This window comes from Haemaphysalis longicornis, unplaced genomic scaffold, assembly GCF_048455015.1.
Source record: "Haemaphysalis longicornis isolate Haplotype H1 unplaced genomic scaffold, Haemaphysalis longicornis Haplotype H1 scaffold_7, whole genome shotgun sequence".
NCBI classification, from domain to species: Eukaryota; Metazoa; Arthropoda; class Arachnida; order Ixodida; family Ixodidae; genus Haemaphysalis; species Haemaphysalis longicornis.
The window spans coordinates 43660499-43770947 of record NW_027526422.1 but is presented as its reverse complement, the minus strand read 5'-3'; the positions used below and the strand labels follow the sequence as shown (position 1 = coordinate 43770947).

At 47.9% G+C, this 110449-nt stretch overlaps 3 protein-coding genes across 9 annotated transcripts; 2 read left to right on the top strand and 1 right to left on the bottom strand.

The window, feature by feature from the left end:
• Nucleotides 1–4388: 4388 nt before the first annotated feature.
• Nucleotides 4389–5021, bottom strand: LOC144146276 (uncharacterized). The gene has a single exon (XM_077678237.1). It carries the CDS (start codon nucleotides 5019–5021, stop codon nucleotides 4389–4391), a length of 633 nt encoding a protein of 210 aa, XP_077534363.1.
• Nucleotides 5022–10186: 5165 nt separating this feature from the next.
• LOC144146275 (monocarboxylate transporter 12-like) lies at nucleotides 10187–50745 on the top strand. Its single transcript, XM_077678236.1, has 8 exons — nucleotides 10187–10499; nucleotides 13019–13162; nucleotides 13299–13359; nucleotides 19619–19863; nucleotides 21393–21666; nucleotides 24316–24557; nucleotides 47497–47940; nucleotides 50738–50745. Exons 1-8 carry the CDS (start codon nucleotides 10292–10294, stop codon nucleotides 50743–50745), a joined length of 1626 nt encoding a protein of 541 aa, XP_077534362.1. The 5' UTR covers nucleotides 10187–10291.
• Nucleotides 50746–55841: 5096 nt separating this feature from the next.
• Nucleotides 55842–101716, top strand: LOC144145407 (monocarboxylate transporter 6-like). Of its 7 annotated transcripts, none has more exons than XM_077677004.1 (8): nucleotides 55856–55995; nucleotides 58285–58360; nucleotides 88763–89029; nucleotides 90046–90189; nucleotides 90282–90342; nucleotides 96055–96570; nucleotides 98530–98771; nucleotides 99696–101716. In XM_077677004.1, exons 3-8 carry the CDS (start codon nucleotides 88831–88833, stop codon nucleotides 99848–99850), a joined length of 1317 nt encoding a protein of 438 aa, XP_077533130.1. In that variant the 5' UTR covers nucleotides 55856–55995; nucleotides 58285–58360; nucleotides 88763–88830; the 3' UTR covers nucleotides 99851–101716. The 7 variants fall into 7 exon arrangements, with proteins under 7 accessions (XP_077533127.1, XP_077533130.1, XP_077533131.1 ...); XM_077677005.1 differs by lacking the exon at nucleotides 58285–58360 and adding an exon at nucleotides 65310–65425 and having other exon boundaries at nucleotides 55861–55995; XM_077677003.1 differs by lacking the exons at nucleotides 55856–55995; nucleotides 58285–58360 and adding exons at nucleotides 64248–64406; nucleotides 65310–65421.
• Nucleotides 101717–110449: the final 8733 nt, after the last annotated feature.

Below are 110449 nucleotides of genomic sequence, written 5' to 3'. Positions count from 1 at the left end.
CCCTTTGTCTAGTCTATGAAAGACTATCGTCTTAAAAAAAATTAAGGAAGCTCACCCCAACGCGTAAGACTTCAAGGTAGCGAAGCTGTACGCAACCTTCACGACCATCACGGCGGTTTAAGTCCCCGATTGCAGCCGCTTTGCTTCTTTGCTGCCGCTACGACCTCAGCTCCATAATTGTTGCTGTAAGTGTGAGCTTCTTTCATTTTTTTGGAAGTGTTAATCATTGGACATCACCTTGGAGGGGCGTACGCTTACGGGTCTTTCCCGTTTTGAACAAGTGTTGCCGCAATTACGGCGAACGCTGGAGTAATACCCCTGTCAAACGTGCCTATTTAAGTGCACTCCCACAGGGTGCACTCGGCTAAAATGTCATTCGGGAGCAGCTAAACGGCAAATGCGAATGACACCTTACAAATAAAGCACTTTAAGCTGAGTGTGTTCCCCAAACACACTTTACCCGGCCCGGCTCGCCGAGTGAGTACTCTCGTCAGCAGTGGTTGAAAAATTAAAAAAAGCAATTATTTCAAGATTACAAGCCGTAAACAAGTGGTAACCTACTTAAAACATGAATTAACAAATTGTATTTGTTTATGTTTAAAAAATCCAAGTAGCCAAGAAAACCTTGCAAATACTCTCGATCGTTCCATCATTTTTTTTTTGGTTCAGGTGTTTTTTCACGGCGGCCATTTTTGTTAAGCGAATTAGGTGGTCGCGCGTCGGGCCATCTCTCTGCTGTCAGCTAAGTTGTGGTACGAACAACTGCATGCGTTTGCGCTGGTGTCCTTTTTTTCGTATACGGGCATTTTACATTTTCTCCCGGCGGCCAACGCGGATGACTTTGCCTCTTCGAACTGCGGCAAGGATCGCACGAAATGGACGGACAACGAGACGCGTAGTAATTAAACTATGGCAAGACCACCTGCCAGACTTGCGTCGTGCTAAGCGCAACTACAATGTGTACGCCATATCGCCGAGCAACTCGTTGCTCTCGGAATAGAAAAGACTGCTAAAGAGGTGAAGAAGAAAATCGAGAACCTGGAAAACACGTTCAGGTAAGTGCCGCATTAATGCAGGAATTCCTGCAAACTGGTGGGTCTCATTCTTGAAGCGATGTTTCTACCTCTATTTTGTAGTGACGTACTTTTAAACGAAGCTGGTAACTCATAAAAACAAAGCTCTATTTTGTAGTGACGTACTTTTTGAAGAGGCTGGTAACTCACAAAAGTAAGGTGGTTTTGCCGCGTACTTTTATGCAATAGGTGTACTTAAAAGTTGGCAATCGTCCGCATTCTGTTGAGGTTCTACAATCGTACCGGCACGACGACGGGGAAGGGTGCCATCAAGTGGAGATTTTTTCGGGACATCAGTGTCTTTGTGTGCAAGTTGGATAAAAAAAACCGAGACCTGGTGCAGGGAAGCAGATGTGGTCTTGCTGCAGCAGCTTCTACTCCGCTGCAGGTACGTAGGCACTGGACGAACACGGCCAGTTCATCTCCATGCATATTTCTAACCGCCTCTGGCAGGGCGTATATGCCTTTCTTTGCTTGTTTCATGCCTCATCGGCTTCAGGATGAATTATTTATACACCCACTGTTCACTTGCAACATGTTCCAGTGACCTCACCACGCACCCTTCACGTCTGCAAATCCAAGGCGTCATGACGGCGAGGTGACAGGGCGAGGTGACAGGGCGAGGGGACAGGGCAACGAGCAGCTACATCAAGAAGTCTGCGAGAGTGGCGAAGAAGAAACGGAGCCTGCAGGTGAATTAGAACAAGCAGCGGCGACCCCTAGGCGTTCACAAGCTGCAGGGAGAAAGCGGGCACCTGCACCGAGCACCGTTCTAGTTCAGGAACAGCGGCAGCTGCGTGCGCAGGGATAGGGAGCTTGAGCTGCGTGAGCAGCACCTGCAGTTCATGCAGCGCCAGGAAGAGAGGGAGGAAAAACTCCTCGACCCGTTAGGAAAGCTGCGCAACAAATAAACTGTTGATACGCAGGATGTCTGCTTTTGACAGGTTTCTTTCACTTCTGGCAACAGAAGTTCCCCTTTCTAATCTCTGCAGTGAACCAAGAAGGAAGATCAGCATTTTTAAACTAAGAGTTAATCAACCTTCAATGTTACGCTAGTTTGTAAGCTTCACTCCCAGCTGCAGCTGCTGTTTTCTGAGGAAGAACAAAACTTTAGTAGAAACTTGCATGCGTTTGTAATTGGCGAAGTGAACCGAAAAAAAAAGTGACATTCAATCAGTTGGACAAAATGAGATCAAGAGGACAACGCGTGCTTCTTCCTGCTACCAGTTTATTACCAAGAACAAAAAATCATCTCAAAGTGATTTATAAGCGATAATGCACCGCTCGTACACTAGAACGGATGCTTAGGATTGAAGCAGAATGATTGCAGGATTGCTTTTTTTTTATTTAGCAATACTGCTAGCCCCAACATGGGGCCATAGCAGAGTGGGATACCTGGTAAAACAACAAAAGCAACATAAAATGCGGAAGTAATTGCACAGAACAATGAAATTCAAACAACATGGAAAAGGCTTCACATGCAAACATTGCTGGTCAGTCAGAGATCAATTTTTAAAATTCGTAGATGCAAGTTGTTTCAATAATTTTACTATCAAGGTCATTCCATTCTTTGGCAGTGAGTGGAAAAAAGAATAGTTAAAAATTGTTTTTGGCTGGAAAAGAACTATAATCAGGCCCACGATTTTTCTTGACGTTGCAACATTGAAGACATAAGTGTACAACAGGGAATAAACACCTTTTATCACATAGCTAACCTAAGCTGCACAAGAAAGACGTGCTTGTTCAAATGTGCTTCTCAATGTCTTTGGAAGTCGCGTGGGCTTATGCAAAGTGCCCAGCCTGCCTCCAAAAGTAATTGGCAAGGGCGTCCCGGACTTGGTGTCCCCTCTGACTGGCTGCCTTCGTAGTACGAATGGGCTGGGCATAGAGAGCATCCAGCGCACGTGCTTCGCTTTCCCACCGCTGCTCTGCGGTGTCCTTCAGGGACTCGCACACGTTGTGCAGAATGCACGCGGCTTTGATAGTCTGTTTGGAATGTGCCAGGCGACATTCCATGTGCTTCATTATGAAGCGGAATCATACCTTCAGCTGGCCGAATGCATTATCTACAATGCGCCTCTTTTTTGACAAATTATAGTTGTACGTCACCTCTTTCGAGTCGCTGGCAGCGTGCGCGTACGGCTTCTGCAAGTGTGCACCGAGTGGCAATGCTTGGTCGCACAAAAAAATGAGCAGTGGCTTAGCTCGGCTACGCCAGGATATCCGTAGCGTTAGCTGAGGTTCAGCTGGTTATTCTTAGGTTTCCTCATTTCTAGGGCTAGCTGATTATCATGCTTACTGCTGCTAAAACGATTTCCAATCCAATCCAGTCCAGTCCAGTGCAATCCAGTCCGGTCCGGTCCGGTCCAGTCCAGTCCAGTCCAGTCCAGTCCAGTCCAGACCAGACCAATCCAGTCCAGTCCAGTCCAGTCCAGTCCAGTCACTGCTCCTCGCGCATGCGCATTACGGCTCTCCAGAAGCCACGTGAAACGGCTATGGAGCGGCTCCGGAGCAGCGTCAGACTTGGCTACTGCGCAACCAAGGCGCACAACTGGGCACGCGCCGGCGCCAGTGCGTCAGCCGCGGATATGACGTCACTCCTCTGGAATGCGCAGACCGGCGAATGTGCAGACCCAATTCTCTACGCACCCGTACTCCAATTGGTTTGGATTTTCAATCCATTCCAATCCAATCCAATTTAATCAAACTTAATCCAATCCAATCCAAATCCAATCCAATCCAATCCAATGCTCCTCGCGCTTGCGCAGCGCGGCCCTTCAAGGACCACGCGAAACTGCTCAACCTCGGCCAGTGTAGCTTACGCTACAATAATGGGTTGCACCTTAGGTGCCATTCATAAGAGCAACCGGGGAGCTAAAGTCCTCGCTCTTCATGGTTCTGCACAGGTTCGAAGCGCCATACACACCAGCATCATGGCATCCACCTGGGCTACCAACGTTGACATACCCGAACCGGTATCGGCGGTCAACCAGGACAAGTACTATACCTGCAAGGAAAACCACTACTAAGCTTCGAACATTCACGCCCGTAAACATTATTGCTTTGACAATCCTTTCACCAAACCGAAAATGTTTAGTTACTTTAGATTGGCAATAGAGGTAAATTCTGGTTACACAGGATGGTTTACATGAAATGGAATTTAGAAACATGCAGCCATTTAGTGTCAATTCACTGCGAATAAAACCATTTTTACGCTGCGCATAAAATTCAGTTTGAGCGCACACAATAGAACAGAGAACCTACCACCCCTTGTAGTTGTAGTAGTCAGCTTCTGATACAATAGAAAAGAAGAACCTACCACCCCTTGTAGTTGTAGTAGTGAGCTGCTGATTGTTTTGGAGGCGAAACACGAAAGTGGCACCCGTCCAGGGCGCCAACTGCTTGGGGGAAGCCCGTGACGGCGTGAAATTCAAGCATGTGCGCGGCCATTCCATCCGGAGGAACCATCCCCATCCAGTCGTCCTCAAGAATTGCGATGACAGCAGCACAAAACTCTCTGAAGGACACATTCACAGTTGATCGTCCGATGCCGGACAGGAGGGCGATCGTCCTGCCCTCAGCAGTAGAACAGAGGCGGTAAAGGTCCACGGCCACGCGTTTTTCAACGGAGATTGGGTCTTTCATCACTGTAGCCTGGCGCTCCAGGGAAGACCGACAGGACTCCAGCAAGTACCTGAATCTAACTGGTGTTACCCGGAAAGCTTCCTTGAAGTGCTGGTCACCCAAGTGTGGCACGGTTTCTTCGAACCACCGTTCATTTTGCTGGAAGGTCATTCTTGATCGGGGCAGGCTTTCAGCCGCCACTGCGGCAATGACAAAGTTGTCCGCACAAATACGATCTTCAATATCTTTTGATATTGCCATGTACGACTCCATTTCCACTTCAAATGCTAGCTCTTCGCGCAAGCGCTGGGCTCGGACGCACATGTAGGCAGCTTGAGGCAGCTAGAACGCGCTTCCATTCGCTCTCGTCGGCGTTGGCACTGTTGTTTTCCGCCATTTTTGTACGCTCTGCTTTGGATGTGCTACGTACTAGTGTTAGCTGTTTACGCACTTCTGGCTTAGCAAAACTTCTGCTTTTTTTGCTTAATAAGCAATCAAAGTATTATTGCCGTTTTTTAAAGTAATAAAAAACAAGTTTTCAATACCTCACGCTTATTTTGCTATATTTAACAAAATCTTTACGCCGGCTATCGTCACTGTCATCACGGCCACACACCTTATTTCGTCGTGCAGCCAAAGTTTAATGCGGGAAGCCCAAGTGCACTTAGCGTAAGTGCACTTAAATAGGCACTTTTGACAGACAGACAAAATAAAGGGCTATAAAATAAAATAAAAGCCCAACCCGTACCCCATACGTATCACGGGTGACGCCAATTAAAAATAAACAAACTGGACCGAAGTCAAAGAGTGTTTTTACGAGAGGAAAAGAAGAAAGAAAGAAGAAAGAAGAGAGATCTATCACGCGAAACCAAGTCAAGGGAGGGGACGGGAGGCAATCAGTGGTATTTTTTAAACTATTATGTGGAAGCTCGGTTATGGGTCAACATGTCGGTCTTCATACATGTGATACAGGGGTAGTATCTTGTTTTTGACCAATGTTGACCAATTTCCCTGAGTGGGTATGCTTGGCTTGACAAAGGTGCGCCGGGGACGCTGGGTGGTCGTTGCGAGGCACGTTCACACGAGTGCTGGGCATTTTCTTGGTTTTGTTAAGTGCCTGGCGGCCGCCGCGAGGCCCGCGCTCATGTGCGCGCGCTCGGAAATTTCTCGGCATTTTTTAACATGACGGACACAAAAAATTACGATTTGCTAAACAGCTTCGCTGCTAAAAAATCCAGGGAGTCGTGAGAAACGGCCCACCCAAATGCGTGCAACATCATACATGCTGTAAAAATATTCGTGAATGACTGGACGGGTAATATTGAATTACGCGATATTTACCCCTTTGAACGTAGGTCCGCCTGTAGGGGTTAAAACCTGCCTATTTCAAGCATACGGTTAGACTGAGCAAAACGTGCTTTTGAGCGAGGTTATTCCTGTCGTGATTTAGAAATGGGATGCGAGTAATAGAGACACGAAGGGGCAGCAGGACAGACGCAAACTCACGACCGGCAGCTTAACTCCACCGAAAGATCCGCCTGAAATACTCCGGTACATTCGAATGAAATGTACATCACAAGACAAGATTTATTTTTGAAAACGAATGCGGCGGATTCCCTTATATTAGCGTGCGTGAAACACGTCCCCATCAATGTATGGGCTATAGCGCCAGGATCCTGTGCGTGTGTGTTTTCGTTTGTTTCTTATTTCTAAAAGGACGCAGGGCAGGTTTACGACGGTGTGGCAAATGTACGGGTATGCACGGGTATCCTCGTCTCTCGGCCGTTTCATGAAGGTAACTTTTGTCATTTAAATCGCCGGCATGCCACCTTCACCAAAGCAGCCTTCGTCGTTCCCAAGACGGCAGACGATTGCGCTCATCCGCAAGAAAAGTCTGCAGGAATTCAGAAATTGTCTACTAATTTGTAGTATTCTTATGACGCTTGTCTTGAATGTGAGGTCTTAGCAGCCAATATTTTTAGTTTTTCAAAATTCTGACCAGCCAATTATCTCTGTTTACACTATTATGACGAATAAAGGTATCGCTTCCACCAAATTTGTATTTTTGTGAAAATTCAGGACGTTAAACGGTTCGAAATTTTCGCTTTTTTTCCCTGATTTTTTGATTTTTGAAAATTCTGTTCGACCAATTTTCTCACTTTGCACTATTTAAAACGATTACAGGTGGAACTTCCGCCTGTGGAACTATAAAACTCCAAATTTTTCGAATAAAACAAACTTGTGCTTTTGTCTTTATGCCCCTTTTAAGACCACCACCATTGCTGCCATTAATCGATGTTATCAGCGACATTAAGTGGGCGCATCGTCAGAGGTCGAAGTGCCGTGAGTGATGTTGCATTTCGAAAAATTGACCTGCGTCTCCCCTTGCACCTCTAGAATAAGTAAGTGCGCTAGCTACTTTCGAAGCTGTCTTTAGAATGCAGCTGAAACGCCATGATAGGTGGTGAAGAAAACACTTAGTCGCAACCAGCAAAGCTCGGGCGTTTATTCAAGGTAAGTGATGCTTTGCTCAATGCTCACGGCAACAGAATCGGTGAAAAGTTGTGCTAGAGGATATCTCGAGGACAAAAGGACCGGAGGCACTTAAAAACCCGGTGGGTAAAACGCGCATGTAGGTACATATACGTTACGGTGTGCGCGCACCTCATTTCCGAAGCACCCGGCTACAGGCACAGGCAACGCGAAGCGCGCATGACCTGGTACAAACATGCTTCGCGGTAGCTCCTCCCCCAGGACTGTAAATGTTTCCCCGGCACAGCTGGCTCTTTCACGCACCTGCCTTTTAGGCAAAATAAATTAAAAAAAAAAAGAACGACAAGGACAGATGCTGTTTAGTGTAGGTCACACAGCAGCGTGCAACTGGTATGGCCCCTTTGCCTCATTTGTTTTGGTTTTGATTTTCGACATGTGCGTTGTTATTCTAGGGGAGTTGACTGGGTGTCCACCGCTTTAGTTGGGCTGCAGGACGTGCTTTGGGCTTTATACGGTAGAAGGTAGAGCCAGCGCAAACGATACTTTTTTCTTTGCGAAGACTGACTGAGCCGCCGCCACAAAGCGGTGGTTGTCGGTGTCCACGCTAGAACGACGAGCAGAGAAACGACAACCCAGGCCGGTGCGCAAGGGATAGGTTTGCGCCCAGGATTCAGAGCTACTGGGTGAGTTCTTAAAGGGCGCCAGATTATTCCGGCGTTGCATATTAAGCGCTCGACAGAAGTCGTTGATGCAACCGGCCACATAGTATGTTCCAGAGTGAGGGGGTGGAGTCGTCGTCGGTAGGTTTAGAAGGGTACTAACACACCGTAACGATGCTGTCTTGCGAAAATCAGGCATGTGTCGGGAGCTTTACAGCCCATGCTTCTCATCACCACCACCACCACCACCATCATCATCATCATAAGCAGCAGCAGCATCCTGATCATCATCGTCATCAGCCTGTTCAGGTCCACTGCAGGACAAAGGCCTCTCCCATTGACCTTTAACTGCTCCTGTCCTGTGCTGCTCGAATCCACAGTTTACCCCCGAATTTCTTTCTTTCATCCCTCCATCGTGTTAATGGCCTTCCCCTTTTTCTAGACCAATCTCTTGGTATCCGCTTTGCTACTTCCAATTTCCAACAACCCAGTCTGCTCGCTGGGTTGTTGAAAATCCAGGCTATCACCAATGCGGCTAACTATTACTTTCGTGAACAGCTCGTAAACAACTGAGAGTAGTCTGCAACTCTCGAGGTCCTTGGGATCTCCCTTGTTATGAATCAGAAGAGTGTTCACGTTTTTCCATGTTATGGGCACTTTTTGAGTCTTCAAGCATTCCCAAAATATTACAGCAAGCTTTTCCTGTACAATACCCCCTCCCTCCTTCAAAAGATCTGCGGTTATGCCATCGTCACCTGCACTTTTTCCTTTTTCATGCCTTTGAGAGCCTATCCAACTCGAGCTTGTGCTCTCAGTAGTTTCCCCTGGTCTAACATCGTTGGCATGCAGACTGGTGTTGAATCGTTCTGTTACTTTAATTATCTCGCCCGAGGTGCGCGTAATGTTACCCTGCTCCCCTCTGAGTGCGTACATCCTGTCTTTGCCGATGGCTAGCTTTCTCTTAGTTGCTTTCAAACTTCTCCTTATTTGCAGTGCTTCCTCGATTACTGCCATCTTATATGCACGAAATGCCGTTTGTTTTACTTCTGTTAATCAGTTTCGACAGCTCCGCTAATTCAATTTGATCCGCCTTACTTGACAGTTTCATGTTCTTACGTTTGGCAAATAGTTCATTAGTTTTCTTAGTTTTTCGGTTTATTCCCTAGGTGTTGCGTCTCCCAGAGCTGCTGCTGATTCATTCATTGCCGATGTTAGGTTGTCATTTAGTCTGCCGTAGAGTTATTGTAGTAAAGTTAGTTGTATATTTATTTTAAACTCTGCGATCTGGCCCTGAATGGCTCCATGCGGGTCTTCCTATTTTTCACAAGTTTCCTCCTTTGTCTTTGATATTCAGCCTTAGCTTGCACCTAACCATCCTATGATCGCTGCTCCGAATCTTAATACTTGGGTTGCCTGGGTTGCCACTTAAAATGAAGTCAACTTCGTTTTTTGTTGTACCATCGGGACGTTTCCATGTCCATTTTCAGCAACCTCAGGTTATTTCTCTCTGCACATCCCATCAGTGTATCTCCTCTACTGTTGCGATTGTCTGTATCTCCTCGTCTGTTGCGAAGTTCCCCACTGACATTTCTCCCATGTGCTTATTTACGACCTTTGCGTTAAAGTCTCCCATCCCAAATGTGAACTAACTTGTTGCTTTCTTCATTGCTGATTCGACGTCCTGCTGTCTACAGCTACGTCGTCGTAGCTGGTTTCTTGTAGCATAGGCCTGTACTATCTTTATACTGTATCGCCCGTTTAGCTTGATTACAACAGCCGCGATTCTCTCGCTAATACTGAAAAACTCCACCACGTTTCCTCATATTTCTTCGTAGATTAAAAATCTCACCTCGTGTTCTTCGTTCTCCTGGGGTCCAGAAAAACAGAATATGTCCGCTAGTAAGCTCCTTGAAGCCTTCTTTCGTCCTTCTAACTTCGTTTAACCGTACAATATTCCACGTAATATCCGAGGGCTCCTTTTGAAGTACTACTAAGCTTCCCTCGATAGACAGAGTGCGTGCGTTGAACGTTGCCAGGGTCAAGTTCCAAAAGTGGGCTGTCCGGACCCAGAGATTCTTAGGACCCTATGCTGTATCGCTGTTCTCACAGCCGCCGTGTACAGGGGCTCTACAGCTGCTGGGGACTGAGGGCCGAGAGTTGAGTTGGTATGTTATCGGAGGTGGCGGCCGAATTCCACACCAGGGGGGTCAGATCCTTCTCTGGTGAGGGAGTGCATGTTTGTGTCCCTATTACCTGAGAGCCTTCCTAGCATCGTTGAGGCTTTCTAGTTTAGGGCCTTAGGTATCCGGGGTGATGGTTATTTCCAGGGAAGGCAGCGCTCCATACCTTCTTGCCAAGGTTGGGCTTTCTCGTCCTCTGAACCCGCCTCGTGAGAGACAGCACAGTCTTCCAAGGGCTTTTCTGCCTTCTACAGGAACGGCTATGCCACGTTCGAGAGCAGCGCGGTCTCGCCTGGACAGCGGGCGCAGCTGGTTGGTCGCTGCGGCGTGCAGCTGGTGCCTGTTCTGGACCTCCATAGTCAACCGCTGCGCCGGCGTTGTCTTCGTCGCCATCATCAACGAGATGGGCGTCTCCCGCGAGGCTGCGTCGTGGCCCTTCAGCCTCCTTGGAGCTGTTTCGAACGCATTCGGTGAGTGCGACGTGATGGTATCGTGCGAGAAAGCAATTGCTTCGGCTGTTGGCTGCATGTGACGGAGGGGAAAGTTCGATATTGATGGCGCGATGAAGTTCAACTAAATTCCCCCTGTAAGGCTCTTTCATACCCGACGGAACAGACGCACACTCTATGATCCCGGCGTGTTTACGCAGGCGTTCACAGGGAAAAATCCACCCCCTCTCTCACCACTCCGCGTATGATGGGGCCGTAGGCACCAGAAATGCCGGCGCTGAGTTTTGGGAGCACCGCCGCTAGGATGGGGGACAGTTCGTCCATTGCACAATTGAGGGCTGCTTCGACCGCGGTTGCTGGTGACTCAGCTGTCTTATGTTCACAGGTCTGCGGACTCACTCATTACTACACTCACTCAGACTTATTAGAGATCGAACTCACACCTGAGTTTGAGTTTGAGTGAGTGTGAGGCTAGTGTGGCATCGTGAGTTTGAGCCAGAGTAAGCCCGAGTGAGTTTGAGCCCAAGTGATCTAGAGTGAGGTTGAGTGCGAGTGAGTTCGAGTACGCCTGAGCCCGAGCGAGTTCTGAGTCCATTTCGAGTTCTGAACCGGAGTGAGTTTTGAGTCCATTTTCAGTTGTTAACCCAAGTGAGTTCTGAGCCGGAGTGAGTTCCGAGTTTTGCGCTCGCAGTGAGTTTGAGTGAGCGTAGATGAGTTGCTCAGCAATCAGTTGAGTTTGAGTGAGACGTGATTCCAAAAATAAATTTTTTTGTGAGTGAGCTTGAGTGAGCTGGTCCAACTTTGCTGAGGTATGCCTATATTTGCAATCACAGTGCACACCACTGGTGGTAAGCTAACAGGTTTGGTGGGCATGCACACGGCGCTTCTCATTTTAACACGCTCGAAGGTGTTTGTTCAGGTGCGCTGTTGGCGAATTTTACGTTCCACAATGCTGGTGATTGGCGGTCCGATGACCTGGCACTTTGGCGGCAGCAGCCACTGCCAATGGCAACCGTAAAGGCTGCCCGGCGTGCTCACCGCATCCGTCATCAATGGTAACTCAGATAAGAGCGAGATACAAAAGGTAATGCAAGCTTCTGCAGGCACATGCGCAAGTAAAGAGTATGGAAGAGGTCTACTGTGCTACCTGCAAAGTTGTAGACATTAGGGAAGCATTTCTCCAACGGCGAAGAATTTCTCAACGAGGGGGGGGAAGGGGGGGGGTTTACTTGTGCAGTTTGAATACAGTGATCTAGAAGCTTTAGTGTAGTATGGGCAAACCTTCCCCGATCCCATTCCCGGAGGCACTGCCGACGGTCCACGGCTCACGCTTTTGCCGCCTGCTCCTCACGTTTACGCACGGAGGCGTGGCGTGCGGTGACGTGAAACACGGCGCGGTTGGATTTTCGTCTCCTTGTAAATATCCCTAAATGTCCAAAAGGGCTGCGACAAAAGGGCTGCGCCAGTCTGATACCGGCAAAAACAGTTTGGATTTGAACCAGAGCGTTCTAGGCCGAGGAGGTAACCATTGCCTTGGCAATGACCCGTCCAAAAACTAGAACGATAGTGAGCGACTCTAAATCGGCCATCACAAATTTCGACCGAGGGAGGATCTCCAGCGCCGCTTGGTGTATCCTCGCAAACGTAAAAAAAACTTTCCAACCGAAGAGGTAACGTTAGTGTGGACACCAGCTCAACGGGGACTCATTGGTAAAGAGAAAGCACATGCGACCACCCCAGGTCTTACAGTCCGGACGATCGCCGCCAACGCCGCCGCTGCTGATGTCGAGTCACCGGCCTCGGCCTTGCATGGCTAACCTCTTTCCCAAATGACGGCGAACGAACGGCCGAGTGGCTACAGCGAAATCACGCAATATTATAGACTCGAGAGGCAGACACCTCCTGCGGATACGCACCTAAAAAGAAAAGAGGAGATTTACTGGAGACGTTTGCAGATGGGAGTTTTCCAGGACCCAGTCCTATATAGTAAGTGGCATCCCAAAGTTGTCGATCCAAATTGTAAGAAATGTAAGGGTCGAGCGTACCTCGTCCACGTGGTGTGGGCTTGTCCTTCATACAACAAACCGCACCGTAACGTAGCATCCTGGGAGGCACCCCTCCTCAGCCGAACCTCCGAACACCAGTGCAAGATCATCGGTCTCGCCCTATAGAAGCCGCCAAGTCCCAAGGGATACCGACCGACTGATGGGGGAGGGGGCACCTAACGCTCCTTCTTTGTCTGGTATGTAAGAAAGTTTTGACTTACTGGTCTCCCTGATGGCGACCCGTACCGCCCCCAAAACTGTGTGAACCCTTACAACCCCAACAACGGCGAACGAATCCCTCACGAGAAAGCTGCGCGTTTCAACCATCGTTGTCGTTAGACGAGGGGGCGTTAGTTTTTTCATACTCTTTGTCCTTGTTCCCAAAGTATCGCAGTACTAACAAGTAACTAGCCTTTCAGTAACCGGTATGAGCCGCAGAACTTTGTAAGAAATGACATCGTTGGTATATGCGCTAACAGCCACGTCTTCTTTCAGGACTTGTGTCTGGAGTCCTATTAAGGCTACTGCCACTGCGTTTAGTCGCCATTCTCGGGAGCGTGCTCGTGGCTACTGGCATACTGCTGAGTTTTGCATTCTACGGCATCGTTGGGATAACCATTGGCATAGGCGTCATAACCTGTAAGTACGCTGCCGACGTGAGCTCGCATCGATTGCACGAGATATAACAAGCTTTATTCACTCTCTGCAATGTGCGGAAAGTATGTTGGCCATATACAAGCGAATGAATAAGTTTCTCTTCTACTTGCTTTTGCAGCAATCGGCCAAGGCCTAACGACTCCCTCAAGTATGATAGCCATCAACTCACACTTCGAAAAGTATGTGTTTTCTCTTGGTTGTATGGTTACTTCTCATTTTATGGCTTTATTGGCAATTGTAGCATCCCAAGGAAAGTAAACATGGTGAAGCCGATGACTTTGCTTTAAAAGGCGAACTAACCGATTTTTGTTGTGTGCATGCACTGTACCTTACAATATAGTCCGCCTTATGTGCTCCGTCAGTTTCAGCGCGTCATTTAAAAACCGCTTAAAGGAATAGGAAAGTCTGCATTTTATTATTGTTTTAGCTACGAACAACCTTCTAAATACTTGTTTTTATCTCACGTACAGTTATATGTAGGAAAACGTATGTTGCCAGAACTCGTTCTGGCACCTTACTTGAGGCTGGAAGATCTGAAAATTTCGCTCTCATACCATGTAGGGCCCTATCAGGAAAACCGTTTCGGTTCGAAATGTTTTGAATGATGCCCTCTCATTTAAAATAGACCACATATACTTCACAAAAATCGGCGGGCTCTCCCTTTAAAGGTTGAGGTGGGACATTTAAATTTTTCAATTTACCTTTAGGTTTGTGAGACAACGTCGAGATTTGTAACGTAAACTTTCATCCCGCAATTTTCATTCAGTTTTCCCGGTCACAGTTATGTTTCTGATTAGGCCAATTTTCTAAGTTTTTGCTCGTGCACAAATGAACCCTAGTTTTTATGAGGCCTAACTGAGGAACGGTACCGAGGTTCTTCTTCCATGCTGCACTTTGTTCTTAGACTAAGTGCTAAAAGTTGCATATGGCGATGCAGGAGATCTTATTGGGTGGCATTACGTGCCACACACGGCAAAAATGTTCAAACTAGACAAAAGAAATTGGCACAGCCTGCGCTAGTGGCGCATCGCTGGAGAAACAGCATAGCTGGCGGCCCCCCTTCCTTCGTCGGAGATCCGGCTGTTGCACCTCACATAGATTTCCGAACTTGCCTCTGAAAGTTCTCCATGAATGCCAGGGCCGGATAGTTTTGTCGGCAGGCTTTCACATCTCTCCCAAAGTGGACCCCGTTAGCACGCGCTAGAACCCGCGGCAACCGCCTTCGCAGACTCGGCGTCTGTAGCGCGAACTCGGCGTCTGTGCTCCATACTTCAGGCACAAACGCACGTGAACTGGCGAGGAGAACAGCACGCAAGAGATCACTCCAGAACGCTGGACGGAGTGTCCCTCGAAGGTCGAACTGGTTGACACCGTGTGCTCCTCACGAGGCGCCCGCTCACGCGCGCTCGGTATATTTTCTTGGTGCTTTTATCGAGATCCTGACGTGGCGCAAGCCCACGCGAAAGCCTGGACGACGCCAGACGCTACTCACGAGGCGCGCGCCCACGCGTTCGTTCAGCCGGGCGGCGTTTTCTGGTAGCGCTCGACGGTGGCCTAAAAGCCTAACCAGCTCTGCTGTTACAAATTGTGCTCTTTCCCGCACGCCTCTCGCAGCGAAGGCTGTAAACACTGCTTGTGCCCTATATATCTCCGCAACACTTTTTCAGACCAATATAACCTACTTAGTTCGCATTCACGATCTAAAACTCCCCTTCCTACCATCCGCGGTGGCTCAGTGGCTTAAGAAGTTGTGCTGCTGAGCTTAAGGACGCGGGTTGGATCGCGGCCGGGGTGGCTGTTTTTCTAGGGGTGGCGGAAAGAGAGAACAGCTGTGTGTCTAGATTTAGGCGCACGTTAAGGATCCCTAGGTGGTCAAAATTAACCCTGAACCCTGCACTACGACGCGCCTCATGTGTTGCTTCGGCGGGTTAAATCCCACAATCAATCAAACCCACCCTTTCAAGACAAAAAGATACGCACACAAAAAAACATACACATACATATCAGGATTTGGTGGCGCCAATCACTCAATATCCTGCGAAAGCTGCTGCAAAGCGTCGTGTCCTCCCTAATGCATGCGGAAAAGTTCTATGGGTATGTAACACATGGTAGAGATTCAAAGCACATACGCACACTCTTAGGCAAAAAGGACTAAAAGTTCGTCCTTTCGGGGACTAACGGCCTCTGCCACAATCATTAGTCCCTTTGGGGACTAACTGCGAGGGGACGAACGGTTAGTCCCCTACCCGGATGGTCCGTTCCGATACTCCCCAAGGACGAACTGCGTAGAGTGCAGAAAAAAGAAAAAAAACGCCAGCAGCGGCAGGGATCGAACCCCAGACGCCTTGAATTATTCCCAAGGAACCCGACGCGCTATCCGCTAGACCACGTCGCCGGACGGTTCCTGCGGCAGATAATATTCAAGTGTACAGGGTGTAGTTCTGTGCATAACGCAACAGATCCATTGCAACTGGTGCCCGAATTTCTATCTGTGCAAGCGAACGTGACCGCGTTTTGCGCCTTGCGCTTAGCGCTTTGCTAGGTTTAGGGACTATTGCTCAGTTCGATTCGAAGTAGAGCCTCACAACCATGGTTCTTTCGTAAATAACAATCAACGCGTCGTCGCCTAGTTGAGATAGGTAGCTGGGCGATCGGACGACTCATTTGTTTCCGCACAAATTAGCGCAAGCTAAGTGCTTTCTTAGTGTTCGATACATATGTTAAGTGCTCTATGTAACGTATGTGAAAGGTGTCGTCTGTGTGAGTGTCAGAATAAGGAAACATGCCATATTTTCCTGCATCGGCGAAAGCGAATTTGGTGTTGCTTAGCCTGAATTCTTCAAATTCGCGTCGCTAGACGATTGCGACTGCGAAATGCAAGCCGGTTTTACAGCAGTTGCAGCATTGTCATAGCTTTGGTGCCCAAGGCAATTATGTACCGAGTGTAAAAGATAACTTCGAGACGCTTACCTGTAGCGAGCATTTTTGTTTTGCAGTTGTCATCAGCAACATGCGTTTTTTCTAGTCTGTTAAACATATACATATTCATTACGCTCAGGAATCCACTTTTGCTATTGTCACTATTTTTTGCGTTACTGTTAAGGCGCTTGAAAGCTTTCATTGGCCGTTATTACTTTGCACGAATCGTATATGCAACACAGCGTATCAACATAACCTCGCCGAGGAGCGTATGGCAATCGCGCTTCGCCGCTCCTTGCCATTACCCGCCGCTCTACTAACCCTAGGCGATTTTCTTATAACTAACATCAATATTTTCTCCCGTGGCACCATCTAAAGCACACAGTGACTGCAATGGCTTGTGTTTTGGAAATATAAAACTGTTCGCAGACATATGCGCGAAAGGGCAATGACGACGCCATTAGGGGATTAACGACGCAGCAAAGAGACTAACTGCATGCGTTTCGTCTTCCCGTTACTCCTTATAGATCGTCGGGGACGAACAGTTAGTCCGCATTTATGCACACGGCACGTACTCTGCCGCAGATACTCCCCTTGAAGATGAACGGTCGCCCGCGAAGACTAACGGCTGTATTTTAGTCCCTATTTTAGTCCTTTTTGCCTAAGAGTGCAGGATATAGAGTACGGGCGCAAATTTTAACACGAACGTGTTTTATTCCCGGATAGACGAAGAATTCGCTGACGTCATATTCGTCACGGAAGTGACGCCAGTACAACCAAGCAAGCGGGCTGTAAAGGTTGCGGCCCTGCATACCCAGTCTTCTTGAAGGGGAACCAACATTTAGTACTAAAAAGTACATTGTACTTAGGGTTGTTCGTTTTCAGGTTTTATATTTTAACACGAAAGTCTCTTATTCCGGTATACCACAGTATTTCTCTGGCGTCATATTCTTCACGGAAATGGCGCCAGTACACCTCTGCCGAAGTGACCCGCCAGCAGGACGTCGCTCGCCAAGCACACCCACAAGACAGTCGCCGACCCGCAAATCATGCTCAGCTGCAGATTTCGCTGCACATTTCACTTTCGTGCTTCACTGATTCCTATGACAGAGGAATCAACCACAGTTCATTTTTCTGAGCAAACCGCCCAATGCTTTTGCTCTGAGTAATGGATTTACGCATTCACTGTTTGATTGATGCATGACTCGGTATGTACCATGGGCGGCTGCGCCTGTACGAACGCGCGCCACAGCAGCATGCATTCCTGTTGATAAAGCGAGAAATGCAGCCTAATGCACATCCATGCAGCGGAATTGTGATGGCAGAAAATTTAGCTTACTTGTTAGTTAGAAGTCTTACTCCTCATTGGAAGCTTGTGACCTTGAATGCCCCCGGCGCCATCACAAGCGGTACACATTCACAAGAAAGGCCCGAAGCGACTCAAAGCATCGAAGCTGCAGATAAGAAAGAGGTGATTGATGATTACAGAAGCAATTAAGAATTGATTACTGATTAAAAGTAAGGATTACTTCGGTGGGAATAAGATGTGTTACGAAGGAAGGGGGTCGATTAAGGTGGCTAAAGATAGCTTAAATGTGAAATAAGGAGAATAAGATGGTTCAGTGGTTGTTTAGTGATTAATAGTAACCAAGCGTATGGTGGGATTAAGGTCGATTAAGATACATGGAGGTAAATTAAGATAAATAAGGGTGAATCAAGGTGGTAGAAAGAGTAAATATGATTAGGGTGGTTAAAAATGGACTAAGCCGAATTCAACTGGACTCAGGTGAATTAAGATAGGTGAAGAGAGGATTAAGGTGGATTAAGGTGGATTAAGGACGTAAAGTAGCGGGGCTGCTTTGTCGACCGGTGGAGGAAAATTTATAAGGTACCCCTCATAATCGTACGTCATGCTTTCGCTTTCAAAGCACGTAGGTACACTTAAGCACCCCTAGAATGTTTTCATTCCTCTGCATTGCTTCATGCAAATGTCGTGTCTTAGTGAATGCACCTTCCTTAGCATATTTTACCCTTTCCTAAGCCGAAAAATGTAGCAATAATTGGGCTGAAACCTGTCTGTTTCGGTTGCGAAGCGAATTGACATGATTTCAAAGCACGCAGCAAACCTTCTTTATTGATGTGAAACAGTTGCGTAATATTCTTTAAAAAAATGCATGTGCCAGTGAAGTGATGCACGGGCAAATGATGCGAGTTTGTTGTTTAAACTATCAAATTGCTTTTAAAAACGATAGGCGATGAGACTACATTTCACATGAAACTTGCTCGTTGTCAAAACTTCTGCCTTCCGACAATACCTATAAATTCCCACTCCGCGGGCACACCCACCCGTCATCTGTGTTTGGGCTCATAAGTTGTCTAGAAGCAGAGTTTAGAACGGTGGACCTGCTCCTTTGTTCGTAGCGCGACCCAAGGAGACACCTCCTTCTACCAAATGTACCATGGACAAGACCAATATCCTCCGCATTCAAAAGCCTGCTTCCCTTTACCCACGTCCTTTCGCTTGATTCAGCCAACTTCATCCAACAAGCCTAGAGCCCGCCTTTCCCCATAAAGGTTTTCCACCTCTTTGTAATCTTACATCAGTCGAAGCTAGACAAGTAGGCCTTTTTAATGATACATTATATATGTGGTGCGGTCTGACGCGCAAGAGCAGCCACGCAGACATCTGGCAGAACTTACTTTGCACTGTCACCGTGTCCAGGAAATGTAGGTATCCGATTTCCGGAAGGAAAGAAAGGTAACTATTAAAGAAAGGTAAAACAATTATGTTCCTTTTTAACCGTTACAGAAGTGTACCGAAGAATACTATCGGTAGTGCTGTCTGTGGTAAAATCATGTTGCGCGTGTCCATTGCGCTGGTGCGATTCTCGAACGCTATCGGTTGGTGTTGTACCTCTTCATTGTCTTTCGTTGGAGCGCTTTGACAGAGATGACGTACTTAAAGGGACCCTGCAACCCTTTCGATAAGCGCTTTCACTCTTTCCTTCGCGTCTGGAACCACTGCGAAAGCTATAGTTACCGCCAGCGCAGAGCGGCACTGCAAGATTTGCTCGTCGTACCGGATATGCCTTCCATTTCTGCTTTGTTTTTGTGGCTTTTTTAAAAAAAAGTTGCTATCGAAAAGCGTTCATTGCTGCAACTGAAGGAAACCCGGCCAACAGCCGCTACATGGCCTCAGTGACGTAATTCGAGCCGTCGAAGAACGTCAAGACCGGGAAAGAGAAAAAACTTTTCAGCGAGTTTACAAGTTATCTGATGGGCATGTAGCAGTAATTTTTGGCTGAGATACTTTCCGACCCCCTAATCTAAGTACTGGGAGTGTTGGGTGACTACGTTTTGCAAGCATTTAAGATGAAAAAAAAAAGATGAAGAAAGTGTTGCAGGGTTTCTTTAAGGAAAGTCATTTTTGAGAGTATTTGGTGGCAGACGCACGCAACTAAGCCCAAGCAGATTGTGTAACTCTCCGGGTTTTTCCCTGTTCCTAACTTGTTTTTGCAGGTACCGCGCTACAGGAAGCGGGATCAGTTACATCGGTAGCACGCTGGTCGCAGTTTTTTTCCCTCCGCTGCTGGTCTACTTGAACGACAAGTTCGGGCTGCGCGGCACCTTGTTAATAGTCGGTGGAATGACCCTGAACGCAGTTCCCGGGTCGCTGCTCGTCTCAAAACCTGAAGACTTCTTGGGAAGCAGGCGCAGAAGGCAGCCTGTTGAGATTGAGCTTAAGGACACTAGCAATGAAAATGGCTACCGCAGCAAGGATGAGCATCAGCAACTGAATGAAGCGGCACGTATTACCTTTTCAATGTTCGAAAATGATACGGGCGACGCTTCGCACTTCACTGATGTGTATACCGAGTGTAGCTACAACAGACTGATCTCACTTAAAAGATCGCGAAGTGTAAACGAAATGGCCTATATCGGTACACACAAGTGGGGTAAGTACAAATGTACCACTCGAGAGGCGGGAGCTGTATATTAAAACTTGAAATGGCAAAATTGACAGAAGTTATCGGCTCCCAATGCACTCTCCCGCGCTATATTTTCTGACATCACGGATAGCGGATGCATTGTGAAACGCGATTGGTGGAGTTTGCGGAAGAATTCTTCTGAAATAAAGAGACATGCAGGGATATTTAATCGTAAAGTAAGTGTAATAACGGAACATTTGCGACGCACTTGCTTTTTAAAAGAGACAACCCTCAGGTGGCAAACATTATAAGTTGGGATGCCTTACCACAAGCTGAAGGTTCTTTTCCTGTTTAAATTTCGTCTAAATGCTGCACCTTGCAGTACAAACACAGTCAGAACGTGCGTGTGGATAAGTGTGAGAGGCTACTGCGCCTCCTTGCTGCAGGGGCAAACGCCAAATATATTTAGCGCAACTGGCTACGCGGCACCAAACTTCATTGCCGTCCCATTGAGTGCGTACTTTCTGCGCCAATTCTCACAGCTGGCAACGCCACGGGGAAAAGCGTTGCCAGGGTGGCATAGATGGGTGGGGCTTCATTGCTGACTCTGCGTGGGCACCGCCATACAAAAACGGTTTCAAAGAGGCCCTTTCTGATTAGCGTCCGATCTATGCGGCACAAGTAATCGAAAGGCGATGAAAACGCTCTTCCAGGAAAATGGCGACTATCGAGTAAAGTCAGTCCCCGCGACTTCCTCAGGGTGTTTTGTGATGGGCTCTTAAACGTCACGAAAAATTAAATAGAGAAAGCAGAGAGAAGTACCGGTCTAAACTATTTATTTCTCAGCAAAAAAGGTATTGTTGGTCATTGAACAAAAGCTTAAATGGCTACTAAACTTATATTTTATTAGTTAAAACTAATTGAGAAATGAAGGCTGGCAGTGTGTTCTTTGAAAATAATAAAACAATTGTGATACGCTCTAATATATGGACACGCGGGCCTCTCATTAGAGAAGCGAATGTGCTATGCCGACTAAAACAATCCAGCATTGTGCGATGATTGACGGCGAGAGTGCGGTTGAGCGTCATCTGCGGTGGTGGCACTGTCTTCAGAAGCCTCGGCGACAGGGTTTCAACAGGTCGGTCGCACCGCCAGAGCTGCCGTAGTATTATACGAAAATATCTTGCCGTGACCTGAAACCCCCGGGCAGCTGTGGGCTGTTGTGAGAAAACTCTCAGTGAAGGTTTACTCGGTACATTTTTGTCTGCAAGCGAAAAAAGTTGAAATTAAAGCATGTAGAGCTACCAGTACATGCGCACTTCACTTTCAACCAATCTTTCAGGTGACGCATGATGGTCCCCAAGGAGAACCAACAGAAAAGAGAGAGAGAAAAGCCTGCTTCGCCTTATTGCGGAAGGAGCTTAGGTTCATGAAAAGCCCCATCTACTACGTGATCGTGGTTACCGGAGTGGTATTCGCGTACAACTTAGTCATGTTTGGTGTGACCGTCGTAGATCACGGCACGGGTAAGGGCCTGACACGTTGGGTAGCTGCTGCCCTCCCCTCCTGCTGCGGCGCTGGAGATATTGTGGGACGCACCTGCTCCGGTATTCTCTCGGATAAGAAGATTTGCCACAGGTGAGGGTCATAAATACCAAAAACAACGCTTTTGTTTCTTTTGGACGCTGATATAAACTCGGAATATCGGTGGCAGGTTAATGCGGAGAAAACTAAAAATTTGGCCTAGAAACCATTTCGTATAGATAATATTCACTGAAAAGTTTATCTGTCAATTTCTTTGCTTGGCAACACTGTTAACGGTCCCTGACATGGCCGAAGCGCCACGGACATAGTGCGGCTCATGCCACTGCGCTCGCACGCCGCAGAAAAAAAAAAAAAAAAAAAAACACCGGCTTGCGTCGTCTCCTCCGTTTCAATCCTATTCTCAACGGTGGTGTCAATAGAGATGTTATTAATAGCACTCTCACTGGAGTCGAACCATTACCTTGGGTTCGGTGGGGTAGGGTTTGCAACGTACAACACACATCATGTGCTCAGCACGGACAAGTACCGCCATCCCGCGGAGCCCGACGTAACCAGTGACGGCGCACTTACATGGTTGCCTGCATGCGTGCCTCGCCAGTGAATAAAACCTATGGGAATGCAAAAGCATTTTAGTTCCTAGGTGGGGAATGTTTTCCAGTAATGGTTTTACGTACAGCACCTCAGTGGGGAGATATATCCGTGGCTACAACTGCGAGGAGGAGGGGGGGGGGGCGCTGGCGGTGTTTTAGCGCGATCACTTGGCAAGTGGCACATCTGTCGCTGTGCCACTAAATCATGTTCTGTCTCCGAAGCAAACCTAGCCCGGCAGGCAGGCCGCTGCCGCAACCACGACCGAGGGGAACTTTACGCTCCACCACGTGGCGCTGCGAATGCCCAGGCGTTGTCTTGCAACGCTGCGGCGCGCTACTTTTCTGTCTGTTATATTTTTTACGCATGGGACGTGGTTGATGTCTTATTACAGAAAGCTGTGTATGGTTGAAGTTCCGTGATTTTTCATTTCGGTTAACCAAACTGGACGGCCCATATTTGCTTCGCGGTTTTTTGTTTGTTTGTTTGTTACTTTTCATGCTTGATTGCTCTTGTTTGACTGAGTACTTGCTTTAACTCGACAAGTTACCGCTGTGCATTTCGAATTTCACTTCTCTTCTGTCACCGTAATGGGGAGTCCGCGAATAGTGCAGCCTTCGGATGCCGTGGACGTCGAAAATTTTCGAGTATGAGAGACGTGTAAAGCCTTTCTGCTTAGGGGAGCCATGCCCCGATTCTGCTCCAGGAACGGATACGTCTAGCACCGATTCAATTCAATCTACCGAGATTGAAAAAAAAAGGTAGAAGAATGGCTTCTCACAGCGCGACTTCCGTCGAACGTCCGTACTTTTCACAGCTTCACAGTGTGGATTGACTTATGGTTTTATGATCTTTTTGGGTCCCAACGCCGCGGACTGTTCTTCAGAGAAAAGCTTTTTTTTTTGTTTATTAAGCTTGATAAAATCGTGCTCGCCTAGCGAATATTCCAGGCGATGAAGTATCTGTAGGGTAGGCGCATTATAACAATAGTTACGACCACGCTTGAAAGCCGTACTCCCCACTACCTTTTTTATAGCCGCGAGGCCAGTGTCTCTTGGAGTGTTAGTTCAGAGAGGGGAGCTATTTTGAACACCGCCCGGTACAAGCGGCTCGGAGGCTTCGTTTTGTTAGAACGCCCTCGGAACGCGCCGCTCGCTTAGGAAGTGTTCCCGTAGTGCTGCATCATCGCTTCCATAACATTACAGAATAGCGGAAGGCTCCCTGCACCGCGAGTTATGGAGGCGTTAGTCATTATAACATCACTTGTCGTTTGAATTGAGTTCCTCGTAATGGTTTTTCCAAAATTAACTCCACAGCACTATCATCTTGAGCTTACTACGATGATACTCTTTTAGGGACGCCATAGGATTCCACCATAACACCTGTCGTTGGTGGGAATACAAGCAGCAGTAGTATTTAACAGATGCCAGCAGAAAGACAATCTGCATCTTTATATAAATACCGCTCCATGCTAGATATTTTTTGTTTACGAATACAGACAGACAGACAGACAGACAGACAGACAGACAGACAGACAGACAGACAGACAGACAGACAGACAGACAGACAGACAGACAGACAGACAGACAGACAGACAGACAGACAGACAGACAGACAGACAGACAGACAGACAGACAGAATAACTTTAATTGGCCACAGCCGGGGCGATTAGGCCGCCGACGTAATCGCCGTTGTCTGTTGGGCAGCAGGACCTGTTTTGGGCAAGGGTCCGGTTCCGTCGGCCAAGCGGGCCAGGTCTTCTTGGACGTGGGGATTCAGATCACGCAGGGCGGCCTCCAAGCGCTCCTCGCTGGTGATGGTAAGGAGAATGGGATGAAATCGGTGCCTGGATAGTTAGATGATGTTTTTTTTTCTGTAAGTACCCCATGGGCTCAAATCGGTGTAAAAAAAATGAAACCCCGAAAGCGAAATCACAAAACCTGCCAGGTTGGCTTGTAAAACCAGCTGTCATGACAGGAATGAGTTAGATACTACATACACAAATCCACTGTACTGTAAGACTGAACATTCCTCCATTTGGCCTGTTTTGTTTTTTCCTTGACGCGAGCGCAGTTGAAGAGTTGTTGGTTTTAGTAGTGCAAGTGTAGGTTCAGCATGTTGAGACAGTTTTTTTGTGCAAACATTGTTGTGCAGGAGAGACATCATGGCCGTGGGCTTTCTAGTGATTTGCGGGGCTCTGGTGGCCATGGCCTACGGGGAGTCCGTGGTTGTTCTGGTCATTGCGAGCGTCGTATTCGGCCTGACCGGCGGCAGCGTCATGATTCTCTTCTCCGTCCTCATGGCGGAGTACTTCGGCCTGGAAAGGCTACCCATGGCCATCGGCTTATACCACGTTGTCATTGGCCTGGTATCACTGCCCCGACCACTTCTTATAGGCAGGTCACATCTTCGCTTCATTCGTGACATTTGTTTTAGGTAAAAAACGATATAAAACAAAACTGACCACTGTGACTAACTCTCATGGGATTCACATTTCGATGTTCATGCACAGATGTCGTTAGTTCATAAGAGTGTTTGTTCGTTCATTGATGGTATGTACAGCCTTCCAAATTTTTAATAATATAGCGCGAGCGACGACTGATCAGCATTGTTAAGTTCGGGCTCCGCATGTAATTAATGAAGGCCGCCGGTGGCCCATGTATTGGCGTCGCCTCCGCTGGTGGCTACTTTCCCGTGCCCCTTTCATGTAGCCGCGCGGACGCCAAGTTCGGAGCCGCGGAGAGCTGTTGTGCCCGTCCTTTTGTGTGTCAAAGGATGGGGGCGATTAGCCTGAGTGCCTCTGTCGCGTCGAGGGTGGCAGGGTCATTCGGCATAACAAGCTGAGGGGCGGCCAGATGATCGTATCTCTTAGTGTTGAAAGCGCGCGCGGTGTAAGTTTGGAAAATCTTCGACTCCGGCGGCGGGCGCTCTTCGTCGACGGGTCGTTCGCCTCGACGATGGTCGCCTCGGCTGGCAGCGTCTCTCCCCGTGGTCTGTTCAGGTGGCCGGCGGCGCCCCTTTAGTCTGGGAGGGAATTAGCAACTCCCATTGTCACGCCGCGCGCGCAGACGCCCGACGTCGTGGGAGGTGTCGCGCGGAGAGAGGTCAGCCGCGCGGGGACCGCTCCGGGCCCTCGGCTTGGTTGTTGTTTGTGCGGATGCCGCCCGCTGAACGTAATGGATGGTTCACTTTAGGCCGCAGATGTCCTGTAATTTCTGGCCGGGTGTAACAGCATGCGTAGCAAACGCACTATGAGTGTGCAAGAGAGAGTGTTAGGTCACGTGACCGCAGGTGGGGACATGTGTGTGATTGGCTGGTTCCTGTGGCCAATCAATGGTTTCTATTAATTGTTTGAAAGGTTTTTTTCCCTCTTTCTTGAACGCCCCCTTTTTGGAGGCGGGGTTTTTGCTATCAAAACCGGAGTGTTGGGTTTTGTCGAGGGTCGGTCGAGAGGGGATCTAGTTTAGTATAGATCTCGGCCGAACAGGCTGCTGCTGTCAGAGTGACAATGTAACCGTCACTCTGACCTGATGTAAAGTTGGAGTTTTGTAAATAATGTAAATAAACCTAATATACAGCAAGGAAGGCAGTCCTCATCCCTCACCCGCTCCAAGCATCGGTCGTCGGTCATCGGAGCGAGTCGAGATCGTCCTCTCGGCTCGCGCATCAAAAGAACATCCCTATTTCGCCTCCATCAGTTCGCCAAGAAGATGGAGAGGCGAAATTTAACTGGCGCAGTCGACAGGATGACCACGACCATCGGCTGGAGCTGGTGGGGCATTGCGGAGAGACTCCTTCAACGCAAGGTTCGGCTCCGACCAACGACGAGCCAGACTCCAAGCATCGACGGGGCGACACCTCAGCGGGAGGCCTCGTGAGTTCCGGCTCAGTGCGGCAGCAGCCGCGATTCAACGGCAACGGGGCGACACCTCAGCGGGAGGCCTCGTGGGCTTCGGCCCAGGGCGGCGTAAGCCGCGGTTCAACGGGGCGACACCTCAGCGGGAGGCCTCGGGGGCTTCGGCCCAGGCGGCGTAAGCCGCGGTTCAACGGGGCGACACCTCAGCGGGAGGCCTCGGGGGCTTCGGCCCAGGGCGGCGTAAGCCGCGGTTCAACGGGGCGACACCTCAGCGGGAGGCCTCGGGGGCTTCGGCCCAGGGCGGCGTAAGCCGCGGTTCAACGGGGCGACACCTCAGCGGGAGGCCTCGGGGGCTTCGGCCCAGGGCGGCGTAAGCCGCGGTTCAACGGGGCGACACCTCAGCGGGAGGCCTCGTGGGCTCTGGCCCAGGGAGCACAGCCCCATCCAAGCGGCGAGAGCGGCGCATCGGGTCCACGAGCTGCTACACCAGCGACACTGCGACCCGGCCGAACCCGGAGCGGGCACAGGTGGGCCCTGATTTGTTTTCTCCGGGTTCACCATGGCCACTATGCTAACGGGATGTCGCGGCACCGACCGGAAGGTTAGTGCCATTGTGCTCGAGATTGAAGAGTTGAGAGCGGAGTTAGCTCTCAAAAATGCCCAGCACGCTTTAGAAAAAGCAAGGCTAGCGGGTAGCCGGGGCGCGGGTAGCCCGTCCGTGTGGACGGCTGAGGAGCTTAGCGCTCAATTAGCCCAAGGGAGGGCGGAGATCGCTTACGAGAAAGCGAAGCTTCGCAGGATCGGCGAACTCGAAGAGGACGCCAATCTTTTCACGGTGTTTGTTCCCTCGTGGGCGCTTCGAGCGCCACGGGAGAAGGAGAGTGGGAATGTCGTGGAGGTGGCCGAAGCCACCCCAGTTGTTGGGCAACACGTTGGCGTTCCCACTGTTGCAGATGAGATCTTGGAATCGCGTGAGACAAATGTCTTAGCTGCAGCGATTCTTTCTGTGGCGGCGGGCAATGTTGCCGTGGCCGCGCAGGGAGGTGTCGAGAGTAGCACCGCCCCATGCGCTGACATAGATTCCGCGGCCGACCGCGAGGAGCCCCGCGTGGATGAGCCAGTGCACAGATCGGGAGAAGCTGCAGAAAGCATGCTAATCTCAGAGGAGTCAGAGGAAGTGCAGGGGCCATGCAAGGCGCGCCTAATTGTGGAGCTTGCGTGCGGGAAGCATGAATGCGCAGGGGGTCCGCGGCGTCGTGCGCGTAGGTCGATTCCGACAGGCCCGAGAACGCGGAAGGCGGCGGCAGGTGTGACGGCGCAGGTGCGACAACGTCGTACGCGTTACCGCCGCGTAGGCTGTTCCTTTTCTCCCGGGAGCACGGGACACGGCGAGCCACACCAGGGTTTGCTTAGAATCAGCTGGTGGTGCATGAAACGGAACCAGCTTCCGTGCGACGGTCGGTGTGTGCCGCCGTGGAAAGGGGTGTTTGCGCTGAATAGTGTACAGTGCTAGATAGAACAGGTCAGTGTTGTTTGGCGCACACTTAGTTGTTTTTTTTTTGTGTTTTTCTCTGGGTGTGTAGGGATCGCTTAGATGAGAGTTATTGTTAGTTACCTGTACTGTCGTTCTCCCCCTTGTCAGTTTTTTTTGTGTGTGTTTGTGCATTTGTTGGTTGTGTTCAGCTGTCGTAAGGCGCGTGATTTACGAGTAGCTCAGCTTGGCGTTTTTAACTGTCTCCTTGAGAGGTACAGCCGAGCCGCTGTTACAGCGCGCTAGGGAGTTTACCTCTGGGCACAAAGGCGAGTGTCTCTAATTATTTGCGCTCGTTGGCATGTGGTCATGGTGGGCCATGGAATGTGCAAGTAGGGCCCACTTGTGGCGCTTGTGTGCGAACTAGTGTTTGAAGTACTGAAAAATGAACTTTCAGTACATCGAATGTGGACAGCAGGTGAACCGCAACAGGGACGAACAATCTGTGTCGCATCCCGAAAGAACCGGCGTCCGCGAGTGCGTGAAGAGAACTTTCTTTTAACGTTTTGTTATTGGTACAGGAGTAGCCTCGTTTGGTACGTTTGGGTTGTGTTCGGGAGTGGTTTTTTTTTTCTTTCATTAGAGTGAAAGAATGTTCCTACATGCGCTGAACGGTTAAGAATGGATGGTGTCATTCATCCAGTTGTCAAGTTGTAACATTTATACCCTTCGTGGGGTTGGTTACCTTTAATGGTAGAGGGTGCCACGAGTTTGTTCTCACGGGCCCTGGAGGAGAGCGCCTTCGTTTATTGTTTGATGTTGCGCAAGCCATGGCTAGGCAAAGGCACTGAGTATGCCGTGTTGTATCCGTTTTTTGTGCAGTTGGGCGGCGCGTTGTGATGTTTGGGTTGGTGTGTAGCGGGTTAATTTTTTTTTGTTGTACTGTATTGTACCCGCGTTGTATTGTATTTGCGTAACGGCTTGAGTGTTTTTTTAGTTCTGGCTCTGCAGTAAGACATAACCTGCAGGAGAGTTAATGTTGTACGTACAGCTAGTGTACGGACAACATTCTTAGTGCGGAGGTGTTAAGTTCGGGCTCCGCATGTAATTAATGAAGGCCGCCGGTGGCCCATGTATTGGCGTCGCCTCCGCTGGTGGCTACTTTCCCGTGCCCCTTTCATGTAGCCGCGCGGACGCCAAGTTCGGAGCCGCGGAGAGCTGTTGTGCCCGTCCTTTTGTGTGTCAAAGGATGGGGGCGATTAGCCTGAGTGCCTCTGTCGCGTCGAGGGTGGCAGGGTCATTCGGCATAACAAGCTGACGGGCGGCCAGATGATCGTATCTCTTAGTGTTGAAAGCGCGCGCGGTGTAAGTTTGGAAAATCTTCGACTCCGGCGGCGGGCGCTCTTCGTCGACGGGTCGTTCGCCTCGACGATGGTCGCCTCGGCTGGCAGCGTCTCTCCCCGTGGTCTGTTCAGGTGGCCGGCGGCGCCCCTTTAGTCTGGGAGGGAATTAGCAACTCCCATTGTCACGCCGCGCGCGCAGACGCCCGACGTCGTGGGAGGTGTCGCGCGGAGGGAGGTCAGCCGCGCGGGGACCGCTCCGGGCCCTCGGCTTGGTTGTTGTTTGTGCGGATGCCGCCCGCTGAACGTAATGGATGGTTCACTTTAGGCCGCAGATGTCCTGTAATTTCTGGCCGGGTGTAACAGCGTGCGTAGGAAACGCACTATGAGTGTGCAAGAGAGAGTGTTAGGTCACGTGACCGCAGGTGGGGACATGTGTGTGATTGGCTGGTTCCTGTGGCCAATCAATGGTTTCTATTAATTGTTTGAAAGGTTTTTTTCCCTCTTTCTTGAACGCCCCCTTTTTGGAGGCGGGGTTTTTGCTATCAAAACCGGAGTGTTGGGTTTTGTCGAGGGTCGGTCGAGAGGGGATCTAGTTTAGTATAGATCTCGGCCGAACAGGCTGCTGCTGTCAGAGTGACAATGTAACCGTCACTCTGACCTGATGTAAAGTTGGAGTTTTGTAAATAATGTAAATAAACCTAATATCCAGCAAGGAAGGCAGTCCTCATCCCTCACCCGCTCCAAGCATCGGTCGTCGGTCATCGGAGCGAGTCGAGATCGTCCTCTCGGCTCGCGCATCAAAAGAACATCCCTATTTCGCCTCCATCAGTTCGCCAAGAAGATGGAGAGGCGAAATTTAACTAGCATGTAAGCGCCTTAACACGGTGTCCAGCGGCGAAACAGGGGAGGGTACTCGCATGCGTATAAAACTAGTCGTCTGCTACTACCGGCTTTATAGATGGCAACCTGCCCATGCGCGCCGATTCCGCGTGCCGAATTTGTGATTGCTTGTTTGGTTCTTTTTAGTTCTTTCCGACGCCACTTCACCGGCTGGCGCTGCATTTAATCCTCACTTCTCCGCTCTATACGCGTTTGCGCGGCCGGCCGTCATTGTTATTTTGTCTTTCTCTCGGTGCGTTGTGGCCAGTCTTTGCCAATCCACACTGGGGTAAGTGCATACCTGCCGTTGGCTGGACGGTGTGCTCAATTAAGAATTTTTTAACGCGATATCGTTAGATGGCGTGGATGATGAAAGCACGTACACGGCCGACGTCCACCCAACGCGCAACTACCCGGATATTGTCCACAATATACTGTCCACAGTTGCTAACCCTTTGCTAACGCGTTTCATGGCGTTCCACGAGTTTGATAGCGCCCGTACATAAAAAAGAATAAAACCTCAAGAAATATTCAGCGCCTTTCGTTCGATAGCGTTGAACAGAAAAAAAAAAAAAAAACGAAGAGAAAGAAGCACTTTGCGCGTACTAGTGCGCGCAAAGTGCTTCTTCCTGTTTCATATAGTGCATCATATAGTGCAGCTGTTTCATATAGTGCATCAAAAGAGGAAGTAACAGCAAAAAAAAAAAAAAAACTCGCCTCCCCGTCAATTGCCATTTGATTACGGCGCATAGAACGAGTATAACAAAAAAAAGCGAGCGTGCGTCAGGTTGGCCTTCAGCTTTGTGGAGACGGTATACCAGCATGAATAGTCATGCTTGAAAAAGTAGCTGCAGTGAACATGATGCTGGGGTTGTAGGTTATCCTTCTATCCTTCCTCCGATCCTCCTGCCTTGGGCAGGAGGACCGGAAACAAACCTAGAAAAAAAAAGGAAGCGTTTTTGCGAAGGATTATACCGAAAGATCCTGCAATACCCTTGCATCATACTTCCAGTGGACAGATCGTACGCGATTGTATTTGTCGCGTACAGCTGAGCAAACCCGGCAGACGCACGGTAAAGGCAATTTGTTTTTACCAGGTTCCGATCGCTCCGATAGGGTGGCAGTGACTCAAAAAGATAACACGCAGAAAACAGTGACTCTCACCGCAAGCATTGACCGAGGATGCCTGCCATACCCAAGTTTGCCATTTCTTGGGCTTGTAAGCCACCCCGACGGCGCTCCGACAAACGTGGCGCTTCAGTTATGGTGAAAATGCCGCAGTCACTGAAAAGGTTTCCGTTGACTAGTGCTCCCTTTGCTGAAAAAAACAAAAACATTGTTTTTCCGCAAGAATGACGGCGATTCCACGCACAGAATGGCCCTGTTGGGGTGTTTCTACAAACTCGAGCCTTCCCGGTGAAATTTGCACGTGCATAGACGAGCTTCACGTCGAAAGAAAGCTGCTCCTCGATGTAAAGCAAAAGCGCACAAAGTTTCCCTGTTTTTATGTGAACGAAAATGCTCGAAAATAAACAATGCCAGCAACGCTTGGGAGTGGGCTAGTTGGTGCCTTAACATCTTGAAGTGCGGAGGTGCGCTGCCTGACACGAAAACGTAGAACAGGGGGAATTAAACAGGAACACAGGTTGCGCCTCACCTCGTCTGTTCCTGTGTAATTCCCCCTGTTCTACGTTTTCGGGTCAGTCAACGCACCTCTGCACTTCAGGATGTTAAACAATGGCAGTCGAGCAGGCAGATATGGTAGCTGTGTGGTTAACTTATGTACGTTGACGTTTGCGTAACTAAGAAAGGGTTGCAGACTTAACCGCGAATGCCCGTTGCTGGTCGGTATTATAGGTAGTGATCGGTACAATCGGCATTGATTAGTACGACTGCTAGTTTTAGCAGCGGAGCTGTTGTTACCGGCCGTAAGTTCGGAGTTCGTGCGGGCCGAAAACTCCCCGCGAGGAGCGTTATCGCGTAGGCGTCGCGCAGCTGTCGCATTGCCCAATCCACAACGGAAAGATGCGTGATAGCGGCCGCCGCAACACTCGAGAGGAGCGCGCGCATGCGCTCAGCATCGATAAGAGCCCTTCGCGCGGGAGCTCGCATCGTCGTGCGCATTCGCTCAGTATCGTACAAGAGACCTCGCGCGCGACGTCTTCGCAGTTCTCGGCATGGCCCGGCCGCGGATAGTTCGCACGGCCTAGGAAGAGGCCGCGAACCGAAAGGCAGGGCGTGCTACTGAAACTAACTATGTGTCCATGAATGCTCCCCCACAACAGCTTCGCAATTCATGTCTTGCGAATGAGCTCAAGCTTCCCTAGATATTTTAAAGACGATAGTCTTTCTTGGGCTACTTACACCCAGAAATTTTGGTCTGTCTGTATGTCTGTCTGTCTGTCCGTCTGTCTGTCTGTAACTCGATTCAGCCACCCTGCCAAAGTAAAATGCTGTCTGCGCAATAGTCTTAAATACTCACAGCCAAATGTAAACGTCTAAGCCCGGTTTATATGTTCATACTTGTCAACTTTGTTGAACAAGAACAAGACCTTACGCAAATATAAGACAGGAAATTAGTACACGAGGGATATTTACAGTGTTCCTTTATTAAAAAACTCCCACCTCCCCTCGCAGGAACCCCTGTGTAGATGCGACGCATAGGGGGTTCACGTTGCCACGTTGGACAGCGGAGGAACGGCGCTGGAACGATGGAGCGGAGCGGCGCAGGCACCGCGTTTTATAGCGCGCATAACGGTGAGGGGACGCGCCGGCGCCAGTGCGCCTGCCGCGGCTATGACGCAACACAATCCAACACAATCCACTGTAATCCAATCCAATCCAATCCAATTGAATCCAATCCAAGCCAAGCCAAGCCAAGCCAATCCAATCGAATCCAATCCAATGCCGCTCGCGACAGTCGCGAGAGAGCGTTCGCCATCGGAGAGGAGAGGGGGGGAGCGGCGGAGAGTGCAGCTTGCGCGGCGAGGAGAATGGGGGAGGGGCGGACGCCAACGACGACGACGCCGACGCCGGATGCAGGGACAAGGCGAGTGAATGAGATGCAGTCGCATCTAAAATTTCGGTCAATGGTGGCCACACGGCCCTGGAAGCATTACACATAATGTTTGGTGCATTGGTGGTGGTGCAACGGAAAAAAAATTGGTTTGTCTGTCTGTACGTCCTGTCCGTCTACTTGTCTGTCTGTCTGTCTGTCTGTCTGTCTGTCTGTCTGTCTGTCTGTCCAGCGATTCAGCCGGCCGGCCAAAAGATTAAAAAAAAATTCCCCCGCATTTCCCCGAGGGGGAGAATGTGAAAGTGCGAATGCACGGTTGTCGGCCCGCTTGCGGCGCTTGCGCTCGGCCCCCGCAGCCCACCGCCTCGCCGCCTTCTCTTCCATATCTTCCATCGGGTTTGTAGTATCACGTGTACACCACGCAGTTATCAAGCCGCTATAACGCCGCTGAGTCGCCAACGCACGCCGCTGACGACGTAGTTTGAATGCGTTAAAGATATAAGGCGCGTCACTAACACTGATATCAGCGTCGCGTCCTTGGCTTGGTCGGTAGAGCGTCGCGCTGCGGCCGCAAAGTCCTCGGATCGAAACCTGGCGCCGGATGCTGTTTCTTTTTTAAATATAGAGGAGCACTGCGGACGCCGCCGCCGCCGACGCCGCCGCCGCCGACGCCGCCGCCACCGCCGCCGGCGGTGGATGGTTTGGGGTCGCTTATAAAGTGCATTCGCACTTAAAAATTTTGCATCCCTTCGTATAACGACGACGATGGTTCAATGCGGAGCTTTCTCATGATGGATTCTTTGGTTGATCAATTCCACCCTTCAAGTATGTGCTACTCTAAAGGTGCGCACCACTTTTTTAGAATACCAACAGCAACGCTCGGCTGTGCACTCCGTAGGCCTAACGTTTGGGTTTGGGGTGTACTGTGCGAATCGGTACCTGCCGCTTGGCGTTCGCTTCGACTATGTCGAAATAGAGCAATCGGATAGACACCGGCTTCTTAACGCGAGGAACCCAGGTTCGATTCCGGACACGGGAAGCATTTTTTTCCTTTCACTTCACCCACGATCACTCCTCATCATCGTCAGATAAAGTTGGCTTTTCTGCGGGGCGTATTGGTGTACAACGGCATCAATGAGGGCACTAAAGCTTCGCTTTAAAAGAATGCTTGACGTCGAAGTATGTACCTGCAGGACATTTCCAAATTACCGAAATTTCTGGCGTGGTTCATGCCTGTCGACATAATTCAGCGCACAGGACTGCAGCTCAGGCACATTTGAGGAAACTGAAAGTGCATGGCTGAGAGTTACCGCTTTCTTTTCATGAAGAGTACACGTTGGGTAAGTTTTTACGACACAAAATAAAAATACCAGTTTAAAATGGCGCGGAAAGGCAAGGTAAAGCAAACACAAAAATTGGCCGCGTATCTGCTCACCCCGCTGAAAATGTCATCGAAAGGCCATAGTTTTCTGCCCTTCCTAACAGGTAAATGCACCTATCTCTTTCCCGCCTACCTCTCATGATTTTTCCTACTTCCCGTCTCGCTCCTTTTATGATAAATACAGTGGAGATTTGCGGAAGTCAATTCAATGTTTCTTCGATCGCACTGCTCGCGTGCTATCTATTGGAGACTTTCGTTACTGTTGGACTGGGAATGCCGCCTCGAGGTCTAGGCTCGGGTGGGCCCCTTTTTGTATTTGAGGTGGAGAAATTGCTTTCAACTCGTTTTATTAATTCGCTGTCTCAAAAATCTGGCGCATGTCTATTTTTAATATAAAGAACCCTACCATGGCTAATGGTTTCTTTTTAATGACCAATGCTGACAGGTGTAAAGTATGGTACCAGAATTTGTAGTTTGGAAACGTTTTGCCGTTATAAACTACTTTTTCAAGAACTCTTTTGACATTTTGCCGAGTGCCTGATTCAATAGACAGGCAGACAGACAGACAAACCATAATGGTCGGGTTTAAATTATAGCCGAGCAAGAAACGAAAGATAAAGAAAATGATGCGCGCTGTAGCAACACATGCCGCGCGAGCTGTGTGAGGGCGGGAAAATTGACGTGCATTGAACAAACATCCATTGAATTCATCATGAGAGGATCAAAAGAGGAGGGGAAGAGTGAGTGAGAGGATCGGTAGGGGAAAGCGGAGACGGGGAGTATGCAGGGGGGCAGGCAGGGGGGCAGGGTACTATTGTCTTTCGACTTCATTTGGAGTGAAACAAGCACATTCGCGGTATTTTTGTTTTGTTTTGCACTAATGGAACTGTCATATTTGTAGCCCTGCAGCACCTTCCAACCACCGCCCTCCTTTCTTAGACCGCTGCCATAATTGTGCACAAAGTTTGTAGTTAGCACTTGACCTCCAACCTGTGATTGTGCGGCATGCCAGTCGGTTGAAAATCACCGTGGAATCTGTGGCAAAAAAACACGGTACCTACTTCGCTTATGCCCAACGTACCAACAAGTGAAACGTATCTATTGGTACAAGAATGAGAACAAGGTAGATAATAAATATTTTTATGAGCGGGTGTCATAAATGAGAGATAGGAAGTTAAACGTCCACAAATCTCAGACAGACAAACAAAGTACGTATATATATGTCTGAGCGAATTGACATAGATTTCAGGTAATTTTCGCCGCTGCAACACCATGTAGCCACAAGAAGTTTCCAAATTTCTCCTGGGCTCACAGCCCCTGAGTAGTCTGCGTGGAGAGAAACAACGGCGTTACTTTGAGCATGGATCAGATGACCGCATCCACAGTAATCTATACGACGTCTTGTCCACGGCCTCCCTCTAGACGAAGGGGAGCTAAACGTTCCGATCGAGTGCGCAGGAGCCGATCCAGCGCGGAGCTCTCGATTGAATCAATAGCCCACAATTTTAGCACCCATTGACTTCGTACCATCGATCTCACCATCCTCGCCCTCTCCTGTGGCAGGAACCATTGCAACTGTTCTTGACGCCATTGCTCCGTTCATACTGGATTGGCTGTAAACCATGTAAGTCCCGAGGTAGTGGCATAGGGACTCTGCAAAATTGGGCAACAGCAGGTCATGAAGAGGACAAGGAAACCTCCATAAGGCTGAAACCTAAGTGCGTGCATGCGACAAAATAAAGGCTAATTTAATGGTGTCGAAACTCGTGTTGGCCCACTCCTCATTTGATTGATTTGATTGATAGTAGTGTTTAACGCGCCGAAGCAACGCAGGTGATGAGGCGCGCCGTAGTGAAGGTCTCCGGATTAATTTTGACCACCTGGGGATCTTTAATGTGTGCCGAAATCTCATACAGACGGGTGTTTTTGCTTTTTGCCACCATTAGAAAATCGGGCATTGAGGCCGGGAAACGAACCCGCGCCATCGTGCTCAACCGCACAGCGCCTTAGTCACTGAGCCACCGCGGCGGGTACTCCTCATGTCTGTATTCCTTGTTTAGTGAGGCTGTTCTTGAACGTGAACGCGTGGCATAGATTTTAAAAATTCGATTTTTGGGAGTTTAACGCGCCGAAACTACACTTGGGCTATGATGCGCCCTAGGGCGACGTGTTAATTTAAAGCACCTCGGTACCCTTATGTCGCGAAATTCATGTCCCTCCTTGACGGGTTTTCTTGCCGCTCGCCATTTTCGGGCCGAGAGGAGCCGTACCGCGTAGCGGAGGAATGTTCTCGCCGCCATTGTCGCACCCGGGTCGGCTGGCCATGTGTTTCGGGGAGAGAGGTGGGCGAGAGTGCCGCGGCCTGCTGAAGGTTGCACCCCGGGAATTCTCGGAAGACGCGCGGCCCGGTGGACTATGTGCGTGGTGCAGCGCGGGGTTTCCGGGGAGAATGGGCTGAGAACTGGTGGTGGCCGGACGTACGGCCGGGACGCGGCGTCGGCCTTGAGGGCTGTGCTGGGGAGGCCGAGCGACGACGGCGGTGAACTTCGGGCCCCCGAAGATTCCTCAAGGAGGCGACAGTGCGCGGCCGGAGTTCACCCAAATTGCGTCGCTGATCACCGGTGCCCCACCACAGACGACCGACAGCCTCCGTCACCCCGGCGAGACCATCAGCCGGACCGCAGCTAAGATGTTCTCCCCTTCTCCATCTTTCTTCGGACTCTTCCTATTCATCTTCTGTGTTGTATTTCCCTAAGCGGACTGCACGGGCTTATCCGCCTCCTTCAGTGCACCACGCGGTGTGTGTTTCTAGCGGGCCTATTGTTAGTAGTTGGGGGAAGCCTCCAACCCCGCCTATTGTATACTCTACTGTCCCCTTCATTTACTGTCGTCTTTTCCTCGGGCTCGTAACGGCGTGTAGCTTTTCTTTCATTGTGATTAATGTAATTCGTGTCGGTGTCTTGGCAGCTCTGACCCCAACGGGGTGTCAACTGCAGTGTGTATTAACTCGTCAACCCTCCTGTCTGTCTGTTTCGAATTTCCTGTGAATGTGAAGTAAATGTCCGTTGTTTTGAAACTGTTTTCCCGTGCCCCGTCTCGTGCCTCACGCCAGCGGCCAATCAGGCGTGGACCTATCGCCGGTTAGCAGGTCCGAACCACATTCTCGAATTCGCACGTAAGGGGGAGTTGTTTGTCGCTCCTCCCGTCCGAGACATCGGCCACTAAATTATTACCTCGCGCAATTCTGTGACACCTTAACGGGCGCTGAAATTTCCACAACCTGGTGTTTTCATTCTTCTCATTAATTCTTAGCGCCACATTGGCTCAGCCACTGAGAAATCGAGAGAGAGAGAGAGAGAGAGAGAGAGAGAGAGAGAGAGAGAGAGAGAGAGAGAGAGAGAGAGAGAGAGAGAGAGAACTACATTAAAGGGACCATGCCGACAAAATACAAGTTTGTTTTATTCTAAAGATTTGGTGTCCTTTAGTGCCCCCAGCGCTTGTCCGGCAGCAAACAATACTTTATTCCCTGCGAAATTAAACAATTTTACGCAAAATTTGATTATTCCGTTAAATTGAGTTTATGACGTCTGCGGGGACGTACAGAGTTGGTGTTCAAGCGAACGCTAGTGCGCTGTTTAGTCTGCAGCGAACTCCGAAACGCCTTGTTTACCGTCAGCCCTCCTAGATAGCACCACCATAGCGCTCAGGATCGCTATCCGCACTTGCTTTGTTTCTGACCGTATTTGAACCTGGTTTGTTTTATTATGGTTGGTAGTAAATGTTTCGCGAAACATTCGGTATTCCCGGCAAAGAGGGTCACATAAGACAATGTCGCTTACACCAATCGGCCTGTGTCGTGTGAGACAACCCTAAAACGCCAGACTGCTGTGCAGCTATGATGAGCATAGTGCGCGCACTACCAACTGCAGTACGAACTAGTACTTATGCGTTTTCGTGCAGTTTCGTAACTTCCATTGTTTCACTCCACTATTCTTACTGCTATAAAATTAATATGGATTACACTTAAGCGAAAAAAGCTCGTTTTGAAATCTCAGCCCTGCCTAACTTGCGTTTGCCGGCCTCAGCCAATCGCACAGCTGCCCGTAATACGTCATAGGTTCTAATGCGGGAAATGAACTAGTGGGTCGCATTGACATTCTCCGTTTTCCTATTTGTATAGCCTCTTGGAGTGAAGTTTGCGTTAAAATTGGTATCAGTGTTATTCTAACGAGGCAATCTTTCGGATCAACCAAACTTGCATTTTGTCTGCATGGCCACTTAAATTGAACTTGTCTGCCCAGCCACGACCGAGGTGGCACTTGCGATCAGGGAGGTCTGTACCTGGCTGTCATGAGGTGCCAGTGATTCTCCCCAGTGCTCAGCCGTGGTAATTCGAGGATGTGGATTTTTGAGGGCACGGCCCCATTATGTGGGATAGGGTGCCTGGGGGGAAGGGGCTGTGCAAAGGCTGCAGTTCGGGGATGGGACTTGTGCTGGGTGGATTAGATGCAGGCGGGTTGGGTGTGGTTATGTATTGGTTAGTATTAGTCTCCAGGCTTGGTGGGTACCACCACGTAGAAGAAGCGCATTCGTGGCATGAACGCGCTCCGCAACTGCCGGCACAAACAATTGTTGGCACGAGAACCGCAGCAGACTGTAGTCGGTCCATGTTTAGGCAGAAGTGCTACAAAGGCACCAGTCTGAATGAAAGAAGGAATGTGTTTTTGGTGAGCGTTACTGTACCTTTGGACCCACGGCCACTAAAAATGACGTGTTCGGTTAGCCGTGTATATAGGCCATTGGCCCATCTAAATGCGGATTTTGCTCCGACTAGCGTGGTGCATCGTAGGGCAACAGAGGTTAGCTGCTAAAGGTCAACTGTAGGTGTCTCTGGTGAATGGACCCAGGTTCCAGCAGGGTCGCAGCACACAGGGCGTTCAGCAGTCCATGCGAAGAAACCAGTGAGCTGGAAGTACGACATGTGCATATGAAGACAACCTTACTGAAAGCCGAAAGTTGCTTCGGGACCTGTTACAGTGATAACGAACTTGTTTTGCTGCCAATCTTTTATGACTAATTTTTTGTGATGGTAGACTGTGTTAAATTTGTTATAAAACGTTATAAGATGTGAAAGAGATTCACTGCTTTGGGAAAAGATAGTCTTCCCACCGATTAGATCTAACGATAAAAATTTATTTTACAGGTTACTGGAGAGACAACAGCTCGTCTTACAGGGGAATGTATATGTTCTTGGCTACCGTTTCCCTGGGGATTAGCGTCGCCTGGACGGTTGAGTGCTTCGTTCAGTGGCGAGCAAAAAAGGCCGAAATCGACCAACCTGCTACCACCGTGGAATTGGCGACTTGATTTTGCATTCTCTTCTGCCTCGTTGATTTCAACGCTTCCGAATACTTCGCGGAACACGACACTTTCATCTGGAATGTAAAACCTTGCTCGTACTTTAGCGGCTGCTTGATAAAATACTCTACACCAACGCTGCAAAGGGCAGTCGACCTTCCAAATTATTTTTATCGTGCGTGCACCACATACGCTCCTCCCCTTCCCGTGGTGTCCTGAAAGCAATCTTATACACAAGCTAAAACATAACAATAAATTAAAAACTTCGGATTTTCCCATGCATTTACTGCGAATGGGGGCCATCTGGATTTCATAAAGAACTAAATTTAAATAGAGTTGCGACAAACTTCGGAAATATTTGTGGGGCTGAGACGAGCTTTTATCTTTGAGGGGGAGCTAATGCTTCAATTGGCAGTCTGGTATTATATTCAAGTGTTAGGGGCCACTTCTAACAACTTGGCAAAGTTTAGTGCACCGCTATGCTCATTATGAACATAACAAAAAGTAAGGAAGAAGTAAGCTTGGCCAGGACACCTATTATGTACGAGGGAAACAGGGGGACCATCTGTTTAAAGGAGTGGAAGCCTAGAGACGATAAACGAGACAGAGGCAGCCCTAGGACCTGATGGAAGAAGGATGGAATACGGAAGTTCGGGTGAAATAATGGGCTCACATAGCTCATGACAGACTTGGCCAGAAATCTTTGGGAGAGGCCTTCGTCCAGCAGTGGGCACAATCATGCTGAATGTGGAGCAAGAAGAAAATACCACGGAATGCCTATAGAGATATTTCCAATTAAAAAAAATACATCGTGGTGTTACTATCTAGGATACAACTTGTTATTCAGCTGAAAAACTGACCAGATTTACTTATATGCTAAATATAGCTCTAGCTGTTGACTCTGAGAACCATACACAACGCCATTTCTCTATGCGATCTCGATACCACGACAGTTTGGCTCGCCATCGGCTTCAAGGACTCACTTTGCCTCTCCCTCATCTCAAGCTAGACACGAATCATGAAACAGTGCTTCGAAAAACTCGGATAAATATTTTTCCCCAGGGAACTTGACTCCATAAGGTTTATACCTTCCTGCAGTTCTCACCAACCTGCAAATTCTGCCCATCTGCCTGCACATGTGGCATAGGTGTGCTCTCACACCACAAGTTTGCCTCATCTCCCTTATTCCCCAAAGCAGTGGGAAGGCCAGCTTGCCAGCCCCACCTGAAGTACCAGCTACAGCTGATGTCCCGGGCGCAGCTGCCTGCACGTGCCCAGGATGTCCCTGATGGTAGACGTCCCCCGCGGGTGTGAACAGCTCCATCACCTTCCACCTTCCTCGAAATAAACGTTAATTTCTCCTTCTTCAACCCTACTTACTTCTGTAAAAGCCCCGTACTCGAAAGAGAACTCGTGGCTTCTGCCAACGATAGGCATTTCCCAAGAACGGGTGTACACTGTGCGTGCGCCGTGCTGAGCATTCCGACCTCGTCTAGAGCCCACATTCTGGCCCTCACCCTGTACTCGATCCTCTCAATGCCGCTTCTGCAAGGCTCCGGGAACCCTCTACCGTACCATATGGGGCTGTGGTAAGAACTCCCCCCACCCCTACCCCCCTTCCCTTCCCCTCTCCTGTCACCTTCGGACCCTGGCGACCAGCGTTGGGTGGTGCAGAGAGTCGAAGAAGCTGGGTGGTCTCAAGGGGTCCTGGAATAAGGGCCCTTCCCCAAAGCTCATAGTGACGTTTGTTCCTTCTCCTCATCATCCGCCGCTAGGGTCGCTTTCCCGCTCGCTCACTTGCAAGGCTCATTTTGAAATTTAATTCGCTCAATGAATTTTTCAGGGAAACTTCTACTGCCAGATTTATTGGGGTCATATTTAAACGTCGATAATCATTAGTAAACGATCCCACTCATGGCCCAACAATCGAACGACCGAAAACAATCATTTGCGAGTAAGGTAGACCGTAGATAACCAGCGAAGCTCTTTAGCTCACAGCATATAGCAGACCCAGAATTTAGGTGATAGGGATGAGGAAAGAAAATGGAAAGACACTTAAAGGGGCCATGAAGACAAAACAGAAGTTTGGTTCATTCTAATGATTGACTCGTTAGAATCATACTGACGCCACTTTTAACACACACTTCGCTCAATGAAGCTATATAATTAGGGAAAAAGGGAATGGCCATGTGACCCACTAGCTCATTTCCTGCAACAGAACCTATGACGTCATACCAGCCAGCCCTGCGATTGGCGGAGGCCGGCGAAAGCAAACGCAAATTAGGCACATCTTATAAGCTTGCCGAACGAGCTATTCACGCTTAAATTTAGGGCGCATTCTTTTTAAAACATCGAGTAAATGGAGCTTTCAATAGCTCCCCGGTACCACATCAGTATAACCGGTTTAACACCGAATTTATAGCATTAAGAATGGTGGAGTAAACAACGAAAGTTAAGAAAATACACGTAAACATAGAAGTACCGATGCGTACTGTTGTTGGTACTGCGCGCACTATGCTTCTTTTAGCTGCACAGTAGTCCGCCGCTTTCGAGTTGTCTCTCACGCACTGCCGATTGCCGTAAGCGACGTTGTCTTACGTGACCAGGGCTGTTTTTCGGGGATACTCCATGTTTCACGAAACGATTACTTTCTACAGTAACAAAAACAAACCAGGTGCAAATACGGTCAGAAAACAAAGCAACGGCAGACAATGGTCAGTGCATGAGTGTGGTAGCGCCATCTGGGAAGACTGATGGCAAGCAGCGCTGCAGCCGAATCACGCAGTGCAAGTTTTATGACTTCTTTGGTGACGTCCTGAAAACGCACGATTTCGCGGAAGAATAAAAATTTTAACCTAAATTCATTAATTTCTCGGTGAGTACGGCATCATTTGCTGCCGGCCAAGCGCTAGGAGCACTGTAAAACAGAAATCTTTCGAATAAAACAAACTTGTATTTGGTCCTCATTGCCCCTCTAAGAGTGGTGGCGTGTGGTATCGTGCGAGCCTGTATGTGTACGGGGGCGTCTGTCTGGATGATGTCGTCTCCTGTTGCGACAGTGCGTTCGTCACGAAGCACATGTCTGGCGTGTCATCCTTGCGCCGTAACGGCTGCGATGATGTAGGCCAGGAGTGCTGGTTGTAGTTTCAGCTGCAACGAGCACCCGCCTCTTTGTCGCAGTGCGGCATTCTTGCGTTCGGTTGACCAGTATTGTGAGCCTACTTCCGGGCCGACAACGTTTCACAACTGTCGCTGACGTAGGAGTCTGTGCGTCTATTGCAGTGGAGGCAGCACACACACACAGTGTGGGGTCACCGAAGTGAGGCTAGCCTGTGAAGCGAACTTCACCTGCTAGCGATACTCTGGTGTATCGCTAGCAGGTAATTCTTGCTGTAATTGCGGTGGCTGTAATTCTCGGTGGCTGTAATTCTTGGCGGATCTCACGTGTCTCCCGCGGCGTGCGTAAATTCGCGCGTGGCTCAGGGCTCGGGCGAAAAAGGACAACTGGGACGCCCAACAAACAATTACCATTTTTATGGCCACTGATATATCTATCTGGCTACAGCGCAGAAAAGCCCACACAAGGACAATAAAGGGACCTACACCCGCCGCGGTGGCTCAGTGGCTAAGGCGTTGCGCTGCTGAGCACGAGGTCATGGGTTCGATTCCCGGCCGCGGCGGCCGCTTTTCAGATGGAGGCGAAAAGCGAAAACGCCCGTGTGTTCGAAATTTCGGCGCACTTTAAAGATCCCCAGGTGGTCAAAATTAATCCGGAGCCCTCCACTACGGCGCTGCTCATCGCATGCGTTGCGTTGGCGCGTTAAACCCTACAATCAATCAAGAAAGGGACATACGCAGCGCTGACTTCCAACTAAATGGTTAACACGGAAAACCTTTATACACATACAATATATAACAATAAAACAGATAAACAAAAGATGGAAAATGCAGTACACTTAATCCATCCGCCATTGCCGTCTAGCGCCAACACGTGCTTCGTTCAAACATGCAAGTCACCGAACCGCACAATTTCTTTCGCTGCAATAATTTCTCTGGTTGTTTGATTGTTACCTTTGTCCAATATAGTGCATTCCTCGAACTTTGGTTCGCCCCCACACTGCTTACAGTGAACTGGCAAGTGCCCTGTCAGCCCCACTTTCACATAGCAATCATGTTCCCGCAAGCGATCATTCATGCACCGGCCGCTGCTCTGCCTACATAACACTTTCCACACGAAAGTAGAATCCTGTGCACGATACCCTCAAGGCACTTTGCATAAGGAAGCAGAGCTGTTGGCGCCGGACAGCAGCGGCTTACGGAAGAAAGTGTGCTGCATTTTTTATCGGTTTTGTGCTGTTTTTTTTTTATAGTTTACATGTATATCAGGGGTCGACAACCTACGACACGCGGGCGCATGCGGCCCGTGGGGCAGTATTATGCGGCCCACAGCGCGCCTTCAGACCCCTCCTCCTGTCGCTTGGTATCAGAAAGCCGACACGTCATTTTCTATCCCAAGTGTGGTTAAGCATTGTCCCCAATCTTCACACTTAGGCAGATTATTGTCAATAATTGTCGAATATTATTGTCAATTCTCCGATTTTTTCCCCTTTGCCTGCAAAAGCCCCTTCCTTCCCCCTACCCGATCTGTCGTCCGGCCCTCCGCGGTGTCATCTTCATGCGACTAGGCTCTCCACCTCAAAAAATTGCCGACCTATGGTGTATATAAAGGTTTTCCCGGTTATTAGGCACGGATATATCGTCGCGCGTAATAACACCGGCTACAGAGGGATGGATGTTCCGGTCCTGCTGCAGCCTACTCGCAATCTAAGTCCGGAGCATGGTTGATGTTACGGGAAGCGATCGGGTCGAGCGGAAGAGGCAGATATGAGAGGTCTTCCCGCTCTGAAGGTCGCGCTTGCCAGACCATACACGCTCCTTCCGCGCTTGCGGTTTCTGATCACGGCTCGTACGAAGGACCGCTTTCCCCGATTTCCACAAAAACGACGAGCGAACCTTCTCAGGCGTCGGGGAACCACGACGCGCAGCGGGTTTCTGCGGCTGTGTCCCACGTGCAGACGCGTTCACCCTTTTAAGAGCACCTTAGGGGTCCAGCTTGTCGACGTAGCTCGTCCGCTGTCATGCTGTCTTGCCACAGCCAATCACGTGGCGTAGCAGACCCCAACAGAGCCCCGCGGCGTCACGCACCCAAGCATAGGCTTAAACATACCCCGCTTGAAAAGATAAATTTATTATCAGACAATCCTGGTATCAATGACACAACGTAACAACCAGAAACATTTATACAAGCGCAGTGCCTGTTGTTACAAAACAGAGCCCAAAGGTTGACAGTCACCGACACTTACAGAAGCACACAAACAATTTCTAGTTGATAACAAACAAAAGACTAACATACAAACAATGTAGAGTTGGTTACAACCAATAGGTTAACACGCCAGGGAAACAAGGTCACAAAAGCATTTGCTACAAGAATGCAGCAATATACGGTAGAAGGGCGGTGTTAATGCTCCAACGAATACTATGACGTCATAACATCCAATTCTAACCCCCCCCCCCCAAAAAAAAAAACAATTTTAACCACGAATATCCCTAAGGACACAGGTATGGAAAACTGGCAGGAATAGTAACACTTTTGCTCCACATTTCTGTAAACCAGGTAGACCAATGCCGCAGAAATTCTTCCTCACCCAACAGGGCCAACTCATCTTTCACAAAGGTCACGAGGTGTTGTCTGAATTACGAAAGGAAAGGCCACTGCATACGTAGCCTGCGATTCTGTGCAGCGGCCCTACAGTATTTACGCCATAGTACATAATCGCCAATTACTGCGAATAGTTTGCCTAGGGCAGTTCCAGGGCTGTGTTCTCTGAGTTGATACCGTGCAAGCCCCAAACTTTGAGAGGCATAGTGTGTGACGCACCAAAAGCAACGCGCTACAGTGCAGCTTGAAAAATTATATGCGGTGGATTCCGGTGCCCGAAGCTGGGACAGGAAGAGTTCTTAGTTGCTCTCCAGTGAAATATTCTCTCTTTTGTGGTAACAATTCACCTAGCGTTTTGCCACTGGATGTTTTGGGAGTTCTCGGGCAGCCTGCCTGACATCAGACGTAACCAGGGGAAATCTGGTGGACTTAATCGTCTGCCCCACCTTGTAGTTACAATTTGTTTCTACAGCCTGGCAGGTTGTTCATTCACAATATCAATATCGGCATCAAATGCACTAGCCTCTTTAACTAAACAAATGACGGCCTTGAAGAGTTTTGATGGGATAGCTGCACTGGGGTGCATGTTGCTGGCCATAGTTGGGCAAAAAACCCACCAAGAGGTATGCCCTGAGCCTCTGCGTCACCGAGAAGTGAAGATGACTCTGAAGGCCAACAACTGGCTCATGAGGTCGATGCAAAAATGACCATAACCACCAGAGCGGCGTGGAAGACGCAGAGAATGTCTTGACAAACACTCGGCGCTTCCATCCTAAAAGAAAGAAAATATCCAAAGATACTTTGTGCGCAACAGGATTGGGAGGCAGCTTAATCCTGGAAACAAAGAAGAATTTAGCTAGGAAAACGCGCTTAATAACATAGGATTTTTCTGCGAAAGAGAAGTTGAAAGACCTTGCCCTGGCGACATTCTTTTTAATGCCATCAACTAGTTCGGGCTACATGTCTTGTGAAACCCCATCTTCCGTGAATTTCACGCCGAGAATCTTCACGTCCCGAACTATTTTTAAGTTATTATTTGCGGCGAGTGTTGAATTTCCCAGAGGGAGGGAAGCACTTTTTGTGACATTTAACTCTACACCTGAAAGGCGGGCATAAGACTCGAAGTCGCCTAAATCAGCCGTGAATAAAATCTGTGTCCGGAATAAAAATAGTAACGTCATCTCCGTACGCAGGCACTTTAACAGAGCCTTGTCCGGGCAGGGGAGACCCCTAATGTTGAAGTTGCGACGAGTTTTCTGATGGAGGGGATCTAGACATAAGACAAAAACAAGGGGCGACAAGGTGCATCCTTGTATGACGCCTCTATAAATTGCAATTTCACTATTTACGGAAGAGGAACTTTCCGAACCCTCCATCTATCCCCCAGTCTCTCCTCGATACACTAAAATCTTGTATCATTATCGCCAACTGCGGCTTCAATACCCTCCTCCTCACCCATCCCTCAGCACACAGGCGGCTCGCATTTGGCGTCGACTGCAGACCAACACATTCTACAACACCACGATACTCCACCACATATCTCCCTCCACTTACCCCTACAACTGCCCTTCTTGCTCCGTCCCAAACACTACCTACCACCTAGTCTGGGAATGCCCCTACGCGCCAAACCCCCTCCCTTCCCCATCCCCTGAGCAGTGGGAGCGCGAGCTGGCCAGCTCACGGTGCGAGGACCAAGAACGCCTCATCACTCGCGCCCAAGCAGCTGCGCTAGCTCGCGGCTATCTGGACTGAGAAAGCCACCCACTTTTATGCTCATTAAATGTTTTCCAATCCAAAAAACCACGCCATTAATGACCAGGTCAAAGGATAAATTATTATACAACTTTCAGAGAAGCTGAACAAATTCAGAAGGAAACTCATATGCCTGAAATATGGCACGCAGGTATGAATGGTTGACTACCAAATGTTTTTAGTCCAAAGAGACTCACAAGCCGGCAATACTAGTTTGATGTGCATAGGCTATTATGTCCCGAGCTAGGCTAAGGGCGGAAAAAGTATTGTAGGAAGCAGATATCTGCTTTATTCCATTCAGTTGGCGTTTGCAGAGCTCTCTAACGATGTCAAGATATTTACTCATTAAAGGCGTTAGTTATCCGTCATATCTAGCTATACGGATGCGCCTGAGCGTGTTGTTAAGCTCAGCTTTGTCACGAACCTTTTTTTTTTCTTGGCCAGCTATTTGAGATCGATGCCTCCATATGGATTTTAAACTGTCCAACTGCTGTACACTAACCTCGATCGGTAGTGAAGATGAAGATGAAATGACTGTATCTGCTCCTGATGTGGCGCAGCCAACCCCGACTCTGAACAGTCATGCGTGACGAAATGCAGCCTGTGCGGCGGACAGCACCTCACCACCGACCGGGCTTGCAAGGCGCGCTTCAAGACTCTGTATGTGGTGCGCCGCCCGCGGTGGGAACGCCGGCGAGACGAAGAAGGTGACCCAAGTCAAGAGGAAAGAGGTCCTACAGGGCGACCCCGCCGCAGCACCTCGTCGCGGAGCCGATCGAGAACGCCGGCCCGCAAGGGCGGCCACCAGATCCGCCAACGTTCGAGATCCCGCTCCCGGGGCGGCCCCAAGGGGGCCGGCCGGACGTCATCGGCCGGCCCCAAGCGGAACCGCCGCTGGGAGACGGCCAAGAGGGGGAGCAGCGGCAAACGAGGCTCCAGTGGAAGACGCCAGAGGTCCCGGTCCCGGTCCCGAGCACCGAGGTCGAGGTCCCGGGCCCGTTCCAGTCAGCGGCAACGAGGGAAGAGCGCCGACAAACAAGGGGGCTGGGCAGACGGGTCTCCCGTCGCTCTAGGGAACAAGAGAGAGTTTCCTCCCCTTCCCCCTTCCCCCTCCCGGTCAAGGCGCTCTAGCCAAGTCAGGCGACAGCGAATGCATATAGCCCACGAAAATAATTGAACTGTAACAAGCCCAAATCAAGGCGCAGAACGCACAAATACGCGCTCCCATGAACAAGATGGAGGCGCTGACGAGCGGTAGCTCCGGCAAACGCGAGGAGTCGGACGACACGACCGAGAAGCCCAAAGGGCGCGGCGAGACCCGCCATCCGTCCGCCTAGAGCGGATGGAGACGGGTAACGCCGAGCACGCGAGTAACCAAGAAGCCGTGGACGCGGAGAGCAACGCCCAGAGCGCAGCGGAGGCCAGCGAGTCGCAGCAACCACAGAAAAAACGAGCCTCGCAGGTCAGCGAGACAACCGCTGTACTGGAGAAGATACTGGAGGCAATGTGTGCGTGTGCGTGCGCGTACGCATGCGTGTGTGCGTGCGTGCTTGTGCTCGCGTGCGTGCGTGTGTGCGTGTGCGTGTGTGTGTGCGTGTGTGTGCGTGTGTGCGTGTGTGTGTGTGTGCGTGTGTGTGTGTGTGTGGTAACAAGATGTCACCAAAGTCCCACGGTGTTGAAAACATAATTTGGACCTCAAGGTTATACATCTCGTTACTTGGATATGCATTTTCACTAGATTAGTTCTTATTTGGCACCATTTTAAAGATCAAAACCTGGCTTAGGCCTCAAGCTTATGTTTCATCACTCTTGTTATTTATTTTGAGAGGCGTTGGCTCAACTGAACAAACTATTTTTAATTAACTCATTTTGTTTACAAAGTGGTTCGCGTGGCCCATCGGGGAGCGCTCTTCTCCCTCTCTGACGCTGCGGTGCCCGGGCGCGGCTTCCGCTCGCCTGCTCGCATTACAAGATCGCACCTGGAGCAGATCGGTGGCGTCGTGCAGGGGTAGCCAAGGAAGCGCTGCGCTGATACTTATATTTTGTAGTGTGGTCACATAGGCGCCATTTAAGGGCTGCGCGTGTATGCATGTATGTGGCTTTCCTGTATGAATGACGGCCGTCAATACACAAGAAGTTGCTACACCTTTCTCCTTAATTTGCAGTCATGCATCTTCATGTCAGGCGCTTTTTACTGCAAAGCAGTATATGTCTAACCCGCCCTCCCTCCCCCCTCCCCCCAGTTTTTATCCGGTGTCACCGACTTACTCGACGCCGCCCCGCGGATCCTCTTCACCACCCCTGACACCTCTTTCACAACTATTTTTCCCCTCGCCTCCACCGATGCCCCTTTGGCAAGTTGCGCAGTCGGCAGCTAACGGCGGTAGTGCGGTTATCAGATGATTGCGAAGAATAAACTGAAGCACGGATGGGCGTAAAGATATGCACTGACGATTACTACACTCCCTAACATAAAATTTGTGCGCAGCGCGAGGGGCAGTCTTCTCGGTCACGGCGCATTTCTGCTGCGTCTCAGGAACTGTTCGCGTGATCAGCGAACGCACGGAGGCGTGCGCTACTCTGCTGTTACCCCGCAGCGCACCGCCGGCGCCTGCAAGCATGTTGCAAATCGTGTTTGAACCTCTCGCGCAAATGTCATGTGGTTCGGTTAGCCCCGCACAAGGGAGAAGCGAGCATGTTGTTGCATATCGTGTTTGAACCACTCGCCCAAATGTCACGTGGTTTGGATTAGCGGAGAATGGAACAGCGTCTGGGGAAAGTGTCAGAGGAGTGTGCTCTTTGGTGGCGACGCATGAGACATGTGTTAGGGAAAGGCAGTGAGAAAGATGACGCCGTAGCCGCACGTGTCGTACTCCACCTCGCCCTTCTCTAGACGTTCCTCTCCGTTTTCTTTCTTTCGTCGCTGCTGCGTTCGCTCATTTGGTTACGCGGGAATAAACAGACTCCGCTCCCGCGAAGCCCAGGTAACGGCTGCCAAAGGGCTGCCTTCTAAAACGACCGAAACCCGCTGTCGCCGTTTCCGGTCAAATTCCACATCGCCACGTAGCTGCGAATCCTTCCAGGTTGAAGAGGAACTTGCCCAGTTGGAACGCCGGCGTAGGTCCATATTTCTTTTTCAGCTTGGAAGGCCTTCCGAGCGACATTTTCGCCCGTGTCTTTCACGCCTAAGTATGCACCATCAGAGGTTGCCGGCTTATGCATGCACGGTTTTCGCGTGGAAAAAGGGAGACGTGCACACACAGCTAGGGTTTATTCCGCTAACGATGAAATGCCGGTTGTGCTGGTGGGAGATTTAGATGTCGAAATTTCATGGCTTAATGCGCTTAGTCGGCTGTTCTCAATTTTGTGGTTCGGGTGTGGGTTGATGTGCTACACAGACATCTTACACAGACTGTAAGATGCCTACGATGTGGAAGTATAATGGACAGCGACATGTTTGCGCGCGAGAATAGAGCTGAAGGGCTTGCAGGTTTTCAATCGTTATGGGACGGATGCATGTCGTTCGTTTGGAGGAAGAAGAGCAAGAATTGAAGCGTTGGCCCGAACACAAGCGCGAACGGGCGCAAAACCAACGGAAAGCTGCTTGCGCCGCCGTTCTGGCCTCAAGTTCAGCTCGTCGGGTAGCGGCGAATCCCTACCGGATCAACAGCAAATTGCCCGCATGGAACGGCAGCGTGAGCCAATATCACTTCGTCCGAGGGCTTTGAGGGGATATTTTCGACCGCACCTGCAACTTTTAAGCCCGTGCACATGACCGGTTGCTGGTTTATGCGTGCGCAGGTTTGTAGTGGAGAATAGTGGGATGTAGGAGGGGTGGCGTGCACGCGCAGCTATAGGTTTCATGCCCGTGTTGATGGATGGAATGTCCGTTGTGCTGGTACGAGGTTTAAATGCACGTGTTAAATGCCCTAATAAGACTTTTCCGGAGTCCGTAGTGGTAGAGCGGATTGGGTTTGTGTGTTTCACAAACAGTAAGATGCTTACGACGCGGGAGGGACACAGGTAGCTACATGTTTTTCTGCAAGAACAAAGCTTGGATCATTATGAGGTTCACTCAGCTAATTAGCTAGGAAGTATGCTTCATCGCAAATTACAACAAACGTGTTTTGTTTTGTGCACTTCGTGGACTGCGTCCAGCTTTGCAGGTCATCCTTCTTCACAGAGTGGAATGACACTAGTTTTTTTACAAAGCTTCGCTAATCATCGGCCTTTAGAAAGTTGAAGCGCTCGTGAGTTTTTATCATTTAGTAGCCGTTAATAGCTACAGTTGCCGGCCCTGAAGGAATCGGCAGTTACGTATAGCCTGCCGTATGGGTGGTCGCTATGGAAATTGGTTCGCTGCCAACGCCGCATACCTCTGCGATATCCGCCGAGTATAGGCATCGCCATATGTAATGCAGACAGACGATTTTGTATCTATTTTTGCAAAGCGCGCGGACGCCAGACGTCGGGCGAGGCAGAGAGAATAGAGAGCGGCTCATTTTAACACGGCTTGGAAGGGCACACAAGCGCTCGAAGCGGGCAGTAGTGTATTCCATTGTTACTATCCGCGGTGAAGTTTTATTCTTGCTTTAAAAAAAAAAAAACTATATAGAGCATTATTAGTGCTCGTTTGGTCCATACAATGACATATACAAAATATTGCAAGTTCAGCCAGTCGTAGGTGCGTATATAGGGTCGCGTTGCGTCGTCATATCCGGAAGCTTCGGGAGTGAGTAGGCAGTGCCGCATTTGCGTCTGCATCTGAATGACACGAAGAACCGATGGAGAGCAAGGAAAGTATCTGTAAAAAAGCGTTGCAGGAGTCCTTTAACCTCTGGCAGAACTCGACTGCTCAGCGTTCTCCAGCTGTCTGGGCCCGTTGTCACTTCTACCGGCGCACTCTTTTGATGCGTAAACATTAGCCTCCTAGATGAGCTATGTGGAGATCCCGGCCGCGGCGGCCGCTTTTCTGATGGAGGCGAAAAGCAAAAACGCCCGTGTGTACGAGATTTCGGCGCACGATAAAGATCCCCAGGTGGTCAAAATTAATCCGGAGCCCTCCACTACGGCGCGCCTCATCGCCTGCGTTGCGTCGGCGCGTTAAGCCCCACAATCAATCAATCAATCAATCAATCAATCAATCGAGCTATGTGGAGAGGAGGGAACGAGTGAAGATGCCACTGCGCATGCGCCGATAACGCACCCAGAGGGTTTACGACGCTGCATGCTGTCCCGTCGTGTGGTCATCTCATTGTAGCGCGCCCAGTGGCCCAGCGAAGGAGCGTTCCCACCCAACAATGGCCGCTTGTAGTGTCACGTGGCCGCTAACGCTGGTATGCATTGGCTGCGAACGCCGGTATCCGTCGATCTGGCGTCCCCAACCCGATAGGCCTAACGTGACGCTTCGAGCTCTAACGTCGTCAGACGGCACCAGCTATTGACGTACAATGAGTTTCACGTTGATTGGCACGTCGCTATCCTCAATATTAAAGTTATCTAATATTAGGAATGATTGTAGGCATAACAACATTTTCACATGCCCACTCAAGGGGCATGTGACTATTGACTGACTATTGACCCAATGGCTATTGACTGCTGTAAGAGAGAGGTACGGTCGATTCCAGAATTTCCATGGGCTGCGATATCAACACACCAAGCTACACGTACGCTTTCGTGCATAACACGCGTAGCAGGTCCCAAATGTCTCTGATCTCATTTTAAATAACCAGTTCTTCTTTCAGCTCCATTCCATTTCCTAGCGCTCCGCACTTTGTCTCTTTTGGCCGCTAGCTTCACACATGCTTTACTCACGTGAGCGCTTCTGCCACCAGTGCCCCATCTTGCAGCGCTAGGCACAATGCACCAATCTTTGCTTTGAACATCGGCTCCAGCCTTGAGATATCCGCCGCTCCGAACGAATATTGACATGAGCGTTTGCTTGCATGAGCACCATTTTTATCTTCGCGCCTTATGCGTCGTAATGTACAGTCCCCGCTTGTTTGGCATAGATGCTGAGCTCTTTTGTTCCTTGGCTGCGTATCTTTGCAACCCGGGTATATTCTCAGACATTGTTATCGCGCCGTTCGTCAGCAGTTCGTCCGTTGCTGCACCAACCATGGGAAATGAATGCTGGTTGCAGGGCGTGTTGGTACAGGCGCTGCTGGGGCATGTACCAACAGATCGATGTATAAATAAATTGCTTACAGCGCAACACTGGGATAGTCCACCACAAGAAACCAGTGCCTGTACTGTGGTCCCTACATGCGTACTTCGAAGCCTGAAAAAGTGTTGCACATACAGAGTAGCATACAGAGGGACAAAGATGTATTTCAGACTCTTTATAAGGCGGAGTCCGTGCTTCTTTCGCGCAATATCCTCTCGCTGGCGCAGCAAGCTGTCTAATCAAGGCATCGATAAAAGACTCGAAGCGCTGGCGCCTAAACCGCGTTCAATAAGTAAAAGGACGTGAGTATCACTTTTGTAACATTGTCAACAAAACGGCGTGAGTATAGCATGGCTGAAAGTGCGCACAATGTGCTGTGCGGCTCATTGATAACTGAGCGGTTTGTAGCGTGGCTCGCTCGCTAATTAAAGGATCGCGAGAGGGAGCGCGTGGACGATGTGTGGGTGCGTTTAACAGCAGTGGCCGCGGACTGATCTCCGTGCACGCAACGCCACGTTTCTTCATTCGCTGTACTTTCCTCCCCTGCCTCCAGCATTCATACTTCCGTTGTAGTTTCCTCTACTTTCTTCCTCGCTCTTTTTTGCAACCAGCGTCGTCCACTGTCCGCTCTGCTCCACGTTTGCTCTTTTAACATGAAAGTGTTTTATTCCGGGATACACAAACACTTGAGTGACATCATATCCGTCACGCGAGTGACGCCAGTACAACGAAGCAAGCGGCCTGTAAAGGGTGCACCCCTTCACACAGGGTCTTCTCGCGGGGAAGCAACCTTTAAATCCAAAGAGCACGTTATACTTAGGGTTGTTAGTCCTCGGGTTTTATATTTTGGCACGAAAGTGTTTTATGCCGGGATACACCAAGATTTCGCTGCCGACATATCCGTCACGGAAATGACGCCAGTACACCTTTGCCGAGGTTACCCGCCAACATGACGTTGCTCGCCGACCCGCAAATCATGCGCAGCTGCAGATTTCGCTGCCCATTTCACTTTCGTGTTTTACCGATTCCTGTGACAGAGGAATCAAACACAATTTTTAATACTCTCCACTTCATCACGCTCCGTCGCATGCCGACCCCAGCTGATGGAGCACTGCCTCCGCGTTCGCAACTCTTCTCCTCCGCATTCCTCCTCGCACCCCATTTCCACCACTGTAATTAGTTCCCCAATTTTCTCCGTTTTCGCTTTTAAATGCAGAGCATTTCAGTAACTCACGATGTCACCCGCGTTGGCGTCCGTAGTCCGCACCGCACCCCTCCCTACTATATATATAAAAAACGTACCATCCGGCGCCAGGTTTCGATCCCTCGACCCTGCGGGCGGAACGCAATGTACATAGTGCTTAACCCACTGCGCCACAAATCCGACACAGATTGGGAGGCTACGGACGCGCCTTATATCCTTGACTCATTCAAATGACTGCTGACGAGCGCTCTCTCGTTAGCAGTTGCCACAAGTGCAACAACATTAACGTAACGCAAACTACTTAACGTCGTGCGCCCCCGGAAATGCTCTGCATTTGATCGTGCCCCTCGCGAGGGGGATGTTGACGCTACCTCTTGCAGAGATTGAGTGCAACCACTGAGAGCAAGGTCCCACGAGCAGCGCGCGCGCCGTGGACTGGTGGCGCCATCTGTCAGACGCGACGCGAACTACTATCATGGCAGTGCGAAAAACGAACGCGCGAAATACAAACCGGGCTGTTTGTAACATCTCTTGAGTGGGCTATCTGGTCCTGCAAGGCAGGAGAGCTCCATAACAGATTGTACATAAGCCTTTTAAATGCAGAGCATTTCAGTAATTCACGATGTCACCCTCTTTGTTGAGCAATGCTATACGCACGACGTCGTGCGCTCTAACCGGAAATGGCTCTACGCACGACTTTGTTCCCTCGCGCCATCTGCCGGGCTAAGCTGCAGCTTGCGTGCTACGCGTTGTAAGAACGCGGGAAGTTTTAAATAACGGGCGTTATATGTGTGTGACCACACTGCAGGAAATGGCACGATCATGATGTAGCAGATACCCTCACGTGCAAGTTTTCCACTCCAATTAAAATCCCCAGGTGGGGTTTTATTTCAGGCGACCTAAATTTGAACTTTGAAATTCGTCGTTTTAGCCAATTTTCTCAGAAAAAATATATACTTTTTGTTAGCACGCCGTTACCTAAACAAATTTTTTTGCGAGTGTTGGTGGTTCGACGAGTGATAAAGGTGGCTGTTGATGGACCACTCAAGAAAGCTGGCGACGCTGACGTAGGTTGCAATTTACGAACAGAATCAGCGATGAACACGCGATTTTTTTCTGAAGAGTCAGGTAAGCTTAGCGAAACCCAACTTAGCACGTGCACGGTGTTCCTGCTGTGTAATAATGCGCAGCCGCGTTAAAACTCCACACAGCTCAAGACTCAGTAAAGTATGCTCTAAAGTATGCTCAGTATGCTCTACCGAATCCCTCCAACTTCTCGCACGTTATCTTGCGTGGAGGAGCAGCCGGCAACACCGCTAAAACGCACAGGGAGACGATGCCATTTTCGGTCGGGCTAGTATGGAGCACGTAGCAGTCAAGGTCGCTCATGATAAGGAATTCTCGAACACGGTACTTTCTTTCCAGGCACACTATCACAAACCGACCGTGAACGCACGTGTATCTAGAGCGAACCGCCATTGTCGAGGAGGCGATATCAATCTTGCGTATCAGCCACGACCGAGTATTGCCCCCACCTTTTCACTCTTGCCTCTTCCGCCGGCACGCATTCGCCCTTTAAGTGGGGGGCACACTTAACCATGCGAGGTCGCCCAATCCACTGGCGCCACTGGGGCGCGAACTGGTGCAGGTGAAGCATGCGCGTTGGAACGCTCGGCACGTCTATGTGAGGTGAGTGGCGGACAGCTCACGGCTTGACTGCTCTCGACGCTGTAATCAGCGGAAAAAAATGCACGCGGAACTAAAAAGAATCCCTTGTCTAAGTCAACAGTGTCTAAAGGTTTTGTCCAGCGGTCAATTAAACTAAGTAAAAAGAGTTTGTAAATGTCATGTTCGAATAAAGCGCCAAACAAACGCAACTAAGGCAAGGCAAGGACTAGCGCTAGGCAAGGACTAGGCAAGGCAAGGACTAGGGCTAAAGGTCTTCTCTCTTTTTGGCTGTGTGTGTTTGGCGCTTTATTTGAATATAAAGGGTTTCCTGCTTGCCCAGCTTTCTAGCATATTACAAAGGGGCAGTGCGCAACTCAAAACTGCTGATAAACGCTATCACTCTTTCCTTCGGGTCTAGAGGCAATGCGAAAGCTACAGTTATCGCGCCATCCCGGAGCTGCCCTGCGTGATTTGCTCATCGTTTCTTGTGGCTCGTCTTCCGTATCTGCTTTGCTTTTGTTGCATTTTTTAAAGTAGCTATCGGATGCGGTTAATGCTGCAACTGAACGAAAGCCGGCCACTATAAGCGCTACACCACTGTAATGACGTAATTTGAACGCTCGCAGAACGTCAAGACCGGGAAAGAGATAAAAATCTTTTGATTGATTGATTGTAAGGTTTAACGCGCCGACGCAACGCTGGCGATGAGCGCGCCGTAATGGAGGGCTCCGAAATAATTTTGACCACCTGGGGATCTTTAACGTGCGCCGAAATCTCGTACACACGGGCGTTTTTGGCTTTTCGCCTCCGTCAGACAAGCAAGAAAAATCTTTTGAGCAAGTTTCTAAGTTGTCTGATGGGCGTAGGGCACTAATTTTTGCCTGTCGTACTTTGTGAAACCTTGCACTAAGTATTGAGTGTGCTTGTTGACTACACCCTGAAAGCATTTAGGATATAAAAAGATTGAAGAAAGGATATCAGGGTCCGTTTAAATGTCCGCTTACCCTATATAACGGGAGTGTATTAAAAAAATTGTCGTAATTTTATGATGAATGAAATAAGCTTGGAGTTGTTATTACACGGGAGTTTAATGCCCCACTGCCTCCTTCCCCTTATCCTTATTCCTGTCTGATAAGGTATTGCTTTTTACTGGCTGACTGGAAGTGCTGGGGAAGCTTTTGCCACCGCCAGCATGGAACGGCACCCTGTGATTTGCTCGGTGCAGGGTGTGCATTTTTATTATTCGCCTTGCGTTTATCTCAACGCTCTTTAAATCGCATAATAAATGTTTTATTGCTGAAACCGAAAAGAAGCTCGCCGATAGCGGTGTCAGAGCGTTATTGTGAGGACTGTGAAATATTATTCGTTCGCGCACTCGAAAACAGTACGGAAGAGCACTCAGCATAACCGCTAAACATCAGCTAAATATTTGCTGCACATGGGATAGGACATTGCAAGTGCCGCACACACCGGGGTCGAGAGAGAGAGAGAGAGAGAGAGAGAGAGAGAGAGAGAGAGAGAGAGAGAGAGAGAGAGAGAGAGAGAGAGAGAGAGAGAGAGAGAGAGAGCGTTCAATTTCCGTGTCACACTCGCGGGAAGTGTTCGTTAAGATAATTTATTTCGAAAGGCTCACCCGAGGTTCGCTTCCGCACTCGTTATCAGGATGTGGAAATGCACGCGGCCTCGAAAAGTCTACGCCAAGTTTGTACAGGGGTATCGCGTAAGGAGGGACGTCCTGTAAGTGGAACGACGGGCTTGCGGAGCTCCGCGCAAGGTACAGCTGCAAGCAGCGGGAAATCATTTAGCTGATCATTACCGCCTGCGTCCAGTGCGTCCTTCTTTTGAGCGACACCCGTGTGCTGCGCACATTTGAGAAACATACGTCCCGCGTAGTGTTCGAGGCCATGAGCATTGCCAGCGCTGTCAAACAGTGCGTGAGTAAACCTTCCGTGATCCTTTCGTGTGATTTATCTAAACGGACACGTGCGGAGAGTTCGATTGATGTCTAGCCCTTGTCCGGTGTGTTTGTTCCGCCCGGTAGTCTCGCGCAAGAAGTGTGATACAAAAATTGATCTCGTGCTTTCTTCTCTTTCTTAACGCGACAGCATACTTAGCTATGCTCACAATTCTTGGCGTCCATGGCATACAAAATGGCTGATGCAAGACACAGAGAATGCCGGACGGCTCAAAGACAAAAGACGTTAATAAATGCGCCGAATAGCGTAACATTCTTCTGAGAAAGTCTTTTTATTAGAGTAGCTAATTGAGTTGAAAAGAAAACTGGATGATTTTTTTCGCTGGCTGCAATAGGAACAGGGTCCCGAGACCGAAACCCCTGAACCCAACACAGCTCAATGGTCCCAGAACGCTGAAGGCGCACCCTAAGGTTTGTGGCTTTCGACTTGGTAATGTGTTTTCTCAGTGCAACAGAACAAAAATCTGAGTATGGTAATTACCCGTGTACCAATTAGGAGAGTAGCGAACCACGTTCCCACTAATAGAGCATATGTAGGACAAACAAGGGCGATTTATTAAGACACTTAGCCATATAACCAAAAGAGGACGGAAACGTCGCTGGCGGAAAAGAATGATTATTATTATGATGATAATAATAATAATAATAATAATGACAGCACACATGTGCAATACTAGACACGTGCCACTGTAGCCGCTATGCCATTATCGCGCGTTGAATCGACGCCTTGCTTTCCACGCGACGCGTGTTCCGAAATTTTCATCAGTGCGGTGTATGCAGCGATACACACCCAACCGTCAGAATCAGCAGCAGCTGTGAAAGATGGCAGCGCACCAAACACAGGCGTATTCGTTCCAAAGTTTAATTTTAATTCTTCCGCAATCGCTACAGCATAGGGAGGGCTAGGTGACGTAAAATTTTAACAGCAAAGCTGTTTAAGCTTGAGCTTGGTGTGTTAGCGTTCAAAAAAAATACCCAGAAAAAACAGGCACAGTGGCGATCTTAGCGCAGAGGATTTAGCAAAAAAAGTACCGACTGCACGTGAGCGTGCGCCATGTGCGGAGCTGCCGCCTTCGTCATCGTCGTCGTCGTGTAAAGGCCGGCGCGCCACGGGTCCGCCGCGCCGAAGATGGTGGCGACGAATCTGTTAAGCTGTCCTTTCACAGTCCACACGTCCAGGCGGCCACCGGTTCAGCTGACGAAGAAATGGAAGTCTAGCGAGGCGAGGACGTGCTACAAGAGGATTTTCCCCGCACGGCTGTGCCGCCTGAAGATAGATAGATTGATTGATTGTAGGGTTTAACGCGCCGACGCAACGCAGGCGATGAGGCGCGCCGTAGTAAAGGGCTCCGGATTGATTTGGACCACCTGGGCATCTTTAACGTGCGCCGAAATCTCGTACACACGGGCGTTTTTGCTTTTCGCCTCCATTAGAAAAGCGGCCGCCGCGGCCGGGAATCGAACCCGCGTTCTCGTGCTCAGCAGCGCAACGCCTTAGCCACTGAGCTACCGTGGCGGGTGCCGCCTACAGACGACGAAACGCATGCCGACGATTTCTACACTGAATACAACGCCGTACACACCTTAATGGTATTTGCTTTACATTGCCGTTTAAATCGGCCTTGCTTTGCTGGGGTCCGACTGCTGCCTATCTCCTGGGATCCGCTGCCAGTGTGGGGAGAAGATAGGTCGACCCCCAAGCTCTGCTGTTTCTCCGGCCTCGCACCACTAGGGCAAGCTTCGCCAATTTTTTTCCAACGCACCTGTATGCTCACGGGCGCACGCTAGGACACACTTATATATATATATGCATTCATACACACATGCATACATGCGCGCATATACAGGGTGTTTCAGGGAAGACATTAAGCAATTAAAAAAAAACAAGAAATATGCTTTCGGGGGTAAAATTGTTTTTCTTGCGCGAAGTAATCAGCCCTCCCAAAAATGGATTGCGAATGTCTGAGGAGTTTTTATGGAGATCTTATGTAGTCACAAGAAACTCATCAGGAACTCTGGGTTTATGGAGTTGCGCCCATAAAAATGTACAAAATTTTTATCGCTACTTCTCCACAAAAATTCATTAAGAGCTAACACTTCAACACCTCTATAAATATTCTGTAGAATTTGTACAGTCACTTCTCCATAGAAGCTCTGTGAACTTAAACAACTCAAGGCCTCTACGAAGACTATGTATAATTTTTGGTGCGACTTTACCATAAAAGTTCATTAATTGCTGACTCTTCAACATTTATATAAATATTCTGTAGAATTTCTACAGTCTCTTCTCTATAAAAGCTCTGTGAACTTAAACAACTTGGGGCCTCTATGAAGACTCTGTAGAATTTTTGTTGTGACTTCACCATAAAAGTTCATTAAGCTTCCACCCATCAAAGCCTCCAAGAAGACTCTGGAATTTCTACAGTTAGTTCTCCATAGAAACTCTGTGAACTTTAACTCAATTATAAGCCAGCTGCCCAGAAATTCTATTGTTTGTCATTCCTTCGGTTGTCATAATTCATGTGTGTACCAGCGGCCGTCCTTCCATCCAGGCAAAACGATACACGCGCGCACACACACATACACGCGTCGCGCGAGCGTCGGCGTTGATCGGCGGCGCCGCACCATCACGCAGGAGAGGCGAGAAGTCGCAACCACATGCAAACGCATGGAACAGGCGAAGTCAGCGTCAACCGCTGCGTCGACGAGCTTTGCTGGACACGTTTCAATGAACTCTAGCTGCCATTATTTTTAAGTTCTTTTTGATCGTTTATGAGCAGTTATTTTCGATTGTTTAAATGCAGTAATTAGCACCCTCGATTTGCCATACAAAATGCACTTGCCTTCTCTACTCGCTACTAAGAATGCTTGCGGGCCATTTTTGAAATTCTGCAAAATGTATTTCAAGTTATTACAGTCAAAGCGGAACAAAACACAGCTTCATGAACAAAATTGAGCTTCGAACAACCTACTTCATTATTATAACATGATGTGCTACCTTGATGTCACTTACAGGTGCTTAGTGAATTCAAAGCGTGAGCAAAATAAATTTACAGCGGTGCCTTTCTACTGAGGTTAGAGTCGAACTTCACTTGAAGATTAAAAGGCAAGGTGTCCTGGTACCCTTTGTTTAGACCGGTAAAAAAAGTTATCTACCTCTCACCGAAAAAAAAAAAAAAAACAGCGAGTTTGTATGAGAATTCCAACTATTGACACTAGGAACAGTAGACCAATACCGAACCTCTCGGCCACCTTTTCTTTATGACCATCTCTGACAGGATGACAAACAAAACACACGTAACTGATGATGTGTGCACTCAACACTCAATACGAACAATAGAACTGCAGCCCTTCTTGGTCAAACGGGGTGATTTCAATATTCCATTACCAACAATACTTCAATTGTGGGTAGCCACTCTAGTTTAGAGAGCTGAAGTTTCTGTATCTGCGCGGAAGAAGGTGCAGCCCTGATGCAGAACTTGGTATACTAACCGATGTTGCCAACGAGCATTGTGGGTTTTTTTATTGGGGGGGGGAGGCGTATTTGACAAATTTGGGCAGTGATACCGCTTGTTTCTTCTGCAGAGATCTTGGAGGCGAGGCTAATTACGCTAATTCTGCAAGGGATGTAGCCAAATCTCTCTTATTTGAGCCAAGAAAAGCTATCGCGCATCATCGGTCCCTCTATGCAAGCTACGGTAGCCGCCAATGGAATGGAATGCGGCGTTCGATTTCTGCCGTTGATAAACTTTGTTCGTTACGCACCGATCTTGCCGACAAGCCCATCATGCTAACACAACAAGCGATCTAGCCAGGGCTCCCGTATTTAACTCACAAAAAGCATCTGTAAACCTCCGATATCCCCGATGAAAGCCAAGATAGCCACGAAGGAATGCGCACTTTCCAACAGAAACAGCTTGTAATTTGCCTCAAGGAACCCGATTGCCGCAGGGTAAAAAGAAATTGATTGTTTTCTGTGAAAGTTATGACCCCAAACCAGGAGATGGACATGGAATCCGGACGATGCCGCCTGTTTTCGGATGCTTTCTGGCGCTGCGTCGACGCTGATATCTGGCGAGCCTAGACATCGGCGTAGCTCCCGCGTCCGCTGACGTCGCCATGCATTTTGCCGACGCCGTCAACGCGATGAGGACGCGGAATAGATTCCCGGCCGCGGCGGCCGCTTTTCTGATGGAGGCGAAAAACAAAAACGCCCGCGTGTACGAGATTTCGGCATATGTTAAAGATCTCCAGGTGGTTAAAATTAACCCGCAGCCCTCCACTACGGCGCGCCTCATCGCCCTCGCTGCGTCGGCGAGTTAAACCCCACAATTAATCAATCAACGCGGAGCGATGTTGACGCGTGAAAGCGCGGAAAATACGCTGCGTGTGGTTGCGGCCTCAGAAAATACCGTAAAATTACGGCACCCGCAACTCCACGCCAGCTGTATTTTCACCGTTGCCCCTGAAATTCCGTAATCTAGATTGCGGTACAATTACTCTTAAAAAAAAAAAAAACACGCTCAAGCTTTTCTGGTATTTTACGGGCAACTAATATCTATATTTACCAATGACTTGGGCATCTATTTCACAACGCGTTTTTATCAGGGTGGGTGTCATTTCAGGAACTAGTTATTCCCTCGGACGAACATCAGAGTCGCTGCGCGGCGAGCCCGACCATTCGACCAGGGTTGCCAGGTTTGGCGATTTCTCGCCATATTGGCCCCTTTTAGCGACTCCTGGTGCCCGAAAATTGTGATTGGCGCCATGGCGACTGTGTGGCTACTTTTGACAGTGATGCTTAATATGCAAAAACTTCAAAACGTGGCCTCCCACCCTGACGTACATAATTGGTTTTCAACTCCTGCGAGCACTTCTGCCGCATGAAGCCAGCTCAGGTGGATCAAGCACGGCCTTTGAGATCTGAATTTGCATCTCAAACCTACGCTGCCCACCTTCTAAAGGAAATGTACGCTGATGAGAGAAACCGTGCGTATCTTTTGTTTCTCGAATTGATACTTGTTGAATTGAGAAGGATAAACAACCTCTTCCAAGGGGAAGATGTCGATCCACTAGGAATTTTCGAAGAATTGCAAAAACCTTTCAAGCGCCTCCTGTGACGGACACTGAAGCCATGCGGTTTGCGTCACCACGACGACTCCAGCCTGTTGACTGTGGACACGAAGGACATGGAGCCTATTTTTCTTGCCATACATGACGCTGATCTGAGAAGCAGTTTTCTAGAGCATCTCCAAGGAATGCGCGTCAGCCCCGAAGACGGTGCTCCGCTTTCATTAAAGCATGCTCGTGCGACTTGCAGAAACGCCTTCCGAGCTCAACGTCAGTAGTCCGCAAATTGAGAGCGATAAACAAATAGGACCGCATGCTATGCAGGGACTCAAAACGCTACCAAATAGCCTGTTTTCTTGCTCAGATCGCCGCATCGAAGAACAAGTCAGATACCTGCGACAAGTAGAAAGCGTCAACGCGGACATGCCCGCCATTGAGTTCTGGACCACTGTGGACAAATTTAAGGATCCGTCGGGTGCAAATCCCATGCAGGACATCGCTGCAGCTGCAATGAATCTGCTGGTCTTGCCCTTGTGATATGCTGAAGCGGAACGTGTATTTTGGGCCGTCACATTGACGAAGACGGGCTTGAGGAATAGAATGGGCCACGAGCTGCTTGTTGCAATCCCCATATATAAAGTTTGCACTACGCATGAGAGGTGTGACTCGTGCTGAATTTCAAGTGCCACGAGATATGGCGGAAAAAGTGAACAACGATATTTATCAGTGACATAAGGTAGCTGATTGGTTTCACAGTGATGTTCGGTGTTTTGTTCGATTGTTCCTGCTGAGTCAGTGCCGACTTTAAATAGAAAACCCTCCATAGAAAACCCTCCGACTTTAAATAGAAAACCCTCCAGTCTACTTAGATTAGATTGGAGCAATAAAAGATAGTTTACTTGCGCGATTGGTTCTTTAATGGCTAGCAACTTATCTTTTTATGCAGGCGTGACATTTACTTTGTTCTGGTCAACTTCGGTTTGTTCACGATGTTTTCATTTTCGATATAGATGATCAAGACGCACTGCTTGCCTGTACCATGTAAATGAATGAAATGTTGATCGTTTGTGCTGATTTTACGAGAATTGTTGGCTTTTTCTCTAAGAAAACCACCGAGGAATACACTTGCCAACAATGGCGGTTTTTTGGCGACTAACAAAACTTTCAGCTACAGGTGGCGACTTTTCTGGCTCCTTTGGACAAATTTCCGGCGCCTTTTTACTATGACGACCTGGCAACCCTGCGGATTAACTGCACTCCGTATTGATGCGCGTGCTACTAGCCGGTGACGGCATGGGTGTGTTCACGCCTTCAACTTTCGTAGTTTCGGTGATTTGACTTCCATGGATTTGTCTACCGGATGAAGAAATACTGCCAAGTTGTGAAGGTAAGTGAGTACTAGTGAACCTAGTTTTCTTGTCGTGTAGTCAACGTAGCAGAGTTGCTATCGAACTTTGGTCCGCGTAAGCGGTTAGCCCTACCGTTTTCAGTGACTCGCTTTGTGCGTTGCGTAGATTTGTCGGTAGATTTTTGTACCGGGCTGCTGCGTGGGTAAGCAGAATCAATTATTGCGCAATTGCTAGCCCTGTGTTTGGTGAAGTGTGTGTGTCCTGTCCTGTTTTCCTAGCGGAATGTTTTGATATCAAATGAAAGAAGGGAAACTGGAGAGTGCGTATATAATGCATGTATGTATTACACCCACATCGTGTGTAGGTGGATATTATGCACGCTTGGTTTTGGTTTCGTTTATGCCGTTTTTTCGTCATTATATACGGATAAAAACATGTGCAATAAATTGAATGGTTGCCGTGCGTGTAGCATTAGAATAAAACAATAAAACAAGGGATTTCCGGGCGTACAGTACTAGATTAAAATGCCGTCTGGACGCTTTTTTTCGCGTTTTGATTGAATGTTTAATCTTTCGGGACGTTCAGTGTGGTCATGAAATGTTGGGATGAACAACGTGTATGGAACCCGAATTTGTTTGTAACGTCAGAACTACACGCATGTCGTAATTCTGGTACAGTAGAATGAGCAGCGCTGGTTGCGCTTCGTACTCTGATTGCAGCATCGCAAACGTAAATTGCCCATTCAGAACCTAGTAAAAATATTCAAACATGGCTGTTAAATTTCTGTCACTTATGGAATTTTCAGCTTAATGACTTTTCTAGCTTAGAGTGTGCAATACACCTTGGTGATCAGAGTAACGCACCATTTGGGATTTCGCAGGTTTAAGGCAGTCTGCTTCTGGTGTCTGGCCTGTCGTTTGCTAATACCATACATGTTGCAGGCTGCTGACTGGTGCAACTTACATTCAAAATGACTTACTGGTGTGACCTACTGCAAGGACCGAGGTTGTTTCCTCATCGGGCATCACCGACTATTTGTCAGTCTATGTAAAAGTGGGTGAGCACATTTGTTTAACGGTTTTAGATGCGACTGCATCTCATTCACTCGCCTTGTCCCTCCATACGGCGTTGTTGTCCGTCCGCACCCCTCCCCCTACACTATAAAAAAAAATAATAGTTAGCGGCGCCCGGTTTCGATCCCACGAGCCTGTGGGCGGAACGCGAGTTACATGGTGCTCTTCCCACTGCGCCACAAAAAAGGAAATAAAGACAAAAAAGCGCCACAAAACCGAGACAGAATTAAATGTTACGAACGCGCCTTATATCCTTGACTCATTCAAACTACGTCAAGAAGCTACTGATACAACGCATGATGGGGCAATGATTAACACTTGCAATAAAAGAAAAGAAGCTCCCACTTACAGCAACAATGATGGAGTAAAGGTCGTTGCGACAGCGAAGCCCCAAGCATACCACTTAGAGAGATTGACCAAGATTGGCCAATAAAACATAATAATAATCATAAAACATAATAATCATACGCGTTCCCGACACGTTTCGCGCGATTTCAGAATCAATCCAACGGAAACACCAAGTGAACCCCACGATGCATCGCATCTACACAGGGTTCCCCTCGCGGGGAGGTGGGCGCAATTTTTTATGGATCTTGTCTTGCTGCTACATGCACAACAGAATTTCAGTAATCTGAACTCTGCATTTTATGGCTGGGGATTCTTTAGAAGGTGTTTAAGCCGTCTAATATGAGTGCCGTTTTTGGTGACTGTATTTGTGCCGATTGGATCTATTCCGACTCAACGTAGCACTGCAAAGGCTTCATGTAGATTTACGATCAAAACAACACAAGATACGAGCTGATGCTCGTTTGTTTATTGCACACCAAATGTATGTATATGCTGAAAATTTGTGGAGATGCAAATGTGCTGCTGAACCTCGAATGATGCCAACCATTTCATAGAGGTTCTTTCAGCCATGGTAGCTAACTTTGGAATGAAAAAAAAAAAAAACGAAAGTGCTCGAGTATGCAGTTTGGTGCTTGTTAAAAATCCTTGGGTGGTTTAAAATAATCTAAAATTCCACTACTGCACGCCTCATAGACCAGATATCGCTTCCGCGCGTAGAACCCACAATTTGAATTTATAAAGGCAGGTCAACCTTCTTGTCAACCCAAGCAATGCGAGTAGAGATAACAAAACTTAAATATGCATGAAATGGAATGGAATGGATGACTTTATTATAGGAGGAGGCCAATAGGCTCTGTTGAGGTACATGGGAAAAGTGTAGGGGAAGATGGTTCATATAAAGTCTTCACTGCACTAAAGTCTACGCTGACTCTGCCTACACTCCGGACGTCATCTCCAAATGGACAATGCATAGGCACCTTGCTAGTCCTCGGCATATGTATGAAAAAACTTCTCACAGATTGAACTAAACAGTAGTGCCCTGCTGTGCACCCGTTCATAAAAGCTTTAGTGACCTTCCCGGCTGGTTGGTGTCTGCTTTGCCCTAAAATCCTAGCCCCACTGAATTGCTGGTCACAATTGCACGCCCCACAAAGGGGAGGAAATGTGGGCAAGTGGGCCAAATTGCAATTACGCCTGTCACAAGTCATCAATGCCTGGTTCCTTGGCTATATCATTAATGCATTGCGTGAGACAGAAAAATAAACATTGGTTTTACGCACACATTTTTTTCTTCTTTTAGATGCACATAGGAAAAGAGGCGTTGCTGGTTCGAGATGCCTGGCATTATTGAAGCATTTGAGCACCGGTGCGATCTTTCGGTGCACATATACATTCTTTTTGTTGATGAACAGCTGAGAATTAGCACTTGTTCTTGTCCTGTGTTTTTAGAATCGTGAGCTTAGGTCAAGTTTTCATGCTGTGTTGTCATGTTTTACGAGTGCCAATTTGCCTAGTAGCATAATCTTTTGCTGGAAAACTTTTTCAAGCAAGTTATGGCTTTTCGCAAAATTTACTTGAATGATTTATTGCTCTGTTTATTAAGGTTGACGGGATTGGACTATTGTATTTAAAGTAAATTGTTAACACTTTGTACTGAATGTTTAGTGCCAGTGTACGTTTGGCTGCTCCAATAAGAGCGTGAACTGTAGAGAAAGGGAAATATTTCACGTACGGTCATGGACAATTCAAATACGAACCGCGGAGCGCACGACCGAAGGTACCGTTGCCGTCATCTGGCAGCGGCCATCGAAAACGCACGGACATGCGCAGTTGAGATGGCGTGAACGAGGCTGCGTGTCCCACTGCGATATGTAGCCCTCTGCTCACTCGCATGCTTGCCTTGTCGCCATGCCGCAAGAGCGCTGCAAGCACTGACAGTACTACCGCCGCTGCAGCTGAAGGTGTTGGTCGCGCCGAAATCTCGTACAGACGGGCGTTTTTGCTTTTCGCCTCCATCAGAAAAGCGAAAAGCAAAAACGCCCGTGCGTACGAGATTTCGGCGCACGTTAAAGATCCCCAGGTGGTCAAAATTAATCCGGAGCCCTCCACTACGGCGCGCCTCATCGCCTGCGTTGCGTCGGCGCGTTAACCCCCCCCCCCCCAGTCAATCAAACATTACATACATTAATAATATACATTAATTGCAAGCACTGTGTGAGCTGGGAAAATTAGTGGCAGAATTCTAATACTAACAACAATTAAGAAGGTTGGTAAGTCCAACTGTTCCAAGGCCAGTTGCCCTTGCACAACAATTTGGAGGGCGATTTTTTCGTTTTTTTTTGGCAAGCACCCTAGTCCTTGTAGAAATCTGCGAAGCGGGAAGCACCGAGGATGGTTTGGGCGTGACCCAAGTGTCCCTCGTTTTTTGCGCAAGTTACTGCACCCCATACGCAAAACTATGTCGGCAATGCGACGCCGGCACACACGGGGAGCAGGCGCTCGTGTCATCCAAGCACACAGTGGCCGCAGATACTATCTCGCGCCGCATCGCTAACAATTGTTTTCAGCGCTCTTGCGGCATGGCGACAAGGCAAGCATGCGAGCAAGCAGAGGGCAACAGATCGCAGTGGGACACGCAGCCTCGTTCCCGCCATCTCAACTGCGCATGTCCGTGCGTTTTCGACGGCCGCTACCAGGTGACGGCACCGGTACCTTCGGTCGTGCGCTCCGCGGTTCGTGTTTAAATTGTCCATGACTGTACATATTGGTGGCTGATGAATATTCTGTCGGAATGCGAAGTTTGGTTGGTTGTAATTGTTATACGATGACTATTATCCTTAGCTGTGCACGTTGATGGGGACATTTGGAACTTGGAAGATTACTTGTACAAAACTTTTGTTGTCCTTTTGCTGCTGTTAAAGCTATAAATATGACCACATGCGTTATCCGTACCTGTTACCATTCAAACTTCCTTGACAGATCTCTACATACATGTAAGCTGTTTCCATAGTTCCAGCTTTAAAATACTTGGTTCAATGCTTATTTAAAATTTTTTGGACAGAACTTCTTGCTAGAGACTTTCACGTAGTGTTTAGCAATCGTAGTTTATTCGTCTTCGTTGCGTTTTTTTTTCTTTTGACCGCATCGAGTTGACTTGCATAAAACAACCAAACGCAGTTGCTCATGTTTATATCCTTAGCACAAAACATACAGGACAGAGGGAAAAGGAAACATGGGACAAGCTCTGAATGTGAACTAAAATAAACTTATTGGAGTTGCACAAAAATGTACACCCACCATGCATACAAAAACGAGAAATTTAACCCAATAATACTCGCGCTTTTGTCGGGTTAAAGTTTGTTTTTTGTGAGTCTACTGGCTGCATATTTTTGTGTAACTTCAATAAGTTTAGCTTAGTTGAAGTTCGGAGCCTGTCCTGTGTTTTCTTCTCACTTTGTGCTGTATTTTTTTTCATTGTGGAGATGATCATTTACCAACATTACTACAGTTGTATATATTGGTTTGTTTGCACTGCTCATGACAAAATAGTTCACCCCATCGCTTATTTTTGCTCTGCTTTGGCTCGCGTCTCCCGACACAGACCGCGTCCTCACCGTTTTATTTTTGTTGTATTTGGCACCCTTTATGGCAGCACGAGGCCGGGTCTTTTTTTGTGCCGCTTTATCTCTCCTCTTCTCAACAGTTAGTTAATCTGCATTATTTTTTCGTCGAAGGTCTGCAACTTTTCTTTATGCATTTGTGTTTTCCCATATATCTGCCCAAGGCCGACTTGCCAGCGCACTAAGCAGTGTTGACATGAACCACGCAACCAGTGGTAGTAGGTTGGAAGAGTTTTGCTTATATATACTTCGTCTTCGGGCTAAGTATTATGGAATGCCCATCATGGCATTAGTGGTTTTTCGCACTGGAAAAAGCTGCTGTGGTACAAAAACCATGAACGAAAGTTTGTACGAAGCCCTACAACATTACGCGTTGCTAGCCATAGTATACTATGCGTTAAAATTAGCTGACATCTTAGCATAAATTTTTCATCAGTTATGACAACTTGTGCCCTGTGCATCATTCAGAACAGTGGTTTTTAACGTGGCTAGTATTTTGGAATTTTTCTGGTCCATCAAAAGAATAAGTGGGGGATCCACACTTCTCAGCAATGAATGAATTCGAAAGCTGAAAAAAACTCCGAGGCATTGAAAAGGCATTGCAAAATAGCTGATGGTAATTGAGAGAGCGCAGGGATCGAAGCTGCAGAATAGCTGCTTACAACAAAATGATGATCAGTACTTTTTAGAGTTAGGGAGCCTCCCTCGTACAGCAGTGGTCCTGTGGATATCTATATTGCCTAAAACATGCTGTTGGGCTTCTCATGTGTACCAGCTACTTAAAATTCACAACACGTGACAGCAGACATAGGCACAGAATGGGAATGACAACCGCTTAGGTGTCCTGTGTATACAGGCACACAAGCTATTTGGTGTTCCAAACATTCCTGATAAGTGAACCCGTCATTGGTGCTTTTATTGCATAGCTTTTTTTTTTGCCTAGTAACCTGGCATTCTGGGAATTCAGACGACTTTTAGCTTTCAGTCATTTTCGCTGGTGCTAAACGTCTAGTGACATGAGGGGGCTTTTTATAGTGAGAGAAGATCATGTATATGTGAGCAAAATCTTTCTGAATTACTACCACTGCTGGTACGGTTCATGTAAAATATTTTAGCACACATGCAGCCTTAAAGAAATTCAAGCAATGACACAAGCACTCAGATGAGAATTAGTGTATTCTTGCTAAGAATTTATCATCAGAATAGGGTTTAAGGAAATAAAGAATGGGCATAATATCGACATCGAAGAGAGTCGAACGAAGTACAGAACATAGCCAAAAAAAAGGATATTTAAAAAATGTTATGTTTGATATGTCGTATTCTGATATCAGCTTGCCTTTTCTTTCTTTCCAGCCGGTACATGCGTCAAGTTTGCTGTGCCACAGCAGCTAATCAAGGCGACCTTCTTGTCCCTAGTGTCACGGGAAATCAAGGCTCAGTCAGCCGCAGAGTTATGTCTCAAAATTAAATCGGTCGTGAGTCGCTGAGTTTTGTCTCTGCTTATATATTTCAGCAGCTTTGAGTGGTAGGCCTTTCAACTAGCAATCGCTGTCTGACTAAATTTATGTGTGACTATTACTGCTGCCGATTTACATCACGTGACACTGCCAAAAATGACCGTATTTTGCCTAAAAACACTTACTTGCAGCAAAGCGTAAAATGATGTGTAATTGTGTATCATTTTGCTATGGCATAAAATATTCACGTCGTTCAAGAAACGCCTAACAAAAATGGCAAGAACACGTCAGGAAGTACGCAGAAATAAATGAAGCTCTGTAAGAATACGTCATGAAGTACGTAAGATGTCATTAAACCATAGAAGTGCACCAAGAAGTACACATAAATCTACTCAAAAAGGCTGGAAAAGGTACATCAGAAGTTCTACAGAAAATCACTCGTCAAACTCTCTACAGAAACTCCGTGGCCAAATACTTGTAACACGTCAAGAGTTCGTCAAAAAAAAATCTCTTTACAAGAGGAAGTGCGTGAAAAAGCCGCCCAATAGCAGGATGTCTAGCTCATGACGAACATCTGGGAATCGATGATGTAGACATGTGAAGATGGCGGCGTCCAAAAACACGAAGGGAAAGGTGAGGAAAAAGCGACAAACTTTGCAACAAAAGTGTGAGCTTTCCGCTGCGCGTAAAAGATTAATACTTGGCACAGATGACGTTGACGACCCAATCTAACGATTGCGCTACTTCATTTAGTGTGCTCAAAACACCTTTCAGGGCCCCTTTAAACTAATTTGTTTAGCACGTTCGAGAATTGCGAGAAAGCTGAGCGATCTTTTATAATCGCTTTTTATCAGAACCAGTTCCTACTTTCGAATTTTGTAATACCTCTTACAATACAACCGCATTGGTATTCATCAATTTAGAAAATGGAGTCTCATTCGTGGCAAACAGTGCGCAAAAGGCAGCGTTTCTCTAGCGGCCAGATGTCTGTATGTGGTTTTTATATTTTGTTTGCCCGCCCTTCGAACCAGTTCTTAACGTAGTTTTGCCGTACGACAACTATGTCGTACGACGATGTTTTGCCGTTCGACGAAGTGATATCGAACAAGTTAATCAAGCCGTGCAAAGACAGCGCGCAACTGACGCGAAGCTGCGCCAAAACAGGCCCAAAACAACCGTCGCTAAAGCAGACGACAAAGCCGTACCGCCTACGCCGATGCAGGCGAGCAGGCACTTCCGCGCGGGGAACGCCGGGTAAATTCGCCGCGCCATCTACAGTGTGCTCCGTGGGTAACACCCTCCGCCCCCCTCTCGCCCCCCCCCCCCCCCCCCCCGCCGCCGCCTTCGCCGCGTTGGGAGTTTGTTGTCCCACACGCCACGAAAGAACCGTTGGCTGGTAGAGGTAGAAAGCTTTGCTTTAAAAAGAACAGGATTACGCTTGCACTGTTCAGGCAGGGGGCGCGCGAGCACTGCGAAGGCGGCAAATTTGAATAGCATTGGACAAACCTCCTTTCAATTCATCAAGAAAGGAGTGAGACAGGGAGGCCAAGACCTCTATGGGTGGTTGCAGTGAGCGGACGCCACGTGTGTGAAATCAAGTGACGCCGCATGGGTAATCGTAGTGGGTGTCGTTTTTCAGCTTTGCAGTCGAACCACGTTCACAACGTAGGTTGGAGCCAATTTTTTTTAGCATACCACATTGAAAGGACACCAAAATCAGGTGAATGGTACGACCAAATTTTATTTCTGTTGAGCGTTGACGGCTCTCGTCCCTAAGAAATATGCGAACATACACGCATACACATTTTGACCCTGCGTACCTTGAAAATGGTGCCTATTGATAAATAATCTTACTGAAAAATGCGTATCCAAGGAAAAAAACGTGTAAGCTTGAGGTCTACATCCTGCTTTCACCTTGCAAATGGTGCCTGTTAATAACTTATCTACTTAAAATGCATCCAAGCGATGAGACATGGGCGCCTGAATTACTGTTGAATGGTTTATGTCATGTGATTTTGATTGTGACCGTGGCCAATAGCATAGACACCGGCACGTTAGTATTCCAACGCTTCGCACTAAAGAAAGCCTCGCGCTTCAAAAGGACGGGGAGCCTGAGGAGTTTTTGTTTGCAGACGTGAAAAATTCATGGAAACCAAGACAAATAAGCTTCCCATGAAACGATTTATATTATGCTTGCCAGGTACGCCATCACTCACTCACTCACTCACTCACTCACTCACTCACTCACTCACTCACTCACTCACTCACTCACTCACTCACTCACTCACTCACTCACTCACTCACTCACTCACTCTTTTTCACACGCACACATATACACACACATGCACACGCACACACACGCACATGCGCGCACACACGCACGCACACACACGCACACACACACGCACGCACGCGCACACATGCGCGCACGCGCACGCGCACACGCACATATATGTCCATGCGCGCGTAGAAAGGATTTTCTACATTTTTATACTTGAGGAAGCGGGTTCTGCACTACCGGAAACGGTTTTTAGACGACGCAATACTAGCCAATATTGCAGTAAACCTCCTGCAAGCATGACCAAGAAGATCCTCCACTTCAAATACAATGTTGTCAATTCTGTGTCAGAAGTATTCGGGGAAAACTGATATTCTAAGGTCAACTGCACTGTCTGCTTCCGAGAAAATCTCCGGGAAATACCGATTGCGAGACCTATTGTCGCGTGGAAGGCTCTCGATCAGTTGCCAATGTATTGCACAAAATAGCGGACGTATATCACACAATACAAAGAAACAATTTTTAGTATAGATAATGATTGTGCGATTACACGGAAAGGGAAGTTGCAGCTTTCAGGCAGGCCAGAAGTGGGAAATTGCTGAAAGTAATCCGTGATGTTATTCAAGCCTTCTCCAGAATGTTTTTCGCATTTCGAAGCACCGGCAAAGCAACGCCGCCATCCCAGACAGCCATACGCTGCAACTGCGTTTACGAAGCAGGTAGGCCAATCACACTTCTGCTGTGTTTGTCCAAGCAGATGTGCTTTACCAAAGTGACAGTTACGCAAAAATATCGACTAATGTATTCCCTGCCTTCATAAATACAAGTTGTCGATTGTTCACAACTGTGGACAAATGCACCAAAACGCAGGTCGCCTCTTCCGTTATCCCGCCGATAAATCTGATCACGCCGCCTTTGAAACCGATGACGTCGTTCTATTCAATATCACCGGTTTGCCCCGCATAGTTGAACAATGTCGTGGTGACTCGTTGCTTCACTCCATCGAGAGCCTCTCTTCTGCCAGATTTATTCTATCCTGCCGACTTTATGCGCTGAAACATGACCTTACACCATCAGCGTTTTCGTTTCTATGGCCATGAGGTGCTGCCGGTCCTGCCAAAGCACCTGCGTTCCGCTGTTTTTGAACAGCTTCATGACCACCCAACAGCTGTACATTTTCCTGTGACACAAGCACACGTTAGTGGACAGTCAGATCTAATTTGTGTTACGTTTATATCGCTCTGTGGAGCGCTATCTTACTGCTTGAACTACGTGACAACGTCGGGAAAGCGTAATTTGGACCCTACTGGTCCTCTTCAATCACCCATGGATGTTCAGGAGGAATTATTTTTTAGCGTTGGTCTCGGCTAAGGAGGTTACTTGATCTCGACATCCTTGACATACCTTTTCCTCAGGCCACAAGTGGGTCGTGGTCGCCACAGATTATGCCACTTGATACGCTATCACGCGAGCGCTCCAAACTAGCTACGCTACTGATGTGGCGGACTTTCTCCATTGCGGCCTTATTCTTGTTCACAAACGACTGCTTAGTGACCCAGGCGGCGACTTTCTGTCAAAGGTAATCGGCGACATTCTCCGCTCTTGCTTTACAAAAAATGAACTGGCTGACGCGTACAACCCCTGTGTCAATGGCTTACCAAGCGAATGAGTCAAACCCGGCCATACGCACGTGTTCTTCATGCATGTTTTCGAGACCGCCCTGATTAGAAAGTTCTTTTGCCCAATGTGACATCCGCATACAAGGGCCACTCTGGTCCAGATGGTTGCGGCTCCTCACAGTGTACTTGACCGTTATGCCATTGCGAGGGTCGATGTGGAACAAAAAAATGCCCGTATTCGCCTAACGGCATCCCAGGCTTATTGCAACGACTCTATGATCAGCGCCATCGTGACGTCTGTGGGTTTGTGGCCAACCGGGCAGCACGTGGACCTGTGTACTAAGCGCCTTCCTATAGTTACACTGGCATTTATCAAGTGCTGCGGAAAGTTACTAATAAAATCGCACCGGTACCTCGCTCGTCGGCCCAGCCGCCACCGGCCCAGAGAAGAAGGATGCACACATGTGCTTTAAAATCGAGAAGGTCGTGTAGGGGGCGGCTGCCCCATCGCCCCCCCACTCTTTGAATCCGCCACTAATGCGGATGTAAATATGTGAAACTTAATAGTAAGAAACAACGCGTATTTTTATTTTTCTGCTCTAAACGGTGTGACCGAATTTTGAGATGGGGGACGTTGGGGGACAGATTTGCCGTTAGTGTAGGGCTTAGGGTCCAGTATTGGTTAAGCATTTTTTATGGGTCTGTTCACATAAAATTTAGAGGAAGGTTTTATAAAGGTATCTTTGTATCCACGACGTCGTAGGTATCTTTGGCTTGTTAGGATCGCTTCTCGAAAGGTGTATGTTTGATTTCCCGTGAATCCGGGAACCAGGAGGCAGGTCATCGGCGTATATTGCTTGTTGGAATCTGGAATCTGCTGCAGCTTGTTGGAAGCGTGGAATCTGCTGCAGCAGGGGTGGTAAAATTTTTATGGCCGTATTGAACAGTACAGGGGATATAACTGACACTTGTGAGGATCCTTTAAGTGCCATTGTTTGTAAGAGGTATACTTGTTGTCTTGAATAAGTGGGACGAGGAGGCTGTTAACCTCGTGTTCAGTATTTTTAGGTGACCGACATAGTCACAGACTGTTAGCGTGTAGGCATTTGCAGAATTTGTGTATGAGGTTGACCACCGCGTACTTCCGCATGCTTCCGCTCACAAGAAAAAAAAATGGGGGGGGGGGGGGGGGAAGGGAAGGTTGGGGGAATTACATTATGCCGTTGTAGATTGACGAACAGGGTGTTACGGCAATACATGAGCGTCTTTACGAATTTTTTTCTGAGCAAAACACTCTTACATTCGGACTCTAACTCCATACAAAATTCCAATTGTGTGATTTTTTTCGTTTAGCACCAAGAACAACAACGGTAGTGGCAAGCTTTTTTTAGAAAGTAAATAAAATATCTGTAGAAATTCAGAGAATTATCTAAAAGATGCATAGCGTTCTTATGCCGCTTGCCCAGAGTGTGAGGTTTTTTGAGGAAAATATGGCTGTGAGTAGCAAAAGACGCTGGATTGTTATATTCTTCTTGAGTGTTTTGTTTCTTTTCGCCAGTTGTGCAAATGTATGCCATTACAGCGACCAAGATCCTTTACTTTGCTACTTATTGATTTTTTTTCGATGAAGGAACGTGTACTGCTGAGTTGGCCCGTTTACGCTATTTTTGTATTTCCGACGCTCTTTTGCGGGCGTTCTTTAGTAAATATGCATTTCTGTGGAAATTGAGGGCGTTACGTGGTTTCGCGCCATTTTCTCCATTGTTTTATTCTTATGTTGAACGTTCTTCGCGGACATTCTTTTTATGATTGGGTTTGAGGGGGGGAGATATATAAGCTGCATATTTTTGATATTGTGAGATCGTTTTTGCGGAAATTCGATTTTTTTATTTTCTTTATTTCGGGTTTTTTTTTAAATTCGTTGCCAATTATTATCTCCATTTACGCTATTATAACGATTACAGGTGTTTTTTTTTTCCCCATATCTGCATTTTTGTGGAAATTCAGGGTGCTACACGGTTTTTTTTCCATTTCGGCCACTTTCTAATTCGTGTTTTTTACGTTTTCTTGCGGACCTTTTTTGTTTAGCTTTGGGATTTGGTGGGAGATGTATGGCGCAGATTCTGGATTTTATCAAACCATCTCTATGAAAATTTAAATTTTTTCTATATTTCGTTTATTCCAGTTTTTCAAAATTACCTCCGGACAATTACCCCCACTTACGCTATTACAACGATTACAAGAGTTTTTTTAGGCAATTCTACATTTTTGCGGAAATGTAATGTGTTACACGGTTATGGCTGCTGGGGTACTAGTCGGCGAAGAATGCTATGCCAAAAGTTATTTCGCCTGTGGGAGAGTGGGGGCCGTGTTAGAACATTCATAGCCAACTTCGATCGCCAACGACACGTGCAGCACTTGGAGCGAACGATGCCAGTTCGCAAGAAAAAAACAGCCAAATGAGGCGGCAGACCAAACACCAGGCTGCCTGTTCGTCTGCAGCGAAAGGTCTCAGACACGCTACAAGCTCAGACACGCACGTACTCGCAAAAGCAAAATAAAAAGAAACCAGATATACGAAGAAGGAATTGGGGGTTTGATTTCGGAGAGTTCGGTAATGTGGTACAGCAGACGACAGACAATCAGAAAGCACATGAAAAAAAAAAAAAAAAACCGCAACGTTTATTGGTATTAATAGCGATGAAACCGTGGAAATGTTTGTTTTGGTTCGCATGAACTCTTACGGAACCGTTTCTTGCCATCATTTATCAGCGACAGAAAAATATTTTTTTTAATCTACCGCCCAATTTGTCTCTTCCATCTGCGAACTGGCATCGCGTGTTACGTTGTAACGCAGGTGGCACCGCTGTTTCAAGTAGGTCATAAACGTCCAAAAAAGCCGCCGCTATCTTGTAGGCGAAAATCGTTTCTATTTATTTTCTAAACGAGCAGGCGAGTGCCGCTGCCGTTTTTGGGTTAAACAAAACACCACAAAATGCGAACTTAGTAGTAAGGTTGAGCCCGAGTGGCGGAGCCGTTTGAAGAGGAAAAAGTTTTGGAGGCGCTCATTTATTGCCGTAACGCCCTGCATATCAGGAATTTTAAAAGCGTTACGGTTTCATGTTTTCTGAGTGGTTTGTTGGAAACTTCATTCCTTCTCTGATCGTATTTCAAGTGAGATTATGCACCGCTGCTCAGCAACTGTGAAGGGCTCATCTAGTTCAGCACTTTCCAGTACGGCTTACGGCAGTTTGTTCGTTGGGCTCATAGATGGGAATGCTTTCATGGGCTTCTTGTTTTCGTTCCTGTAGTCCCACTGGGTTACATGATACTTAAAGGGACACTGAAGACCGGATGAAATTTTGTTTCATCTGAAAGATCACATGTCTCGCAGCACTTTAGGCTTTCGTTCGACGAGTAACGATGCGTTATTTCCTGAGAAATCCGCAAATAAAGCCAGAATTTTTCTCTCCCCCTTCCCTTTAATTTTTTCGTGACGTAGACATCGCGTCACAAAATAGGAGCGATGCACCGGTGCGGTCAGCCAACAGTAGCTTTTGCGTCACCAAACCATGGCCGACCACCCAGAACATTTCCTTGACCGAGGAGGCTGGCTGTCACTTTTATTATTTGCCACAAACCGATCGAGAATGCTTTCCACCGCTCCAGCGGCTGTTGAGCCCGTCTACACCGGACACCCAGGCTTCACGCGGGCCGCGAATGGCGCAGCGGCAAGCACTGTTTCAAATATCACCCGGCTATGCGTTGCTCAAGCGGCAGCCGTCATCTCAGCTCGTCTGGCGATCACGTCCATCTCATATTCTCTTCTCTCACGCGACACGCCATCCTGGCGTGAAATGCACACTCGCTTCCCGCAGCTGTCTCGAGTAGTCTTCATGGCTGAATGGCCGAACTTCGGAGCGGCTCCGCCCGGCCCAAACATACCAAGGGCAGAGCTATGCGCTCACGATGTAACGATCATTTATCAACGGCGGCTCGCAGCGAGCGGAAGTGCACAATTTCGGATCGGTTGGATAACCGTCTGCAGTAAGTACCCTAACCATCTTGCTTCGTGCCCTAACCTTTCACGGGCGATAAGGTTAGAACTTGGCGCGGGCACGCTTTACCGATAACAACATCCGCGTGCGAAGAACGGATTAGAAGCTCATGCGGGTCGGGTCGCTTGAACGCCTGCAGTGCATTTCGTTCCTTTGCCGCTCCGGTCGGAGATATTGCTCGCAAAAGCTTGGGCGCCCACCAAGGTAGATGAATAAGCACCAATGCTTTTTTTTTAAAAACGAAACTGAAAGCATGATGGTTGCCGAGGGTGAGGAAAGCGGCCTGTCTCGCAGGGTGTAAAATCTGTTGTCCTCGTTTTTTAAAATTACGTAAGCTCACGGAAAGCTTTGATTTACATTTACGTCATGTATAAAACCACTTTGAAACTGTTTATTTTAGGAAAAAAAAACATTTATAGATGCTTCTCCAATGAGCTCTCGCCGTGCACAAATATTGTGACGTCACAAACCGTAGTACCCAAAAGCGTGCGGGGTGTGGGCACCCGTTTTCACGTTTCTGGCATCTTCTGCAATTATTAAAAACAACTGCGAGTTGCGAGAATGGTGAATTTGGATTCGTGGAACCTTAATCTATCCATACAGACCAACTTGCTTCGACCCTTCAGTGTCCCTTCAAAGGAGCCATGAAGACGAAACACAAATTTGTGTTATTCGAAATATTTCATGTTTTATAGTGCCCCCAGCGCTTGTCCGAATGCAAATGATGCTTTATTCACTGAGAAATATTTTAATTGAAGTTAAAATTTTGATTTTCCCGCGAAATCGTGCGTTTTCGTTGTCTGCAATGACATCACAGCGCCGTGTTTGCCATTAGTGGACCTATATGGTGCCACCACACCATGGCAAGCCGTTTTTTTCCCTTGACTTGTTTGTGAACGCATTTGCACCTGGCTTGTTTTGCTCACGGAGACAATCGTTTCGTGAAACATGGTGCTCGCTCGACAAATACGGTCACGTAAGACATCGTCGCTTGCGTCAATCGGCCAGTGTCGTTTCAAACAACCCCAAAGCCCCGCAGTGCTGTACAGCTAAACCAAGCATAGTGCGCGCAGTACCAACAGCAGTACGCATCGGTACTTCTATGTTTACGTGTGCTTTCGTAACTTCCACTGTTCGTCCCGTTATTTTTCGGGATTTAAAAAGAATGCGCCGTAAATTGAAGCGCAAATAGCTCGTTCGGCAAGCTTATAAGCTCTGCCTAATTTGTGTTTGCTTTTGCCGCCCTCCGCCAATCACAGAGCTGTCTGGTATGACGTCATAGGTTCTGTTGCAGGAAATCAGCTAGGGGGCCGCAAGGCCATTCCCTTTTTTCCTAATTATGTAGCTTATTTGAGCGAAGTTTACGTTAAAAGTGGTGTCAGTATGATTCCAACGAGGCAATCTTGAATAAACCAAACTTGTATTTTCTCTTCATGGCTCTTTTAAAGATAAGGCGGCGCAGACTGTGCGCCATGTTGCTCCGATTGCTCCGGTACTGCTGGCTGAGTGGCTGAGCGTATGTCGCAGCTTTTCGTTCTAGTCTCAAAATTCTAATTTTAAGGCTTTGTCTAGTCTTCTTGTTCCAGCTTAGTCGGTTATGAACATCCCAGGGGTGCAAGAGGTGCGCGTCATCTGCGGAGTACTTTGTCTGTTATTTTAGTGGTGTCGTTTGTGGTGTTTCCATCAGGCTATAGGTGCGAGCTCAGGGGTCATGAGTTGGATTGGTTAGTACTGTGTCGCGGAAATTTTTACGATTCATGATGCTGGCAGTACCAATCAGATGCAGGCATGAAAGTGATCCCATATCACAAGATAACTCAACACTATAAGTTAGAACATATCCCCTTTCCAGCAGCGCATAAACACCTAGAGAAACAGAAGGAGCGGCAGCTTTCTGCGCTCTAGGCAAATACCTTTCGCCATCCAACTAAGTGCCATATAATGCACCCCATCGTATATTCCCCGCTATGCCGCATCTGCGAAGCCCCCGGGATGCTGTTCCATGTGGTAGGGGGCTGCGCCCACGCCCTACTACAGTCGCGCAATCCCTGGCTTTTTTCTTACGAGCTTTGGGAGAGAGCTGTGACCAGCTCTGACTTCAATGAACAGCGCCTGCTTGTGGTGAGGGCTGTTGAGGCTGGAAAAGCTCAATGGGCCTCGGATTGAGGACTTCTCCCCATTGGTTCTCGTAATAAACACGTTTATATTCTCTCCCTCTCTCTTTCTCTCTCTGCTTGTGTGGCTTTTGGTGAGAGATTTCGAGTTTGAATTATATAGGATATAGCGACCACTGTCTAGTGTTTTGCCAGAACGCATCCACTTCGAACTAACAAAGTTCTACGTGAGGGTGAGTTCAGGTGTTACATATCTGGCTATTAAGTTACCATTCTTTGTAGGAATTTGGAGGGTGGCGTTGATTTTGCTTCATGGCGTCAAAGAGTGTTGTCCCCTTTAGTGTTAAGTGTGATGGCGTTCAAGTTATCCATGAACCCTCCTGACCTTTCGGTCCCTGATTCAATAGCCCTTAACAATTAGGGTCAATGTTTGGAAAATTTTTTTTCGGAGTTCATTAGAAGCTTGGTTGGGGTATATTGCGGGATGTGATTTCGGTAAAAGAAGATTGTTGTCCGTGCCTGATGTGTTGGGCTTTTATATAAGCTCAGATTAACATCTATTGCTGAGGGGGGGGGGGGGAGGGGTTCCATTTGTCGTTTAATCACGAATTGCAAATTTTTCTGGGCCCATTTCTTCTAACGCCGTATAGCAGGGGTCGGCAACCTTCAGCCCGCTGAGCAGTATTATGCGGCACCACCATGTCGTCAACCCTTCAGCCCTCCCCTTCTTGCTCTTTATTTGAAGGCCGAAAAGCCAGTTTTGACCTGGAATGGGGTCATACGGCAGACAAGAATAGAGAATTTATCGCTTCTAGTTGCCATTGTTCCCCATCTTAACACTTAGCCAGATTGTTGGAAATAATTGTCAAATAAAATTTCCAATTTGCTGAATTTTAAAGCGGCGCTTTAGTGTCCTCACTGATGCCGTTGTACGCCGAGGCGCCCTGCAGGGAGGCAAGCTTTCTCTGACGCTGATGGTGAATGATCGTGGGTGAAGTGAAACTAAAGAACCGCTTCCCGTTGCCGGAATCGAACCTGGGTCCCACGCGTTATGAAGCCGGCGTCTATCCGATTGCGCCATTTCGACATGGTCGAAGCGGTTTGGAAAATTCAGACAACCAAGGAATCCGTCGCGTGAAGCATGGCGTTGCTCTGCGTGCCGTAAGGCTGTTAGCCACCTGTTAGTTGCTCAATATGGTTAGTCGCATGACGTTCCCCACCCCAAACCCAAATGTTAGGCCTACGGAGTGCACGCGCAAGAGTTGCTGTGGGTATTCCAGAAACGTGACGCCTACCTCCAGGGTATCACATACTCGCAGTGTGGGATTGGCGAACCGGAGAATCCATCGCGAAAAACTTCGCTTTCAACCATCGTCGTCGTTTGACGGAGGGGTGCATGATTTTCAAAGACGATAGTCTTTCTTGGGCTACATAAACACAGAAATTTTGGTCTGTCTGTCTGTCTGTGACTCGACTAAGCCACCCGGCCAAAGGGAAACAGAAGCTGCGCATAGTGTTATATACCCACAGCCAAGGAAGGAAGGAAGGATAATACAGTGCATGAAAGGCAGGGAGGTTAACCAGGTTACAGTCCGGTTGCCTACCCTACGCATGGGAAGCGGGGAAGGAGGAGTTTAAAGAGAAAGAAAGGGTATTCAAGAGACAGGGAATAGAGCTTGAGGAGCAAGCAAAGAAAAATAAAGAGAACTACCAAAACAAAACAATGAGTGATAATAAAGCCTAAACTGAAATGTTGAACTACCCAAATGACAAATGAACAATGGTACACAGTGTCTCTACAATCGTTCAGACAAACCTGTCTCCTTTAAGAAACCAAGTAATGCTTTTGTGGTCTTTTGGGACTGTGATTGGCATGCAACGCCTGTGACACAAAACAGTTTGCGCAGTTAATGGCTAAATCTAAACGTCTATGTCCGGTGTCAATCTTCATACTTGTGAACATAGTTGAACAGGAACAAGACATTACGCAAACATAAGGCAGAAAGAAAATCAATACATATGTGGTATTTGCAGTGTTCCTTTACTAAAACATTCATGGATGGTTGGTTTCTACGATATCAAATGAAATACAACAGAAACTGCAGAAAACCGTCGCCTGCTGTTACCCGTGCTCCTGGCGGCATTTAAGAAATCATGCGGCAACAGCAACGAAAGGTTCCACTACATAGGTTCCACGTTCCGTTTAGAACGCTTGTGGAGTAGCAAAACGTGGATCTATAAACGTTTTAGTATGGTACGTCGATTCACGAGCGTATCCGCCGTACGGCCGCGCTGGCATGGAGGCGCCCGACTTGGGGCAGTGGAACGCGGTAAATTTAAATTGACTTCAGCAAACCTCTAGCGTGTTATCTTGGTGAGGAACGAGACGAGAGAGGAACGGCATGAGACGGGAGCAAGAAAGAAAAGGGAGGTGTTTATCCCTTTCCTGCCCAACAAAAATATTTTAGAAAAAATGGCCACAAGTAATTAAATTTTGTGTATTTACCCCTTACTAATGATGCTTCGACAAGTTAAAATGGAAAGCTCAGAGTTTTTCATACAGAAAACAAACCCAAACATATGTGTGGGCTGGGCTTCTATTCGTATGATCCGCGCATAGTAAGCATCAGGCGCAGAAAAACTGCATTTTTACGTATTATTTATGTTTCATATTGTTTTCAGGAGTACTTGCATTATAAATAGGATTTTGTGAAAATAAATAACAATGATGTTTAATTAATGTAATTAATAATTATAATTTATATTATTATCCCAAGTAATTACGGAACTAGTTCAAGGTTAAGGCGCCAGAAAACATTACCAACGAGCCAGCACAAAACCGCGAAGAATTGAGACACCAAGAAAGCAAGAAAAAATTATTTATCGCTAGCGCTGCAGTGCACGAGCCCGCCAACCTATACCGCGCAGCAAAATTTTCATAACGACGAAAGCCCAGCCCACACATATACAGGGTGTCCCAGCTATCATGCACCAAGATTTAAAGAAAGAGTAAAGGCGTAACTCGAAAGAAACCAGGTGCATAATGTTTGCAGTACTGTGAAGAAGCGCACAGTATTTTTTCTTTAATGAGACTTAATTGACTAATTGTAATTAATTATCTAACTCGAGAAATACTGTCCTAATTACTGAAGTGTCAATGAGGCACTTGTAGGTAACCACGAGGGGCATCTAACTGCGGTATTTTCAGCGATGAACTAATTGCGTACACATTTATTCTGACTGATAAAGGAAACCCGCGAAATATGAAAAATACCACGTGACGGCGCCTCCACGCGCACCGTAAAGCAACGCCCTCAAACCGGCTGCCTCTGAGTTAGCCAGAATGAAATAAACAAAAAAAAATTGCCCCCACCTCCCCGAAGGGAATCGTGAGGAAGTGCGAATGCATTTCTTGCGCCGAGAGTACACGGCGTAGTAATTCCGCCATCGCCTTGAGAGGCGCAGTACCGGCGAGGGGGAGCTGTCAGGCGAGGGGAGAGGCGCGCGCCGAGGGTGAGTGCAAACCTAACGGGGGGAGAGGCGCGCCAGCTGCAGAGCATGTGACGTCACGGCGCGAGGAGAGGGGGAGCAGACGCAAAGGCGCCAGCGCGCGGTCACGTGGGAGTGTGACGTCACGGCGCGAGGAGCGGTGCGGGAGCAGGCGCGGGCGCGCGCAGCCACGGCGCGGGAGGCGGAGCGCGCGCGGGTCACGTGGGGTGTGACGTCGCTGCGCCGTTGCTACAGACGCTCCTCTCCGCTCCTCGCGCTGTTGCTAGGGGAGAGGAGGAGGAGCAATGCGGACGGCGGATTCAGGGTCGCTTATAAAGTGCATCGCACTTAAAAGAAAGAATAAATCGCGACCGAGTTTGTTCCTTATCTGCACACGCGTCCCGCGAATCTTGCTGCTGCTGCTCCTTCCATGCATGCTATTATCAAGGTGATGCGCTGTCTCTTCGGGCGTGTAACACGCGAAGCTGTTGCTTTCAATCAGCTTTGTTTGGGGACGCTGCTTTACAATGCGCGCGTAAGCGTCGTCACGTGGTATTTTTCATATTTCGCGGGTTTCCTTTATCAGTCAGAATAAATGAGTACGCAATTAGTTCGTCGCTGAAAATAGCGCAGTTAGATGCCCCTCGTGGTTACCTCCAAGTGCCTCATTGACACTTTAGTGATTAGGACAGTATTTTTCGAGTTAGATAATTAATTACAATTAATTAATTAAGTCTCACTAACGAAAAAATTACTCTCCGCTTCTTCACAGTACTGCAAACATTATGCACTAGGTTTTCTTCGAGTTACGCAATTTCTCTTTTTTTAAATCTTGGTGCATGATAGCTGGGACACCCTGTATGTGGGTTCATTTTTCAAGCGTGATGACGGAACGCACACGAAGGGAACGGGTGTATTTTTTAGCCGATCGTGTTTTTCCAAGTCCTGCAAGTCGTGTCTTACGCTTGTTATTCAGAAAATATGAGAATAGCAAGAAGAAATATCAGTTTTCATCTTGAAGGCGGCTAGCATAATCGTGCCTGCTGGGGCGCCATTTTTAATGTGCGATTTCTCGCCCCCTGGTGGAAAAATGAATGAACTACCGAAACCAATAAAGTCTCGGAAGTGTTCGCAGCGGCTACCCAGGGCTGTGAAACCGAAACAGGCGCCACTAAGTAAACGAATTCGTTGACCCACACGTTTGTGTGGGCTGGGCCGTAAAGGGTTATTTGACGGGGGCGCCAGCCGATTATCGTCTTTTGTCGACATTTGTAACGAAAAGAGCAGATACGCGGCATTTTTTTTCTTTTCCCCAATCCGATTTGCCACCTGGCCCGCCGCTGTGTCGACTTCATGCAGCTCTGCCCTCTGCTTCAAAAGGCTGCCGACCCCTGCCATATAGCATCACAAGAGGCGTTTGGCTGCATAGAAACTTAGCGATGGCTGCTCGCCAAGAAGGGATCTGTCATTGCTATGAGTGATGATTCATTGTTTAGGGGCGGCGAGAAGCAAATGCAGCTGGAGGTGCGTCTTTTTTGGGCTCTTTGCAGCTTCTTATTTCCAAATTTGTCTTTAAGGACTTTGACGTGCGCGTCGACCTAGTATTATGTCTGGTACACTGAAGTCAGAGATCGGGAAATACATAACTGCTTTTCACACATGTCATGAATTGTGCTATGTAGGCGATCGAGGAGGCTTTCTGCGGCCACAGTTGTAAGTGACGAGCATCCTCCATGTTTATTTCCTCATATTGATTTTTTTAATGCTTCTTCCCATTTCCTTGGTTATGGTGCAGCTGTTCTTTTACTCCTGTGAGATGTTTTAGGAGTTGCAGTTTTATTTTGCTTGAGTTAGATATTCTCTCGTGTGTTAAGAAAGGGAATTGATTTGAGCAGAAACGGAGGTTATATTCAGGAGAACGAGTTCACCTAATGTTGGAATGGTTCGTTTTTGGTGGAGGTTTAAGCTCCACTGTCTGCTTGGAAATTGATGGATATTTGCTCCTAACGAGTGGTGCGTTCCTATACTCTCGGGATGGTGGATGGGGGTGGTTTTAGTGGCATTTTTCTCTCCGAGCCCGCAATGGGATGCTGCAGTACACAAAGCTATAAAAAATGAAAGGCAGACAGTTTGCTCGACATTAACGCCAAAATAGAATTGGGAAAGAATTGTTTGGGTTGTTTCCATTTAAAGTAGTGCAACTCTGTGTATATTAACTCACCACAAAATGATAACAACCTTCGTTACAATATTGAAGGATCACAAGGGGAAAAAATTTAGGGAAGCTTGCACTCACGCGCAAGATTTGAATGGTGAAGCTTTTGTACGTGAGCATTGACTGACTCATAGTTAATTTTCAGTATCATTGTTTATTTGCATAGCTGCGGCGCTAGGAATCGGCGTCATATGCACCACAGCGATCGTCGTATTGTTCGCGGTGGGTGGTGGATGCAGTCATCCTCAGCATTGTATACCTCCACCAGGTCAACTGGCGAAGCTTCCACAAAGTCCCGCAACGCTTGATTCACAGATAAGCTGCAGGAGTTCTTAATACGTGAGCACTGAAGGACGCATACCCGCCGCGGTGACTCAGTGGCTAAGGCGTTGTGCTGCTAAGCACGAGGTCGGTTCGATTCCCGGCCGCGGCGGCCGCTTTTCTGGTGGAGGCGAAAAGCAAAAATGCCATGTGTACGAGATTTCGGCGCATGTTAAAGATCCCCAGGAGGTCAAAGTTATTCCGGAGCCCTCCACTACGGCGCGGCTCATCGTTTGTGTTGTGTCGGCGCGTTAAACCCTACAATCAATCAACTGAGGAACACAAGTTTGAAATTGTTTATTTACATGTTACGTCGTCGTTTTGCACTGTGCTAGTAGTAGTCATCCTCATATGCATCGATATTGTCGTGTTCTTCATGCCAAGCATTACATGCGTGGTAGCGCTTCACGACAGCGGTGGAGCTTTTTTTTTTTTTTTTTTTGATAAAGCCACTGTGCGAGCCGGAGACTGGGTGGTGGCCGCGAGGCACACGCTCACGAGCACTCTGCATTTTTTTTGGTATTACGGCTTGTACAACAGTTCTGCTGTTAAAAAAAACAGATATTATCAGTGCCTACACCAACAACAATGCTGGCGCATCTAGCGCTAGCTTCCTAGGAAACAAATTGTTTGGTGGGATATTTTTTGCTGTGTAGGTTTAACATTATTTCACTTTTTTATTTCAGGGTTAGCGCTTTAACTGTGACCGGAATAGGGCTGTGTGCGGAATTAAATTTTGCTTTAATTTTATTTTACCGTATAAAAGTGTTTTTCTCTGAGGCGAAATGGATGCAGTAGGCGATCTTTTCCTGTTTTTGGCTGTGTATGTGGAAATTCCGATTATTCTAATTCTGAAAATCGTCTACTAATGCGGAGGCATTCCTGCGCCGCTTCTCTTGATTTTGTGTTTTCATGAGCGACAAGAAATGTACATTTGCACTATTATATGGATTCGATGCGTTACTATCGCGAATTGTGCTTTTTTGGAGAAGATGCAGGGAGGGGTTGGTGCTTCCATGATTTTTTTCAGCGAAGCTGTAAGCCTCTAGTTTGTCGCAAAAGTTTGTGTTGTAACCAAGAAACCGAGGCAGGACCCAGAAGTTCTTGCCTAAGATGCTCAGCGCATGTGTCGGGCTAATCAGGCATGCGGCATGGAGCTGCGTATCTAAAAAAAGCGACAAAACAAGCACCGAAACCGCATTACGGGGGATAAGGCGGCTGTAAACAATAGACCACCTCCCCCCCCCCCCCCAGCTTCTTCACCATGTGTTTCTGGTGAAGATTATGTTTGCAGATTATGTTTGAAGCCTAGGAAGGACTAGTGTCATTAAATAGAGCACTTCTTGCCCAAGACGCCGAGACCATATGCGTCAGGCTAGACAGGACTCAGCATTTGCGTAGCGCAAGCGTCAAGCCCGCAGAGATGACGAGAAACATTTTATACCCTCCCCCATCAACATTTGTAGTGGTTTACGACAACTTCGCTGGACGGGATGGTGACCATTTACTTATTGGTGTCTCGGTTTGTTTTTTAACGGCTGTTTCATTGTTGTCGTCATCGTGGGAGGGCGGTGAACAAAATGGATGTTGTTGATTTCATTAGTTGAGTTTTAGCGGCTTATTCAGCTTTTAAAATTTTGCATTTACTTGTTCTTAAATTTTAAACTTCGCCAGTTGTACATTTTTGCGCAGACCCGGGGCGTTACACGGTGTATGCTATGGTGTGCTCGGCAAAGAATAGCTACTCCTACACAACGACGTTTCCTTCTTGTTCTCTTTGTTCCTTATACTCCCTACTCCAGGTGTGAACGAAGACGAGGCCGGCAGATGTAGCCTTCCAGAACGGACCCAAAATACTTAGAGGGACGCAATGCAGGCTGCCAAGAGTTACCACGACACGCCCCGCAGTTGGCTCATTGCGGTCGCCTGTTGCTGGACAACATTTTGGGTGTGCGTGATAAACCGTTGCAGTGGCATTTTCTTCGTCGCCGTGATAAGCAACCTGCACGTTTCAAGAAGAGAAGCGTCGTGGCCGTTTGCTCTCATTGGAACCATATCCCAACTAACTGGCAAGTAACTAACTATACCGCCATTTCTTCGAAGCCTGGGTTTGTAACAGTCGTTTTAATGCATCTGATGTCAGTGTGTTCAGCTTATGGTTAGAGCGAAACGTCCACGATGTACGCTCTGATGTGTTAGCTCGACAGCGAGAGCTGCGCCGCTTGCGACAGTCTGCTCCTGAGCGCGGTGCCAACGCGAGCCAAAGAGTGCCGAGCCAGCAAGAAAGAGGGGTGCACGACTCCGTTGCCAGGCAACGCCTGGTAATCCCCAGAGCGGCCTCCATGTTTTAGTGAAAGAATGTCAAGAGATCAAGAAAGAGGACAAGCGTCTTTCTTGCTGGCAGAAACGTTCCTTACGCTGCGGCGCGCCGCCTCGTTCATTTTCTCTGATCGCTGCAGTATGGGTAGTGTTTGAGTGTGTTGTCGAATCGGTGGTGCAAGCACGAATGAAGCAGGATCATCGGTTCGTTGGGTGGCGGAACACCCTGTGAAACCAGGGTAAAATATAAACATTTATCCTAGTTTCCCGTCGTTTAACTTATCGACCCATTTTAAAACTAACTAAATATTCATTTAACTGAATTAGGGATAATTAGCGTCGTTTAACATCTCAAATAGTCATGAGGCTATTATGGTAATTTTATGCTTTTATGGTTGGGTGCTAATGCAGCTGCATATCTTGACCTGTAAAACATTGTGCACTGTTGATTTGTATATGCGTAGCCACCTTTACACAACCACAACTGTGCTTAGCGAAGGATAACCCAGTATAACCAAGGGGCAGCACCCCGCTCTCGGCTAATCTTGGTTTAGCCATTTTAGATGACGCTAAATTTTTTACCGGTGAAGCGAGCAGGCTGATATTCCACCAAGTTGTTTTTGTTTGACCATGTCGTTTTGCTTTCGTTTCTTGAGCTTTAGCGACCAGAAAGACGCACTTTTGTGGCCACTGTGAGCACGTTTTCAATGTTATCGATGAGCTAATAACAAGAGCCACGGAAGTTATTGTTTCTCAATTTTTTCAGGCCCTCTGTGGAACGTTATGTTAAGGTTTATGCCACTTCGAAGTGTACATATTCTTGGATCTACTCTATGTGCCCTGGGAATTCTGCTGTGCGCTGTTTTCCAGACCATGAGCGGCATCACAGTATGCCTGACAATGTTCACCGGTAAGACAAAGAGTGAACACCAGTAAAGCAGCTCTAACCTGCCAGCAACTTAACGCAAATTTGAAAATATTTTGACCATTCTTTTTTTGCAGCGATAGGCCAAGGGCTGATATTTCCATCCAACATGGTTGTGATTAACACTCGATTTCGCACGTGAGTAGATTATGCTACCTTGCTTAATCCAACCCGCAAGCTTATTACTAGAGGCCGGATTTTTAGGCACTAAAAAAGCATGTTTTAGGCGCCAAAAATAGGCGGCAAAAACAACGTTTTAGGCACTAAAAAGAATAAAATAGGCGCAATAAATTTTTAGATAAATGCTAATAATTTCAAGTGAAGACGTGAGCGAACTGTAAGCACGACAGGAAATCCAAAAATGTCATTGCTATGAGGCCACAATGGCAGTAACAGTTCAATTCAATTCAATTCAATTCTTTATTTTTCTCTAATTACAAGTTCTATACATTGACCTTAGACGTGAAATTGCCCCGTAATATCTCTGGGCGAATGGCGATCAATTGGCTTAATTTCACAAGCGCAGTGCTTACATACATGTTCAGATGCGAAAGTCACTCAAGCGTCGCATATTGTGAAACAGGCAGGAGAAACAATACTTGAAATATGGTAATACTTATTTATAAAAGCGCAAAGTTATGTCTGCCTGACGCAATTAAATTACAATAAAGCAAGAAAATATTAAATGCAAGATAGACAAGGTTTGTTAAGTAATTAACAGGTTGTTACGTGAGAACTTACGTACAAACTTTAGCAATTCTCTACAGGTACCTTAATTATACAGGCAAGACATTTCAACACTGCCATATACACATACGCTCATTCGAAATATAAATATTAAGAATTGTGTTTGGACAGAACGCGGAACCTATTTTAAGAATCACTATGGAAATTATAGAAACAATAGGTAACTACCAGCATCTCCAGATTTCCGGGTTAAAAATTGTGCCTCTTGTCGCTGAGAATGAGTTTGTACGCGGAGAATGAACGCTCGACGTCGAGAGATGTGATTGGTGCGTACTTATACTTGGGAAGATTCGATGGGTAATTGACACTGGGATCCTACAGTGCTCACCAGCACGGACTTCTGAAGCTTCTTTCAGGACAGAAAACCCCTTGTTTTTGTCCAAAACCGATTGCAGCTTCGCACGTGCCTTTTCTGCGACGGGTCCTTCGGGAACGGTGGCGATTCTTTCCTGGGCGTGGAGAATTAGCGCAACGTTCGTAACAAGAGTTTCTCCCGCACTTTCAAGTTTTTTGATAGAATCTGCTAAGAACGTGAAGTTGGCGCAGAGGTACGCGAGGTCTCCTGGAAGGCTATTCACGGAGAGGAGAGCTTGAGCCTTTGTGACTGCAACACTCTCGTCAGTTGGAAGGCCGTTGATCACGGCCTTGATGTCCGAAAAGTAGCAGTTGTAGTACTCAACAGCTTCTAGCCACGTTCCCCATCGTGTGACGACGGGTTCTGGCGGAAGGGGCACATCAGGCAGCATCTCCTTGAAGACGCGCACGCGAGAGGGTGCCTTCAGGAACACGGCCTTGGCTGAACCAATAAGCTCGTTTACGTCAGTGAAGTGCTTCCTCAGTTCCTCACAAACACGATGAAGCGCATGCGCTAGGCAAGTGACATGGAGCATCTGCGGGTAGAAGGCCTTCAGGAGATGAGCGGCCTTGTGCATGTAGGTTGCAGCGTCTGTGTAGAGCAACAGAACCTTGGTGGGCTCGACTCCTGTAGGGTAAAGAACCTTTAGGGATTCGTTTACAAATAATGCTACAGACTCTCCATTTATTCTCTCCAAAGGTTTCGAACACACGAGGAAAGTCCTTTTGTTCTCGTGCGCCGCAAGCTTCCCAGCAAGAAAGTGAGCGACAAAGCGCCCTTTGACGTCTGTTGTTTCGTCTACCGAAATCCAAATGCAGGAGTCGCCAAGCTCCTCTCTGATTTTTGCTAATGTCTGTTCATTGTTCAGGTCTGTTCAGGAGTCGCCAAGCTCTTCTCTGATTTTTGCTAATGTTTGTTCATAGCGGCGTCCGTCTCTCCTCCACTATCCTCCTCTCCTCTCTCCGATAGCGAACGCTCTCGCCTAACAGCGGCGGCGGTGTCGGCACAGGTGCGTCTCTCCTCCACTCTCCTCCTCTCCTCTCTCCGATAGCGAACGCGGTCTCAGTCGACGGTCGTCCGTGCTCTGTTTGCACTCTCTCGCAGTACTCGACGATTGCTTGATGCGATGGTTCCTTTAGAGAATCAACCCAACGGAAACACCAATGGAACCACCCAGATGCGCTGCATCACACCAGGGTTCCCGCGAGGGGAGGTGGGCGTAATTTTTCACCATCACTTTCTTTTCCCCTGACGGTATCATAGTTCCCATAGGGAGTAGAGTTGTGCGTCCACCGCCAAGTCCTGCGGGAAAGCCACCCGTAAAGCATGCAGAAGCCGCCGCTCCGGTTGCACCGGCGCAAAGGGAGGGGGGAGTGTTAAAAATAAGACCACGTTCAAACCCATACAATTCAGAACAGTAAATATTTCCAGGTAGAATGAATAAAGGTATCAAATTGCACTCGAAAGCGAAACTTGACGCTACATAGTGCTGATTTAGGCGCCAATTTGAGAAAAAAGGCATTTATAGGCATTTATCGGAGTTTAGGCACCAACACCCAAAATAGGCATTTATAGGCACTATAAAACCACCATAAAAGCCATCCTTGACCTCCAATTCGTGCTCATATATCGAAATGGGGTGATAGGAATGCAAGAAAAAAAATAGGCATTTGCCTAAAATCCGGTCGCTACTTATTACCATGGGCGAATACCCAAGCTTAGAAAAAATGATGAATTTGCGATGCGTATCAGCAAATTCAGGGTGCCGTAAATGTTATTCAACAATATACCATATTCATACGATCAATCAGCTGATAGAGAAGTGCGCGGAGTATACTGAACCCCTATCTATAGCCTTCATAGATTATGAGAAAGCATTTGACTCGGTCGAAACCTCAGCAGTCATTCAGGCATTACGAAACCAGGGTGTAGATGATCATTATGTAAGAATACTAGAGGATATTTACAATGAGTCCACAGCTACCATCATCCTCCATAAGGAGAGCAGTAAAATACCTATAAGGAAGGGCGTCAGGCAAGGAGACACAACCTCTTCAATGTTATTCACAGCATGTTTACAAGAAGTATTCAGAACATTGGATTGGGAACAGGTGGGAGTAAGGGTTAATGGAGAATACCTCAGTAACATCAGATTTGCTGATAACGTTGCCTTGCTAAGTAACTCGGCGGACGAATTGCAAAGCATGCTCACCTCACTGGAAAAACAGAGTAGAACCGTGGGCCTGAAAATTAATATGCAGAAAACTAAAGTAATGATCAATAACCTCGGGACAGCACAGCGGCTTGAGATAGGTGGCGAGGCAGTGGAAGTGGTAAGCGAATATATCTATTTAGGCCAAGTTGTGATCCCGGATCCCAACCATGAGGCAGAGATAATTAGAAGGATAAGAATGGGGATTAGTGCGTTCGGGAAGCATTGTCAGATAATGAATGGCAGCCTACCATTGTCCCTGAAGAAGGAAGTGTATGCCAGCTACATCTCACCGGTACTCACCTACGGGGCAAAAACTTGGAGGCTCACTTAGACGGTTCAACTTCAATTGAGGGCGACTCGGCGAGCAATGGAACGGAAGATGATAGGTGTAACATTAAGGGACAAGAACAGAGAGGAGTGGGTCAGGGAACAAACACGTGTTAAGGACATATTTGTATAAATTAAGAAGAAGAAATGGACGTTGGCATGGCATGTAATGGGAAGGCAGGATAACCGTTGGTCATTAAGGGTAACAGAGGGGGTCCCTAGAGAAGGCAAGCGTGGTCGGGCGCGTCAGAAAGTTAGATGGGCAGATGAGATCAGTAACACTGAAAGGCGGGCTAGTTGGTGACAATTCATAGCTGTAACTTTTGCGCACACAAAAAACGAGGACTAAACAGAGACACGAAGACCAGCGCAGACTAACAACTCAGTAAGTTTGCGGGGATAAATTGGTCGCAGTTAGCACATGATCGGGATAATTGGAGATGAATGGGAGAGGCCTTTGCTCTGCAGTAGGCATAGATAGGCTTGTGATGATGATGATGATGATGATGATCAGCAAATTGAATGTCCCTCTAAAAATATTGCGCTGGATATCACAAATCTTTATTCTGCCTGGAGAATCACAATTACGCACGAAAATTCATGTGTTAAGAACACAGTGAAAACTTATTATGAACGCTAAATGTTTCCTACAGCAAAGCATTAACCCTCAATACCTGAAACTTCTCATTGAAACACCTGGGCTATAATGTGCAGTGCAATATGAGGCTCCAGAATAATTTAACCACATGTAGCTCCGACAAAACTCGTTCTCGTGTTCTTCAAGATTAAGCCCTTATAACTGATTTGCGATGAGGTTCTATTTGTGTAAAAAGCTCTAGAAAAGTACTTCGATGCGTACTTACCTCCTTGTGCTTCGTTTACCGGCGTAGTCTAAGAAAATATTCAAAATATTCAAGGTCCGTGCACCTTTAACTACAATTAATCATATTTTAAAATGGTTCATGCTATGTTTCCTGTGCCTTAAAGAGGCCATGCAGACAAAACACAAGTTTGGTTCATTTGAACACAAGTTTGGTTCATTCGAAACATTTCCTCATTATAATCATACTGACACCACTTAAAATGGTTCATGCTTGTTTCCTGTGCCTTAAAGAGGCCATGCAGACAAAACACAAGTTTGGTTCATTTGAACACAAGTTTGGTTCATTCGAAACATTGCCTCGTTAGAATCATACTGACACCACTTTGAACGCACACTTCGCTCAAATAAGCTATATATTTAGGAAGAGAAGGCAGTCCTATGCGACCCGCTAGCTCATTTCTCGCCACATAACCTATGAAGTCATATGCCCAGTGTGCCATTGGCTGAGGCTGGCAAACGCAAACGCAAATTAGGCAGGGCTTATAAGCTTGTCGAATGAGCTAGTTGTGGTTAAATGTGATGCATATTCATTTTATACCAGCGCGAATGTGGGGCAAACAATGGAAGTTACGAAAATGCACGTAAACATAGAAGTACCGATGCGCACTGCTGTTGGCACTGGGCGCACTATGCTTGTTTTAGCTGCACAGCGGTCCGCCGCTTTGGAGTTGTCTTACACGACACTGGCCGAATGGCGTAAGCGACGCTCTCTTACGTGACCCTCTTTGTCGAGCACACGCCATGTTTCACGAAAGGATTACTTTCTAACATAACAAAAACAAGACAGGTGCAAATACGGTCAGAAACTAGGAAACGGCGGACAACGGTCCTCGGCTCAGTATGGTAGCGCCGTCTGGGAGGACTGACGGTAAGCAAGGCTGGGGATCCTAATTACGCACTGGAAGTTCGTTTGAATTGCCTGCCTTTGTGACTACATGTCAGACGTCACGAAACACACGATTTGGAGGGAGAATCAAAATTTTAACCTAAATTGATTAATCTCTGTGTGAACGCGGCATCGTTTGCTGCCGGACAAGCGCTTGGGGCACTATAAAACACAAAATCTTTCGAATAAAACAAACTTGTGTTTCGTCTGCATACCGTGTCATTATTAACGTATAGCTGAGGGTAAACATGTGAATTGGAACGTATTACTATGCAGTTATAAATTCCGCTATTCACTCATCTGGGTGACTGCATTCCACAAGTACACCTTGTTCCTGCATTTATTTTTCTGACACATTCTTGTCATCTTTCAGTGGTAAGCATGTGAGCCAGCCACACGGTCGTTTATAGATGCGTATCTTTTCTCTTTGCTTCCAGATACCGTGCCACGGCCAGTGGACTCAGCTACATGGGCACGACATTAATACCATTCATTTTTTCGCCTCTTATTTTTTTCCTGCTCGATACTTTCGGATTACGGGGAACCTTCCTCATCGTCGGAGGCCTCGCCATGAACGCGATTCCCGGATCGCTGCTCATCAGCCGGCCAAAGGACTGCGAAGCATCGCCCAAGCGGCCCGAGGAGAGCAAACAGAGCGAAAAGACTCAAGAGATATGTGATCGTGCCGCCAACGGTGGTGCTGTGTCGAGAGTGAAACGGGTGCTTCACGAGGAGCTGCCGTTCTTGAAGAGCCCCATGTACTTTGTGATAGTGGCGACAACCCTCGCCCTGCGCTACATCGTGGGCATCTTCATGATCACCGTTGTGGATTACGCCGAAACGAAAGGGCTGAGCCGCTGGGAAATCGCCGTCCTCCTCTCGTGCCAAAGTGGGGGCGACATGACTGGTCGCCTGCTCTCGGGACAGCTGTCGGACAGGAAATTCTGCCAGAGGTAAGTAAGGCTTAGGACGCTCAAGCAAAGAATTATGCCAATTAAAAAGAAATAGTTCGTCGCATACGCTAAAATTCATGAGTGCAAATATCTTTATAGGTGTGATGGAAGACCTGTAAAGCGCAAAATTTAGACGAAGAACTTCAGAAGGATGACAGGCCTAAACCAGCACCCTTAAGATGAATGACATGGACAAGCTCTTGTCCCTGTCGTCCCCCTTCGTCCTTTGTTAAAATTGTGCGCTGTACACGTCCTCAATACAATTGCAAGTTGCCCAAAAATCCGTCTTAATCAGTTCAGGTGATTTGTAAAGTTTTTTTAGGCGCCAGATGCATAGACACAATGCATATGTGTACCTATAGGTATCTCGGGTTATACAAGAGATAATGTTCCGACAACTAGCGGCGAAAGGAGGTTTTCTTTTAATCCCACGCGTCCGTGATCCTAGTGCCGAAGTTGTATGAGGAGCAGTCTGAAGACTGCTGGATCAGATCCAACCATAGCCACTTTTTCACATTTGCTTTCATTCCCATGATTTTAAAATTCATATTTTATTGACAAAAAATTCCGAATTTGGTGCGTTCTTGACCGTATGATTCAATTTCAACGTTCATTCAACGAGCCCTTTATTGCCAGTGGCAGTTATGATCTACAGGGGTCTCGCTTCTGGCAGTCTGCTGCCACTGGGGGTATGCGGGGGTTCCTGGGCAGTCGCGTGCACCCGACACGGCGTAGGCATTCGAGTGATGGTCGGCGTGGGGGTGGGGGGAGGCGGCTGTCTTCACACTGATGTCGTCGAAACGAGCGGCGTTGGCTGCGATCCCTGAGTTTATGTATTTTTTAAATACTGCAGGCTTCACATAGCTCAAGCAGGAGTGGCAAGACAAGATGTACAAGAGAAGTATACACACGTCACTTTGCGTAAAACTAAAGTATGAAAAAAGTGCAGAGAAAAAAGAAAAACAGTATGAATATCGAAACGCAAGTAAAAAATAACATCACGGCAGAAAAAAAGATGTGATAGAAGGAAAAAAGTCAGTCAATACGCAGGAACAACAATGCACCAATACAGCAATTTCAGTTCTAGACAATGGCACTCCAGTACAAATACACCTCCAAGTTTTCTACTTATGAAAGTGCAGTTACGGGCTGCAAGTTCCATTCATCAATGGTGCGAAGAAGCAATGAATACTTGAAAGTGTTAGTCCTGGCGAAAAATGGCGTTAAAGAAAAATCATGGGGGTGACGGGTTTTTCTTGTTGAAAGGGGTCTAAGATACGCAGTAGGGTCTAATCTAGGCACATTTGTGAACAGTTGGATATATCCTGGTTAGGGATGTTATTACTGAACATAAGATTTGTAACAGAGTAAATAAAACGTACTGCCCGTCTTAGGATTTTCTTGATGGTATTGATGTTAGATTTGGTGTAGGGATGTGAGACTAATGCAAGCATATCCTAGTTTTGGTCTAATAGAACTGGTATAGGCTAGATATTTTTCATGAGATGGAGTATCTTTAAGCTTATGCATCAGCTGACAAAACTTACGGAACGCGGAGGCGCAAACGTTACTGATGCGAGTGTTCCAACTTAAATTGTTTGTAATTGTGACACCAAGATATTTATATTCGCTAACTTAAACTAGGGGATTGATGTGTCTAGCATCTTATGCTGCCTGTAGCACAACACGGTGCCCGTTGTAGACAACTAACTTTCTCTCAGTACGGCAATCACAAATTCACCATGGTGAGCTTTTTGGTGATAAGAGAAGATAAGTACAGTATATTCACCGGGGTACTGTGCTCTCCATGCATGCAAATTTGACAGCGGCATTTTATAAGAAAAAAATGTTATGGGTGTGCAATATCCCCCAGTGTTTGCCTGATCAGTACTTAAAGCTCAACTCGCTCAGTTTTGGTTCTGTTGTTGGGTAACCTTTCACCGTGCACTTGTCTTTCAGGAGGGACGTGATGGCCGTGTCTTTTCTTGCAATGACGGCGTCAGTGCTCGGGTTCGTGTTCAGCGACTCCTTCGTTGTGCTGGCGCTGAGTAGCCTCTTGCTGGGTCTGGCGGCTGGGAGCAGCATGATACTCGTCTCGGTTCTATACAGCGAGTACTTCGGCGTCAGGCTGCTTCCCACGGCCATTACTTGCGCGGGCCTGATCAATGCAGGTCTGGATGCTCCGAAGTCTCTGCTAATTGGTAAGCACAATCGACGCGTTTATTTCGATTTTAGATGGGCTCACTTAAGGACAGGAACGTTACTTACAATTGAAAATTAAGTAACAGCGCAATTAAGGAAAAATCAGAGCAAAGGCTCTTATATACAAGAAAAAATGGGTAACAATTACCACAACGACACAAGAACGACAAAGGCAGCGTCAGTCAGTGCACAGAGAATGCCCGATACATCAAAAGGGCAGACGAAAAAAACAACAACACAGAAATGAAACTGCGACCCATTGTTACAAGGTATCGATATATACACGGAAGGCGAAACGAAACGCTGACACAAAACAATTAGAGAGGAGTTTCATATAACATAAGGTTGTAAATAATGTTCGATCAACTTACTTTGAACTCCGTCGTAGTTGAATGTTGTGAAACTTCTACATAATAAATAATTACAATGAAAACTGGTGCCTTTTATATGTATATTTCGGTATTAAGGCTCCAGGTGTTTCACGTCAGCTTAAAAACGGACGTAAAATTAGCGTGCGCTCGATCGCTACGCATAACGTTCCACAACAGACCACCAAAGAAGGCACGCCGCTTTAGTGATGCAGCTGTCGCAAATGATGGAACTGGGAAATGTAGAGTGTCAACTCGACATAGGGAACTTACCGGGAAGGGGAAGAAATTTCTAATAGGCAAGCGATTTAACATATTGTTTTATGATCGCGTAGAATTGAAGTATAACGTTAGTTGGAATATTGAATGTGTGTTTGCAGTAAGTCGACGTTGACTACTTAAAGGCTCTAATTGAAGCCTAGGCTAGACAGCCAAAAAGAAAATGCCGTGATATTTACTGCATATAGTGCAACCTTCGGAATAGAGCGTCATTGGCCCAATGGCAGCGATTTATTTTCATACAGGCTTTTGATTTTCTCCATTCTCTCTACGCAGGCTACTACAGAGACCAGGGGAGCTCGTACTCAGGCCTGTACACGTTCCTCTCAGCTGTCGGCCTACTTATATGCTTGACATGGTCTGCCGAGTGCCTTCGCCAGTGGATTTTAGCGAGGAGGGCCTCAAACGAGAGTACAAAAGACGGTGCGTGATAAGTAGCACAGAGCGCTCGGATATTTTTATCTGCGCGGTTGTAACGATCTCCCTTCTGAGAATTTCCCTCCTGGCACCTTATCGGACTCTTACGCACAGGGGAAGATTCTAGTGCATCGTGATGTGGTCGCCACTGGAAGCGGTTGCCTGCCGGCCGGAACGGCCAAAGTGCTTTTGGGGGCTACAAAAAGAGGTTACGTCAACTGCATAACTACGGTTCGTTATTTAGTACACAGTGGCAAATAACACTTATGTGATTTAACTAAGGACACACTATGAGCATTTGGAGGGAGAAAAAGCGTGTTGTCGACAAGCAGAAGATTCCTTTCCTAAGGCAATGACATCAATATCTTGTGCAAGCACTTTCAGAGTGCACCAGTCTTCATTGTTTCTGCACCTGCGAGGAAGCAGTAGTCGAGTCAGCAAGCCGGTATGCGAGGAGGTGCGCAAGAAAGGAGCTAGCAAATAAGCGAGGAAGCTGAGAAGAACCTCGAGTTTCACTTTCAGGCACCGTCAGCGCTTTAGCCTCGCCGCACGACGCGAAGAAGGGACGGAAACAATCGACCAGGAAAAGCCACGCTACCAGGAACTCGACACAGTGAGGGGCTTGAACAAGGCAACGAACGGAAACGCCGGAACGGGAAATGAGCTCGCTGCAGAAACATTCACACTGAGCGGCACCAACTCGCCGAAGGAGGCAGCGGTTGCGCTCGCAACAACCATTTGTCAAGAAAGAAGAAGAGTCCTTACCGACTCGGCAGCAGCATGCAAAAATTTCCAGAAGCCGTATCTCCGCTGCCGCACTGACGCTACAAAACACACCAAACGTTCATATCGCTTGGGCGCAACGAGACGAAAAGCAGGGGTATCCCCGACAGACGATCATGTTCCGACGACCGTCTCAAAACGCTACCGATACATCCTAGAGCACTACAGATTAGATACAAGAAAATACCCACCATTTCGGCCACGCTTAGTAAGGAGGAGGCAATGCAGCTGCAGAAACTTTGAACTCCTTCCCAAGGGCCACCTTATGGCAGATGATATATCCAACACTACGAGAATGCAACCGTCAGTTATGTGGAACATTGAGTAGACTCTACCACTATGGGTTCGTATTGCGACGGCTCCAAGGAAGTGCGAGTCAACGGGGAACCGCCTGAAGAGCGTAGGCAGAACGAACCTGCTGCCAGCGCGAAGCCGAGAAATCAGCGATTATTGGTGCACCGACCAAGCGGACAATAGAGGGCCGTGACATCCTGGACCGCGGAAGCTACCTCCCTGATGGTCACATGAACAAGATCTCCCGCTCTATATTTTAAAATAAAGGCTATTTCATCATCTTAATGTGCCCACTATTTGTACATAAGTTATTTAGCTGTTATCTGTCGCTTGTTAAGCAGAGAAAACAGGAAAGTGAGAGTTGTCGCCGACTACGGACGAGATTGCCCGTGCGCAAAGGGCTGTTAGGGTGCAAGTTTCAAAACAAGGCAGGCACGTTTCAACAGCGGAGCTGTTGTAGGTGGCCGTAATGTGTGGCGCGTAGCGTAACGCGTTAGAAATACAAAAAAAAAAAAATGCGGATCGCTCGTGAGCGCGTGCCTTGCGGCGACCTCCCTGCCTCCCAGGGCTACGAGCGCGCAACGCCTTGCCGAGCCAACTTGCAGGTCCCGCTCCCTCGATTTCACGAGTAGTGACTGGTGGAGGTCCAGAATGGTTAGGACGAGCTTGCAGAACACTTGCCCACTCCGTGTAGCGGTTGCCATTAGGAACACGACGGTATCGATGAATATGACGATGACTACAACTAGCACAGTGCAAAGCGACGACGGAACGTGCAAATAAACAATTTGGAACTTCTAAACATGCGTGGTGATGTTTCCTACACTGCTCACGTAGAAAGAAACCCTGTAGCTGCGCTACGGCCTTGCGCGACTTAGTGCAAGCTTCCCCATTTTTTTTCGCACTTAAAATGTCACACAAAAAAAGTGATGGGCCACCCTTTCGTTTTCCCGAGAAGGAAAAAAATAAAAAGGGCGTGTCCGTCTAGAGCAGAACCCTACAGACCCATAGGGTGTGTGCGGGAGTGAGCCATTGATGTAGTCTAAGAGCGTGTAATCCACACCGAAAGTTTGTGTGTGATTAAAAACCTTCTAGGCGGCGCGAACTAGTCCTGACTCGTCCATACTAGCTCATCTTTGTGCATCAAATTTCAGTATTGTAGTACTCCATGTATCATTTTTTACTACTGACTGCCTGTAAGAAAGTCATCATAGGACCTTTGTTTATTTTGTATAATGGCCACTTACCTTATCTCTCCAGATGGGTCCTGTTTTGTCGCAACACGCTTGCTTTGCATACCAAAACTACCAGTTGTGAAAGTGCGCGCCGAGACAGCAGTTGAGATAATAGCAATGGAGCGGTACCTCTGCTTATCTCGTGGGCAGGGAAAACAACGGTAAAGCTTCTAGTTAGTTGTGTGCATGTCGCAGGGGTAATAGATTAGCAGATACTTTGGAAAAGGGAAATCACCCACTTGCACTTGGCTCCCTTTTAACTGTTTAAACGTGACGAACTTGCCCGTTTAACTGCGTCTTGCATGTCTAAATTTGGTTGCAAACATTAGCTTAGACATACTAATTTTCTCCAAAATAAGGTGGAGCGATGACATTTCCTGGCGAGATAAAACTTCTACAACCCCCGAAAAAGCGTTCTGTCAAAAATGGGAGCCTGAATACAGTTAAACCTGGATATAACGAAACGGAACAAAATTCGCAATTTTTCGTTACATGCGGGGTTTGAGTTAAGGCTCGCGTGAATGAAGGAGAAACGAAACCAAAGTGCTAGGCGTCAGTGATGGTGAACTCGCCGCTCAAGGATTTATTGCACGGTGAAAAATTGCGTGAGTTGCGCCTGCTCCTGTCCCACGAGCTTAGGCACTTCACTACACGGCACTCCAAAGAAGCAGGATCACTTACATCCGTTTTCACAAACGTAACTTAGGGATCACTTTTGAGACTTTTCGGTGCCTTAACCCGTGTCAAGAACCAAACAGATGCTGAAAGGACGTCTTTTCGCGAACTTGGTGCTATTTTCCGCACTCAAAATTGTTGAGAGGGTGCTAGCGGTGAGACTGCACCGGGCGGGGACGTTTTTCTTTCTCGCCGGAGGAGACGGCATTTAAAATTGCGAGCTTGTCTTGAAAAGGCAGAACTTTTCGTTCTGCAGCAGCAGAACTTATCACCCACGAACCGACACCCCAGATAGCAGTGGAGACGCGCGATTACACGTCGACAGACAGGCCTAGAACCCAACCGACACGGCACTCACACTGGAAACGCTCGCTAGTTTGCGGTGCCGACGAAGTTCGCGAAATCAGTGCATTTTTCCAGCCAAGTTTTAAAGGAGCCATGAAGAGAAAACACAAGTTTGGTCCATTCAAAAGATTGTCTCGTTAGAATCATACTGACACCACTTTTAACGTAAACTTCGCTCAAATAAGCTACATAATTAGGAAAAACGGGAATGGTCATGCGACCCACCAGCTCATTTTCCGCAACAGAACCTATGATGTCACATGAGCTAAGCTCTGCGATTGGCGGAGGCTGGCAGAAGCAGACGCAAATTAGGTAGAGCTTACAAACTAGACGAACGAGCGATTTGCGCTTAAATTTAGGGCACATTCTTTACAAAGCAATAAGAATGATGGAACAAACAGTGGAAGTTACGAAAGCACATGTAAACATAGAAGTACACTGTTCGTACTGCGCACAGCATGCTTGGTTTAGCTGCACAGCACTACGGGGCTTGGGGTTGTCTCAGACGACACTGGCCGATTGACGCAAGCAACGGTGTCTTACGTGACCCCATTTGTCGAGCGAGCACTGTTTCAGGGAACGAATATTTTCTCCCAGAACAAAAACAAGCCAGGTTTAAATGCGGGCAAAAACAAACCAAACGCTTGCCACGGTATGGTGGCGCCATCTAGGTTACGGAACGTAAAGAAACGCGGGAACAAACCAACACCGCTGTACAGGGTGGAGACAACCTTTGAACGGTCCCGTGCCGCCGCAATTGGGCCAACGGGCTCAACGCGTTATTCTTTTCGTTTCCCACGAGACCTAGCAACGCGAAACAGACAATTGATTCAAAATTCTTCAGTAAACCGCGTTGCGGCGAAAATTTTAGCGGGGTTTTGACACAATGTCTTGCTTCGGCGGCGAGCGAGCAACCGAAAATGGCGGCGCCAGCGTATACGTGTCTCTACCCTGTACGGCGGATGCGTGAATGAAGGTATTCTAGGCTGCAGAGCGGTCGGTTTCTGTGATGTCAGTTGGGACCACGAAAACGCACGATTGAGCGGGAAAATCAAAATTTTAACCTAAATTGTTTAATTTCTCAGTGAATAAAGCACCGTTTGTATCCGGACAAGCGCTGGGGGCACTATAAAAAACACGAAATCTTTCGAATAAAACCAACTTGCATTTTCTCTTCATGGTTCCTTTAAGAAAACGTGCAAAACAATGGCTCATCAGCATAGCGAATTTGTTACATCCAGGTTAACCGTCGCGACGTCTCGTTAGATACAGGTCACAAGCACATGGGTGTCAATGGAGTTGGCAATGGGGAATTGAAAACTTCGTTATATCCAGCGATTCGTTACATAGAGGTTCCTTACATCCAGGTTTGGCTGTATATAGATGGCAAAATGCATACTTTCACAAATGTTGTTAGAACACAGTGCAATGAGGTTTCAAAAAGAAATTGGCTGAGTTGAGACTGGATCGTATATAAGCCGTCAGAAATAAATTTGCGGCAAACTTTTTAACATAAATTTTATTCAAAATACAAACCCTCATGTCCTGATTTTTCCTCTTAGACAATTAGTTCAAACTTTCAGTTGTAGAAGTTACTTTGAATTATACCGTATACCGTAAGATCTCACCCCTCCATTATTATTTTATCGACGGGAACATTTCATGTGAAATATTTACAATGTGTTCACGAAACTATGACTTGTAAGTTGTTTATTTAAGTCGTTAGTCATGTACATAAAGCGCGTTCTAAGGTTTGAGATATTGTTTTTTACTATTATTGACGCGTTGTGAGCCTATAGTTATTCTCGGACGACGTTGCTATAGTGGTGTGAGACGAGCAATCAGAACGAACATGTTGGCGATTCAAATCATAAGTTAGTGTCCTTGACTCAGTAGCTCATTCGAATAATCGGGCGTTGTGGGTCACAATAACAATGCCAGTGCAGTTAGGCGGAACAAATGTTTTACTAGGTAGATTTCTTGCATCAAGGTAGAAGAATGATGATTGTAGGGTTTAACACGGCGACGCAACGCAGGCGATGAGGCGCGCCGTAGTGGAGGGCTCCAGATTAATTTTGACCACCTGGGGATCTTTAACATGCTCAAAAATCTCGTATACACGGGCGTTTTGCTTTTCGCCTCCATCAGAAAAGTGGCCACCGTGACCGGGAATCGGTCGTCTCAGTTACCGCGAAACATCATAGCGTGTAATTGCGCGGGACGGTGATATAGTCGCGAGGCGGGTATCAGTGCATGAGGAACACCGGCAAGACAGGCAAGACAGGGTACAAATAACCTGCGCCCCATCTCCCCATTTTTTTTCTCGTAATTTTGTTGTCTTCTTTGGTGTGTTTTGAACACTGGCGGATTTTGTATGCTCTTCGTTGCGTAGTCTGTGTGCGAACTACATTAACTCATTCCCCAGTTGACTCTGATAATCAGACCCCGCCTGCCCTTTCTAATAAATAAAGTGTACTGTCATCATCATCATCATCACCAGCCTATCTACGCACACTGCAGGGCAAATGCCTCTCCCATTAATCTCCAATTATCCCCCTCCTGTGCTAACGGCGACCAATTTATCCCCGCAAACTTCTTCATCTCGTCTGTCCATCTAATTTTCTTCCGCCCCCTGCCACGGTTGCCTTCTCTAGGGATCCACACTGTTACCCGGAATGACCAACGGTTATCTTGCCTTCGCATTACAGGCCCTGCCCACGTGCATTGATTGATTGTAGGGTTTAACGCGCCGACGCAACGCAGGCGATGAGGCGCGCCGTAGTGGAGGGCTCCGGATTAATTTTGACCACCTGGGGATCTTTTACGTGCACCGAAATCTCGTACACACGGGCTTTTTTGCTTTTCGCCTCCATCAGAAAAGCGGCCGCCACGGCCGGGAATCGAACCCGCGACCTCGTGCTCAGCAGCGCAACGCCTTAGCCACTGAGCCACCGCGGCGGGTCCCACGTACATTTCTTCTTCTTAATTTCTACTAATATGTCCTTAACACGCGTTTGTTCCCTGACCCACTCCGCTCTCTTCTTGTCCCTTAATGTCACACCTATCATCTGCCGTTCCATTGCTCGCTGAGTAGTCCTCAATTTAGGTTGAACCCTCTTAGTGAGCCTCCAAGTTTCTGCCCCGTAGGTGAGTACCGGTAAGATGCAGCTGTCATAAACTTTCCTTTTCTGTGTTTCGTTATAAGGTGTTTTCAATTTTAAGGTGTTTTCAATTTCAATAAGTTGCCGGTTTGCACGTGTAGGCTGGAATTAGTAAGGCAATTATGAAATGCCAACCTTTTCTTTCTCAAGAAGCGTTGGGACTTGCAGGTTACTCGGCACCCCGTGCCTTTCCTCACTCGCACAGTTAGTTTTCTAGAAGATAAGTGTGTAACATAAGCTGTCGTGTGAACTCCTGGGTGTATGTTTCCTAATTAGAGCACGCGATGTCGCGGTAATATCTGGGCTCGTAGCCATAATTTTTTTCTGAGCCGGTCAGTAGGAGTTCGTCGCCGTAACTCTAAAACAGAAATACTTAGTAGTAACATGCTTATAATCCCGGTGTGTCTTGGAGAACAAAGTCACGCCGAACACGTCAGCGATGCTGTCAGTGCGATGCTGTTAGCATTGTGCCGCTCCTGTGACATATTTGAGGTGACTAAATGAATTACATCCTCAGCCTCTCCCCACCTCACCTGGTGAGAATGCCAAGTTGCCCCTTACCCTGCCTCCTCCTCATCTGTCTCCCTCCGGTTCCTCTAACCACACCTTACCTCCAACCATTCTCGTTTGGAGACACGGTTATCCTGATACCGAAAGACCAACCACTCGTTGAAGGCCGAATTGCCCCTTGCTGTCGCTCCTTTCCGTGTTCCCCCCCGTCCAAAAGAAAAGAAAAAAAGTGGGTAACAACACTCGTAGCAGCAAAGCTATGGCAGGTTTACAGCCAATTACATATAACTGAACAGGGGCAAGCGCCCAAAATGTAAATTTCCGAAATAAAGAATTAGTCGATTAACAAAGCAGAGTCAAATGCATGAAAATCTCAACACGAAAAGAGCACGGGAGCATCACACTGCAGTTTGAACAGGTCCTAAACTCTAACACGCACAGGGGCTAGAGGCAGTATCCGTATTTCCGAATTCACCCAGTGTGTCTCCACTACACAGTCCGGCTACAGAGAAGCTCACACCGAATAACAGTGCCGCCGCGATGATCTGAGGATGAGCACAAGCTGTCCACTTCAGCACAGGTAGCAACCACCCACAGCACCTTAAATTCAATTGAGAGAGGCCCAAATGAGGACTGATAATCACAGAGGCACGCACTACGCCCCCAAACAACACACATCGCTTCGGAGCCCATTTCGTTAGCGCGAGACGTCCGGCAGGTTCTTGCTCACAAAATCGGCGAGCTCGATGAGGATTTTTACGTCCCAAGAAACGTCCAAGGCTTGTCGCATATGTGGAGGTTCAAGGGGCAAGCGGGCGACATGTTTAAGTCGGGTTAGAATCGGGGCTGTCCTAGTGCAACCAGGAGGTAGTGGCTGACTGAAAAAGCAGAAAAGGCAAGCTGTCCACATAAAAACCTGTTTTCAGGGAGCAAGGTGACCTTGTGGAAATAGTGCGGGAAAGGGCCATGTCCGGTAACTATGTGGGCGGGTCGTCTGGGTGGAGCAAAGCAACGCGGTATAGCGAGCCCACTGGGAACCCAGCGAAACAACTCAGTATCAGCGTTGTCGGTGTTCCATGGCTGCTGCCATTCTAACCGACCAGTCCTCAAAAGCCTCTCGCTTATGATGTGCTTTGAAGCACGCGCTCCCACCTCTTCGCCCATGGTTGCCGCAGCTTTGGCAACGAAGTCGGCAAGCTCATTTCCCCACACCCCCGAGCGTCCAAGAACGTGAAACAGGAAGACGGCAACAGAGGAAACCAATAATCTATAGCTGCTTTGAATTTGGTGAATAGTGTCTGAGGTGTTGAGGGTGTTTTCGAGAGCAAGAAGTAGGGATAAACAGTCGGTATAGATGAAAACAGTGCTTGAGGGCATTTTATTTTGAAGTTAAAGGAATAGACGATGTAGAGCAATTGCTTCCGCATCCTAGGAGCTTGTGGGAGGGCTAATGCGGACGTGTTGGGCTGTTACTATAGCTTCCGGAGCCCTGAACACGACGAATGCGGCACCAGAAGATGTCAAGGTGAAGGAACAGTCTGCGTACGCGTGCAACCCTGAACTTGTAAAGAGCCGTGAAGCCGTTTGGGAGTGAATTCTGTCGGGCGGATTTCCCAAACGAAGAGCAGGATGACAGCACGCCTGGTCTAGAGGGTGGTCCACCTCCGTGGGAGAAACATGTGTATTGGGCAAATAAACAGGCCGTTTAAGGTAAAACAAATTGAAAAGACGCGTTTCAATGTCCAAAAGGATGGACAAAGGATGTGGGTTGGCTAACACCTCCAGCGCTGCGGTACAGATGGTTGTGTAAGCGCCGGTCCCTACAAAAAGCGGAGAGCGCATCAAGGAGTGAATCCTCGCCTGAAACGAATGATGATACCGGTCACCTCACTATGCCGGTGCTGTGTAAGTGATTGCGGGAAGAATAACGCGGTGGTAGAGGCGCCGCAGGTAATTTCGGTCTAAAAACGAGTGTAACCTGGCAAATGCTATGAGTGCAGTACACATCTCTTCAATTCCGCTACGCAGGTGATTCGCGTGGGCAACAAATGCCAAGCGCCTGTCAAAGACGACTCCCATCAGTAGCTTTAATTCTGTGACCTTCTGCAATGTTGTGCTGCCCAGCTTGATTGTAGGCTTCCGTTGCGGTTCTCGCTCTCCCCTAGAAATTGATTGATTGATTGTAGGGATAAAGCGCCGACGCAACGCAGGCGATGAGGCGCGCCGTAGTGGAGGGCTCCGGATTAATTTTGACCACCTAGGGAGCTTTAATGTGCGCCGAAATCTCGTACACACGGGCGTTTTTGCTTTTCGCCTCCAACAGAAAAGCGGCCGCCGCGGCCGGGAATCGAACCCGCGAACTCGTGCTCAGCAGCGCAACGCCTTAGCCACTGAGCCACCGCGGCGGGTCTCCCCTAGAAATCAGGAGGCAAGCAAGTATATTTGGTAGGGTTGAGTTGCAACTTAGCCGCCCGTGTCCATTTTGACACTCGCTCAAGGGTCTCATTGGCAAGATGCTCGATCGCCCACCGCGTCTTACCCTTGATTACAACGACCTCTTCGTCAGCGTAAGCTTGCAGGTGCACATCCGGCGATACAGGAAGGCAGAATAGGTTCTGAATCACAATATTCCACGGTATGGAACTGAGCGGCGAGCCTTGCCGACTGCCTCTCACGGTTTGCGCCCACACGCACCCAGCATGACCATTGTAATGAACCACCCTGTGGCGTAAAAAGGACTGGAGCAGGCTATAAATTTTCGAAGGGCACCCGTGTGTTCGCAAAAAGTGCAGCAAATACGGGTGCCAGATGGAATGAAATGCCCCCTCGAAATCCAAAGATATAAGGAGGACCAATGATCCTTCGTCACGACAAGACTGAAGGCGCGAGCGTAGAGAGTGCTGCAGTGTTGAGGTCGTACTTTGGCCTTGCTTGAAGCCGTGCTGGTTCATGTACTGCAGACCCGACTCGTGTAGAAAGAAGTGAAGACTCCCATTGCGCATGCGGTCTAGAAGCTTGCCAAGCAAGTACGAAATACAAATGGTCCTGCATGATGAAGGATCATCTGGAGGCCGGCATGGATTTTGCAGAAAACCATTTCCCTCACCATGACCTTTCCGTCCTCCCACTTCCTCCAGTTTCTCCAAACAAAAACATTGTGTTGGCGACGCTGCTCCCAGCTCCACTTCCTCTCCGTCCACCCTCATTCGGAGAAAAGGTTCACCATACAACTAGGGACCAACCACTCATAGGCTTAAAGGTCAAATGGCACCTCCCTTTCTCTGCTGCCTTCAGTTCTCCTCCTCTATTCCCTGTCTTCTTTCGTCCCCATCCCCTCACCCCAGTTCTTTCAAGCACCATACCACAATCCACCGACAGAATGGTTAGACAGATACGGGGTGGCCAGACATTCATCGGTTCGGTAAAATTTTCCCTATCCTTGCTTCTCTCTCTTCCTCTCTCCATCTCTTTCCTCCAGTTCTTCCTTCCCTCTTCTAGCTTGGAAGTTTAAATTGCTACTACCCATTGTTCCCCTTTCTTTGTCACTGTCTTTCCTTTCGTTTTTAATAACACCCTGTCCTTCCACTGCTCATTCCCTACCTCCTTTCCA

Coding starts and splice junctions, on each gene's coding strand:
- LOC144146276 (XM_077678237.1), bottom strand. CDS start 5,021: ATGTGCGTCCGAGCCCAGCGCTTGCGCGAAGAGCTAGCATTTGAAGTG.
- LOC144146275 (XM_077678236.1), top strand. CDS start 10,292: ATGCCACGTTCGAGAGCAGCGCGGTCTCGCCTGGACAGCGGGCGCAGC. Junction 10,500..13,018: donor AGCTGTTTCGAACGCATTCG/GTGAGTGCGACG, acceptor GTCTTCTTTCAG/GACTTGTGTCTGGAGTCCTA. Junction 13,360..19,618: donor ATCAACTCACACTTCGAAAA/GTATGTGTTTTC, acceptor TTGTTTTTGCAG/GTACCGCGCTACAGGAAGCG.
- LOC144145407 (XM_077677001.1), top strand. CDS start 88,831: ATGCAGGCTGCCAAGAGTTACCACGACACGCCCCGCAGTTGGCTCATT. Junction 90,190..90,281: donor ATGCCTGACAATGTTCACCG/GTAAGACAAAGA, acceptor CTTTTTTTGCAG/CGATAGGCCAAGGGCTGATA. Junction 96,571..98,529: donor GACAGGAAATTCTGCCAGAG/GTAAGTAAGGCT, acceptor CTTGTCTTTCAG/GAGGGACGTGATGGCCGTGT.